Consider the following 129726-nt stretch of genomic DNA (forward strand, 5'->3'; position numbering starts at 1 on the left):
CTGACGCCCCGTTAACTACGCCTGGCGCTTGTTAACACTCTTACGGATCCCTCTTGGTGGTTGGAACTCGGCTTTCGGACATCCTCGCTCTCAACTTAGGTTTTACTCGAGTATTCATTACTTCGTGTATTAGCTCGAAATACCCTGATTCTTAACACTCACAGAAACCGCCGCACCCATCGACGTCGACAATAGTCGGAGCTGTCCTTGGTTCCATAGTGTTCTTACTTCTCCTTTCGCTAGGAGTCGTATTTCTCCGACGTGCACACAAAACCCAAACACGGTGCGTAAAATCACCCGAGCCTGTATCCAGGCAAGTTCGGGTTTCCTCCCAAGAGCAAGATGAAGGGAAAGGGAGGAGGCTCATGACGGAGCCGCCCGTGTCATTGGATGAATGCCCCTGAGCCTGGGCATGAACCCTCGTTGTCGGGAAGCGCGGCTGAACAAGAGGATGGGGATCGGCAAGTTCTTGCTGAGGAGACGATATCGCATTCGAGCACTTCAGTGTCGCCTCATGCAATGAACGATGAGGCGGTAGCGGAACTCCTGAGACTGAGTACCCAGATACAGCAGTTGATTGCTGAGAGAGCGGCAGCCTGGCATCTAGATAGAGGGCTGGATCCGCCTCCGGAATATGTGGAAGAAGATGACTCGAGAGAAATGTGATTACTATTCTACATTTTAACGTTGATAGTTAGTTCTCGATGTGATCAGCGTGTTATTGCCACTGTGATGCCAGGCGCCCGAAAGCCTTGTTCCCTTGCTGCTTTTGTATTCGATCCGAATACTTGCTTATTCTCTGTCTGGCTTCGGGTTCTTGCTACCCTACAAAACTTTTGCACCTTGATAGACACACGCAAGCTCAGAGATTCTAATACCTCTAGATCTTGGCCCCTCTGTAACTGCGCCTCAAAAAATAATGTTAGTAAATTAAGTAATTCCAACAAGACGCCGTAACCCGTGACTGTCGGCATGCCTTTACCTATCTTTCTCTTCGCCATTATGACCGCCTTACTCTCTATTGACCAGTAGGTCATAACTTTGTGCCGGTATACTACAGTAAACCAAGAATTAAATGAGTATTATGCTGAAAGAAATTATATCGAAGAACTAATTATCAATATTAAGTGTAGAGTGGTAATCACGTTTCTCCAGAGCCATCTTCTTCAACAGCTTCCACGTATGCCGGAGGAGGATCTGTCTCGCTGTAAGGGTTCCATACTGATGCTCTCTCGACAATGAGCTGCTCTATCTGGGTACGCAGCCTTAAGATCTCTTCTGCCGTTTCATCACTCGCCGACATTGGCTGAGGCGAGGCTGAAGTGCTTGCGTGCGGTATCGTCTCTTCGGAGGGAATCTGAGGATACTCTCGTTCATCCACACTTCTCGAAAACGACGGCTCTAAGGCATTCCCATCCGAGGACATGGATACCGATGTTGTCCGCCGGCACATCGCCTGCCCTCTTCCTTTACCAGGCGGATCGGCACCTTTGGAGGAATGCCGTGTTCGTTTGCGTCGGGACATGGCATGACTACAGGGTCAAGGGCGAGGGACCACAGGTTTTGATTTATTCTCGCACGGCGACTGAAGAATTCTTATTCCTAGGGAAAGTTAGTAGCAAAGGAATTAACTACAGGACCAATTCACCGCTTCCGATATGTGGGAGGTCTGCGTTGGCTTATATGAGTCAGAGCTATGTGATGAGCTCCCTCGGGCGTGAAAGTGTACTTCATCTGATGGTAGGATTATCGCATGACGGACTGCTCGTACTCACGGAAATTGACGGATGTTAGTCGCACTTAGTAGGACCCTCCGTCTCGCTGACGTTCCGCTGGTAACGTAAAGTTGATGATGATTGCGTTCTAGAAAAAAATCCATGACTTATAAGCATTCAAATAGAGCTTAGGGACATGCGAACCGACATAGAAGTTTCTCCAGAATTGTCATGGGTAGTGCTAGTGAGCGCCGAGGTCCAAGCGACAGACCTTCCAGTGAAGAGAATGTATCAAGAAGCATTGGACCTATACACGCCATGATGTTAAGGAGATAGTGCTCTCTCTAGTAGAGGTAGATTCCAAGTCGGATGACCCCCGACAGGGAATGTGTGTAATATTAGCAAGCAAAATGACTTTAAAGCTAAGCAAACTGACGCGAAAATTGACGTTGCTTCAGGACTCGGGTTACTAATTGATAAGTCGCTTGGATGAAGGCGGATCGTTGGGAAGACTGGCAGGTCCAGGGCCAAAATCTGGGCGTAATATGTGGTCGTTTCCATTAGTATTCAGTCTGAGAATCTTGGATCTGTGGAAATTGAGTAGGAGTAATGAGGACTAACTATCGCCACTTGATTGTCGTTATATATCGTATTGGTATCTGCAAAGGAATGGGATTCAAGGACTGTCATAGGATTGGTTCAAAGCTATTTGTTTGGGTGAGGTGCATCTGTTGGATAACACGCGCACCGTGTGCTCAGGCACGTTTGCCTAGCGAGTAGATAATGTTTGCTTAGAAGGCAAACGAGTACAGGACACTACGAAATCTAGCTACTTAAATACCATTTTGTATCTTCTAGTACTTTCTTTCTCTTAGTAAACCTTTACTCAGCAAAACTCGGGCTAACTGGACATCGCGCCAGCTCGCACAGCCACAGGGTCATCAATATTCCACAGCATCTCATGATATTTGTTGAGATACCTCTCTCTCAACCCTTTAGTACGATCATCAGACCCAAACCTGGTGAAAGATTTCATTAATTACCTAATACCAATACATGCAGTCATATATACACGCTATTACGAAGGCGAAGAATATCTATGGCCGTCATACTCAGTTATGCACGACGATCAATTGAGGTCGCCACCGTCCACTTAGAAAGCTGTACATCAGAGACGTGTCCGCATCTGATAACAAGTCCATTAGAAGCACTAGTCAAGTAAAATAAGAATATATGAATCTAAATACTGCTTGATTACTGATATGAGATGAGACAATTAGCAGGCTAAATTTCATTCCTAAAGTACTGTAGGGATAAATGACGTCGGTGTTTTGGTGTTCTGTGTTGAGCTCCAGTCGCTGCCAGCTGTTGTACTTCCCATTAAAAAAAAGGATTTCAGACAATTTTCGGTGTTGTGTCCAGCACGGAGATATATGGGACGTCGAACAGGGTGTTATAAATAACTTGAACTCGGATATCAGAGGACTTGAAGATCCAATTCAAATAGAGGAATATATTTAAGCATAGGCTTCCTTTTTTTGGCGTAAAAAGAACTATAATGTTGACCTGTGCTAACGAACTAAATAACATACGCATCCATAAGAAACACTACTATGTTCTTTGAATGTGAGTCGCAAGTGGGTTTCGACAGCGAATCTGCTACAAGTCGACTATGAGTGCTTCGTTTATGAGGATCACCACGTTTATCTTGATACATATGTAATAACTTCTGATACGTATTCCGGAGGAGGATCCTGGTCACTATGTGGTTCCCGTACTGACGCCCTCTCAGCAACGAGCTGCTGTATCCGGTTCCACAACCTTTGTATCTCTCTGGCTCTTCCCTCGTTCATTGAACGAGTCGAGGCTGCGCGCGGTATCTGTTCCTCGGCAGGGATTTGGGGACTCCCTTGTTCACCTGCAATTTCTGAAAACGGAGGCTCGAAGGCACGATCCGAGGGTGCAGAGGTTCCGCGCAGGATGGACCATCGTCTTTGCTCTGTCCCTGGAAGATCGGCTTCTTTTTCTTCTTCTTCGACCCCCAATTCCGTGACACTCGAGGATATGGATGTTGGCATCGCTGTATCCACTGGCGCTGCTACAGGTGCATTTTTTCCTCGTAGCTTGCGCATTATACGGTGTTGTCGATTCTGGAAGAAAGGCCATATTTTTAGACCTTCACGCGTGGTCATGGGGCTGAGGGATGATACGCTTCTTCGCTTTCTGCGCAGGCGACCGTACAGAACTACTCCTAGCGAAAGGAGTAGTATAAATATTACTGTACCAAGCACGGATCCAATAATCTTTAATATCTTCTGTGATTTATCCAAGTGGGACTGGTAGGAGACGTTGTCATCCTGTACTTCGAACACGGCACTTGTTGCGAACGGATCCAGGTCGGAACTACATATAGAAGTCGGCGATAACACCACAGTCAAAAGGTTGCAACCTACATCCCATAAGCGAAGATCTCGTACTTGCTGAAAGGTTTGATTAGGTTGGCGAATTTAAGGGGAGATTGACCAGGCGTACTCGCTGGTACTGAAAGTCATATTGATCATGGTATTGGCAGTGAAGTTGGTGACTTTGAGCACATCGTGAGATACGTCACTATCGGTTTCAAGTCGATGTTTCAGGAGGAATAGATCAGCAGGATCTCCCTCTTCGCGTATGATGGACACTCTGGTACTCTGTCCTGTTAATATGTGGCCTGCGTCCCCGACTTTGATCTGAAGGGTGAAGGCAACCGAAGCCAGGGCAAGATTAGATATCCTGCTAGAAATGAGTGCGTAGTCACCAACGTTGGGCGGAGACTCACACATGGAAAAGAAAGTCAGCCATCCCAAACTATGGGAGGGGGTTTGAAAGAGAGAATGGTTTATGAAGGATCTGTACGACCTTCAATGGTCATACGCACTGATGAGGTGATGGCTTCCACCAAGGGCACCGAAGACGAAAAGCGAAATCAAGGCCTTCGAAAATTCCAGCCAATCCAATCTTAAGAGCGGCGGTCTACTTCGTACCGTCCTGTGTCAAGCAGCAATCACATCTCGATGAACTTGAATGAAAAGATGGTCGCTGATATCAGTGACAGTTCGAGTGATCCAGCTCTTGGTACCATCACATATGGACGAAGAACCGGTTGATGGCGGCATCTCAGAACCTCCGTTGTGATATTATGAGGGTCGTCAACAGACCTAAAAAAAGTCTTTATATGTGCGGGAATAGGCACATTGCAAGGGGGTCCTAATAATGAATTAAAAGACAGTGGGTCGATTAAATAATTTCGTGCACCAACGATGGACCTACCTACCTTCACGTGACATCTATGATGTCATTATGCTAAATTTGGGTATCTTTCGACTCAATTCGGTGAATATTTTGCCTGAAATAGCCGTGATATTAATATTGAAAGTGTTTTGAACATAATCTGTACGCTATCAAGTCTAAATCATGGCTATGCTCTAATGGGATGTCGTAATGTCACCATGTCCAGTCAGCAGGGCCACTTTGCAATGGCATTGACTGAGTGTTGGTATCGCTAGGTATGATGCCCTAAGGTAAGTAGCACACTCAGTAGCATATATTGTATCATGTATGCTCTAAAATTTATCCTTGAAGTCCATTCTTAGACCCCCAAAATGGTGGTCAACTTTTTTTTTTCGTGACATCCGGCTGGACCTACCTACCTACCCGGTGTGCCGGGCCGGAATTCCGGTACCCCCTTGGCACATTGAGATTTGATTGAGATAAGAACGAAACCTTGTGGCTATGATTTTCTTAATCACAGTGAAATGGACACCTGTAGATGGATGCCATTGGTGGCACAAGCGGGGAATCGGAGCATCGGAAGAGTTGGCTATGAAAGAATCAATGTTTATGAAGCAACACTGTTGAACTGTCAACAGTGGTAATGATGGTTTCCACAACTTCAGGAATTCAGTGAGCGGCGAGGTCGATGGATACAGGATGATGATGATGGCCGGATATCAAGTAGTGATACTTCAGAAGGTTTAATTTCGAGTCAAAAAGGCGAAACCGAAGGCCCAGACAGAAATTTGTCTTGGTACGGGATATCCAGCACCCAACCAGGCACCGAGTCAAGTTGGCCCTGTAGTCGCGGCATCGCAGCCCTGCATAAATGCCTAAAATTCTATATAACGAGGTGAGCTAATATGTATCAAGAAGCAAAGAATCATAGATATACATATCATGTTGCAGATGGCTGTGCAGAACTTGAACGCTGGAAAACTGGATTGCTTGGCCACCTCTGCTGATACAGCTCAGGCGTAAACTAATCTACCTCGGTAGCTCGTTGTAAGTAAGGTTACACGTATTAAGATAGATAGATAGATAACCGGTCGTGGTCCCAAAAAGGAACGCCGGGGCTCTGTACGGCGACACAAAATGTGTCACAAACTACACTCCCTCATGCCGCTGTGATATCCTCAGTTACCGACCAAGAACGTCTCACGGATTTGAAGGACATGCAGGGACAAGGGAACGCAATATGATAGGGAAGAACAAGACTATTATATGTACTGCTCAATGTCTGTAAAGCACAAAAAAAACAACGAATACTCGATGCGTTCACATGTCTTCCGAAGCAGCCGTGCCAGTACAAAGAGTCAGCGGTGGTATGTACACAGGGACACTTCGAAAGATTTCGAAAACATGATGAACAAACTGCGCTAAAACAGGCTCTGCAGCAGGTACCTGCAACAGGCACGCCAAGCGGTCGTCGACCCCTAATGTATTCCAAGCTGATCGCAAATGAGGACATATCTGAAAGATATCGACCAAAAATTGCCGTCATAGGGAGGTGAGACCGGGCGCAGCAGCACAGACGAGTAACGCGTGTGGCTCATCCTCTACTGTAACTCGACAGAAGCGCCATAAGCGCCAATCACGGGGAATGTATGGGCGATAACGCTCTGACCACCGAAGGACTTCTACACCGAGCACATGGGAGGATAGAAGCAGACGAGTGAGCGCTTTCCGATGCGCTGGGATCAGTACAGTAAGATAAGAGCGACGAGACATCGTCTAGAGAAACGGTCAAGAAGATGAGATATGAGATAAAAAGGACTGTAACTGTATGGCTACAGTGTTGGCATTGTTTTTGGCTGAGGCTAGACATACTCTTTGCTTGTATTCAGCCCAAATTCTGCCGGCCAGACGTATGCACGTTGTATGCCAAGTATGAGAGATGCGAACCAACACCCGGTTTGTTTTCTCTCTCTCTAGTCCTGGGAGTGCGGGCAAGGATGGCGTCAGACCGAGGTAGAAGCGAGACACCGATTGGGGCCATACTGGGCCGTCTTCAAAGAGACGTTGGACAATATGAAGAAATGCCCTGCAAATCATCAGGGGTACTTCTGCAGAGTCCAGGACTTGAGATGTCTCTGTGATGAGTGTTTGAGTAGCGTGTTGGCGGAAGGAATGATATACAGGGCATGAAACGAAAACATGATGGACTGTTTCAAGTGCATCGCATCCGCTAATACACATGGGGGATACGTTTCCGAAACGTCTGAATCGTGTGCATGCCATGTCCAATTGGTCTGATCTCACGTAGAGCTGCACCAAGGCCGAATACGCTGAAGAGGCACGCAAATAAGGGTGTTCAGGAGGAGTGTGCTGGTCGTAAAATGGCAAGAGCATCGTCGTGGCAGGGCGGAAATCTGGGCTAGAATAGGGGGCGGAGGTTAGCATGGACAGCATATAAGAAGGAACACTTGTCTCGATGTAGCCGTCGTTTTCTGAATAATGCATAAATGGATCCATGAAAAATGTAGGTAAAGGTGCCGGAGGTGGCCGAATTTGTAGGCGCTGAGAACAGGAAGCAACAAGATCTGCGATGGCATTGATCTGGGAAGGGATTGACGACGAATTGGTGTGAGCAGGGGTGCAGACGATAGATGGGGGATGATGCGGAGGTGGGGAGTGTTGTAGGAGATGGAGGAGCCAACAATAAAGGGATCAGCCGGGAAGGGATGACCATTGATGAGACGATAGGGGACTGTGGAGGGCGGAGGATATGATGCGGGTTGAGTTGAGATGGTCGGTGTAAAGAGTCGGAAATGCAACGAGTGCGGCAACGCCCGAAAACCGGCACTTCGGCACTATATCGGACCGGCTTGCTGTTTTGCCTGCCTTCTCGTTACCTGAGCTGTATCAGCGGAGATGGCCAATCAATCCAGTTTTCCAGTTTTCGTATTTACTCCTACCATTTCTAGTGGCAGCTCGCAGTTATCAACGCCCCCACTTCGTCGTAGTCATCACAGCCGTTATTCACACTTGAACCTAGCTTGATCAGGCTCGCCAGCACGAAATCCCTGTCAAGTCTTCTGATCAGCGAGATTCCAGTACCAGTCAGTCAAGGCCTCTGCGTTCCGTGCGAGCTATTGCGCGTTGCTCTCAACTGTGAGGGGGGGGGGGCCTTACGTCCACCTTTTCCTCTGGAGTTCTTCGACTTCAACACTGCCAAAGCAGCATACGAAGATCCTGGTCTCAGTATGTTATATCTTGTCCCTCGTGTTCGTGGCTTCGAACCCTTGCCCTTGACTCTAGCTGTATCGTCGATGCAGGTATGTTCGTCCTGATCGTGGGATCGATGGAGCCCCACTTATGCGGTAGATTTTATGTATGGCTGCCGTTATCTCTCCTGAGAGAGCGATTTCAGCCCATGTAGAAGTTGCTCATGCTGACACTGCACTTTTCTTCCGCCATTCGACTTTCGAGGACCATGTTCGCTTGGAAGGGCTTACGGGTCAGTGAGCATTTTATCGTATCTGGCAGCCGTACTAAATCTCCATCAGGTAGTGATTCGAGTGGTACTTTTAACAGGCAGAAGAGCTGATAAGGAGTCATGTTTGCTTCTGAAGTATCGTTCACCGATCTCAGAGAGAAGAATAACCACACTAACAAATCTCACATTTGTCAGTATGATAGTCAACAGTGATGCACATGCAGTTTTCGTTCATAGTATGACGGTACTAAATGTGCTGCGTAATATGTTTACTAGCTGCTGCAAACCGTTAGGTAGGTTGTTGTGTGAGGAAGCGCATCCCCCCCCCCATGCCGCTTCCCGTAATCCTTGAAGAACTCCACCATCGGCGCCAAGTCCTTCTCTAAAATCGCATCGCCATGCCTATAGACATACATATCCTCCGCCCTCAATGCCATAACGTTTCCTGCCCAACGTATCGCAGCCTCTCCTCCCGTAATAGCCTGGATGCAGCGGTTTACTGGAGACCCGTTGATCTTGAAGTGGTCATCATATTGCACTGCGAGCGTGTATCCCAGCTTCACAGGGGTGGCTCCGAACGTGTCGATAAAAAGCGAGCGAACAAACGCGTTGCGTTCACTATACCACGGCTGCTTTTCCAACATCTGGTATCGCTCTTCTGGCTCCAACTCTTCGTAGTCTGCTCCCCACGACCAAGGGAGTTTTATCATTCGCGGCCTTGTCTCGTTGACGCCGAAGAGGATGGCATCGTAGGTAGTAATTCCGGGCGTACTGACGAGTTTACAGTAAGCTTTATGAGCGGGCCAGTCCTAGCGATTTTTTATGAGTATTAGTTCGAGTGCGTGGGCGGATACACACCTGTGCTTGGTGCTCGCTGCTGCAATAAGCAACATTGTGGCATTGAGAGCATCGGCTCCTGCTTGGAGCGTCGCAGATGAGGCAAATGGTTACCATGGTTGCGAGGTAAGTCGTGGTTGGGAAAAAAGTGCAAGGCCGATTCACAGCCGGTGGCGTTTACCTCGCTCTTGGATCTTCCATCGTGTTCTAGATTTCCGCGGTGTCTAACAACCATTTATTTCTCAAGAGAAACGTCGACTTGGGCGTAAGGGGTTGCGATCATCGTGATTCAAGAACCACATTCGCTGTATTCTTTGCGGTGGGGGAATGAGGAAATGTCATACAAGTTAAGCAAGACGGCGCAGGACGCTGCATTAAATCGTTTAGTTTGCGATATAGCCAAAGCGAACAACGTTTATCACTATCATAGCGGCGTTATTCGCAACATACAGGAATGAAAACGGCATCAGCGTCCGAGAACAAAGCAGTAACTGAGCAAGCAACAACGACGAAGCTAAGATCACTTCAGAAGCTGTGACAGGCGACGACTGAAGTCTGGTCATGTAATTAAACATCTTGCAGCCAAGGATGACTGAGCAGTTCCTTAGCGGACTCTCGGTCTTCGGGACGAAGTCGAAGCATGCGAGATAACATATCAGCGAAGAGGTCCGGCTCGTCCTCAGGGTTCAAGGGAAATCGTGTTTGAACCATTGTTCTCAGATCAGTTGGTATGATATTGTATTTCAGGAATTTTCCTGGACGGTGCTGTCATGGAATGCTAATCAAATGAATGCCCGCAGTGCTTACCAGACGTGTCGAAATACTGGGAGACTGAACCTCCCGCGGGCCAGAACGTCGACTGAGAACGTTGTAAGTCCGTTGACGGAAAGCATCTGCCCACTCATATCGTCGTCTCGGGACCATCGGGATGTCGCTGGGGATTGAAGAGCCAGCAATACGTCACGAGCTCAAATGCCTGGAAGATAAACTGTCGTTAAACGAAGTAGGATACAAAACACATTAGAACGTACGAGGCAACCCAAGTTCCATATGTCAGCAGGCGGACCATAGGGAATGCCGAGATAAATCTCTGGCGCACGTGAGGCATATGGTCGTATGACTCCGTTGAAGGGACTTTCTATTTTGCTAGCTAAAAGGATATAAGAGAGGCCATGATCAAATTGCAAGAATCATATACCGACGCCAAGGTCACTTATGACGACTGCTGATGGTCCGAGAGAGACGCGGGATAAGTCGATTGCAGGTGATTCAGAGGCTCCCGGTAAACTTATACCTTTGGTGTCCTCCATGCGCAAGAGCAGATTGTCTAACTTCAGGTCTATGTTGAATTAGCTTCAGACGAACGAAACAGAGGGAGGATACGCTTACCAGTATGAACTATGCCGCATTCACGATGAAGAAAGTCCAAGCCGAGAAGTAACTGTTTGATGATTTGTTTGCACATAGGTATGGGAAACTTGTTCGGCAGCGTCTTGCGCGTCAGCTCTTCTAAGGACATGCTAAGGACCTCGAGAACAAGGCAGCTATGAGTACCAAAAGAGCTGGAAAGCGAGAAGTTGTCGAGCATTCGAATTACGTGCTGCTGTTCATTGGCTCCTCTCGCTTCGCGGACTTTCTGGAGAAAAGAAACTTCCAACTGGGAGTATTTTCCTGCATCCGTCGAGTCTGCACCTGTAATTTTGAGGACGACGTCGTGTCCAGTTCTATAGCCTGGGTTAGCTGAAAAGTAATAAAATTACAAACGAGGAGAATGTACACGGCGTCTTTAGAGAGCCAAATGGTGGAGCGAGTTCCAAAGCCTTCACCCAACCCGCGTGTGATGGAATATTGGTTGTTGAGAACATCTCCTTCTCGGGCAGGATGCAGAAGTACCTGAGGCGTCGAAGTAGATTTTCCAGGTAATTTGGAAGTGAGAAAGCGGCGGATGCTAGACAGCATCTACGTTGATAGGGAAGACGAAAAATGATCGCCACAATCGGACCGAGCCGGAAATTACCGAAGCTGTCGTCGATTTGAGATACTCGGCGGATGCGGCATTGTAGACCCACACGCGTCATTACTATCACGTCACTTTCTTTCTTCCCTTCCCCCTCACGTTCTGTTCTTCTGTCTCCGTTTTGCTCTTCTCCCGTGACGACAACGGCGCACCGCCATTTTCTCCCCCAAAGTCAGGCCGAATTTCTCTCATATAGCAAGCAACGGATGCCTGCAACTCTGAAGACCTCAAGCGGAACGAAATGAGACGAATTTGAACCATGCTGCTCCTCGGCGCGAGTCATTGTACGTTCTACTATATGTTTCATGTCTTTTATTGACCGATAACGGTTTAGGTAACATTTCTATCGCGTTACCTTGTCGTTCGACTCCCCCCCGCAATATGGCTCAATGCTCTGGCATAAAGCAAGATCTCTCGGTCGTTGTTCAGACAATGTATGACTGGTGCAAGCCTCGTGCCAATTTCGACGAAGATAGACTGGATGGCCTTGTACCCGACATGCACCTTACAGGTACGACAGAATTGATATGACCTTCGTCTTTCTTATTGGTTCCGCAGTTGTCGCCTCAGTTGGACGATATCATTCGCTGCCCCCGAGGATGGGTAGCCACGAGCGAATCTGCCTCAGCACCGACCAGGAGCTTAGAAGCAGCCGAACTAGTCATAACATTCGCAGTGGCCTCGGACGCAAACATATTCGTACGGCTCTCTGCAACCACTGTGGCCCTGGGGTATCCGATCCCCGCCTCCTCTCTCATGCTCGACAGCAGCGGAGTGTTGAAATTTCATGCGACTGCGTTACGGTTCCAGGTGAGTTACCTTCCCAGTGTACCGTCATAACTGAACTCATCAAAGGTGCCCAGTTACGTCTCGCAGGCATCGAATCCATGGAGGACAAATGCTTACCTTCGCTGATACATACAGCTCGACAATGGTCACGGAAGAAGTGTCTTCTTGCAAGCGTCATCTGGCAAATGATTTCGACTAAGATGGCGGAATCATCTGCGATTCTCCAATTCCCATGTAGATTCCCATGCGATGGCCAGTTGTTTTTTTTGGTGCCGGCTGTCCTGTTTTCTCCCTTGCCTGTTGTGAGCTCTTTTCAGCATCGTCAGGTCTATATTGACTGTTTTCATTAAGTGTTCTATATCCTATACTGTTTCGCTCTGCATCTTTCGATAGGAGGGCAAGCGTAAAGAGCATGTCGTGCTGTATATCGTAACGAGGAGGTGTGTACCCGACGAGATTCTTGCTGAGGAGAACCGAGGCTAGGTTTCTCGAGAATGTTAGAACCATCGTTACATCGGTGATATCTGTAACACCAATACTGTCCAGATACGCTTCTATCAAGCTGGTATGTATAGACTTCTTTCTGGTTCGACATGTGCTGATGTCATGATTCAGAATATTCGCGATGTTAACTTTCTCCGAACGGCTGGTCGATCGTCAAAAGTATCAAAGCTTCCCGAAGGCATCCGGTAGACAAGCGGACGACGAACTAGTTCCCGAACTTGAAGCTTGAAGGGCAACGACTTCTACGTAGATCATGCTGCCTCTCAGGGTTTTATTAGTTTCTCGACTACTATGAGCGTGTATCCGCTGGACAAGGGGTACTAGCTATTTCTCCGATGGTGCCACTACCCTCAGGGTTCGAGTGATCGCTATTCACTAGTGCAGCGCAGGTTCGTCCATCATTCTTCCTTTCTTCCCTTCTTACTCACTGTAACATCCGTAGCATCAACCCTGCATATGACAGCGACAAACCGCTTCCCCCAAACTTATCATCTTTGGAACGTGACTCATGACGTCTTGCCGACAACGTTCGTATTCATACATCGTTGTACGCACCAATTTGGGTGTCAACAACGTTCGGCACTAAGCACGATGCTATCACGGCTTTCGCGTCTCCAGACATGCCTTGGGAATTCTGGGATAGATCTGGAAGTCGGCAAAGAGATCGAGAGTCAATACAAGAGAAAGCCAACATCGCGCCGCCGATTTCTTCCCCTATTCATCGTGTTCCTCAATTTCCTGGTTCAACGTGATCCGCACCACTCAGTCCTCCAGCCGATGCCGTTCAATCTCGGTCTCGAGCTCGCCTGCTTGTTTGAGCGACGAGACAGCAGAAATCCTTGACTCCAGAGCCCAAACGGAGTAGCTCATCGCAAACCCAGAATGGAGCGTGATAGGCCCTCCTCTGCCTTATGTTTTGGGCAAGATGAAATTATCCGGGGAGGAGAAGCCTAACGCTTTTAGATGGCTAGGTTTGACGTGCGCCGCGCGCATGATATACTAATAACCTGGACATGTCGTTCCTGTTCAATGCCGAGTTGGTCACCTGTAGCCACCCAAGAAGCCGATCCTGACAAGTATTATCTCACACGTATTCGGAGGAGAGGAATGCTTGCTGATGGATTTCTGATGGTGGAATTTTTTCGCTCCCAATGCTGATCCTCTCCTACAACGGTCCTCAAATATCTACTGTTACTCCTGCCCAATAGTCAGCTTGGTGCCCACTTTGTGCATGCGGCTCGTCCAGCTTGAAATCCGTCGTCTTTTGGTCAAGGTACCAACCGGCCGAAAACCCGATTTCAACTAGATCCGCTTCGGATCATATCTGCTTATCAGATAAGGAACCAAATCGTTATCAGGCGACATCTATGGCGCGTAACCATATGGCTCGTAGAAAAGAAGGGGCTATATAAGCTTCTCTCCTTTCCTTTTACCCGCCATGGAGGATCACAAGAGTGTTTCCAGCGAGGTTCCCCACCTTGGCGCCGAGGAGGTTGTCGCCCACAGCGGTGTTGCCAAGATCAAGGCTACACATAAGGTATACGGCAAATATTCCAGGTGGTTCCTGTTTATTGGGTTCGTCTGTTGTCTTTTGCTCCTGTTTGTCGTTCTCATGAGGTCGTAGGCTGGGTCTGTCCGCGTACATCTATTCTCTCGATGGACAAACTACCTGGGCGTACCTTGCATTCGCGGCGTCGTCTCTGAACGACCACAGTCTTATTAGTACTATCCAGGTCGCGCAGTCTATCATCAGTGAATTCCACTCGTCTTAGCTGAGAAGGCAGAGCTGACTGAAGTCCTTCTAGTTGCGTGCGGGAAGCCTGTCATTTCCAAGGTTGCCGATGTTCAGTCAAGAGGAACAGCCTACGTTGCAGTTTGTGGGTAACTGTTCGTCGGGTTTTATAAACGACTAACAAGCTTTTCTAGTGATATTTTATGTCATCGGTGCGCAGCAGCTGTCCATCACGTTTACGTCAATACTAAACTGTAACCCAGGTTATATCGTCATCGCCAGCGCCCACAGCATCCAGACGATAGCCGGAGGTATTATCTTGTATGCTATGTGAGTCGGCATATTAGTTCCCGAAGATCATAATTGACGCTGCTTCTCTAGCGGTTACACAGGCCTCCAGCTCCTTACTCAGATCATCATTGCTGATATAACTACCCTGCAATGGCGTGGTCTCGTCTCTGGGTTGATGTCCCTCCCGTTCATCATCAATGCTTTCATTGGCAGCAATATCAGTACGCAGGTCCTCCATGGGGCAGGGTGGAGATGGGGATGTGAGTTTAGTTTCCAGCGGACCGTGTTTTGTGATTGATTCCGCTTACTACAGATGGAATGTTCGCGATCTTGATTCCCGCGTCCTTGGCTCCACTCATCGTCACCCTTGTTTGGGCGGAGAGGAAGGCAAAGAGACTTGGTTTGGTGCCGAAGAAACCAGTCGAAGTATGTATCCTGTGCATTTAACCTGTTCTGATACTGACGATGTGTGAAAGAATAAACCTTTGTATAAGAAAGCCTTCGATCTTGCATCTCAGCTCGACATCTTCGGCCTGGCACTCATAGGAACGAGTGTCGCGTTGATCTTGCTACCTCTGACGCTAGCGGACAATGCAAAGGGGCAATGGCACAATCGTAGGTGGTAGTTACTACATGTTTTTCCACTCATTTACGAGGTTATGCTTAGCATCAATGATTGCCATGGTGGTTATTGGCTGTGTACTCTTCCCTCTTATCGGTCCATGGGAGTTCAAGTTCGCTAAGTTCCCAGTGGTTCCATGGAGATACGTCAAGAATCGAAGTGTCGTTGGTGCAAGTTTGATCGGTTTCTTTGATTTCGTGCGTTCTTCTCCGTTTCCATAATTCAATAAGCTCACATCCGACTAGATCTCGTTCTACCTGACATATGTGTACCTATACTCCTTTGTTCTCGTTGTGAAGCCATGGTAGGAGCGACTTCTGCGTTTCCATCCACATCGTCTGATGTTGTGTGTGCAGGACTTTGATCAACGCGACATACTTTATACAGACTCAATCCGTTGGGCTCACATTCTTCGGTATCTGTGCTGGTGCAGCGATGCGTTATTTCCATCGATACAAGGTACTCTTTCTGATGGCATGCACATATTTCCGCCTTCTCACTCGCCTCGTCACAGCTGATGCTCATCATTGGCCTATGTATCCGATTGCTTGGTGTTGGTCTCATGATTCACTCCCGCGGCGCCAACGCGTCAGACGCAGAGATCGTTTGGACTCAGATCCTGCAAAGTATGGGCGGCGGCATGGCATCGGTCACGATCCAGGTAGCTGCTCAAGCTAGTGTTCCTCATATCGATGTTGCTATGGTTACTGCGGTCGTGCTTCTCTTGACTGAGATCGGGGGAGCTATTGGAAGTGGTATCGGTGCGTTTTGCTGCGCCCCGTATCGAATTCTACCTGATGATCTTGTTCCCCAGCTGGCGCTATCTGGACAGGGATCATGCCAGATAAATTAGCGAAGTACTTGCCTTTTGTCTCGGCTGAGGAACGAGCGGCTCTTTATGCGAGCATTACTACGGTGACTACATACCCGAGGGGTAATCCTATCAGGGAAGGCGTCATTTCAGGTTCGTCGTTCACTTTATCGAAGCATCCCAAGCGTTACTGATCCTTGCACGTCTAGCATATTCGGACGTAATGAAAGTCATGCTCATTATTGCAGCCGTCCTGAGTGTTGTGCCTGTGATAGTAGCGTTCTTTATGCCGAACTGGTACCTCGGCGATACGCAGAACGCTGTCGATAAGGAAGGTTTGGCTGGCGAGAAGGTCCCAGAAGACCAGAAGGTGTAAAATGATGCGTTTCTTTCCTTACTTTTCTATTCGTAGCATTATCGCAAACCACTATTATCGAAAGTTAGTAACGACTTTTGTTGAATGGATGTATGTGAATAAATGTCAAGTAAATTACAGTTTACAGAAACTACAGTAACGTCTATGTATGTTTGAAACTATGAATCGTATCATTGGCTAGCAAGGTCGGCGTCCTAACTTTACATCAAAACCAGGACCCTTGAAACTTCGACCGGGACATCATCGGTATATCTCAGTGCCCAAGGCGATACTAGCGCATCCTCCAGACCTACGATCCTCGCCTTTAGCGCATCAATCTCCTCTTGCGCATCCCCACCCCGCCTCAACTCCGTCTTCAGCCTGATCAGCTCAGTTTGCTGCTTCACCAATACGTCATGTAGTTCCATCTGGCGGTCTGTGTGTGCAAGAACGGGAGACGGGGTCTCGGATCTATTGCCTGGCAGAGCGGGCAGCGAATATTCAGAGCACTCTTTCTTAGGATCGGGACCGGTTGCAGTATCTTCCGTCTCGATAGAACTACCGGAGGCACGTTGTTCTATATCCGCAAAGTTCGTATAAGTGTTCGAATCCTTTGCTGTGGGGGTGAGAGGCGAGAAAGATGCATTCGAGTGTTTTCTGACCATCCTGTCGCGATGAAATGTGACACGATATTTCCTTCTGTGCTGTCGCCGGAGGAGAGTGTATACGAGGGCGCCTAGAAGAAGTAACAGGAATACAAAAGATCCGACTGTGGCACCAACAATTTTGGGTGTTTCGGATAGCGAGCCAGAGCTAGTAGCGGAAGAGGTGACGTTTGGATTAGAGCTGGAAGAGGACAAAAGGGGGGACTCAGATGATGTCGGGGACCTGGAAAACTGATCAGGAAACGTTTCACTCACAAAATATGGAGGGCCACTCACGCAGCATCACTAGCGTAAGAGAGGTCAGATGAAGATGTAAGGGCGATATTAGTTCTAAAGTGATAGTCACGTTTACAACTAAATCACGAATTCTTCGAAATTGCGCACGTTGAAGGACTACCAGCGTTGAAACTGCTTTCAGCATCGTGGGAAGAGCTATTGAAATGTGAAGGGTTAGTGACATGATAGATGGATTTGCGGCAAGGAAGCGAACCTTTGAACCGTTGATCCTCCAAGCGAGGAACTCGAAGCGGAGCTCGATGATGCCTGATCAGTTGAAGAGAGTGAAGTAGTTACTGCGGCTGTACTCGTAGAGCTGGCCCTTTCCACAGAGAAATGATAAGCTGGGCTCATTGGGACTAATAGAGAGCAATGAACGTACGTAGACGACGGTCTAAGACTGATATTATTTCCGGCGTCTGGATTGATAGCAAGAATTGGCGGGCTTCCCCCCATATTTGAGCCTTTGTTGTCTATTGCTTCAATGGTATATCCTCTGTGATAGAACAGAGACAAATTGAAAGATGAAACTCGAGAGGTTCAATTGACAGACTACGAACGCACCCAGGAGATGGAAAATTGAGTGTCACCGTTCCGGAGTGGGTGGCATTATTATCAGGCTGTATTTTAACTCCTTGACCAGACGATTGGGAGCTATTTGTTTGTTCAAAGTGGGATACTTCTTGGTCGCCATCAGTATGCCAGGCCAGAGGGAAGGGTATCCCAACTGTCGCATTCAAGTTCCCTTCAACAGAATCGAAACTAAATCCAGCCGAAAGAGCAAAATGGAAAGAAAATCTGTCCGGTGAGGTTGATTACTCAATGCGCTATATTGCTGCGATGACAGACACGACTTACAAAATAATCCGGAGCGACATTGCGCCTTTCCTAGCCAGTGTATGTACAGTATTTGACAGGATGGGTGCCGCGGTCAAAACGCTGGAGAGTATAACTGCATAGGAATACTGCTTTGAGAGAAATGCCGAAACTATCAGTGGTCAGGGATACAAATGAGCCATAGCACACCGCTATTGAGATACGAACGTGGGATGGGAATCATGAGGTGGGTGCCGATGGGTGTACCATTCAAATATCAGAATGTTCAACACGAAAGCTGTTTCCGGATACCGCGCAATGATTGAATGAATGCTGATGCGGCGAACGGTCACAATACTGACATAGCATTGATCATCGATGAACTTGAAACTTGATGCGGAGCCGGTTCATTATATCAACTGTCAATGATCGTGAGAAAATACTCGAGGAGCTTATAATAGCGCGAAATTGTACGTCGAAGGAGGTGAGAAGGGATCCCAGCCTTTGTGGCGGAGGTAACTACTAACCATGGAATGGTGATGGATTTCAAACTTCGTGAGAGCGGCCACGTGACTAATTGGTTGTCGTGTCGAATTGGCGTCAAAGCCCCTGAATCCCAACAGGCATAGCGGAGAATTGAATCCTGAGATACTGGCACCTTTAGGTTTAGAATCACACATTGCAGATACTACTATAGCACGAAAATGAATAGCAAGAAAATGAAACAAAATTTCATCCAAAAATGCTGCCACCTTCTCTAAACTACTTTTTAAAACGACAGACCCTAAAAACAAATCAAGAGTCGACCAAGTAGTAACAGAAGCAAGTACCGTAGATATTATAAGAACAAAATTTAATGAAATAAATATCCGTTCAACAATGCTGCAAATTTCCTTAAATGATAGTCCCTAATAATGAATCCCATCATTTCACCAGGTATCAGAGTTACACGTCCGTTCCTGTTATACTTCTTCAACATATGCCGGAGGAGGGTCCCTCTCGCTACCTTGATTCCATACCGACGGTCTCTCGATGGTGAGCTGCTGGATTTGGGTACGCAACCTGAGGATCTCTTCGGCCATTTCATCCTTCGTTTCACGAGGTCGTAGTGCTGAAGTACTTGCGTGCGATATCGGCTCTTCATCCGGAATTTGACGACTGTCGGATTCGGCTAAACCTCTGAGAGGCAGATGTGCGGGGGAATGATCATCTTGGGATACAGAAATTGGACTTGCAGCCAACGCCCGCCTTTCCCCCTTGCCTGGAAGATGGTCCGTTGACTCTGCATCTTCGGTTCCTAATTCTGCCATCCCAGAATCTATTGATGACAAAATCGGTGCTTCGGGCCCTACTTCCACTGAAGCTGGTACAGATGCATCTGGTCCTCGCAGCTTGTGCATCACGCCATGCTCCGGATCCTGGGAGGAAGGCTGTATTTGTTGGTCTCGAAACGCAACGATGGATCTGGGTGATGATCGGTGGTTTCTATTCCTGCGTAGGCGGCGATAAACAACTACTCCTACAGAAAGGAGGATGAAGAACAGTATAGGGCCAATCACGGCTCCAATTATTGTCGATGTGTTGCGTGGTTTATGCGAGGAGTTGTTAGATGTAGATGCAGGGGTGGAGGCAGTTCTAAAAGTGATATTCATGTCTACAGCTAAAGCGTGAACTGCTGAAAAAACGCACATTGAAGGACTACCAGCGATCGAACCGCTTTCGGTGATATGCGAGCTATTGAAATGTGAAGGTTGAGAAAAATACATTTACTGATTTTACGGCAAGGATGGAGGACCACTTACGCAGCATCACTAGTGTAAGAGAGGTCAGATGAAGGTGTAAGGATGTTGGTAGTTCTAAGTTATAGTCATATTTGCAGCTAAAGTATGAATTCCTCGAAATTGCGCACGTTGAAGCACTACCAGCAGTCGAGCCGCTTTCACTGATTTGGGAGGAGCTGTTGCAATGTGAAGGGTGAGTGGCATACATAGATGGATTTTGCGGCAAGGAAACAAACCTCTCAGTGGTTGATACTCCAGATGAGGAACTACGAGCAAAGTTCAATGATATCGGCTCAGAAGAGGGGTTGAAGCTTTGAGTACTTATTATGACCGGGGCTGAAGAGCTGGCCAGTACCACGAAGAAATCAAGAGTCACTCTCGTTAGGAGTAATAGAGAACAATGAACGTACGTAGATGACGGCGCAAGACTGTGATTATTTTGGGCATCTTGATTACTAGCAAAAATTGGCGAGCTCGTCGCTCTTATTGAGTGGTTGTCGACTATTATTTCAACGACATATGTTCTGTGGTATGAAAGAGATAAATTGAAAGGTGAGACTCGAGAGATTCAATTTACAGACCACCAACGCACCCAGGAGCTGGAAAATTGACGGTCACTATACCGTCGGTGGTACCATTATCAGGCGGTGTGAAAGGTATTAGCTCTCCTTGACCAGCCGGTTGGGAGACATTTCTTTGCTCAAACTGAAATTCCAGTGGGTCGCCTGGATCCCTATGCCAGGTCAGAGTGAAGGGTATCCCAACATTCGCATTCTCTTCAACATCAACGAAACGAAAGCCAGTCGAAATAGTAAAATGGAAACAAAATCTGTCCAGTAAATCTGAATCCTTCTACGGCTGTAGTAATAGGATGAAATCCACGACTCACATAATAAACTGGACCAGCATACCGCCTCACCCAGCCGGTAAGCGAGACGCCACGATTGTGTATGCGTAATAAGTGGGAGAGCAAGTACCGCGCGTCAAACTAGATAAAAGTATGGACTCAGCTGCACTGCCTCTGAATATTTCTTGGCGGAGACACACGAACCATCAGTTTGTTCCGGAGACAGGTAATATATCAACATCGCGATACGAACATCCGAATGAATGAAAGGTGATCCCTGTATCAGTCAGGTATTGGATGTACAACAGAGAAGCTATTCTTTGCGAAGATACAACGAATTCTGATATGCAGAGGGATGGTGAGTAGCTGACCACTGACAGGATGGAGAGAATCAGGTGCTGTTGGTTTTTGATCTCAGTCTTGAATTTTCATTGGATGCATCGCGCGTTAACAGTTCCACCAGTACCATGTTAAGTACTGTCGATGTTGGAACCGTTGGCACGGTCCAGTTCCTCGGAGTACGGCTTCCAAGCTTCTCCCGTTTTACATCCACCACTCACTAGTGATTTCCCGAATCCCCGCTCTCTCCCAGACCTGTCACCTAGCACGACAGTCGCAATGTGTGTACCAGAATAACATTAGATATTGGGGTGTACATATTCAACAAGTGAATCCACCCATCATTACGGTCGTGGAATGCGTCTATAACTTGTATTCATAGCAGAATGGCACATTGTACCATGGTCAACGAAATTGGTGAGACAGGAAGGGAACTTGAGAAGATGTTTCTGAAGCACGGCATTCAACAGTGGTAACAACAATTTCCGTACCTCCAAGAAGGAGTGAGCGTGGCTCAGATATATATCAAGACGAAGGAGGGAGAAATATACCTGGCATGTTTCAGAGGGCGCAGGAGCTTCGACTTCGTACTTTGGCTTGGCTGCGTAGGAACGCAACAAAGCGGCAATGCCCGGTACTTGGCTGATGCGGCATGGCAGACGTCGTTACCGTTACGTCACTTTCTCTCTTCCTTACTCTCACGTTCTTTCCGTCAAACTGAGTCGAAACATACTTCTCTTTCTCCGTTTTGCTCTGTTCCGCGAAAGAGTATACCTTGGTATGAGAAGGTCTTCGATCTCACCTCAAAGCTCGATGTCCTCAGTCAGGTGTTCATGGCAACCAGTGTCGCGTCGAGCTGGCTTCCCCTGACACTGGCGACTATGCGAAGGGACAATAGCGCAACCGTGCGTGATATTGATTGCACTTTTTCTCCTTTTTTTCCCCGTCGTTTATGAGGCTATGCTTAGCATTAATGATGGCATTGCTTGTGAGCTCCTCCGCTTATCGGTTTCTTTGACTTCGTGCGTCCGCCTTCGCTTTCTTGATCCAATAAGTTCACATGCGACTAGATCTTGTTTTACTTGACCTACGTGTACCTGTACTCCTTTTTCTTGTCGTGAAGCCATGGTAGTAGTGACTTTTGTGTTTTCATCCACATCGTCTGATGTTGTGTGTCCAGGACTTTGATCAACATGACCTACTTTACTCAGACCCAATCTGTGGGACTCACATTCTTCGACATCTGTGCTGGTGCAGCCATGCACTATTTCCATCGATACAAGGTACGCTCTCTGATGCACACACATTCCCGCCTCCTCACTCACCTCGTCTCAGCTTATGATCATCGGCCCATGTATTAGATTCCTCGGTGTTGGTCTGATGGTTCACTCACGCGGGGCCAATGCGTCAGACACGTAAATCGTTCGGACTCTGATCTTGCAAAGTATGGGCTGTGGCATGGCGTCCGTCACGATCCAGGTAGCTGCTCAAGCTCGTGTTCCTCATCGATGTTGCCATGGTAATGACAGTTGTGCTTCTCTGGACTGAGATCGGGGGAGCCATTGGAAGTGGTATCAGTGCGTTTCGTTGCATCTTGTATCGTATTATCTCTGACGATCTTCTTTCTCAGCTGGTGGTATCTGGACCGGAATGATACCGAATAAATTAGCGAAGTGCTTGCCGTGTCTCGGCCGAGGAACGAGCAGCTCTTTATGCGAGTATTACTATGGTAACGACATACTCGAAGGGCGATCCCATCCGATTAGGTGTTACCTCTGGTTCGTCGTTTGCTTTAGCAAAGCGAATGATGAGTTACTGATCAAGTATATTGCAGTTTACAGAAAATATGGTAATGTCTCTGTATATCTGAAGTTGGCGGTACATCTATTTCACGTACGCGTCTGTATTGTCTGTGTATGTTTGAAGCTATGAATCGTAGCAATGGCTATGAGGGCCAGTGTCCTCATTTTTACATCGAATCCACGACCCTTGAAACTTCAACCGGCACGACATCTGTATATCCCAGCGCCCAGGGCGATTTCAACGCCTCCTCCAGACTTATGATTCTCACCTTGAGCGCATCAATCTCCTCTTGCGCGTCTGCACCCCGCCTCAATTCTGTCTTCAGCCTGATCAGCTCAGTTTGCTGCTTCATCAATACGTCATGTAGTTCCATCTGGCGGTCTGTGTGTGCGAGTACGGGAGATGGCGTCTCGGATCTATTGCCTAGCGGAGCGGGCAGCGAATACTCCGAGCACTCTTTCTTAGGATCGGGACCAGTTGCAGTATCTTCCGTCTCGATAGAACTACCGGCGGCACGTTTTTCTATATTCGTAAAGTTTGTATATGTATTCGAATCCTTTGCTGTGGGGGTGAGAGGCGAGAAGGATGCATTCGAGCGTTTTCTGACCATCCTGTCGCGATGAAATGTGACACGATATTTGTTTCGATGCTGTCGCCGGAGGAGTGTGTATACGAGGGCGGCTAGGAATAACAAGAATACAAAAGATCCGACTGTGGCACCAACAATTTCGTGTGTTTTCAATCGCAAACTATCGGAAGACGATGCATTTTGACTCGCGTTCGTAGGGGGTGAATCCAAAAAATCCGATGAAGTCTGGGTCCTGGATAGGCATATAAATTATAAGGCGGGGAATTGTACGAAATTAACAGACAACGCACGTGGATTGGGTGTCCCTTGGAGTGCTAGCAGCTCCAGTCGTCGTAGTGCTGAGGGGATCCCGATTAATGACGTTAATCAGTGGGCTCATCGGTACCAAACCGCTTTTGTCGACTATCACATCAATGGTATATTTTCTGAGGTATGAAATCGTGAAATTGAATTATGAGACTCGAGAGGTTCAAGTTACAGACCACGAACGCACCCAGGATTTGGAAAATTGACCATCACTGTCCCGTCGGTGGTACCACTATCAGGCGGTGTGAAAGGTACTGGATCCCCCTGACCCAAATATTGAGTGCTATTTCTTCGCTTAAATTTAAATTCTTGTGGGTCGCCTTGATCTCTATACCAGGTCAGAGTGAGGGATGTACCAACTGTCGCATTCCCTTCAACAGGATCGAAATGAAAGCCGGCCGAAGTCGTAAAATGAAAACAAAATCTGTCCAGTAAGTTTGAATCCTTCTCCGCTGTAGTAGTAGGATAAAATACACGACTTACAAAATAAACTGGACCAACATATCACCTCGCCTAGCCAGGCAACGAGACGTGGCAATTTTGGTGCACAATACGTGGCGGGCAGAGTGCCGTGGTGAAATGTCGGAGAGTATAGACTTGGATGCACCGCATATGAATGCAGCTCCGAGAGAAAAGCCGAAACTATCAGTGGTCAAGGATACAGAGGGACTGTCGTACACAGTTATGGAGATATGAATGGGACGGGAATCATGAGATAGAAGTCGATCAATGCACCATTCACTCTGGTAAAAAGCTATGTTCGGACTGGCAAAAACGGCGAAAATGGGTGGATAATATATGACATTTTGACCAAGGCGCTGTGATAAATAAAAATAAGCCGGGTTCCCTTCCATGGTAAAGCCCACATGTTTTGCTGTGGTCAAAGACTGTCGAAATTTCATCTATATTCCAATTATTTCTATCACATTTTGACAGACACTAATTAGTCACCTGCAAGGAGTGATTCAGATATCAGAATGTTCAACACGGAAGCCGTTTTGTGTACCGTGCAGTGAATGGTGAAGCGGTGAGGGTGAACGGTTATAACGCTTACACAGCATTGATCATCGATGAACGTGAAACTTGATGCGGAGATGGTTTACCATATGAACTGTCGACGACAAGTCGATGAGCATGCGAATATGTATAAGCAGCTTATTATAGCGTTAAATTCCACGTCGAAGTGGGCAAGGAGGGATGGCGATTGTGGCAGAGGTAACCATAGATTTTAAGTGACTTCGTGAGAGCGACTACGTGACTGCTAAATTGTCGCGTCGAAGCCCCCAAATCCCAACACGCATAACTGAGACTTGAGTCCATCAAAAAACGCTGCTACATTCTTCCAATAACAGTCACTGATGCTGAACTAATTCTAAAGTCGACTAAGTGTCAATGCTACATGTCTGTTCATATTCTCTACGCTTCTTTAACATATGCTGGAGGCGGCTCTGTCTCGTTATCTTGGATCCATACGGACGGTTTCTCGATGACAAACTGCTGGATCTGGGTACGCAACCTCATAATCTCTTCTGCCATTTCATCATTCGTTTCATAAGATTGTAGTGCCGAAGTGCTTGCGTGAAAGGTTGACTCTTTCTTTGGACTTTGATGACTGTCCGGTTGGGCTAAAACTCCGGAAAGCGATGGTGGGGGGAATTATGATCTGGGGATACAGATATTGGACTTGTGACCAACACCCTCCTTCTCACCTTGCCTGGAAGATGGTCCATTGACTCTTCATCGTCCCTTCCTGATTCTGTCATCCCAGAGTTTATTGATGACAAAATCGGTACTTCGGGCCCTACTTCCACTGAAGCTGGTACAGGTGCATCTTGTCCTCGCAGCTTGTGCAACACGCCATGCTCCGGATCCTGGGAGGAATGATGTATTTGTTGATCTCGAAACGCAACGATGGATCTGGGTGATGACTGGTGCTTTCGATTTCTCCGCAGGCGGCGGAAAAGGAGTACTCCTACCAAGATGATGAGGAGGAATAGTATAGAGCCAATCACAGCTCCGATGATTGTCGATGGGTTGCGGGGTTTATGCGAGGGCGAGCTGCTGGATGTAGACGCAGCGGTTGCAGGTAGTTCTAAAGGTTATGTTCATGTTTACAGCTAAAGCACGAATCCCTCAAAATGCGCACCTTGAAGGACTACCAGCGATCAAACTGCTTTCCGTGACTGTAAGAAGAGCTATTAAAATGTGAAGAGTGAGTGACATAATAGACGAGATTTGTTGCGAGGAAACGAACCTCTGAGCCGTTGATTCTCCAGGCAATGAAATCGAAGCAGATTTGTACGATGGAGAATCAATAGAAGAAGTGTTTACCGGCAACAGAGTAACTAGTGTAGTTGTGCTCGCAGCGCTGGTAATTACCACAAATAAATGATGAGCTGTCCTTGTTACGATTATTGGAGAAGAGTAAACGTACGCAGACGATGTTGTAAGACTTGAATTATTTTCGGAATTAGGATTAGTAGCAAAGATTGACACGCTCGTCAGGACCGGCTCGTCTTTGTGCCTCATTGCTTCAACGACGTAGGACCTATGGTAAACAAAACATCAGTTGAAAGATGAAAATCAGATTGATATATTAACAGACGACAAACACACCCAGGAGACGGGAAATCGACTATCACTGTCCCATTGGTGATATTATTATCCGGCAGCGTGAAGGATATTGGATCCCCTTCGCCAGGCTGCTGGGAGCTATTTCTTCTCTCCAAGTATAATTCATTTGGGTCGCCTTGTTGAATATGCCAGGTCAGAGTGAGGGCTATCCCAACTGTCGCATTCCCTTTAACAGAATCGAAACGAAAGCCAGCCGAAATATTAAAATGGAAACAAAGTCTGTCAATGCGTTTGAATACTTCTCCTCTGTAGCAATAGGATGGAATACACAAGTCACAGAATAACCTGGACCAGCATGTCGTCTCACCTTAGCCTGTAAACGAGACGCAGCAATTGTGTATGTGACAGAGTGTGTGCCGCGGTCAAACAGAAAGATAATACGGATCCAGCTCCATTTAAGCCTCTGACTGCAACTTAGCAGAAGGAAACGGGAACTATCAGTGGCCTGGGAGACGGGTTGGGTTGTATATCATGCGGAGGACTGGGGACAGGGTTTAGAATCAGACCGTTTGGCTTGTTACTTTTAAGGTAATGATAATAATGTTGATACGTGACTAAAATAAACGTATATTTGATCTTAGAATGTAATATTGGTAAAGAAATTTTGGAATTTCAAAGGTGAACTTGGAAATGCAGAAAGAACTTCCCCTTGAACGGTATAATCCCTCAGCCACCCATTATCCTCCCGGGCTTCCTTTCGGAATCATATGTTGTGTTGGAGGATAGAGAGCATCCCGACATGTATAGCATCCATAAATACGACCTTGCATCTCTATCTTCCGATCAGTGGGAGGTGGGTGCTGTGAATTCATTGTCGAGGGGACCACGGACTTTATGGTCACTGATCGATCCCGGAAGCGTTGACGACGATGCAAGCGGAAGAAGATCAGGTAAATCGTAGGCAGAAAGATGACAATAAGCGCCGCAGATCCTTATCCTGCGCTGACGATCAGCTCCTTATCAGAACTATTGTGGGAATGATGCAGCCTGAAAACCAAACTGTCCTCAAAGATACTAAGACGTAAAATACTTCCCACGATACGCCTTGTTTATGGTCGTCCTGTACTTCGAACACGTTACTTTCCGCAGCGCACCTTTCGCAGGAAGTCGGTGATAAGACCACAATCAAATCGTTGAAGCCGACGCCGGAATATAGTAAGTTGAGACGTTCTACTTTCTGAAAGTTTTGATTATGTCGACCAGGCGTACTCGCTGCGATTCAAAGTGATACTGACTTGTTTTGTTGGCAGTGAAGTTGGTGACTTTGACCACGCCGTTCGATATGTCGCTATATTTTTCACGTCAATATTACTTGACGAATACATTGGCAGGATCTCTCTCTTGGTGTATAGACATTGTGCTCTAGCCAATTTGATATATGAATTTCGTCTCTGACTTGGATCCGAAGGCCAAGGAAAAGGACGCCGGCGCAAGAGACGATAAGCGGCTAAAAATGAGTTGATAATCGTCAACATTTCGTGGAGACTGACGCATTATGCATGGAACGGAATGTTAGTAGCCTGAGACCATTCTGATATCTTGATGAACTCGAATGAACAGATGGCGACTTATATCTGTGACACATCCAATGATCTGGTTCTTGATAGTATCACGTATGGATGAAGAATGGGCGGATGGCGTGTACAAGGCCGCAGATCAACCGCAGATGCATGAACATCGCGGAAGAGGCAAACAAGGAGTGCGGCAAACACCGGTATTCGGCTGATGCGGCATGGTGGACACGCGTCATCACCATCACGTCTCTTCCTTTCTCTCCCTCTTCTCCCATACCAACAGCGCGCGCGCCTTTTCTCTCACTAATTCAGGCCCCACACCGCCTCGGCTTTCTAATATAGCAACTCGTAACCGGCCCATTCATCTTCAACGCTTTCACCAGCACGCAGGTCCTCAATGGCGCTGGATGGAGATGGGGTTGTGAGTCTCGTTTAAGCGCCTCCATATCCGTATTGATTCCGCTTGCTACAGATGGGATGTTCGCGATCTTGATTACTGAATTCTTGACTCCGCTCATAGTCACTCTTGTTTGGGCGGAGAGCAAGGCGAGGATGCTTGGTTTGGTGCCGGAGAAGCCAGTCGAGGTATGTGTCCTGGGTGTCTGTCTACTCCAGTACTGAATACGGGAGAAAGAATTAAACTCTTTAAGAAGACGCTGCACCTCACCGGCCTCACCTCTCGGTTCGACGTCATCCGCTTGGCGCTTAGAGGAGCGTGTCTCAGGTTAATGCTGCTTTCCCTGATGCGAGCGGACAATTCGAAAGGGAAATGGCAGAACCGTAGGGGTTATTTACTGCCTGGTTTCCGGTCGTTTACGAGATTATGCTTAGTATCAGTGATCGCCGTAGTGGATATTGGCTATGTGCTCATCCTGGTTATCGGTCCTTGGGAATTCAAGTTTGCAAAGTTCCCGGTGGTTTTATATGGAGATACGCCAAGAACCGAGGCGCCGTTGGTGCAAGTTTGATCGGTTTCCTTGATTTCGTGCGTTCTCTCCGTTTCCATCATTCAATAAGCCCACATCCGACTAGATCTCCTTCTGCCTGACATATGTGTACCAATACTCCTTTTATCTCGTCGTGAAGTTGTGGTAGGAGCGACTGGCGTGCTTACATTGAAAGTATCTGATGTTCGGTATGCAGGACCTTAATCAACATGACCTACTTCATCCAGACCGAATCTATCGGACTCATATTCTTCGGCATATGTGTTGGTGCATCGATGCGCTATTTCCATCGATACAAGGTAACCTTTCTCACGTACACGTATTTCCGCCTCCTCACTCACCTCGTCACAGCTGATGCTCATCATTGGCCTATGTATCTGATTGTTCGGTGTTGGTCTAATGATCCACTCCCGCGGTGCCAACATGTCAGACGCGGAGATCGTTTGGACTCAGATCCTCCAAAGTATCGGCGGCGGTATGGGGTCCGTCATGATCCAGGTAGGTGCACAAGCTAGCGTCCTGCATATTGATGTTGCTATGGTTACTGCGGTCGCACTTCTCTTGACTGAGATCGGAGGGGCTACTGGTAGTGACACTGGTGCATTTTGTTGTGTCTTGTATGGAATTCTTTGTGTTGCTAAGTGTGTAATGTATCTGTTCGCAGTTCCATTGTTAACAAGGGTCTCAGAGTGTCGAAAGCTAGTAAGGAATATTATCTAATGTATGCACATGTATCAATGTCAAGTAAATTACAAGTTACAGAAACTAAAGCAATGTCTGTGTTATGTCCGGACATAGCAATTCATCTATTTCACGTCTGCGTCTTATAAATCGTAGCATTAGCTAGGAGGGTCAGCGTCCCATCTTTACATCCAATCCAGGACTCTTGACACCACAACCGGCACGTCATCGGTATATCCCAGCGCCAAGCACAGCTGGCTGGTGACTATTTTGGGGTGGTCAAAATGCGTGAAAAATGGATGAAAATGGTATAAAGTTTTGGCACCAGATTTTGCTGCATGAAAATCAATAGTTTTAACTAAGCAATATGCAACTAAATTATATAATCTTGCTGGTGTTTAATCCCCGGGGAATATAATAATTTTGCAGTAGCTAGAATGAAAGCAATATTATAAATTCACTCGCACTTCGAAAACCTATTGTTTTGCTGTCTGGCAAAATGCAGGATGTGATCCGTATTTTGACTGATCCGGAATGCCTTATTTAGACTTCTGACAAAATTCAGCCTTTTGCTGCCCACCAGTCTAAATAAGGCATTCCGGATCAGTCAAAATACGGATCACATCCTGCATTTTGCCAGACAGCAAAACAATAGGTTTTCGAAGTGCGAGTGAATTTATAATATTGCTTTCATTCTAGCTACTGCAAAATTATTATATTCCCCGGGGATTAAACACCAGCAAGATTATATAATTTAGTTGCATATTGCTTAGTTAAAACTATTGATTTTCATGCAGCAAAATCTGGTGCCAAAACTTTATACCATTTTCATCCATTTTTCACGCATTTTGACCACCCCAAAATAGTCACCAGCCAGCTGTGAAGGGGAATTTTAACGCATCCTCCAGACCTGTGATCCTCGCCTTGAGCGCATCAATCTCCTCTTGTACCTCTCCGCCCCGCCTTAATTCTGTCTTGAACCTAATCAACTCAGTCTTCTGCTTCACCAACACATCGTGTAGCTCTATCTGGTGGTCTGTGTGAGCAGGGAGGGGAGACGGAGTCTCCGATCTGTTGCCCCATGAATCCTCGGAACAGTATTTCTTAGGCCGGTGACTGGCTGCAACATTTTCTCTTCCAATAGAAGTACAGGAGCACGTTTTTCTGCATCCGTAAAGTTTGTGTAAGTATCAGAATCTTTTGCTGTGGAGTGAAAGGTGAGAAGGACATTTCGAGCGCTTTCGAACCATCATGGCGCGATGAAATATGACACGATATTTGCTTCGGTGCTGTCGGCAGTGGAAAGTATATACGAGTAGTCCTATAAGAAGTAACAGGAACACAAAAGACCCGATTGTTACGCCCACGATATGGGGTGTTTTGAATCGCATACCAATAGAAGAAGACGTAGGTTTTTGATTCGAGCTCGAAGGCGGCGCAGTCGAAGACTTCAACGACATCTAGGACAGATATAGGCTGTCAGTAAACATGCAATTTATGGCGCAGGATTGAGGACCCTACATAGCAACAGACATGTCCGAAAGGTGATATGAAGATGTAGCGTTGATCGTAGTTCTAAGTTGAGGGCCAACTTTACAGTGCACGTAAGAATCATTCAAGACAGCGCACTGAGAAGCATTATTAGTGATTGAACTATTCCCCATATGTCGGGAGGAACTATGGAAGCATGGAGGATGACTGAAATAAATATGTAGATTCAGCGGGAAGGAAGCACACCTCATAATCAATGGCCCGAAACTCGAATGATAGGAAGATGTCGCTTGCTTGGCGCCCGCCGTAATAGTCGTATCTGTGCTAACAGAGGTGATCGTTACCAAATAGTCATAAGTCAGTCTGACTATGGAGTATAGGGTGCAATAAACGTACGAAGGCGTCGTAATCCCAGAAGTAATTGAGGAATTCGGACTACTAGCATAAGTTGCCGAAGCCAGACACGGCAATGTACGCAATACGTGACAGAGCGGTTGCCCCGGTCAAAGAGAAAGTAGTATATACTCAGCAGCACTGCCCCTGAGTGCGGCTTCGCAGCGAGACATACGAACTGTCAGAGGTCTGGGGGACGGATAGTACAGCAATACTGCGATGCAAACATTTCAAGAAACGTAAGCTGATTCATATATCATTTGAGCGTGGGATATAAAACAAAGAAGCTGTTCTTTGCGAAGATACAACAAATATTGATGTACGAAGGAGGGATGATGGGCAGATTGACCGGGAGATAAAATCAGATACTGTTAGATTCATTGGTTTCATTCTTGAATTTTCATTGGAAACATGATGAACACACATAGATCTTATCCCGGAAAGTAATAGCGGTCGGCTGAATTTCAAACGTAATCTCAGACACGTAGAGAGAACTTCCCCATGATCGGGGTAAATGTCGACATTTCATTGACCTCCCGGGCTTCTTTTCCAAATGACATTGTAGGGTCCAAGAACTACTATGTGACCTACAGAAATTGGTATATAACATGACTAGATATAACATCAGGATGTAAAGAAGGGACTCATCTCGGACGGCATAACGTCCGTAGCATTGAACGCCCAAGGCGACTCCAGAAAGTCCTTCAGCATCCCAATTGTCGCTTTCGTATCTAGAATTTCTGCTTCATTCTCGGCCGCCTCGATGTCACCCTGAATCACCCGACTTGCTCCCTCTAATTTCAACAGTTTCTCCTGCAAACCATGCAGACGATCTTGTATTTCCATCTGCCGGTCAGTGAGAAGTTTGTGCTGTAAAGTCGTCGAAGAAGAAAGGGATGGAATTCGTCGTCATGCTACGCGCTAACGATATACGAGCTGATGTTGGAGATGAACGGGCGTATACAGGCGGAGGACTGTCTCTATAACTTGCGCTGCCTGATTTTCGACCTGGAGGATACTTTGCGTAGAGATATTGTACGAAAGAGCTCGCTGGAGTGTCGGAATGGCGCACTAGTCGATCCTGGAAGCGTTGACGACGACGGGAGCGGAAGAAGATCAGGTAAATGGTAAGCAGAATGATGATAATAAGCGCCGTAGAGCCTAATACTGCGCCGACTATTAGCCCTTTATCAGAGCCATGGTGTGAATGATGCGACCTGAAAAAAATCAAAACCTGCTCTCAAAGTTAGTAAGACATAGAATATTCCTCACGATGCGCCTTGGTCAGGGTTATGTACTTCGAACACGTCACTTGTCGCTATTGCATTTTTCCCAGACGGGTCTATTCTGCATATAAAAGTCAGTGATGAGACCAGAGTCAAAGGTTGCAACCTACGTCCCATTCCCATAAGCATAAATCTCATACTGGCTGAAAGGTTTGGTTAGGTTGGCAAATTTAAGGGAAATTTGACTAAGCGTACTTGCTGTGATTAAAATTAACATTAACTGTTGTGTTGGAAGTGAAGTTGGTCACTTTGACCACGTCGTTGGATTTGTTGCTATTGTTGGCAAGTCGATGCTTCTTGAGGAATACATCGGTAGGATCTCCCTCTGTGTGTATGAGGAACACTGTGGTATTCTGTCCCTGTAATATATGGTTTTCGTCCACGACTTGGATCTGAAGGGCTAAGGAAAAGGAAGCCAGCGCAAGAGTAGATATCCTGATAGAAATGAGTTTCTAATCGCCAAATGTTCGCGGAGACTCACGCATGGAAAGGAGCATCAACCATTCCAACTTGTGGAACGTGAGCAAAAAAGAGGAATGGATTATGATATATCTGTGCGGTCTTCAACGGTCAGAGGCATTGAATATGAGGGCGGCAATTTCCATCAAAGCTGTTGAAGACGAACAGGGAGATCGAGGTCGGCCTGCCAATCCATTTATAGGCGAGGCATATCACTTCATCTCTTCCTGTGCCAGACAACAATCATGTCTTGATGAGCCTGAATGAACAGGTGTCGTCTATTATCAGCCGCAGATCTAGAAATCAAAATTCTTAGTAGCATCACGTACGTAATATTTACCAGCGGAAAAAAAGCATCTCATTATGAGTACCTCGGATCAAGCAACAAATGATGTGTTGAGTGGTGTAATCATCCAGTATTCATCCAGTTCGCCAGGGAGACGACAACTGAGGTAATGTCGAGAGCTGCAGTGCATGAATGATTCGGATGAATGACAACGTTTAAACACGTGAGAAAGCGGTAACTCCATATGCTGGCCTTCGAATGGGTAATAAGCATCAAGGAATCGGCAGAAGCTAATGAATCAAGCCGCCGGCGTTTATATCGCGTTTAATTAACGAACCTCGGAGTGGACATGAGTCCAGTACAGTCGGAAACCACTTCAAATAGATTACGGTGTAGTCACTAATAATAGTCCTAAAATGAAACCCCAAACTAGAGCCACTGGCGATGCTCTTGCGAGTGAAGAAGAGTAGTTCCTGCAAGATCTAAGTATTTTCCAATTCAATTTTAATATTTCGACAGAACTCACGAGGTCGAATCAGATAGCGCGGAAGCGGAAGCTACTGGTACCGCCTTGACAGTTTGCCTGTCAAAAGAATATAAGATGGAGAGTTTTCGGACGTTGGATAACTTACGTTGTTCCCAAATTTCCTGAGGTCCTATTGCCCCGGTTTTTGCTCTCCTTGTGATCTTTTCTATTGCGACCATCGTTCTTGTCGTCTAGTGACTCAGACCATTGAATATGTACACTTTGACTTTGTGCGATGCTATACTGGGAAAAGGAGTCGGTGTAATTGGTCAAGCTGAATCCCCTCATGAGATAAGGGTATACATCTATAATGGAAACAGCTTACTCAGAGATATTGAACGCAAAGACACGAAAGGTTCTGAAAAAATGAAGGATGAGCTTTTGACGTAGACTGGAGATAGACATAATAATACTCGCCCAACATGTTCAAATGTAATATTAGTAGACACGTTGGCGGTGAATCCAGTAATATTGACTGCATTTCTGGACAAATGTGGTTGTCCATGGATGTTCCAGACCTTTCTCAGAAAGAAGCACGGAGAGTCGCTTGGAGAGTATGTCAGGTTGACCATGACATCCCGATTCTGGGAACCATGGCGTGGGACTGAGATGTTGAGGGCAAAGACACGTAGTGTCCAAAAAATTAAAGATAAACTTGTGAAATATGTCATTAAAGGGAAGCGATATAGTGGTAGAAGTAGACGTACGAAAGATGCAGGAACATCACCACCGCCAGCGGTTAAGAAAACGAATGAATGGGCTACCTGGATGCAGGAAGTGTATAGGGAAAGTTATCGAGACTTATTCCTTGACCGTCGGGTTATGAACATGGTGCGCCATTGGCTGGGCAAGGAGCTCTTCTGCCCCTTGGAAGGTGATCGCATCATGGCGGCGATGCACCAGTCCGATAAAATATGTGGAGCGATGTGCAGAAGTATCTCTGTTTATTTGTCTTGGCGTCTGATTTCCGGTAGCAAGGCGCTAGGGATTATTTAAAAGATGAACAAAACGCAAAGGCGTTCTGATACCAACATGGATATAGCTGTAAATAAACCGTTGTTACCTGGATGCATTAGCCACAAAGCGAGGGCATCAGATAAGCATCTACAACGCCATATCTCGAACTCTCCCAAGTCTCATCAGGTTCTCCGCGTCGAGCATGGTTGGGTATTTTCGAAATTGATAGGGATTCCGAGCGTGACTATGCTTGTCAATGAAGCAGGGGCGCCAACAAGACGTGTCAGTGATGGTGTCGTCTGCATCACAAATTAGACGCCTCCAGAAAACGACATGACGACCCTGGTTTGGGCGCGGAATGATGCCTTCTAATCGATTCTTCCTGTGGGCACGGGAATCATTAAATCCCGGTTATCTTGGATGGAGACAATTCCCACTCGCTGGGAGTCGGTTGAACGATGAAGACAAGATGGTAGTGGTGGTGACAATCAAGAAAGGACAGTATCCACGTGGCAGAGGCGTCCTAATCCGGATACGACGGTCACGGTCCGGCGCGGTCTTTCAGTGACCTGAAGTGGAATATCATCTGAATACAGACTATGAGCATGGGAATGTACAACGATAAGACTTCCGAGTCAATCAAAATACCTCGGTCCGTTTTACTTTGGTTTTACTGCGGTATCAAGAAAAACGTTTATGCTAATCCTTTTAGAATCTACTTTTCCTAACAATCTAGGTAGAGTGCTGTGGGAGTATACCCAATCTCTGTATTACTACGCCATCTTCTCCACTGATGGATTCTCGGACTTCAAGTAAGTCTGGTCCGAATATACCGAATTATCTACTGTGACGCGCAATGTGCGGCGTACATGAAGATTGTACGATGGCTCATTGCTCTCTACCTTCACCTGCTCCTCCAATCCAACGCGGAATAAGATCAGAGCTGGTGCGATAGCCTACCGAGAGAGTTAGCGCCGTCCTACAGCGAGAAAAGAAGCAGAAACATCATACACTTATCTGCCCCAGAGAATCGCCAAGTATAATGCTAATCTTGCCCACTGTATTGAAGAAAGCAAGGAAGAGAGTCGATGTGACGGCAGATATTGCTCCCTGACTCGATGATCATCCAAATGATGTTCATGTAGGGCTTGGCCGTTGGACTGGCTTTCCAGGATCCTGTTCGTCGCGACACCCACCAGATGCGAGCGGCAATCATTGCAGTGACGGAAAGCTGTGTTGCTAGGGACAGCGAATACGAAGCCTGGAGCCATCGGTAAAGGATACTAAGAGATTCTGGCTGGAGATCCAGAGTTGCTACGTGGTATATGGAAATGTAACCACAGACTTTGATGTAGCGATAAGATAAGAATAGAAAAACCAAGGGGGACCGAGGACTGACCACCAAATGCCAGAACCATGATGGCCTAGCGTACGCTTTGCCTCAGTGAAAGAGATTGGCAACCATGAACTTGTCAAACGTACGGGAAATATGGACACTTTCACCTTCTTATTCCATATTATGTATAATCTCCAGAGCAATATGGCATCGCACACAATGCACTAGAAGAACGTCGCTGTCATGATATTATATTTCCATGTTGCAAAATCAAACTTACATTCGTGATAGTGGCAGTCTCTTTTATGACGTTGACCGGTCGGGCCTGGTTTTCCCAGTACAGGACGGCGCCGTCGGGGATCTTCCACCAGATGAAGCCTTCTATCATAGATCGCAGACATGCAGCAATATGGACCGTCGATATAATGAACTGTAGAGTCACACTTCCCAGTAAAATCCTATTAGATAAATGAACACGGTAAGTTTGATATTTGTCCCGGAAACATTTTGGTAACGAGGCGTACCACGAACGGCGTCCGATGAGCAAGTGAACACAGCTGAAGTAAAGAACGAGACTGAGAGGCAGTCAACATTGTCATGTTGTACTTGCGAATACTTTGAGTACGCACTTGACGCCTAGAATAGCGGGGCCATCAGTTGGATGCTCAAAACACGTAACACATGTGACAGAAACATACCATAAAGAACGGAGCTGCACCAACTACCTATGAGAGACGCGTAATCAATTGGAAGGTCTTTCATGTTAGCTTTGTTCTGCAGTACGACCTGCTAGTCCGACACTTTATATATCTCGGCCCCTGTCCCGTTCTAGCATGGGCGGGAAGTATTTTGCGTGGGCATCAGAACGTTCCCGACGAAGGTACTTGGTTTCTGATACTTTCACAGGCTGCTCCGGAATTGACGACTTCATCAGCCTTGAAAGATGCGAACGTCGTACAGGGACCGGGAGAGTCATAGTGGGGATCAGTATCTTCAGTTCATATGAAGATCAGATAATAAGAAAGAGCCGCATAAGTAGTCGTTAGTATCGGTGAAGTCCAAACCATTTAAGCTAACTAAATAGCGGCAAGAATTCCATGATCGGAGGGAAATCTCTCCAGGATCCTTGCTTTGATCGTTGGTCCATGACAAAGGTAGGGTTAGGATTATTGGGTGACATGGCAACCCCATCTGAACAAGTTGGTAAGCCAGGATCTCAAATGAAGACCCGCAAGCGAGATCATCACCTTACCAGAATTAATTTGATCTTTCATGGAATAACCAAGCGAAGAGAAGACATAAATAGACTCAGTATCATAAGTATCCTTGTGAGTTGCGGAGTCAACCTGTTGATAAATCCTAGTTCACAAGAACCAGAGCGTGAATGGGAACGGGTGATCGTGCGTGGGTTCTAGTATAGTGGGCTCAGGAACCTCGTGCTTTGGATCAACAGTCATTGTATATCCAGTAGATGATCAGAATAGGAGGCATTTACAAGGCGACTAAAGGACAAGTCTTGGATGGTTTTCTTCGCTAAAAGAGGAGAATCTCGGCACAGTTTTGGTATATTTCAACTTAAATGAAAGGAATAGACGTACTGCTAGTATAGCGTGCGGTAGGACTTGGAGATCACGGTATGGCTAGCCTAATTATAGGAAAACTTTGGTTTGTACCTCCCACGTCGGTTGACACATTTTTGATGAACGGCAGCCATATTCTTGGTACCAATTAAAGTAATGAGGATAATAGAGTATTTCTTCATATCGAATGAGGTGAGGCGACGTACAGAGGGTCAATCAAAGTGGTCTTCACCCGAGTCGGACGATCAGCGGAAGGGGCAAGGGAACGAATGCCAGAGGCAGCTGGGTCGAAAGAACCATGAGCAAAGGAAGGAGATGTTGAACTTAAAAAGATTGTTTAAGAACGATATAATGTGGAAACGAACATATGGGTAGGATGAGAAGAAGCGTTCGGAATTGTGGCTGTGATGATGGCGGACCGAGACATCTCCCGATTTAGTCATCACCGCTCTTGAACTAAAATCTTTCGTTGTGCGCCCGCTCTGTAAGTTTGTGGCTATGCCTGGCGGCTGCTTGTGCATATGCTCTCGCAATCGGCTAAATATAGCTTGTCTGTGGCACGGCCATCTCGATGTTGGTTGTAAACTGGAATCATCGCTGATCAACAACCGGAGACTACATCTCTTCATCTGTTTCTGATATCGATGGAAGCAAGTATCATGTACCACTGGAATGAAAATTTTTACTGCAATGGTGCGTAATCCCATCAGTGATAGTTCGCTGACAACTGTCTTTCACCAGTCGCACTCACAGCACCTCTCTTCGAAACCTAGCGGGAGGAGAACTCCTCATCGCGGGATACAATACAACCGAGGGCAAAATGTAAGCACCTGCACAGAGAGAGCCAACGCAAAGGAAGGGTCGCGGGAAAGCAATCAACCGGGAAGCCGGACCGCGTGGCGTTTGGCAGCGCAAAATTTGTAATGCGGATCACTTGCCTTTTGACCATCACCTCGTTGCTCCTGAGGCTGACAGAATGCACGATGATAAATCCCAAGATGCCCGCTCAGAGGATTATTGTGCTGTGCCATCTGCGTCGAAGCCGGCCTTACAACGCGATCCCGACGAATACAAGCTGAGCAACGCGCTTAGGGTTCCACGCGCAACGACCTACACAGCCCAGGCGTTGTACGAACAGATCTTGACAAATGATATCAACTTGGACCCCGAATACCAACGAGGTGATACATACTGTTCGCTTTTCTTTTGGTCCTGATGGTTAATCACGACCTGTAGATGTGGTCTGGACTCAGCAAAAACAGACAGGGTTGATAGATTCTGTGTTGAGGAACTTCTACATACCCCCGGTTATCTTTGGTGAGCACCTCGTCTTTCTTTACTCTGCTGCAGGGTCCTGCTCACACAATTACAGCGGTGAATTCTTTCGACGATGGGACAGAAACCAGAACGTGTATCGACGGCAAGCAGAGGCTTACGTCAATTCATAGGTACGTGTTTACCCTTGCATGTGTTCTTCGTTTTTGATCAGCCCTTCTTACTTCTCAACAGGTTCATGGAAGGTCTAGTGAGTTGATCCATTTCTTGTAGTCCCGTTTTCTTTTCTTATAAAATCTACGATAGATCCCCCGTAAGCATTGCTCGGGTCCTTCGTGCTTCGTATTTCGCCATTAATAAAGCCTTGCTATTACTTTAGACCAAGACCAGTGCGCTACGATATTTCTCCTCGGTTTTCTTTTACTGATTGCGCCTGCCTACAGTGAAACGGGTGAGAAGTATTGGTACAAAGATAATCCAGGGGCACCCAGCAAACGGAAGAAGAACCTGCTCCCAGAGTATCTTTGTCGCATGTTTTCAAACAAACAAGTCGTTTGCGTCGAATACCAGGACTTACCTGATGAAGGCGAGCGAGATATCTTTCAACGAGTCCAATTAGGTATGGCCTTGACTCCCTCAGGTGAATCCCTTTCTATCTGAATATATCGCGTCGCTTAACCGCAACCAGAGAAACTGCAAGTCATCAACACACCCCGAGCTCAGCTACTACGTGAGCTGATGAACGCGTATCCCCTTGAAAACCTTCCGTTCGAACGCTCGCGCGCCACCGATTTCCGTTGTTACGCCATAGTTGCACATGTCCTCATGCACTACCCCAAAATCAAGAACATTGCCATCGGTGTGACCCTAACTAAGTGGCTCGAGGTGACTGCCGATGTGTTAGACTCATTCAGGACGAGGATGATCGAGGCGCTGGAACGTGCCGGGGAGATAAAAGTCCCGGAGAAAAATAGCAAGGGCAAAGTCTCGCCAGTCGAGGTTATTTTCATCGTTATCCTGGCGAATGCCATCAAGGATCAGAAACGTCTCTCAGCATTGGTGAAGGAGATGCGTGCAGATGTTCGGGAGGCTTTCCGCGACGTCCGAACGAATGTTTCAGTTGGGAAGCATATGCTTGAGTTCGTCAAGCGAGCGGACAAAGGGAAGAACGGGGGCGGATATTTCGAAGAGGATGATGATGACGAAGAAGCCGAGGAAGAAAGGAAACCGCTTCCGAGGAAGAGTAGAAAGTCAAGGGCAGCGAAGCAGGCTGGGGACGACGAGCCGGACAAAGTGGAAAATCGGCGGAATCCGCAAAACTTGCCATCCCCGCTACAATAGTATAAATATTATTCCGTCTTTGGGATTACTACAAAACTTCACTACACTCTCTATCGTGTTTTCGTGCTATCGCCTACAATATATCATAGGGAAGAAGTTCCACCACGTGCGAGTCCCAATCAAATTGCGTTCCGTTTCTGTAAAGAATTGATCAGAATTGGCTTCAGAGGAAAGAACGTGCTCGCTTACACCACCAAGGAAAACTCTGGACCTTAGTTCTTCAAGCGCCGTAGATATTCCAACCCGGTGGAAGTAGCCTCTCTGTCCAATTTCACCAGTCCAGCGCAGTACGACGCTAGCGTCTTCAGCCTAGTCGTCGTTTCAACTTCGATGCCTTCCCCTTGTAATGCGCCGAATATTGTTGATGTCAAGTCATATTCCGACACCGGGAAGCGTACCTCGAGTTTGAGATGCACTGGAATCTGTATAAGGGAAAGAGCGTCAACAAGGTTCTGAATGAAATCGTATTGAAGAGGCGAGTGTTTAAGCTCAATTTTGAGTGAGAAAGAAAGCAGCGGAGGTCTACAGCGACCAAAGAAGTTTAAGAGCGCTTGGAGTGGGTCTTCACCGGCGTAGAACTCAGTTGTGAGGTAGGTGAGCGAGGGAAGTATGAGACGTGGTAAAATCGATATGTACGTTGGGACAAAGTGAACCAGAAACGTATGAACAAAGGGTACAGCCACGGGTGCTGTCAGTCGTGTACTCAAACGGCGGTTGATCGTTGTCAGCATTCGAAGTATAGGCGCATTTTTTGACTATCATGAACTCTTCATCGACTGAGAGGGAAATGGTCTCTCATATCGTTATCTGAGACCATGGGAAAGAAGCATCAATGAAGGGAAATAATCCTCTCATGTGGAGCTTCGGCGTTGTCACGAACATGGAACCTGGTATTTGAATGGCGGTGAAACTGATGAGCCACCACCTTCGAAAAATGGTAAACGTGCGGAGAATTTGATGCTCGTCGCAAACGGAGATCAACATCTTGAATAAAATGCGGAAGACATGCAAGAAGCAGATCGAAAATGGACAGACCAATCGTTTCCATAAGCAGAACTTCTACCGGGATGAGGCCTTCACACGAGAAATCAGCATGGAACGATAGTGGCTCCAGTTTGGAGCGAACCAACTGGGTCTTGAATAAAGGGAGGGGAAATTTCGTTGACGTTGTGTACGAGAAGTTTGCCCATATTGACGGCGTTTATACGGATAGCTCTCTCCAATGCCAGCAACCGTGGGTGAGGATCCGGGGACTTTCTCTGACTCGTGAAATGTCGTCTGCGATTACTGAGAACCATACGAAGGTTTCCACGAGTAACTTCGTTGGAAGTGTGTTGATGGGTCCCTCTGACGCCAAAGGAAGGGGTGGCAGCATTGGTTTGCTATAGAATCTGGTCAGCACGGAACTGAGTGGATGCATTACACTAAGCACTTACTCGTAATAGCGAACTGGGATGGTCATCGGGACATATGGAAATACATGACTCCCGGTGAATGCAATTGAAAAATTAGCTTGACGCCGTGGCTTGATAATGCATGGAGGGTTGAATTGCTAAAGGGAATACAATTAAGTATGGGAGCTGTCGTACCACCATGCCTCTGACCGGCAACCAAAATATTCAAGCTTGAAAAGGCACATCCTGAAAAGAAGAAATGCCGCGTACAGGGTAGGCCCGCAGTTTGTATGAGTGCCTGGGCCCGGGGTATCGGAATCATAATATCCCGAAACGCTATTTTCTATCGGACTAGATGATCAGAAAGAAATGTGAAGTTATTAAAGAGAGGCTCGAAGCATCCCTGACACCTTTCGGCCTTCATCGTCTCTCTGATCATATTTTCCCAAATTTGTTTCAACGTACACGGAGAGTTGATCTGGGAAAGGTCGAAGGAGACCGTCAGAATCAGGTTGAAGCTTACTTGACCTGGCAATGTAGAAGAGGTATTTATAGAACGGCCAAATGCTAGTGTGAGTAAGCGAGTCAATATGTTTCAAGGAGGGGCGTCTGTAGAAAAGTAGGACAGCGAGTGAAAAAGAAAGAGACCGGAATACGGGGTATATCATCGGATCATGCGCCAACGTCTCTTCAGCGGCCCCTTGATAAAGGTTCTGCGATTACATCATAAGCCGGGCTGGCCAGGCATTGCGAAACTCGCGGGGCAGTACGCATCATCACGGGCGTACCTGCGGGGCCTCTTCATGCTTGATTTTCCCGAGTCTTAACAAGGCCAATCATCGTGTTTGAAATGTCCGAATGTTAAATACAAACACTGAGCGTCATCGCTGACGAATTGCAATATCACTCGGAATGATAAGTAAGCGGTGAGCTGAGTACTAACACATTTTGTTCTGTCAAGAAACGAGTATATTTTGAATGCGCTAGGGGGGATAGAAGGCGAGGTAGACCCAGGTATATATCCCATCCTACATTGCAGTAGACGAGAGCTTCTTCGCATCGCTCGCAAGCGTGACCCCATCAGCGAGCGTAATTCCTCTATACGCATCCTGACTCGGGTACCCGAACGGACAATGATCCGACTGGTGCTTGACTTTGATTCTGCGACACTTGAAGCACCCGTTGCTTCGGGCGATGAACTGCCTCTGACCGGCAGTGAGGACAGGGAGTCCATGGTGGTTGACAATGGGACCAGGCATGGCGATTGATAACGGAGAGGGTGATCTCTCCGACTTCACATCCGTGGCGGTGGTAGGCATAGAGATGGCGTGAGAAGGCGAGATACTACGAGTCTCGTCTCGGGAATCACGGTCCCGACTAGGCCCAGTCGAGGGTTCCCAATGGCGATCAGTGTTACGTTCGTTAGAGTGGTGACGTCGTCTGCGATGTGCGCGCGACGGAGAACGAGAGGATACGCGTTTGGATCTGGAGTTGTGCCGAGAATCAGAATCGCGAGACCGCGAGCGTTTGTGTTTGGAGTTGCTCGCGTGTCGAGAGCGATCTGGAGATGAGGGACGCGAGGTAATTCCGTCCTGAACGTTGCTCTGAGGACCTCTCTCAAGTCGAGAGTCAGCTTCAAGACGCTTTATCTGTAAGATCCACTTCGTAAGATCACTCTCTTTCCTCGCCGACGCGCCAGGTCTATTCGCGGCCGACAGAATGGAGTTCAAGTTTTGCTTGAAATGCAAGAGGAGATCGTCGTTGCTCAAATGGTGGCGAGTATTCCGGAGGAGAGTGTTCTCAGCACGTAGCCGGGATATCCAGAGAGCGACAGCTTCGCCATCTCCCTGCTTTGAAGATAGTATGGAGTCCCTGATATCTTCATCCCATCCACGGGGTAAGAAAGTAGCGCGCATCTCTGCTATGAATGAAGGAAGTGATAAACAGGAAAGTCGTGCGATGTCGGTCTTGTACCAGTCGCGAACGAGGGGATCTTTGAACCCGACGGCGAGAGAAGGGATAGGTTTCGAGGGATTGACATCGTCCGTGCTGTGGATGTAGTTCGAGGCCATGAACTCGTAGTCCATGAAATCTTGGGGCGTGAAATCATCGATAGAATGGTTGATGAGCGGCACCTGGACGCCAGATTGGACTAGTCGAGGCAAATCAGCCATGGACGCAGCGTGAAGCAATCTGAATTTCCGTGTTTAACTTTATCATGAGGCACACTCTTCCATAGAAGCTGATCACTTACTTTGTAGCAGAGCAAAAGAAAAATGGGCACTGCACTCTTGCCAAGGCACCTTGGAGGAGAAAGGAAAGCTGAAAATAATCGCAACCGAAATATACCTTGGAAACCGAGACGTTGAGGATTTAAGAGGGAAATAAACTTTGGACGAAGCGTACCAACGGCGGGTTCCTTTTACGTTTGTAGTCTTCGTCCCATCAATTCGACACGACCCCCGCTCACTTTAGCAATTCGTTGAACAACTGAAAACTGTCTTGTTCAAAACGCATGCAGGACCAGGCGGGTCTCGAGAATATCAACATCTGGATTCGGGAGGAACCCATTGCCTGATTGCCCAGGCGGCGGCATATGGTGTCATTTGTGACAGGCAGTCACAGAATGTCGGTGATGCCAATGCCATTCGGCTGGGGACACATTTGGGAGAAAAAACATGGATGAGGGCGCGTTTGGTTCAGATAACATTTTCGAGATTTGCGACCGGCCTGTGGTGGTACGTGAGTGGTATTTCGCGAATTGTTGTGATGACTCGATTGATGTACCGCCGGCAGAAGCACGTGGGCGGAACCGCATTGCAATTACGGCAGATCCGGACCAAATCCGGACAGCTTTTAGCAAAGTCCCATTCGCCGGGTGCACACCGCAGCACCTAGGACACCTCTGCTTCGACAATAATTCTCGTCATACTCCTCACTTTTGAAAGCAAATAGATCCCGTGTACTCCTTGTTTGCTTTAGACTTTCAAAGCCTCCGAGGAGTATCAAGTAGGCTCCCTTTCGCCATTCTATATCGAGGACTACGCTAACGGTAGTATTTTTCAGCGAACTATTTCATCTTCATGAAATGTCGAGTGTTGGACCTATCAACCGCGTTCCACCTGAACTTCTCACGGAAATCTTCCTTTGGTTTTCTGATATCACACATGACATCTCCCGCGCCGGAGAAAGCCCTTGGACTCTAACCCATGTCTGCCAACTTTGGCGGGATATGTCCCTCCGAACACCATCCCTTTGGTCATCATTTTCATACACGAAATCAACGAAATCCCCCCTTAATTTGATCACCACTCAAATTGCTCGTTCTAAAAGAGAACCGCTGTCGTTCCACGTGGATTTTGCGTGCGACACGTTGATATCCATCGAGGTTCTGTTACAGGAAACGATGGGCCTATGTGTTTTTGATATCCTTATGGCGGAAGCTGACCGGTGGAAGGATGTGACTCTGCTCATTCCTGATGATGCGCTCGGCATGTTCATGGATATATTGTCCGCTTCCCAGGAAGAGTTCCCTCTTCTTCAGACAATCAATATCTACCGCCGGAGGGTCATAACCACGGAGGTCATCATAATACCAGACCCCATGTTCGTCGAGGCCCCGGTGCTTTCCTCCGTGCGGTTGTTCCCTTTCATCGATTTAGGGTTACCCTGGACCCGGCTGACGGAAATCGAGACCAGCCACCTTCCGGTTGAAGTAGAGTTCACAATTATTACAGAGTCACCGTTGTTGAGGAAACTGGTGACGACGCATCGGTACGGCCGGGAAGATCTTGCAGTGGCCGATACCACGCCTGTCGTTCACGCTGCCCTACGCGTCTTCGGACCAATGTACACCACTATTCTCCCACATCTCGTCCTTCCCTCGTTAACCGAGCTCGTTGTCGATATCTTTGTCGACAGAGATCCGCCCAACGCACTGTCTGACTTCATCAGCCGCTCGGGGTCGTCCGTTCGCCATTTCTCGCTCCATGTCCATCTGCTGTCGTCAGTTACAACGCTTCCCGCGGACTTTGCGCAGAAGCTCGTGGGTATATTCTCGCAGATGCACGCCCTCGTCGATCTCGACGTCGATTTTGATTTCACGTCGTTATTGGAGCGCGAGCGCGATCTCGCGCCAATTTTTTTCGATACGTTACAGGGAGGTCAGCTTGTGCTCCAGAAGCTCGAGAGGATTAACGTCAAAGCGAAAAGGTGCATATGCAGTTTGGAGGACATTGTAGCGCTTGTTCAGTATCGATGGGTCAAGGCTCTCGTTGAAGGTGGCAACGTTACTCGGTTGAGAAGGATAAACGTGGAATGCGATGGCCTGAAGAAAATGTTCAAGGACGACGCCTTGGACTGTCTGGATAATCTGCGGAGGTTCAAGACAGAAGGTCTGGAGTTTAGTGTCGTTATGCAAGCCCCCCCCCCCCCACTCGTCGTACTACTATGGCTAAATGTTCTTCTCACTAGCAATGGGGTATCATTTGACTGGGAATCGTATATCGTTGGACCGCCCAGGTTTGATTCGCTGGAAGCATCAGATATTTCCGATACAGAATTCGTGGACTAAACTTCTTTGATACCACTTGAAAATATTGTAGGCGTTTCCGGGGATGGACTGATATACTATGTGGGCGCTGGACTATGATATGTTTGGAACACACGTTCGATGTATGGAACTCTATCTAAGTGTCGGCATACCATTTCTGACGACCATTGCTGAGAATAAATGTAGCCTCATCATTACTACGAAGTCGTACGAGGAGCGCTGACTGTATCGTGATTCAGTCCAATCCTATAATGCGCAGCATGCTCCACCTATCTGAGTGAATGACACACCTTGACAGCAAGTCCACTAATCACGTCGATTGACAGTTCGAGTTTCGACTACTTACTCAAATTAGTGGCGCAGCCAGGATGTCTATTGAAATCGTAGCTTTCAGAAGCAATAGTACAATTTTAATATTTTGCCTTTCCGGCGCAATTAATACCGTTCGTGCTCGGATTATGGTCTGCTAATAGGCTATTCTTCACAGCAGAAGATAGACGGCTTTATATCTTCTGAAGAAGGGGTCTTCATTATTGTGAGAGGACGAGGATGGATATTATTGGATTGATGGCGCGCAATTTGACTGCACTGAACCGACTACCAAAATCTGTCTTACCTGGCACTTTTGTAGGAGAGTCTGTATATCGGCGTTGCAGGACCACGATCACAGCACTTTGCGCTCTCTGCTGCTAAGTCCCCTCAGAATCAGAGCCAAGGGATTCCAAGCATCTTCTCTTCAGCTTGCATTATATTAACTGCTATCGCTTCTCTCTTCACGCCCACTTCTTTCATTTCCCCTCGCTCTCAGAAGTCGACGCAGATCTGACTCGGAGATTCATCGAGAGAGGACGGTCCGAGATCCTGCAAACGTCACCTTTGAAGGCAGATGCCGTCTTGCGCTATCTTCCAGACTTTTCGTGTAAAACCTCTTCCAAATGCGTCAAGACCGAGCGTCTAATTCGCAAGAGCGCCCAAAGAGCGACATCATCGCGAGAGTTGAGCCGGACCTGGGTACACTTGGCCGTCCCTGACGTAACCGACGTCACCGAGAAGGCCTGTGCCGCCGGCATCATTAATTTCAAATATCATGGTTCTTTCTTACTACCACCACGGTTCTGCCTCAGTCGTACCACGCCACAAGGGTGAAGCGCTGACCGGTATACGTCGTAGCTCTTCCACCGCGAGCACAATCTTTCGATCGCATTTGGACTGAATCAACTGTGCGTAGAAAGCGACACGTGGAAAAATGCGTGCTCAGGGGAAACAATTATGCAGAAATGGAATTCGTAAACTGCACTCGACAGATATTACCGCCACTGTTCTCCTCGTGCTCATATCTGGGGCCTGGAAATGGATGCGACATCCTATGATGACATCTAGAGGACAATTGACCACCGTATCGTACGTTGGCATTGTGTACCACGCGCCGAAGGCGTAGTTAAATCGTCGTGAAGCTTCTCGGGATCACAAACACGAGCACCGGCTACGAGGCAGTACCAGTACACAGGTAGGCACTATTCCCTCGTCTTATATCCATTGTATCACCTTCAAACTCGCCAAACGTTTCACGTTGCTGTAATGGTGGTCACGTAACTTACTTTTGTGTTTCGTTTCCTTCATACAACGGATATCAAGAGATGACAATTCATTCTCAGATGTCAACTCAGTTTTCGTAGTCATATTCATCGGGGTATTTTACAGGCTTGGTACGGTCTTGGTGCGGCAAAGCCAAGGTCGACAGCTTTCACTTTGCCACGGATGGCATCCTGGTTCCTCTTGATGAACAGGTACAGTCAATGATTGCTATAGCTCAACCGCTGATCCATGCCGTAGTTTCTTGTTCGGCTGGTATCCATCGAGTTCCTAGGACGTATTTCAACGACGGTCGATGCAGCTACACATTTCGTTAGAGCCGATGGACGATTCGATGGGACACTTTAGTGCGCCTAATTCTACTTGGCGTATATACAGCGAGACTAAGCACCGGGACTAGATGACCGTCGTGTCAAACCTACTGTCGCCACTGCAGACACCGAACAGATGTCATCTCAAAACCTCAAGCCAGTGCATGTCCTTCCATCGCCTCACCCCATCGCGGGCATGTTTCAGGATTCGCCCTGTGCTTGTGACCATTACGACATCAGGCACCAGTACCGACCACTCTATATGGATCGTGATCCTCCCCCCTGCCTAAGCCATAAGCACTGTCGGTCGGTGATAAGAATCTTCCAGTTGATGCGCTTAGTGCGTACTGTGGGGCTTCGGAGAATTATGTGGGTCCGCGCGCGCTCACCTGAATCAAATTACCTCTAATGCATTTAATTTTAGGACATCCAATTTCATTGAGATCTACATCCCGTATATAAGCAAGGTCAGCTGTAGCAGCGACTATACCTTACCGACCTTTGTCTAGTAAGTGCTTTCCTCTTGCTCCCGTGCCGCTCTCATTTCGCTTTTTGGGTATATATAGGCGCCCCATTTATCGCCGGGTTGTAGAGTTCATCATGAGTCTGCGCCTCGCCCTCCTCGCTGCGCTAATCAGCAGCGCATTTGGCCTCATATATGAAAAAGTCTCCGATCTACCAACCACTGACTTTGATTTTATCATTGTTGGAGGTACGTCTTTCGAAAAATTCTCTTTCAATCTTCTAATCGATTGCCGTAGGCGGAACTGCAGGGAATGTTATCGCTAATCGCCTTACTGAGCAGCCGAATATCTCTGTCCTTGTCATTGAAGCCGGCGCATCGTACGCTTCTAAGTTGTTCCTCCTCACTAGTCCTCATCTTTAACTTAGCACTGCGGATGTTCTCCTGTCCGAGGTACCATTCTTCTGCCCCCAAGTCGTCCCTCAGACACCCTTGGACTGGAACTACACCACGATTCCACAGCCTGGGCTTAATAACCGTCCCATCTCTTATCCAAGAGGGTTTGGATTAGGCGGAAGTAGCGCCGTTAGTACGTTCATTCATTCCTTCGCGACCATTGTGGTAGAATTCTAATTATAAATGTTAGACTTTATGGTGTACACTCGTGGATCTTCGCAAGACTATGACCGTTATGCTGCCATTTCGGGCGACGAGGGTTGGTCTTGGGACAACCTTCTGCCTTACATCAAAAGGGTTCGTTTCTTCTCTTCAGTCGAGAGCAACGTTTAACGTTTTCATCTAGGGCGAACGTTTCGTCCAACCCGCTGATCATCACAATACCACTGGTCAATACAATCCCGAGGCCCATGGTTTTGACGGCATAATGTCCGTAACTCTACCTGGCTACCCGCGGGGGACAGACCAACGGGTCATCCAGACTACTACAGACCTAGCGGACGAATTTCCATTCAATCTGGACATGAATTCGGGGTATCAACTGGGTGTCGGTGGGTATCTCTTCTCGTATGTGATGACGGTCGCTGATCGGATTGACGTCAGGTTGGATGCAGACTACTGTTGGTAATGGCACTAGAAGCAGCTCAGAAGTTTCATATCTCGGCGCCAAGTACATCAATCGTCCCAATCTGCACGTCCTAATACAAACACACGTAACGAGGATCCTCCAATCAAACCACACCGATTCCGAGAGCAAGGACAAGCACGGCCATAAAGCTCCTAAATTCGACCTCGTTGAATTTACTCAGGATTTCGGAGGTAAAGCAAATCTTTGATGATGATTGTAACACGCTGATTGTGGCGCATCGTAGCAACGAAGCAGACCCTCTCCCCGTCAAAGGAGATAATCCTCTCAGCAGGATCTCTGAACACCCCGAATATCTTGCTACACTCTGGAATCGGAGATTCCGCCGAACTCGAAGCTGTTGGAGTCAAGTCGACCGTTCATCTCCCCGATGTCGGACGAAACCTCACAGATCATCCGCGATGGGTGCTCAATTGGGAAGTTACGGACAAGGATACGCTGGAGAATGTGTACTTCCGGAATGAGACATACCAGGAGGAGGTCCTGGAACAGTGGCAGGAGAACCGTACGGGTTTCTTGTCGAGTATGCCGACTAGTCAGCTTGGGTGGCTCAGGGTTCCTGATGGCACGTTGGAGATTGACCCGTCTGCTGGGAATGAGACTGCTCACTTTGAGCTTATCTTTTCGGTGGGTGTCTTTTCGTACTTTTACGTTTCATTTGAAATTCATGATCCTTATTCAGAATGGCATATACCACGCACCATTCCCACCGACAGGCGATTATTTCGCGATCAATACAGTTGTTCTGTGCCCTCTTTCTCGTATGTATTTCATACCGTCCTCGTTTGTTATTTCCGACTCTTCGTCCCTCAGGTGGCTCCGTGACGATCAACAACACAGACCCTCTTTCACCCCCGGTGATCGACCCTGCTTTCTTTACGAACCCCCAAGATATCCAAGTAATGCGCTCAGCTGTCGCCAAGGCACAGGATTTCGTTAAAGGCCCAGCATGGGACGGACACATCATTCGATTGGTGACAAACACGACGGATGACGATATCAGGAACGGGATCACCAGTATTTACCATCCGCTCAGTACAGCAAGCATGTCACCTCGAGGAGCAGAGTGGGGCGTCGTAGACCCGGATCTGGTGTTGAAGCGTGTTCAGGGCGTCAGGATTGTTGATGCGAGCGTTTTGGTGGGTATTTTCCGGGAATCCCTTTCGTCGTGTTGTGCTAACCTATTTTCGTAGCCGAAACCGCCGGCAGGGCATACCCAAGCAGCGGTTTATGCTATTGCAGAGCGTGGAGCGGATCTAATTAAGAAGAGCTGGGGGATCCCTGTTTGAAGGGGACTCGGCTTTTTGTACGCGAGGTTATATAAATATTCTTGTATTGATATTATACTTTCGAATCCAACTAATGAAGAAGCCTGATCCAGGCTTCTGTAATATTTTTGTACGGGCTGATTGGTTTCACTTCGTCGAATGTATTTCTGGAGAAGTAAGCACTTTACGTTACTCGACGGATCATAGTGGACCAAGATGAGGAAGCCTCAGTCGGGGAGGCTCTCATCTTGGGATCTAAAATTAACTTGCACATGGTCGCTTGGTTGAGCAGCTATGCAAGGATACTTCCTAGAATGAAATGGAACTTGTCACACGTCAGTCGTACCGGACTTGTGTCCTCCGTCCTTCCTTCGAATTGTTCGGGTATTTCTGGGTAATGGGCGCTTTCTAACTTTACCGAACTAATTAATCACGGATGTGCTTAACTTTTGTTTCGCGGTAAGCCAAGTCGGGAGGCGCTAATTATGACACACTTTTTATAGACTTTCTTTTTTAGCAATCCCGCGTATAGGCACATTCGGGTCCTTGATTTCATGTTCCTATTTGAGTTCGGGTTTCTTTTTTAGCTATGATGCAGACAATACAAAGCGCTTCCCGTCCTTCAGGAACAAAATCGATGTTCATGAGTAACGGCAGATGTAGCCGATGCTATAAACGGAGTGTGTCCGATTTGCATGGAGATGTTCTGTGAGCCCGGGACGCAACTGTTCTCTGGACTCATGCCTAATTGACGAACTCATGCAGAGTGATCATGATCACGTTCTCTGAGTTCCTGGAGACGATAAATACACGCAACTGTTCTATCTGCCCAGATAGAAGTGCTGATGGATTTTTTTTTTTCAGGCGACCATCTGGATGTCTATATTGTTCTAACAATAGATCCCATTTCGGAGGTTCTTGAAAAAGCTTCTTCATCTCGTTTAATTATTCATGAGAGTATCTTATAAAGGCTTGGGCTGACCATGATCGACACTTCAGAAACCTAGAAACATAAAGTTCTCAGTCAGTTACTTTCTTCGCTTCATTTAAATTCTAAATTCCTCAGTCATCACACAGTTCTGCCTCATTGTACTACTTTCCTTCTGAATCATATATTTTGCTTCTTCGCCTTTTGGTAGGCTGCTCCCTCCCCGGTTTGACCGAGAACGCGGTGCTGATACTCGTTGTCCACAGGAAATCATGCTTTCGCTTGTCCATCTCGCCATTATTGCAGGAGCTTTGTCTCTTTCGGTCAGAGGGGCCGCCGTTCTCGATGGACGACAACTCAGAGGGCCAGGACCCGTCAATCCTGGAAGTTCCCATCCTACTATCAGTACCGAATCTATCTCCTCTACGACAGATATCCTTCATTTCAGTAGCTTCAGCACTGAAGCCGCCAGTACTCAGTCTACAGTGCAGGCCACTACCAACTCTTCTACGGGTATTACCCAAGAGTCGAGCCACAGTCTTCCTCAAGCTACAAGGGGACCAAAGATTTTCACCCCACCTCTTTTCACCCCTCTTCCCATCGGTACGGCGTCGGTGAAAAGGCCTATTGGAGGAGAACAAGGTGCCACGGTAGAAGTTAACGGTACTACCACAGCAGGAAGTCCTGTCGCAACAGACGCGACTGCGACGGCACTGCAGCTAGCTGGGCCGGTCTTCACTAAGCCGATCATGAGTGAAGATTTGACTCCTAAGGAAACCACTGCAACCCTCCTTACCGCCTCTGCCGTCAACTAATGTATTTTCCTTCGTTATCTTTTAGTAGTTGCTTCAATCCTCCTATCCATTCCTTAAAGTTTACCGATATTTATTCCAATTTCAAGTCAAGATCGTTCATAATAAGCAGGCTTCTTGTTATCATTTCGTATCTACGTCGTAGATAGAACGACATTTCAGGACTTAGGAGAAACGCGAGTTGAAGATTGACCTTGTGCAAAGTTAAATAATATGAGATGATGTTTCCCTGCTGCAGTGACAGTGTTTGATGGACAAGGTCTTAAATCTTTGGTTCTTTGAAGTCGTGCTCCTTCCTCATCTCCTCCGTCATTCCTACGAAGCAATTCGGAAAATCGATGAAAACAAGGTGCTTAGAATTCTCAAGGCTCTACGTGATGATTATATTTTCTTTGCAGACATCTCGATTTAGTATACCGTGCTTGCTAATCTCTCTAAGAGATTTTCAGATGTTAATGCGTAAGAGTGGAATGATATTGACCGACATACCAGGGATTTATTTTAGTTCAGCAGCTTCGTGAGGATAGCCATCACTCCAAGCTTTGCGATATTCAGCGAGTTGGATACAGAACTGGTCTTATGCAGATTGATCACCGTCGTCGCCATAAAGGTTATCGCTGAATTGAGGTATTAAACCGCGCCTAGATGTGGTGTGACTGGGACTCGGCATGCTTCGAGAGAGGAGGGTATGAAAGTAGTCGAGATCTGCTGTGCCCCCCTTCCTTTGATGTAAGTTATATGCATATATGGCGGTGTAGCGCACTGCGCAGGGACCTTATGACCGCCAATATGTGAGAAACATCATGTTACGATCAACGGTTGTTCTTTGGTACCTTTTCTCCACACAGGGCGTAGCAAGCTAAAAAAGCGGCGAGTGAGTGAGTGAGATCGGCAGGTCATCGGATTTTCGAGATCACCGCCATCTATCAAGCACTGGAATCCGTAGGTGCGGTACACATAATTTTCCCCAAGATTTACCGGTATCACTTGATAGAAGACAGTGTATAATGTTCATCTGTCGACAATGCTGGGTATGACCTGCCGCCGTGCGTAGATCAGTCGCGACTCACAGATGTGCCCTTCGAGATGAGTTGGGCGTGAAGATTTTGATATATCAAATTGGATGGCTTCAAATTCTGATAGAACCTGTATCTCTAAGGGAACAGGTCCAAGATAGAGAACCCCGGATCGATACTGACAGTGGCGGCAAGGCTAGGTATCCACAGCTGAGTAATCCTACCCATAGATGTGTATGAGTCGGACTAGCCGGATGCGGACTGAGTCCAACTACCATCGGTAGAGAGGTAAAACATATAAGAGCCTAGTAAACTAATTTATGGCGTAGCGTCAAGTCTTTACACTCGTGGATGAAGGAAACAAACAATCGCCACAGATCAATCACTGGAAGCACGCGTATCACGGACACACGTGACAATCAGTCACCGCCACGTGGTCCCTGCCAGACTCCCTGGTTCCCGTTCAACTACTCCGATGACCATACTTAATAGCAAGCTCTTCTCCGTGATATCTGGTATTATTGCACTGGATGTTCCGGAATCATAACATCATTATCAAAACCTCGATCTCAAACTGACTGCTCAACAGGTTGGCGATGGCTGGTGATCATCCGCTTAATGCTGGCCACCGCGCCACTGCGTTCGCCTAGTACAACTGATCTGGAGTGAGTTATTGGTTCGATATCCTGTGAGTACACGTCTGTAACTGGTAAAAATGAATTGACTAGGCCCTTGAAACCATCGGCTAAAAAGGATCATCCTGTGTGGTGAGAAATCTCTATTTTTGCACGTACGGATCTCACAGCCATGGGTAAGGAATGCAAGGTTATCGGCCATACGGCTGCAGCAACAGATGTTCTTCTATACCTTTTCGTTCAAATGAAGGACACAGCGTGTCTGGAGATTGTGCTAACTTCATGATGCTGTTTCAGATGAGAACCTATAAAACAAACAATCTTCATACCTTTCTCCCATCTTCAGTCTCCCATCCCATAATGCCATCGCAAGCTCCCACTGCTGTACCGTCACTGGGAATGACCCTAGGCGCGGTTTATGTCGGTGCAACGTTGGCTACCATGCAAGCACACCGCGCATTTGTTTTCTTTTTTGTTACTAATAGGTCTGTCAATAGCTTATTCGGAATTTCGAATCTGCAAATGGTTATCTATTACAAGAGGTACCCCAACGATTGGTGGATATATCGATATTCTGTGTGTGACCGTTTGACCATAGTTATATTTAGTTTGCTGACTCCAATCAGGTCGCAATAATTTGGTACGTTTGGATCTGTGTTATGGATGAAGTCCATCGCATTCTCTCGTTATTCATGATATTTTCCAGGATTCTCGATGCCCTTCACGTAGCTTTGAGCACGCACGCGATATATCACTATTTCGTTGACTTATTTGGGGACTACGTCGAGCTGTTTCACATTGTCTGGTACGTCATTATACTGGCAAAATTATGCGATATCCGCTGACTCCCCGAGCTAGGAGTTTCAAGGTACTCATTGTCTTCTACACTTTCCAACAGATCTACTTGACGACCATATGACATTTTTAGCTTCAATTATTGATATGTGTTGGTCCTTCAACTATCTTCCATCCGCCGACGCTAAGTGGTACTTTTTTTAGATGGTCATGATCATTTGGGTCGAAGCGTACGTCTTCGTAATGTTCTCTAAGTTGCTCTACATATCTAATCACTGGTACAACGTCCAGTTTATATGCCGTTAGGCTCTGGAGACGTTCGCGCTTTGCTCTCTTCTATTTCAAAACCAAGATTAAGTTCTTTCTAGTTGGTAGTCACTTCAACAGAATTATTTCGTGGATTGTGGTAGGTACCTTTCATCTATAAGATGCTTGTTTCGACCCCCTGATGATGAACCTGCAGATTTTGACCGTCGCAGTGGCTTTGGGTGAGTCGTCTGTTAATAGCCTTTTCTGCTTCTGATTTACAATCTATAGGTGCTGGAATCTGTAAGCAGCTACAATTGTTCTTATAATCCACTACTCACGAAATATGCAAAGTCTCTGTTTATGATGCGTAAGAAGACATTTCAATCTGGGCACTCATTATCGGTGCTTACATTGTTCTTGACAGATACTCCATATCGAATTTCCTGTTGATACCAAGTATCAAGGCATGTTGCATAAGATTATGGTTGAAATACGTCTGAAGCATCCTCCAGGGATCAATATGTGCCCTTTTTGCTGTGGCGGCAACTTCTGATTTCATTATTGCGTTCTCGATGTGTTATTATCTACACAAAAGCAGAGAAGCTTCTGCATTCTCCAGGTGAGTTGTGTCCTTTCCCAGTGCATTCAATATTCACCTGTTTTAGCACGTCTGACATGCTTTACGGTTTAATGCGACTCGTCATTATATCAGGCTTAGCCACAAGGTGAGGACGTCATTTAAGTCACAATTACACAGATTCTCACTAGCAGACAGTGCGTGCTCGCTTCTCACCCTCATCACCGTATGGTCACCAGAACGTTAATAATGTTCCATCGTCTTACCCTTGATTCCAGTATCTGGCCTGGCAAAACTCTCTCATTTTCCTAGGCGTCGATTTAATCCTACCAAAATGTCAGCATCCTGTCGTTTTTATTCATAACCGATCTGACGCAATGTAGTATATGTTAACTCCTTACTTGCTATGTACGTTCCACAAGCATTATCTCCGCCATTAGGAGCTCCGGCTGAGCGCTCTTAGGTTAAACTCTCGGAGGGACCATCATGTGACAAACGGTGCATCTTCTACACCCAAAGTCCTTAGGTTCGCATACCAAGGCCCTACTTCTGAAGCGGTGCGTACACACTGGATTTCTGTCTCGAACTTATCTTGATGCTTTTCTCCAGAATACTATTATTCCACCAATGCAAAATATTGCGTCTTTGGATCGCGCAAAGACGGGCCTCGAATTCCAAGTATGAGCAGAGAATTGTAACAAAATGTTCCGCGTAGCGTGTTAGGTATTTGTAACCTGGTATTCCGCTTGCCAGCGGAATGCCTGTAAAAAAACCAGTCTGTCGACCGTAGAAAGGAATTTCAAGGGCGGATTCAATATGTACTCTTAATGAACAGCAAATGAAACAAAACGGTACTGCGGGAAGGTTAATCAGAAAAAAGTGACGAAAGTTCACGTCATATTGACACCCCGGGATAAACAAGATCACCTCCTAGAGAACCATTCACCTCCGCCCATGAAATGAGATCGTCGTAATGATCTAAACAGCACAACGCCATCAATGTCATGAAAGTTTTTGGTTCATTATGATCGTATTCCTTCATCTTGCGCTCTGTCAAATTAATGTCACAACTCGCAAATCGATGAACACAACATGCGTCGGACTATCAGCATTAGGGATAATGAGGATATTCTATGCGCTTATATTTTGTTGCAGGCTTCCACGTTTGTTGATCTCGGTGATGCCACGGAGCGCCAGTTTGGTCTGTTTGGTCTACAGGTCAATCAGTCATTCGTGGCGCGTCTGAGAGAGATCTTAATCCATACCAGAACTTTCCTCTGGCTGTGCATGGTGTCATAGAAAGGTAGACTGGTCCTCGAATCCTCTACGTCGTGGTGTTCTGGGAAGGATTCAAACCATTCCTCAAGGGACAAGCCGTGGATATGCTCTAAGACAAGTACACGAACGACTTCTCCGTTCTTCATCGCCAGCTGTCGCAGGGTCGTGAATCATAAGCCAAGACATTACGCAATTAACACACCTTATGCTTTCCATAGTAATACGGAATAACTGCTCCCTGAAGGTCCTTCAGCTCATTGTACGCATAATTCTCACAGCCAGCAAGCTGTTTCGGAGAGACGACCGGAGTAAATGGTGTGCGAGATTCAACTGGTAGCAAAGAGCCCTGGAATATTTTCAGAATAACGGAAGTTGGAAATTCGTGTTTGAATATCTGCGGTGCAGACAAGAGACCAATAAGCCTCAGATTCCAGGAAAGGCTGAAGGATATCGGTGACGACGAGCATATAATCACCTCGTTGTGAGCAAATAAGGGAAGGTCGCAGCCACCCTCCGGCTTAGCGATAGGCGTCAGCGTAACATCGAAGGAATCTCCGACACTTAGGGATCTACCGCGGTGCCAGGCCTGGCGAAATGCGGTCAGCTGATCGTTGTACTGTCTTTCCGCAACGGGGTCGTGAACATCATAGTCTTCCCCGAAGTGAGGGACGGCGCCATGCGATAGATGGACTATATCACTGGAAGTGTTTGACGGCATGAAGGGGAGAACGTTGCTGCGTAAGAGGTGGTTATCGAAACCATTCGATCAATTTGTTTTAACAGCCCTTCGAGGCGGATTTTGAAGCTCCACGCACCCTACACACGCGCGCTAACAAGAATTCCTTGTCACTGTTGCTCTTCAACACGCTTCTTTAGTCGAAACGACATTCTCTCGGTCCCGGAGTGGTCACCTGGTGTAAGGAGGATGATAAGACAATGATAATATGCGGCGGGATTTGCAGGTTGATGATATTAGGGAGCACAGTGCCGCTGGTATGCGTGAACGACTCTCGAGTTATTGTGAGAACGTCAGCCGGGAGAAGGGGTAGCATGGGAAAGGGTGAATGAAAGAGAACCGGCTCGGTACATGTCGCAGAGACAGAAGTCAAACGTTGGCCGGAGTGACAGGAAGTGGTGCAGATGGCGTCAAGATGTCACAAAAGTTGAGGGAGACCGGAGTCAGGGTCTTGGCACACAACGTGAAGATGAAAAGAGCGATGGCCGAGTAAATGAAGGTTGTTCATGCAAGCGAGTGAATAACATTCGGGTCTGCGATGATCACCTTACGGGGATTCACTTGGCAATATGTTAGTAGAACACTCTGGCGTCAAGACTGTAGCTGACGCACGTTATACCAACAGTTAGTCCGTTGATCTGCTGGTACTGGAGGAGTTGCTGATCTTTGAAAGTCTTGGGGAGGTCATCGGATGATAACGCGGGCCTACACGGCAGGCAAAACGGGATAAGCAACGACCAAATAAGCCAAAAAGAACGTACTATAGTTAAAAGCATCTTGAAAGCCAAAAGTTGCAATACATCAGTGACACTATAAAGGGAAGGAAGGACGAACGTAGGACAGACCATGGTGGTAGGAAAGAAAGACGGGGCCTAACGACAGTTACGACACCTGGGTCACCGCGTAGTCCCGATATAGGCATCAACACTTCGGAACGAGTTCCGAAGGCTAACCACATGCGCACCGTCTCGGGAGGAAGGAGCCATGGAAAGGTCGATCTGGATAACGCCTATGGCTAGGATGGAAGCTTCATTCTGAGCAAGCAGAAATTACAAACGTTATTTGGATACGAAATATCCAAGGGAAACAAATAGATTTTCAACTAGGAAAGTTGAACTCTAAGTCGAGACAAGTTCTGTGATAGCATTTGTAAGATTGGGAAATATTGACACAATACTCTGATCATGCAACTATTGCTCTTATATTCAGCAATATTCAGCAGTCAAGAGGATGTCACGTCGGGCATTTCAGGATCAACAAAGACTGGATGCTGTAAGTTGACGTCTGTCTCCTTAGCCCACTTCCGAATGTCTTCTTGATGCTCAGAACAACAATTGGTAAGCAGGGAGATAATGAAGAAGTTATTCCCACGTTGCGTGACAATATCGGGAGGCACCCTTAGCAAGGCCTGTCCGAAATCGATGAATACCGCTCGTTTCGGCTCCGTAGAGGTAATTATGATGTTTTCCTGTCTCGTATCAGGAATCAAGACTTGACGCGCATTGATCTCTTTGATCCCGTTCAAAATTGGAACGTACTGATAGAATATGTATCATTAGATCAGCCAAGGAAACCTCGATGCGACGAACCAGTTCTTTCATTCTCTGCAACCAATCGCTATAGACTGTTGGCGACAAAGACTCGTTATCCAGAGGATCTTGGGGATTATACTTCTCGCCGATATCGGCAAGCGTGGTTCCTTCGATATATTCCAGGATAATTGTCCTTGTCCACTCGCCGTTAGGCATCAGGAATTATGAGAACGGTCAGTTTACATCCGAATTGAATGCTGTTTGGAAAGTAAGTACCTTATGCTTTCCGTAATAATAAGGAACAACAGTGCCCTGTATGTCTTCGAGCGTGTTGTATACCAGATCCTCAATGCCTGCTAGTCGCCTGGGAGACATATATTGGATGGCGCCGTTGTTACACAGCTCGGGAAGTGGCATAAGGGAGGCATAGCTTCAAGACAACACGACCTAAGGATACTGATTGATCGATACCCTTCCACGTCGGCAACCCAGACCTGAGAGAGATGCCCTAGCTCATTCTGTATGCCGTGATTGACAACTAGCCGGAATCTGCCCCCTTTGAGTGCAAACGGTGGTAACGAACGATGTTCGGGACCAGACGGCACCGGTCGAGCTGGAATGACAGCTTCGAAGGAGATGTCTAAGATTATCAGAGTACTCAAGGACTTTAACAGTGCCAATCCTACATCGCATGGGTCGTCTATCGGACAGCGGAGAGAACAGAAAACAGAAAGCCCAGTTTGCTTTTAGATGACGCTCGGATGAATGTTCGAGCTGCAATCTGGTGGGCTATTGTATTTAGCAAGATGAGACGTGCGCACGTATGCTTACCAGCATCGAGTGGCTCTGGACCCAATCTAATAAATTAGAGGGGCGGCTCACCCCACCTTGCGCCCAAATGCGCAAAACTTTGATTCATACCTGATACAAGCTGGAGAGGCATCTCCCTCGATTTGTAGATTCAAATATTCGCGCTTCATTGGACCGTCTGAGACCGTTAGAGCAAAGCATCGTGAACCTGAACGAAGCGAAAAGTCGATGCAGGAGCCTGAAACACGTGTCTAACCCGGCCCGCTATGCCGGTGCCACGACTTCGCAATCACCACATCCTTCCCCCCCTCGACGTGTGCATCAGAACAGTTCGCTCAGAAGTCCGGCATGGATCAAGGTCTGCAATCAAGAGTCGCAATTTCAACCGCATGATGCCAATGTATCCTAAGCTGAATAAAGTCCGTGAGTAGACTCCTTAGCGTCACGATTGTTTTTTCAGTTCTTCCACTGAGTGAGAGAAGGACACCGTGCGGCAACTGAAATCACAGAAACATCCTTCAGGGAAGATGGCTAAGAATTTTCAGCCATGGTGTGCTTTAGACACGGTATATGCTGTGTTGTTGAAGTCAAGGTCCATACCCGCGGGGATGCTCACACTTGATCACCCTACTTCGACAGAATTACGGTAGTCGATTACGAGTATATTGGGCTCATTACTGATTGAACAAAGTCAAATATTCAATAACATTAATAATGGCAAATCCTTCTGACTCGAATTTGTAAGACAGTCATGACCCTGGTCTCGCTTGGTTGACTGTGTGTTGGTGTAGTCTTCTGTTGAATTCTGCTGAGAGATAGAAAATAGGTGGCCTAATCTTAAGTGAGCGTAAGTAGCAATGGTAGGCCTTCTGAAACCACGGGTTTTGCTAACAAAATGATGATCAAGTGTCAAAGGGAAGAACTATTTTTGTATGTTGACGTACAGGAAGAGTCGCAACTTCATCAACCATTCAAAGGAAGTAACAGGTGACCAGTTGGAGCCTGATCTATTAGTATCTGGGGCCGGTATAAAACCACCAAATTATTGCGTCCTTACGAGTTTCCCTCGCTTCTTCAACCTCGCATCCCACGATGTCTGAGTCCTCGAGAGTCCTGACCGCTGTTCCTTCACTGGGTGCGACTCTCGGTGCCATTTACACTGGTGCAATGCTAGCCGCGATGCAAGAAAATCTCGTCTTGTTTACCTTACATTGTCTGACACCTCATCGTCGGTAACAGCTTATTTGGAATAACAAATCTTCAAGTCGGCATCTACTACAGAAGATACCCGAACGATTGGTGGGTATACCGGTACTCTGTAAGTACGTCAACTTTCAGGGAGAAATGAAATTTATCCACATGTCACTATCCATCAGGTCGGGATACTTTGGTGTGTCGGAATCCATATGTCGATAATCGTTCTCATGAACCATCAATCACAGGGTTCTGGATGCTCTGCACCTTGGTATGAGTACCCATGCAGTCTATCATTATGTAGTCGACACGTTTGGCAACTACGAAGAGATATATAATATCATATGGTACTTACATCACGGTATTAATTGCGAAGTGATGCGACTATTAATTTTCCACCTAGGAGTTTCAAGGTACTTCGTTGGTCTTAGCTTCATCGTGAATGAGACGGCTAAATGCTGTGCGATTTATTTAGCTTCAAATATTGCTCAGTGTTCGTCCTTCATGTTACCGTATTCTCAGAAATTCATTGGTGCTTTTTAGATGGTGATTATCGTGGGCGTCCAGGCGTACGTTCACGAGTTAACTTCCCGCCCCTTTACTCACAGCCGTAATACTCAGCATATATGCCATCCGGATCTGGAAACGTACGTAGTTTGTCTATCTGATCACCACGAAACCCAGCGAGTTTCGATTCTAGTCGGCCGTCACTTCAACAAGATCATTCCATGGTTTGTGGTACGTGCTTCCCTTCCTCAAGATAGGTTGTCCGTGAGAATGGATAATAGGTGCTGACCGTCGCAGCCGCTTTCGGTTAGTTGTCTCATGGATCTTCTTCCGAGCTTGGTTTAAATTTACACAGGTGCTGGAATTTGTGAGCTATGACTTATTCTCCACTCCCCTTCTCACGAGGGATCTAGTCTCGGTGTACGCTGAGTAAGCACAGCGTTTTCTTCTGTATCATAGTTGTTATTAATTAAACGGATCTCGGAAGGTACACCATATCTAGTTTTCTATCGATATCACGCATCAAGGTACGAAAAATATCATAGTTGAAGCGCTTCTACCCCGCGCATTTACCTTCTAGGCGTCGACATGTGTCGTTTTTTCCGTCCCAGCCATTTCTGACTTCATAATCGCCTTCGCAATGTGTTACTACTTGCATAAATGTAGGGAAGCTTCCGAGTTTGCTAGGTGAGCCGTTTACGTTCTTCGTGGTTCGAATTATGAACTATATCGTAGCACCTCTGCGATGGTTCTCCGCTTAATGCGGCTAGTCGTTGTATCTGGCTTGGCTACAAGGTAACAGTGTCTCTTCAATATATAGTATTCATGGACTAATTTCTGGAAGTGCATGTTCTCTACTAACGCTCATCACGGTATATCCAATGAACAGATGATTATTCCTTCAAGATCTTACCTTGAATCCAGTATCTGGTTTGGCCGAACACTCTTATTTTCCTTGGCGTCGATTTAGTCTTACCAAAATGTCAGGCTTCGTTTTTTGTACATCCATAACAGAGCTAATGCCTTGATATATAGTCTACATTAACTCACTGCTCGTTATGTCTGTACCGACCCGTGTGCTCTATACCTCGTAACGGCTGATATTCCTCCTAAGGTTAAATTTCCGGCCAGACCATCGAACGGCAGCTAGAAGTCATTCTTCTGAACTAAGAGTCCTAAGATTTGCGCCTAGAGACTCTAGGTCTGATGTCGATGAAGTGGTAGGCGTACATCGCAATTCTACTTCCGAGTTACTCTTGATGTCCGTTCTCCAGAGCATCAGTATTCCGATGGAAAATATTCAGTCGTTGGAGCACACAAAGTAGAGGCTGCATTTCCAAGTAAAAATTAGGTTGTATGCCGTATCGAAAACCTGTACATGGATCTCATCTCCCAGGCTTGTCATTCGAATTAATCATTCGGAAAGTAAAAGTGTCGAGGCCTTAACAGTCGATCAGGAAGCTCAGTGCCTGACCACTTCTGCAACGTTACTCTGTGCTCTTCGCAGCATGCAAGCAAGGACTCAACAGCATTGAAAGCATTGCTCCCTTCCTTGGCATCTTGCAGAGGTACATGGATACACGCCCTGCGAAAGCCAATCACAACAATTTGCCAATCCTTGGTTATAATCATGTTCGCTGAATGAACGTCGTAATGAATGACGCCCTGTTCGTTGATTTGATTAAAGCCACGGAGCATGGAAATGTACTGATAACGTGTCAGGAAGCGATTGTGAGAAAGGAAGAACACTTACTAGTGTTTTTGCCTTGAGAAGATAATCTCGGTCAAGCGGGCGACTAAGACTGTCCCCCTCTCGGTGGTGACGAGGGTAGGACTCGCGCCACTTCTCCACTGACTCTCCCTCGATGTACTCAAATAAGAGCACATACGCAAGTTCGCCATTCGGCATCGGTAACTGTTGGGATTATCAAATTCCACACTTGAAACTTCATGGTCGAGAACCTGCCATATGGTGCCCGTAATAGTACGGAACCACTGAGTCCTGGAATGACTCCAGTTCGGCATACACTAGATTCTCAGCGCCTGCCATCTATTTTGGGTTCGGATACTCCACAGATACGTAACCTCTGCCGTCCAAGTGGGGATGTGGGCGCACGGACGGGAAGGATCTTTAACACGATATTTCCAAGGGAAGAGCTCTCCAGGTTTCTGGACCTTCACTAGCCAAACGTTTGCCCACCACTCAGGCCCAATCTGAAGGCCAGTCTTTAGGATCAACTGCAAAGAACCACCTTCAAGAGCGAATTGGGGAAGAGTGCGATGGTTTGGTGGCGCAGGAGCAGGGCGGGCAGGGATAGTGACAATCAACGAGTAGCCGGAGCCGAGAGGACAATTTGACGAGACATCGCGAAGTCGCTCGAGATTCCGACAGTACTGCGAGAGCTGTTCTGGGTCTCTCCAATCAAACTCAAAAGAGAAGACCGGATAGCGACTATCCTCAGTCCAGAATAACGGTTCGGGAGAGATTGGGCCAATGAACATGATTGATTGAGCGAAGGAAGAGTGGGTTTCATAGGCAAACTTTTGATTTACAGCAAACGGAGATTAGATCTGCATTTCCCCAGCTTCGGAGCCCCTTCCAGTCTGCGAGTCGGTTGGAACGTCAGGAACGGAACATGATCCTGGTGCCCACGCCAAAGTGCAGAGATGATAGCCGCTAAGCCAGAAGATGTGACTCAAGGAAAACCCGTCTCAAATTTAATACAGCGATAAAGATTGGGATTCTCGGGGGCCGGTCCCTAAGGGTCGTCAAACGTTTACTGAACTAAGGATGTTGAGAGTGCCAATGTCCAGGTTGCGAAGTAAGAACATAGCACGTAAACAGGTATAAGCCTGGGAGGGATGATAAGGGGAAGATAAATAGTGATAAAGAATACGTATGTAAATGGGGGGAAAACGGGAGTAGAACCAGTCGTCTCGACGATGGCAGTAAGGGATATCTGAGACGACGTTCACGACTTCAGAATAGTAAGATATAACCGATGAAACACGTGCCGCGAGAGCTGGTAGTAAGGAAGATGGAGGGCGCGACTCTGCCACTTCGGAGAAGATGACGCGTACGAGACTACGACACGCGTTTTCTCGACGTGAATCCGCCCACCACCATCGACTGGCCAAGTAGACTAATTGTTGACGGCGCCGAGCACGTCCGAGCACTTTCAGGAGAGAGGTCTATCATCCTTTCCAGTTCGTCCTTCTTGGTCCCTGGCCTACGCATAACTAGCACCGAACGATACTTGAGGTAGGGAATGACTGCCCATCGGTATATCCCCTCAGCACACGACTACGGTAACACGAAGGGTCCTTTCTTCCGTACCGTTGCCTTCAGACTTGAACACGGGCCTGAGTCGGAAGAAGAAGCGACAAGGAGGTTGTAGGACTTCAGCACGGACTGGCATGAATACCGTCGTATATGTCGAGAGGGTGCGGGGAAGATGATAAGATTTGCAAAGTAGCGACATTTAGGAGCAGGGTGGTGGCTTTATGTGCATATGAGTCTTGATTGGCGTTACATTAGGCGGGGTTAGCAATGATGACGGCTTGAGGCAGTGGTGTGGAGAGAGTCTGGTGCGCATGAAGGTTGGCAGGGATTAGCATCAACGGTGTGGAATTCGTCATCGATGTCGGTTAGTCATGGAAAGGGGAAGGAGAAGAGGTCCGTTTCTGAGAGATGCAAAGGCCCTAATAGGCCCAAGTCCCAATATGGGCATCAACGCTTCGGAACTCCGGAACATGCTCCGAAAATCAATCCGCGCTGTGTCGAAACTCATACGTCCCATTTCCGTCAGCGACAGAGATATATATTGTGAACCTTTGTTATATCGGCGTTTGGGACGATAACGAACGAAGCAACTGCAATGCTTTGTGCCATACAATCGAGCTTCATCTATTTCTCCAGTACACCACCGACTTCGCAACGTTCGGCTAGTATAAAGGTGACTAATATTCATGACATGACAAATAACTGCCTACCAATGTCGTTAACCCACTCCATCAGCGAACATGGTTCTCAACTCCGGTGTGCTCGAGAGTCTGAAAATGTTTGCGTGACATACGCGGCAATATCGAGGCAACGCATGACGGAGTTGATGAAAGTGACTGACTTGGTATTGGGCGCGATGATTATGTTGCAAGACCTGATGTCATGGTGGGCGAAGCCAGATTTATGTATCCCGAAAATGCCCGAAGTGGGATAGACAGAGCTTCAACATCGTGAGCATATTGTCTCAAGGCTAGAGAATTATTACGTGTACAGCTTCCTTGCCCTCCTTCAGAACACGGGCCGAGCCCTGGGTCCATCTCGGGGCTGGCCGCCGTTGGAACTGGTCGATGTTTAGCGAATTGCTTCTCACATGTTTGCAAAGTTGGTGCAGCTGAACAGTTATTCAAGTAAGATTTTTCGGTCATCGACCTTGTCGTCCCGACCGAAACGAGGATAATAGTAGTTGGGTTGAGGAGGGTGGTCGGATGGCGGCTGTCGCATTGCAATGAGAATATGTCAGAGGGGTTGGCTGCATGTAGATACGACGTCCTTGAGGCGGAGATTGAAGGGGGTATCTTGAAACAATCGGGGGACCCAGGTAAGCGATCACGCAGGGTTTATGTAACATGAGACCGAGCCAGTACCCGCGAAGATGGCGAGATGTGTGCGGGGTGTGCACGAGAGATTTCATGTCATGCCATGTAATAAGAATGTTGGCAGTACGTCAAGGTTCCGGATATCCTACATATCAAGGTCACCATATGAGACGGTCTTCGCCGTAGAGATGAATTCGCGTGAGAGGATGACGGTCGGTGGTTCCGCTGGCAAATCTGTGATTTGGTACAGTCGGGAGATGGGAGGGGAGAGGCAGAATCTAGACGCGAAGTCAGATATGTTACGAATATCATACATCAACAAGTCAACGACCTACTCTTCTTCTCCTCATTTTCCGAGAACAAGTCTTTCATAGCTCCTAATTCTAGTTCCGTGACTACGCGGCGACAGCGTATAAATCGTCTGCATCCGTTCGTCCAGCGGACTGCCCAGATCGACTGGCGACAGTGCACTTTCGTAGGTACATGTTCGTCTTTTGTTGAGAAAGTCAGCGTAAACCTTTGCAGAATTTGAGAAACGGAAATGCGGGATGGGAGAAATCAAGCGACAAAACCCGCTGCCCTAAATTTGAACAGTGACGTCACCGGCCCGATTTCGCCGTTGACACTTCTCGATCTCTCATCATAGTCAAATCATAGTTATAACCGTTACATAACGGATTTTACACTAGACTCCATAACCTTCTTACGCTGACGTCAAACTTGAGCAACGCCATCCAGCGATGGTTGCAGCGTCTGTACGGTCCGTTTCGTTCACGGTCGCGTGCGAGTTTTGCTGATGGACATCGGAGGGAAATGAGATTGGTATAGCCATATACCGACGAGAAGAGATCAGCTTCGACTTGCTTCTGGAAGGGTCGCCAAACTCAATACAGTGTGGACTAATGGCGTAATGGTGGTGCTCGTCGTGATGATGAAATGAAGGGACTAAAAGCGGTAGTTGTCCTTGTGAGCGAGGACACGAGTATAGGATAAGCCCGAGTCTGGTGATGGCCACTAATGACTGTATTATACGGGGTTGCTAGAGATTCTCACATTTTTGGTGCGTATTATGGATACTGTACAGGAAATTATATTCCCGCAGTTACAGTCGGAAGTCGTATATATAATGGCTAGCATACATACACGGGAGTATGTAAGCCCAATAGGTTTTCTAACAGCTGCTAAAAGTCACGACGACACCTGTTCAATATCCCAACAGTGCAGTCGGTAACCGTGGATCCGAACAGGACCTGCTATAGATTCTGAGGTACACGTATTTACGCAGCATTTGGTATCTTCTTCTTTCTTCCTTTGTCTATACTGCTAGGTACCACTTATCCGAATACAGGAACATCAGCATCCGATTTATACCATTCGTCTCATCCTAACGCTTCCCTCAGATCCAGGGCAAGTGTTCGACTTTCTGCAGATATCTCATCTTGGATGTAGCAAGGTGACGTTCTGGCGCCTTGAAACCACCTGTATTGCTGCGGATTATCATCAGGCATTGTAGAAGAGATGGTCTATTTTTATATCCTGACTACGACATCTTATCCACCGCTTGCAATCTGCTAGAGCAATAAGTGAGAACCTATATTTTTAATCCATCTTCGAGTGTCTAGATCGAGGGATCCCTAGGAAACAATTCTCACATTGTTTTTCTGGCGAGTCTTGTGATTACCATGCTAGGGCGCGCTTCTGGTTCAAGTGATCGCCGGTTTACCTCTTCAGTCTGAAATGACTTGGCGAGGGACGTATATGTATGTAATATAACATCGCGGGAATACTTGTCTCGGAATCATGCAGATATAGTGATCGGGGAAGAATCTGTATCATTTCATTTCTTTGTGTGCATGTAGCGAGCGATAAAAATATATACGTGAATGAAAGATTGGCGCTAGAGAATGGCTGTTGTGAGAATAGGAAGGAAAGTCATCCATAGATGGTACGTACAGGGCCAAGGCCTCGTTCTTTCGCAACGCCTCAGTTTTCGGCGCTTCCCGAATGATCTTGGGAACGAGCATCCAGATTAATGAGAATAGCCGGGATAAACCTGCACCGGTCTAGTTCCTGAGGATAGAGGGCAAGGATCATACCCGATGCATCGAAAAAACTGGTATTGCCATGGATTATCGTCAGGTATCATAGAAAGAAGGTCTATAGTTGTATGCTAACTAGGACAGCGTTATCCACCAACCAGCTAGAGCAACAGGTGAAAGCCTGTATTTCTCTTTACTTGTGGGCGTCAGAATTAAGGGATTCCATTGGAAACAGTTCTCACATCTTTTTTTAGTCCAGGCCTGCATTTGAAACACGACTCAGGCTAGCGCGCGCTTCTGGTTCGAACATCATTGAATTACCTCCTCACTGAAATGGCTCTGTGAGTAACATATATTCATGTAATATAACATTGCGAGAGTACTCGTCTCCTAATCCTGCAAATCTAATGGAGGAGGAAGGCCATACATCCACCTTTTTGCGGTTTCTGTGCATCATTTTGATTTTCTTCCACGTTTGGTTTGTCGGTGCTCGGGATTGTCTGGGACCTGGAAACCCTAAACTGAAGGGACCTCAACGAATATACTCCAATCCAGACCGAGCAACACGAGATTTGATGCAAGCATCGAGATGAATATCAGTTGAGCCTGCTTGCATCAGAGAGTTTTTTAAGTTATGTCCAAACAATCAGGTGCTAATCTGAACTCGATTCCATGTCAGTCCCAAGCGATGTCTATATTTATGAATGCAAATGAGATGAACAGACAAGCGTGATATTGTCGCCAAGAGGACGTCAGATAATGCTACGCCTGATATCGCCTGATTCATTCTACGTTGGTGATGAAACCCTATACTCTTTCCAGGTGTTGTGTCCAATAGATATCCGTCGTCAAGATTATAGAGAAGACTGTTTTGTTGTTCCATCAATGTCTCTCTTCGGGCGATACAAAGAGATTAGCTTTCCCAAATCCTTGGCTCTATCTCTCCTGTCTTCGATCTCGTACCCTACAATGTCATCTCAACTTTCAGTCGCTGCTCCATCATTGGGAATGACTCTTGGGGTATTTTACATCTGTGCAACGATAGCTGCCATGCAAGTAGGGTTCGTCCCCGTCTTTCTTTTTATTAACTGCGGTAACAGCTTTTTCGGAATAACGACTTCACAAGTCGCTAAATATTACAAGAAATATCCTGACGACTGGTGGATATTTCAATACTCCGTATGCCAGATATCCGACAAAAAACTAATTAATTTAGCTTATTCATCAGGTCGGCATACTATGGTATGTACGAGTCCATCTTACCACAAGAGTTACCCTCGATCACGATGGTTACCCAGGATCTTCGATGCCCTTCATGTTGCTCTGAGTACCCATGTGACGTATCATTATCTAATAGACTTGTTCGGGGACTATGATGAACTGCAACATATCGTTTGGTATGTCGCGAATTAGCTAACAGGAACGCTCTATGACCCTTACTGAATCTCTTGAACCAGGAGCTTTAGGGTACATCTCGGTGTCAATTTCTTCGTCAGAGTACTGGCTAATTACTGCATATTGTTAGCTTCAAATACTGACCGCTGTTCGTCGCATGCCTACCTATCTGATATGCTCCCAAGCTGAGATCTGCATTCCCAGGTGATCGTCATCGTAGGCGTCCAAGGGTATGTTTCCAAATTGTTTGCACATATATTTATTGGTGTATCACACAGTATATACACTATTCGAATCTGGAAACGTTCGTGTTTTCTTTCTTTGATTACGGAAAAGCGTATCTCCAGTGCCTTTTATAGTTGGCCGTTACTTTCATCGAATTCTTCCTTGGATTGTGGTATGCACCGTCCATCGACATGAAAATCTGTTCCTTAAATGCACTTGTAGGTTCTTACCTTCATAGTAACTCTCGGTGAGCGATCCCATCTCTGGCCTTTCTAGTTTGATTCTCAATGTATCTAGGCAATGTAATTTGTAAGCTATCATTCATCATTCAATGGTATTTATCTCACGTGAAAGCAATAGTTTCAGTCCGTGATGCGTAAACAATATCAGTTTCATCTATGAACGCACTGCAAGCGCTTATATCATTCTCAATAGATACTCCATATCCAATTTCCAGATGTTACCAAGTGTGAAGGTACGCTGCATATGACTCTGATCATGAATCCAGTCGCTTGAAGTATCCTCCAGGGAGCAGCATGCATCATTCACTCGATCCTGCTGGTTTCCGATTTTATCATCACGTTGTCCATGTGCTACTACCTGCACAAAAGCAGGAAAGCATCCGGCTTCTTCAAGTAAGTAGTTCGCATTGTCCATGTATTAATACTTAAGCTACTGCAGAACATCTGACAAGCTTCTTGGTATGATGCGGCTCGGTGTGATATCAGGTTTGGCTACAAGGTGAACACATCCTTTTGAGTTTTAAACTACACGGAAGCTCACGAAAAGTAAGCACATGCACTCTACTAGCTTTAATCACAGTACAGAAGATTATTATATGCTATCATTCGACAATCTGACTTTGAACCCAGTACCTTATGCGGCCGAACACTTTCATTGCCTTTGGCATTGATTTAATCCTTCCAAAACGTGGGCCCTCAGTATTTTTATGCGCATTCATGGCTGATATAACGCCTGGAAGTTCATATCAACTCACTACTTGCTATGTACGTGGTGACTTGTGTTTCACCCTCATTGGAAACCGAACGTTCCTAGGTTAAACTCCCGGAAAGCTCGGGCAAAGGGTGCATCATCAGAATCAAAAGCCCTCGCTCTCACATATCACAACTCTGGTACGGAAGTCGCAGTACGTATACTTTATATTGCTGTCCCATGTTGATCTAATATTTGTTCTTTAGCACATTAGTATTCCGATGGAGAGCAATGTTTCTTTGGAAGCCTCAAAGTAGAATCTCGATTTGTAAACAGATACTAAGTAGTACAAGGTCGGTAAATCATATAGTGAAATGTATATTTGTAAATCGTGTTCACAACACGACCAGAGAGATTGTTTCGTATATCGACGGCCCCAAGTCCTCCGGTAGCTAAGAATCTATTAATTATTATATTCTACACACGAGAATTCACGAGTGAAAACTTGCATGATCAGATTTCTCACTCCCGCTATCTGCAGCGGATTCTGATATTTACCGGATACGTAGCGATAGTTTGGTGGCGCAGGAGCAGAGCGGGCCAGAATGGCAACATTCAACATGTAAGCGGAGCGATGAGGACTATTGGATGCTAGATTGTGAAGTCGCTCGAGAGTTTTCAGTCAAACTCTAAAGAGAGGACCGGATGGGTAACGGTTTTGGGAGAGACTGTGACAATAGATATGATTAAGCGAATACGGATGGCCTACGAGTAATCTTAAGCACATCAACGACTCAATGGCCTTTTCCTCATCGGCTAGAAAAGATCTTCCACAGCTTCCACCAATTCCACCACACGCCGCGAGAAAATCGCTTGCATCTTCCGGCTGCCTGTTTCGTTCGGCGACAGCCTGTTTGGAAGCAACATGTTTGTCGTCTGTAACATCTACCGGGAAAGCCGAAAAAAATGCTTTGCAAAATTTGAAGATTGCCCTCGCCCACTCGCCGTTGGGCATCAGGAACTATGAAAACAGTCAATTTACATCCAAAGTCAATGTCATTTGGAATGCACCTTATGCTTTTCGTAATAGTAAGGAATGACCAAGCCCTGGATGTCTTTGAGCGCATTGTATACCAGGTCCTCAACGCCTGCGAGTTCTCTAGGAGACCCATAGTCAATGGAGCGATTGCTGAACATCACAGGAAGTTGCATAAGGGAGGCCTGGAAAAACTTCCTGACGACACGGCCCAAATATTCCGATTGATCGATTTCCTTCACGTCTGCAACCCCGACCTGAGAGAGATACCCTATCTCATTCTGTATCCCATGATGAATGACGAGCCGGAATCTCCCTCCTTTGAGCGCAAATGGAGGTAACGGACGATGTTCGGGACCAGACGGCACCAGTCGAGCTGGAATGAGAGCTTCGAAAGCGAGACCAGGATGTACGGGATCCAAGGACACCTGTCGACGGAGACGTTTAAGCATGTCACAGTGCTCAAGGGCTTTATAACGATCTAAAGATTCGAACTCGAGAGGAAAACATGGCTTATATCCATCATACCAATGGATTGTGTACAGAGGGGAGGCACTCATCGTGTCTGATGCTTCGGTTGGAAAGAGGGTACTCGCTTTTTATGGGGATTTTGTGGCGGAGATCGAAATGTTAACTTCGTCCGGGTTGTTCGCAGCCATTTATACATCGCGTATCATCGAATAACCGAGACACAAGAAAACAAAGTCCTGCTGGTGTGATTCTTCCACCTCTGATCTATTCTCACAGGAACACCGTCGATTGTATATATCTGCATGAGCGAAGTGACAACAACGCGGTAGGTGCTAGCAAGCCCAAGGAGATCACGAGCGTCGGATGCTCGAAGCCCGGAAATGTGAGGGTGAAAGCGTGACGGATGTTTAGCGAACTGTCTGTCGCACGCTTGTGAAGCTGATGCAGCTCGTGAGATTTCTTGCGTACGATTCTTCCTCAACGTCCCCGCCTCATTTAGGACGGTGACTCACGAATTGTAACGAGAATAATTTAGGGAAGGTTGGCGGCGTGCAGATGCGACGTCTTGAAACAATCAGAGATTATCCAAGTGTGCAAGTATGCGAGGTAGGACCGGTCGATAGTCCAAATGGTATGTACGGGGATCGTCAGGTCGCGCCGTACGATAAGAAATATCCGCAGGACGTTCAGATTCCGGTCTCCTGCATGTCTAGATCACCTCATATGACAGCCCTTGAAGTTGGATGAGAGGATGATAGTCAATGTCTCCAATAGCAATAGCACAATCTTCGGGCAGTCTCCGGATGCAGTGAGAGTACAGATAACCTACGTATGGCCGACGTCCATGACTTTCCCGGGGTCTTCCGTTTTAACACAAGCCCGAGGGGACGAAGAGATGGAGGAAAAGGTTCTACGGTGGTTGTATGACGAGCGGGATATCACACATACCGGCGCGGATCCGGTCGCAAACGCGAAAGGAAGATAATAAAATCGGCAGACCCGTACAAAGTAGCGAGATTTGGGAGTAGATATGCGCGAAGGGGTCTGCGCCGGAGTATCGGTAGTCAGCTGCAGGGACAAGGCTGCGTCAACGGGGCGGAAGTAATCATCGGCATCAATTAGTGAGAGTGTAAGGTGATGGCCTTGAAAGATCACGAAGGGTGTGCTCGCTGATAAGGAATGTCCACAGCGAGTCGATATTGAAAATATTTCGCATGTCGGGATCCCCGGACACGACATGGCGAGACAATGACTGCCAGCACCTCCACAGTCAAATTGCGTCGTTGGCGTAATCACTCTGGCAGGTGATAGCCGAGGATCGGCAAGATCTGAACGCGATAAGTATGACGTGAATACCGATTCACTACGAATATCTTACATCAATGACTCACTTGCCTTCTCCTCATCGGCTGTAAAAACTCTTCCACAGCTTCCACCACACGCGGCGACAGCGTGAAAATCGTCTGCATCCTCTGGCTTCCCGCTTAGATTGGTGACAGCGTGTTTAGGTGTTGCAGCACGTTTGCCGTCTGTAATATCCGCTGGGCAATCTGAGATAAGGATGATAGGAGAGAAGAATACTAGGCCGAAGTCCTGTTATAGGCATCAACGCCTCGGAACTTCGGAATGTTCTCCAGAAGTCGCGCGAGCCCGTCTTGAAAGCCATATGTCCATCTCCGTCAGCGACAGAGAGATATATTTGCTGAGTAATGCGATGTTATATCGGCATCCGCTACTTATGTAAACGGACGAAGCGACTGTGGTGTTCTCAGTGCCATCGAACTTCATTTATTCACCGCTTGATTCAAAGCGTGTGCTTGTACAACTTTCCGACTTCGACGAACCAATAATAGCGGACAGCTTGACATTATTTGGCTAGTGCAAAAGGTGACTATACGGTAGATGAACAAACCACCAGGCAGCCTACCAGTCTCATTAATCCACTCCATCGGAGCAAGATACTGTTTCTCACAACCATTGTCTCGAGGCTGAGAAATTATCAGCCGTGGGCTGTCCTTGAGAAAACGGTCCTCGATCTCGGGGCCTATCTCAGGGATACCCGCCGATGAAACAGGTCATTCTTTAGCGAACGGTTTCTAGCAGTAAAGCAGGTGCAGCTCACGAGAATTCTTGCGTAAAACGTCATTGTCGCAGGTGAAACAAGGACAATCAGAGTTGGGCTTAGGAGGATGGTCGGAGGCAGCTCACGCATCGTGCTGAGAATGATTTAGAGAAGCTCGGCCGCGTGAAGATATGGCGTGCTTCATGCCGAGATCGAAAGGAAATTGCGCAAGCAGAGGTTATGGGTGCGAGTTTGGAGGGCATACGATACGCTCGAGTCTGTGGTGATGTCCATAAAAAGCCATGAAGGGTGGGATTGATGCCGTGTCTATGATAAGGAATGCCCGCAGCGAGTCAAGATTCCGAATATCCAAGGAGTCAAAGCGACTACAGACGAAGTCCAAAGCGATAGAGAGGAGGTCGCGTGAGAGTATGAAGTATGAGAGTTAGCATTAGCAAAGGCGTGCTTTGGCGGAATCATTCCGATGGGCGATAGGCGGGATCTGAACGCGATCAGCATCCAGGAGTTCAAATAGCCCACGAATTCCATGCATGAGCGACTCACTCACTTCTTCAGAGAAAACCCTTCCACAGATCCTACTCGTTCCGCCGCACACTGCGACAGCGAGAAAATCGTCTGCATCCATTTTGCCCGGCAGGCATCCCGGTTCGACTGGCGACAGCGTGTTTGTGTAGGAGCATAGTCGTCGTGCGATGCCCACCGCGAAAGCCACGGTAAAACCTTCGCAGAATTCGGGAAATGGACAAGCGGGATGGGAGACATCAAGCGACAAAAACCCGCTGCCCTAAATTTGAACAGTGACGTCACCGTCCCGATTTGGCCGCCGACGCTTCCTTGCTCGGTCCCGCCTTGCAGCGACGACCGTCCAAAGTTTGCCCGACTCGCTGTCCTTCTTAATGTTGATAACAACAACACGATGGTGGTGTGAGTTTCTCTATTATCCGGTCCTTCCTCAGAGTTGATAACCTGCGCAATCGAACAGCATTGTCCATAATTCTCCGCTTGGTTGCAGTTGCACCTGCAAATGTGACTAACTATTCCTTTCTCTCTCCTAGACCTATAAGCGGTTCAGTTCTGGCATGCCGCATGTTATTTGTGAAAACTTACACGTAGTTTTTGGGGCCGTCGGCCACCGTGTGGCAAAAACTTGAAGAAGCGTTTCATTTTGAACGATCAGAAAGAATCACTACTAATTTACTCGGGCGAATCAAGGGTAGCAACAAGTACACGCTTGATGATATCAACATCTTTTCGTTGATTTTGATCTCAGGATCGGAAGAACAATGTTGCGACTCGCGGACTCGAGTTGAATCAAGCGGACGGCGCATGGGTGGTGATAAGATTTAGAATCATCCTAGTTCAAATATACTAGGTCGGTGCTACACGAGATGTAATCGCAGTAACCATTGTCACCTGTCTGATGAGTCGAGGTGTCCAATCAACGTTTTATGATGACTCGAATCAAGACAGCGCCTAGCATCTATGTAATTCCACATTATAGCAAGATGAGACGACAGTGACCAGGATTGTCAAAATTTTCTTTCGAATTTTGAGTCGTGGTCTGGAGATCGAGCTATTGGGACGCATAGAAACTGGAGGAGGGATTAACTAAGTATACATATGCAAAACATTCAGCGATAGCGGTGGGCGCATTGTCGCGCTTTTCCTGCTCGACGAAGTGAGTTGGCTCCACAACATGTATGTCAAAGATTCCCTCCCTGTCATGCCAACAATGTGAGAAATTCATTGTGAATAGGGCGCAAAGGTAAGGCGGGAAAGGACACAGATGGAAAAGAGGCGAAGATCCCACGTGGCTGATCTGCTCCGAAATGGCATTTTTCGGGCCGCAACTACGCTTCGCATCACCACATGGTCCTCGTCGTATTTGGGGACAGTCTTCTCTGCTCAGCACTTTATATATCCATAGGTTCTTCCGCTTAACAAAACGGAGGCAATAGCGGCACCCCGCTTGATCCCTCCAAACTACAGGCAACGGTCATGGGGCTTAGTGAAAGACGAGGTTTTGTGTCTGCATATGCGCGTCTTGGAGCCATCAGTTACAAGTTTCAAGTGGCGTGGTGATGCATTCTTCAGCGTCGCCATTAAATCTTCAGGCGCGTTTCACGACACATTCTCTTCCCCAAACAACCACAATCGCATCCTGTCGATCCGGTATCAGGCGTCTGTGGACCTTCGAAACTCTTGATCGCATCATCGTACTTCGTTCTAGGCTATTTGATGGTACAGAAAGCTATCCGCTTGCTAGTTCGACGATCCGGAGCTCTTGCTGCGAATTGTTTCAAAAGCGCTTATAAGAGGATTAACTTTTCAACTAGCTGCTCAAACGCAGTTCTCTACCCCTTGGACTCCGTATCGTAGAATGGCATCGCAAACGCCTTCCTTGGGAATGACGCTCGGATCAGTGTATATCGGCGCTACGATTGCCGCGATGTGAGCAGGCTTCCTTCGCCTTTGCCTCTCACTTTACTGACACTTTCTTATTCGTCTCCCTTAACAGTTTGTTTGGAATAACTAATCTCCAAGCGGTTATCTATTACAACAAGTACCCAGACGATTGGTGGATATATCGATACTCCGTGAGTCAATATCTCTCTAGCATTGAATCAACTCGCTAAAAGTCTTTCAACAGGTTGCGATTCTTTGGTTATTCCTGTCCTCCTTTTCCAAACACTCGTTCTGAGAACATACGACGTGATTTAGGACTTTCGACGCTCTTCATGTTGCACTGGGTACACATGCCTTGTACCACTATTTCATTGACTTGTTTGGCGAGTACACTGTGCTCTATAATATTGTCTGGTATGTCGAAATCCGATGATACCTGTAGCTCGTACTGATTGACTTCACGACTAGGAGCTTCAAGGTATTTCTTTCCGAGGTTCTTCCATTATAAAGAGTTTTAAACAACGTCTCGTATCATCAGCTCCAAATACTGTTCAATCTACGTCCTCCACGTTTTTTCTACTCCTCGTGTTGAACGTTGTTCTATAATAGATGGTTATTATTTTGGGCGTTCAAGGGTACGTTCTGGAGTATACATTGAATACAACCGGGTACTAACAACTCTGGTGTTCAGAGTATATACTTTTCGCATCTGGAAACGTCCGTGTTTTCGATTTCTAAATAGTACGTGGCATATGGACTTATCTCGCTTTCAGGTGGCCGTCATTTCCATCGAATCCTGCCGTGGTTCGTAGTATGTGCCTTCGCTTCGAAGTCAAGATCCACCCCTGATGATCAGCACACAGGTTCTCAATGTCGTCGTAGCTTTGGGTGAGTTGTGCAATTGGTAGCTCGTCAAGATTCTTTTATTCATGCTTGTCCATTAAGGCACGGGAATCTGTAGGTCTTCTTCTCTCTTCCGTACTTCTAACATTAATCCGTGCTGCATAGTTTCAGTCTACGACGCGTAAGCAGAAGGCCATATTTTCAGATTTCCCGACTTAGGCTCTTTCCGACAGATACTCAATATCAAGTTTCCTATCGATACCCAGCATTAAGGTGCACTTTCAGTCCATCAAACGCCGGTCTCGCTGACTGGCATCCCAGGCATCAATATGCTCCGTATTCGTCATGGCAGCCATTTCCGATTTCATCATCGCTTTTTCAATGTGCTACTACTTGCACAAAGGCCGAGAAGCTTCCGCATTCTCCAGGTGCGGTATTTCCCTTCCTCACTAATTCTCGAACGTCACTGAGTATGCGACTCATAGCACGTCTGCGATGATACTTGGTCTGATGCGACTCGTTGTGATATCCGGATTGGCTACGAGGTAGGCTTTGTATATTGTTGTAATTTAGCTGAGGAGAGGATCTCATTCCATGATAGTGCATGCTCGTTGCTTACACTTATCACGGTACGTCTGCCTTTTATGTTATGTTAATCCCCTATTTTACCCGAACTACAGTATCTCGCATGGCCCGACTCTCTTATTTTCCTCGGCATTGATTTCATCCTACCAAAATGTCGGGTTTCCTTTGATAGCGTTCTTATACTTGCTGAGCTGACTCATGTTTCTTACAGTATACATCAACTCGCTACTTGCCATGTAAATCGCCTAGTTGTTTAGATGTCAGAGGAAGCTGACAACCTTTAGGTTGAATTCTCGAAGGGACCGTCATGCGTCTTCAAACAGCGGCAACTCTACAACGAAAGTTCTGAGATTTGCGCCTCGCGACTCCGGGACCGATACTGAAGAGGTGGTATGTATGCTTCGGCTTTCAATTTTTTCTGAAAGACGCGTTCACATTCTTCCGTCAGAACATCAGTATCCCGATGCAGAGCTTCCAATCCTTGGACCACGATAAGGACGGTCCTGGTTTTCGTGTATGAGTAGCCGCGTAGGACTGGAAAATCTGCACATTCAATGTAACTTTTTGCTTCATAGAATTGGGTTCTTATTGCGGCTGCGGCTGTAGGGGTGATTCGATGATTCGAGGAAATGTACAGTATAGTAGATAGGGCTATGATATAGATGTCCTGTGCTAACTAGCCAAAAATATACCTCATCAAGGATCCTTCCGCAATGGAGCGAAAACGAAGGCTGAATACCGATTTCGGCCTGAGTCCCGATGTAGGGCAACTCTTCGGAGCTTCGGAGGAAGATCCGAAGGCCAATTACGTGCGCGGATTCCGAGAGCGAGAAAAGAGGCATAGACCTGTAACCGATCGTCTTGAATGGGAGGCAAGCACACGATCAAGACGACCTGCAAATCTGAGCTCAAATTTGGCTGATACATTTTCGCTTATCTCACACCTTCCTAAATAGAATTTGATACCTAATTAGGAACGGCTGAGAACCGCGTCGCGTTTGCATCAATATTTTATTCGCCTGCAATAGAGGCATTTATTCATCCAACGAGGACACCAATTCATAAAAATATGTCTTCCAAACCAACTCCAGCTTTCAGCGCTCGCACCTAACCCGTCTACTCTGTATTCTCTCCACCTAATCACACTCGGCAACGCAAACAAATATTTTCTCCGGCTAATTATGTTCCTGCAACATCGATAACATGCACGAGCTCAGAAAAAAATGAATGTCCCTGAGATGCTACCGAGTCCAGTCTCATCAACATGGATCGCATGTCACGCACATAAATAAGTAATATTACAAGGTCCAGTCCAATCTTATCTGAAAGTCACAAGGGAATTGTCATCTACGAGAAGGATAATAGCCGACAAGAAGAAGGATGTAATCATGGATTTAACGAGGTACCGGTAGAGTATCGAAGGTGATAACCGCAAGGAATGAATCAAATGAGAGCAGGCAGAAGGTAACGCTGTTCCAGACCTCCGTGAGCGGCGAGCATTTCAGTCTACAGTTGCAAGAATACAGCCATAGACGAAAATCAGAGAAGGCGTGAGGATTTTGTACAGTCATGGCAGCCGGGCGCGAAGAAAGCGCGTCGCGATGATGGTGGTGCAGGCAGCACAGCCGTTCCAAATTAGGTATCAAATTCTATTTAGGAAGGTGTGAGATAAGCGAAAATGTATCAGCCAAATTTGAGCTCAGATTTACAGGTCGTCTTGATCGTGAGCTTGCCTCCCATTCAAGACGATCGGTTACAGGTCTAAAAGAGGCATGGCATGGATACATTCATTCATCATCTTTGAGTCGTAGTAGCAGACACAGAGAGAGGGATGACCTTTATATTCGAAGAATGATCAGTCGTCGATATATGAGACGCGAGCAGGGGTTTTACTCTGTGCAATCCGAATAGTAAAGGACGACGGTTCCTTGCAGCTGCGCAAGCGACTAGCAGATAACGTGCGAGCTCACGAAGAGATGCATCCCAATCCCAGAAGCATCACGATATCTAGGCACGGAAATGGGTAGGAGTGGCGGCTGCAGAATCTTCGGGATAACCTTGCCGAGGGAATCGTCACCGTTCTTGACATCTCCAATACAGAAAGTAACGAAGGAATACGGAGTCCGCTGGAATTCTGCATGAACGAAGTGCCAACAATGCTGCAGGTGCTAGCGAAGGCAGCAAGCGCGGGGAGATCACGAGCGTCGGGCGCTTGGGATTTCTCAAAGTCCGGAATTGTGCCGGTGACGAGGTGGTCGATATTGAGCGAACGGTCCCTTGCGGCCGCGCGGAGCTGGTACAGCGATCGAGATTTCTCGCGTAAAGAGCTATTCCTGTGACCGACCACAAAGCCTCAGCTGCAACGAGAAAGGAGTCGGGTGGCCTGGGGGAAACTTACGCATTCCCACAGGAATGGATTTGAGAAGGCTTAGCAGCGCACAAATATGATGTGCTGATACGAAGATTGGAAGGAGAGTAAGCGAGCGGAGGTTGGAGCGAGTGGCGCGAGATACGCCCGAGTCTGTCGCGATGGCCATAGAAAGTCACGAAGGGTGTGCTGGAGAGATGCCATATCGTGCAATCAGAAAAAGAAAATTCGCAGCGAGTCAATGTTCCAAAAGTCCTGCGTGAGAGGATGGCGGTCAGCATCTCCACTGGAAAAGGCATTGTTCGGCACAGTCGTTCACGCGGGTGAGAGGCGGGAAGAGGCGGGATCTCGACGCGATAAGCACGATGCGAATATGAATAGCCTACGATCATCCTGCATCAATGACTCACTAGTATTGTCCTCATCTTCAGAGAAAACTATTTCACAGCTCCTACCAGTTCCACCATAAGCTGCAACAGCGTGAAGATCCTTTTCGTCGAACAGTTTTCTTCCCGCTTCGACCGAAAATACCGTGTTTGTGTCGGAGCATAACAGTTATCTGCAATATCAACTAGGAAGCCACGCTAAAACCCTTCCAGAATTCGAGAAACGGAGTGGCGGGAGGATCAAACGACAAATCCCCTGCCCTAAAGTTTGAGCTGTGACATCACCGGTCCGATTTCGCCCGTTGACGCTTCCTAGCTCTTCCTGCCTCGCGACCTTGACTTGAGCTTAATGAATTTTGTCCAGGACTCGATATCCTCCTTATGCTGATGACGGCGAGCTCTGATAAACGCCAGCCAACAAGGGAAGAATTCGCTCGGCGACTCCATTTGGTCCGCATGCGCATTCGGACAGTTTTCCTGCGATCTCAGCTACACCCGCAGCTACCACTGAGATATCCAACCGCTTCTGGACCAGCCAAGTCAATTCCAGCGGCAACTGATTGAAGCTTGACGCGCTATATATCATTTGTTACGTGGAGTTTTCATGGTGAACACGTGGCAAGAAGTCGTTTTATCTTAGATGATCAGAAGCAAAACTCGGGGAAATGTACATTCTATATGATGTTTTATGCTAGGGGCTCAACATGACGGAGGGAAATCCCCGAAGTGAAAACTCCTCGTATCGTCTGACTGTCTTGGCGCTCATGCCCAGTGGGAGGAATAAGTATATCACATCAAGGATTCTTCAGCAGTCGAGCGAAAACAAAGTCTGGATACTGTAAGCTGACGTCCAAGGTCTCCTTCGCCCACCTCATGATATCCTCCTTATGCTCGGGGCAGCAATCCGTCAGCAGGGAGACGACAAGGTAGTCATTCCCGTATTCGGCGACAATATTAGGAGGTACCCTCAGCAGAGCCTGTCCAAAATCTACGAAGATAGCTCGTTTTGGCTCAGTAGAGGTTACTATGATATTTTCTGGCCTAGTATCAGGGATGACGACTTGACGCGTGTTTATTTCCTTTATTCCCTTCAAAATTGGAATGTACTAATAGAATATGGATTCGTTAGAAGAGTTGAGTAAACCTTGACCTGACGCACCAATTCTTTCATTCTCTGCAACCAATCATTATCGACTGTTGATGTCAAGACCTCGCTCTCCAGAGGACCGTGGGGATTATACTTCTCGTGAATATCGGCAAGTGTTGTTCCTTCGATGTATTCCAGGATAATTGCTCTCGTCGACTTGCCATTAAGCATCAGGAACTATAAGAACGGTCAGTTTCGCACCCGAATTCAATGACGTTTGGAATTTACCTTATACTTTCCGTAATAATAAGGAATGACTGTGCCCTGTATGCCTTCGAGCGCGTTGTATACCAGATCCTCAACGCCTGCTAGTTCCCTGGGAGACATATATTGGATGGCACCATTGTTAAACAGCTCGGGAAGTGGCATAAGCGAATCCTGAAACAGCTTCAAAACGACGCGGCCTAAAGATTCCGATCCCTCTATCTCCTTCACATCGGCAACCCAGAGCTGAGAAAAATACACCAGTTCATTTGTATGCCATGATTGACGACTAGCCGGAATCTCCCTCCTTTGAGAACAAACGGAGGTAACGGACGATGGTCAGGACTATGCGATGCCTGTCGAGCGGGAAAAACAGCTTCGAAAGGGAGACCAGGATGAACGGGATTCAGGTACGCTTGTCGACGGAGACGTTTAAGCATGTCACAGTGCTCAAGGACTTTATCACGATCTGAGGAGTCGAACTCGAGAGGGAACATTGGCAAATAACCATCGTACCAGTCAATTGTATAGGGAGGGGAGGCGCTCATCTCGGTACGACGCTTCCAATTTCAACCTGTCGATGTCACAGCTGGGTGATGGCTATTTTGCACGAGTCAAAATGACATCAAAACGCACTTTTGGGATTTTGCATCAGTCAAAATTCTTCAGTATTTCCTTATTAGGGGGGTGCCAAGGATTTTGGTTCCATTTTGACCCGCGCAAGATAGTTGCCACCCAGCTGTGATGTTCGAGAGAGATGACTCACGGGGACTTCGCAACGGAGATTGAAACGTAGAGTTCTTTCGGACGCTTTTCGGTTATCGGAATGTGCAGAGGAGAGAAAGGGAAAGACCCAGATCGCGTATTCGGAAGGTTGTTTGAATTGTACTCCGGGATGGGTATATCTCCTGCTAATTTTAGATTCCAAAACAGGCGAACAGATCCGCAGGCTGCAACAGTTGGCTACTACAAACTCAAGGCATGGCAAGTAACTGAAGAGCACGCCAGAAGCCCTAATCCACTCCGTCTAAGTACTGCAGTGCTTCCCACATCGTAGGCAAACGTAATTTGCGACTCGAGTACGCTAGTTCGTTTGAAAACGCGTTCCCATCGCATGCTCAAAGCAAAAACGATAGAATCTGCACAGGATGTCACAATGATGTTGGAGCCCCGGATGTCGCCGTAGCCGATATCCAACGGATGACACGCGAAAATGCCGAGGGGGGAGACGCAAAACTTCGAGGCGTAAATAGATTGCCTCGAGGATAAGTAATTGTCAGACGTACAAATTCGGTCTCCGGTGAAAATGTGGTCGGTACTTAGCGAAGATACCTAGCACCCTCGCGAAGCTGATACGGCTTCCGAGATTTCTCGCTTAAGAGTTTGCCTTCATCGCCCCGGCAGAAACGAGGGCGATAGGAGTTTGGTTCAAGAGATGAGCCTGCTGGTGGTTCACGGATTGCGATGGGATCTAGAGAACGCGGTATCGCGTCCAGATATGACGCGCAGATTGAAGGAAAGGTAAGCGAGGGGAGGTTATGGACGGGAGGATGCGTGGTGTAAGACAAATCTGGGTTATTGGTGCTGGGAATGTAGAAACGCGGAAATTGAACGTGAGAGACGTCAGGTCGCAACCTTGAGACGAAGAATATCTAAAACGCGTGAAAGATTCCGAATATATGCATGTTGAAGTCATCGTACATGCAAACTGCATTCGTAGGAGAGAGGAAGTCGGGTGAGTATGATGACGTTCAGCGCGAACTTCGAAGGCATGGCTTGCTACCCTCATTTTGGCGAGCGATAAGAGGGATCTGGATGCAATAAGTATGAAGCGAATGCAGATATAATTAGCCTATGAATATCTCACATCAATGATTCTCTCGTTATCTTATCATATTTGAAAAACAAGTCTTCCATAGCCGCTGCTCTTTGCAAATATTTCATGCATGCAAGGCGTAAAGCGTACCATTTGCAGAATGAGAGAAATCGAAATGCAGGGTGAGAAGAATTAGGCAACAACAACCCTCAGTCCTAAAGTTCGGACAGTAGACTTACTAGCCCGATTTATCTGTTCACTTGCAAGTCCATTGCAGCCGTGGCCAAGGAGCGACGGATGTTTACATGCTATTGGTAGATATGATACACCATGCTTCTGACATGAGGAGTTCATGAATCATGTACGTAACATCATTGGACGCTTCCAGTACTACCAAAGTCCAGTTGGGGGCCAGACTAACGCTAATGACCTCTCGTTGGATACGTCACCGACAAAATTCTTAGCCCATGAGTTGATATCTTATGCTGAGGGCCACGTCCATAACCCGTGGGCAAGGCAACCGAACAAGAGCAGTTCCGATGAGCATCGAGAATATTTTGACTCGCTCTGATCACCGCATATCCAAAATCAAAGAAGAAAAGTTGCTTCGGGGCGGAAGATGTGGCCATCATATTCTCTAGTTTGACGTCGCAGTTTACCACCTTACGCTCGGCAATCGCCGACATGCCTGAGTGTGGAGGGGTGCTGAGTGATCATAAATTAGTAAGGTCGAAGTATGGGTGTTATACTGTACAAAAATTCTTTCGTTCTGTAGGGAGGACACCACTACTTTTGATGGTTCCCAGCACTACTTTCGATGCAGGCACTTGTTCACCGTCAGGTGGTTTCCTAGGGTTGGGTTTGCACAGCCACTTCCCTGTTTGCTAACGACCAGCGACACGTGTCTCTCAATTCCACTATTGCCGATTTTTTACACCGAGGTCCCATGTAGAATTCTGTGACCACGCCTCGATTTTGGGTTTGCTTTGTACTGGAAGTTGACTGGAAGCGAAATTCCGAGGTTTGTAGAGTTCTTTTCTATTTTGCTAAAACATTCTCGTCTATTCATTGGTTATTATATATATTCCGAGGCTGTTACTGCATTGGCATGGACTTATATTATCCATACAAGCTCGAGGCTTGGTGTGAATGCACCATCAGTGGCAGGTTCAGCGTCTTGGCGATGCCTGGATCTTTGCGGATCCAACACGGACGTTCTCAAAAAGTACTTGCGAACAGCCTGTTACAGTACAGCAACAAGTACTAGTAGATGCAGGTACACCTATAAGGATGTATGAAAGTACCTGGAGATGGAGAAACTACTAGGTGCGTGTCAAACAGGTACCTGTTTTAGCTGACCTCCTGTAGTACCTGTATGCAGATAATTTTTGTACATTATAACCACGATATCGAAGGGATTTCATCAGCGCTTATGAGATCTGCAGCCACCTCTTGTATGATTCCTGCGATAAATGTTCCTGTTTTGCGGAATAGTGACTCGGGTATTTGGTGTATAGTTGATCGAGAGTCGCTCCTTCGATGTGAGTAGACTCTCCATTGGGCACCACGAAGTATTTTTCCGGGGTTGTAAATTAGCCTCGCCGGGAGGACAGTACGACGTTGCATATCTTCTGTTTCCGTAATGATAGGGAATAGTTGAAGCCTGTATATTTTCAAGAGCGTTATACACGACGTTTTCCATACCAGCTAGATTTCTCTGGCACGAGTATTCGCTAATTGGGCTCACTTACTGGGTTCCGGATACGACACCAAAGACGCCCGGAAGCACTAGAACAGATTCATCCTTTCTCTTCACATCCGCGAGCCAGATCTGAGAACCACTCCAGTTTGTTCCGGATACGGAATGTCAGCACAAACTTCTTTGCAGAGCGAAGAGAGGTAGGGAACGGTAGTACACGTGACTAGAGGAACAGTGTTTACGCGGAGCGATGTTGAATTCGAAAGCTTAGCTAAAGCGTGTAGCATTGACGAAAGATTTTTTACGCTAATGTGCGAGTCTGTCACAATATTGCTGCATGTCAGCGGGATCATCAGGGTCAAATTCTAATGGGAAAATCGCAGATCAGCCGTCGGGCAACTCCGTACGATGGAGGGAGCCCTGCTACTCATCTTCGAGGGTATTAAACTCAGAGCCCAGCGCGGGTGACCGTTCTGCAGAGAAATATTTCAGCGGAGTTCAAAATAGCTGGCTAGAGAGGTTGATCTGAAGATGTATCTCCGAGATATGCGTGCTAACGTGATTCCTACATTCTCCAGAGTGAAAAAGAGTTCTATACAGGCCGTAGGAGATGAATATACATTACATAGATAAACGGGAGTTTCTTGACGGGTTTGATAGGTTCCGGGCAGGAAAAACCATTGGAAGACAAGCAAAGCACCGTGACGATGATCGGAGCCTCGACAACGCAAGCAGGATCTGGGCACCCTGGTCCTCGACGGTGCATTAGCGCATGTGGGATATGCAAAAGTGATGCAAGGAGGCTTGTGTTGTGAGCGGGAGATCGGACCGCAGGGGTTACGTGTGACGGTAATCAACAGAGAGTGCCACGTGGTTCTTCCGCCTCTTCATATTGAACGATCACGATAGGCTCGTGCACCAGCCGCCTTCGGCAAGCACGTGGCTTCGCTGATCACGGTTACCGAAGGGGCTGGGCAAACTGGAGACATTTTTGGGGGTCACGCTTTTGTGACATTGGACTTGGAAAATTTCGCCTCATCAGCTGCTGGAACACCTCCTTCCTTCGCACCTGGCACTGAATGTTTGTGATTTATATGTTGATATGACTTAAATTAGTCCATGCAATTGATTTTCAAGTGCGAACTGCCCTTCAGAGTCAGGAATTTGCTCTAAGCGAGCTGCCCACTGAAACAGCCTGAATTTTCAGAAATTTCATAGAATAAATTCTAGAGCTACAAAAAACAGAGATATAATGTGTATCTAACGTGTACTTTACCCTACATGAGCCTGAGCGGGGTTGTTGAAGGACAGTGGCCAGCGATCATGCGCGGGAAGGGGAGATCAACGAAATTTTTCTAAGTCCAATGTCACATTTTGGCGGGGCCCCCAAAACTGTCTCCAAGTTGCCCAGTCCCTTCACAAGCTAACCTTCGCTGACCAAATAAACAACCAAACAATGACTTTGCCAAACAACCTATATAGGGAATAAGGCTTGTGAACGGGACTGGCTAGCGAGTCTACGATCACGACGAAATTGCCAAGAGTTTACGGCAACTCTACGATCCGATATCTAATTCCCGACGTTGCCGGATGAGCAAGAACTTACCAGCCCGAAGTGTCGTAGTCGCCATGCCATTGAGCTGTATGGATGGCCGTCGACAAGATAGTCATACCTAATCTCAGTACCTGCCGATTTTGACGCTGTTTGTCGAGTTGTGAGTTGCGCCATCATGTCGCTAAAAGAATGGATCACTGAACAAATTGCCGGAGAAGTGATAACAGGTCCAATGTACGGTCACACTCCTCGAAACAATCGGCCTTGGATTAGAAACGAACCCGACACAATCAGTCGGGCAGCGGGGCCATTCCCGAATCATTCATCGATACCGGATGTCCATCTTCAAGGATGTACTATTTCTCAACATGACATGGCTTGCCTGTCATATGTACTAGGACAAGCTCGGAAGAAACTGTTGCTTGGCACGGCTTTTAAAGCGGTAGGTCATGTGTACTCCCAAACACTTTTCGTACACTCCCTATTCAAAAATTGATGTTCTTCTCTTCTCTACGTCGAGTGAAACTATTTTCAGAGCATTTCCGACTCGGAGGTTCTCTTTGAGATATATGCCGGTATAAAACACCTAATACCACACCCCTCAGCGTCATCAGTCTATTCTTCAACCTCATCCAGAAATGTCGTCCACTAACACTCCTTCTTTGGGAATGACCTTTGGGTCAGTTTACATTGGTACAACTATCGCTGCTATGTAAGCATTTTTCCACCTTCACCATCCGTTCCGCTGACGCTTTCTTTCCACTGACAGATTCTTCGGAATAACAAATCTGCAAGCAGCTATCTATTACAAAAGATACCCCAAGGATGGAAGGATATACCGATACTCAGTAGGTCAATAACATGACAGGTTTGGGCGTGTTCCATTAAGCTTCTTGAGCAGGTCGCCATTCTTTGGTACATCCAAATATTCCTTGTTTCGTTCTCTACCATGACGGTGTTAGGTAAGATTCTCGACGCTCTTCACGTTGCTTTCAGCATGCACGCATCATATCTCTAACTCGTCGACTTATTCGGAAACTACATTAGGTTGTCTCATATTGTGTGGTACGGCATGATAGAAGTGGAATTCCGTGACTCGTACTGATTCTGTGATCCAGGAGTTTTAAGGCATCTCTCGGGCTTTCTCCCGAGGAAACCGCGGACTGATCATCTTATAATAGCTTCAAATACTGCTTAGTGTCGGTCGTCGGGTCATCTTCGAATCCTGGATACTGACTAACATATTCTGCAGAAGGTAATAATCATATGCGTTCAAGCGTACGTCTTCAAATTTCCTTCTAAGCGTTTCTCCATATACCTTAACCTGTGTAATATACCATGTCTATGCCATCCGACTCTGGAAACGTCCGCTTTCTTTACATGAATCATTCATTGCACAGTCCACTTACCTCACTTCCAGTTGGCCATTACTTTGATAAAATCTTCCCTTGGTTTGTGGTAGGTGCTTTCCATCGAAATATAAAGGAAATTCTCCCTGATGAGTGGCTCATAGCTTTCAAACGTCGGAGCAGCTTTCCATAAGCACTCGTATTAGTGACTTTGCCCATAATTTAAGGTTGATCCGATATCTATGCAGGTTCTGCAATTTGTAAGTGTTCGCTTCCCGCCATAGTCTTCTTGCGTTTAGGAATTCTCTGCAGTTTCGGTCTGTGATGCGTACGAAAATTCAGTATTACTTCGTACTACTTTTTCATGATCTTCCATAGATACAGGATATTAGATTTCTCATCAACGTCAAGGATCAAGGTATGTGACGGTTAGCTATCCAGGACGTTTGGCTTCACTTGTACTCTAGGGAGCGATATACACCGTATTTGATGTAACAACATTTTCTGATTTAATAATCGCTTTTTCGATGTGTCACTATCTGCACAAAGCCAGAAAGGTTTCCGCTTTCTCTACGTATAGCAGTTCCGTTCCCGTCGGAAACTGAACCTTACTCATTCTTCGACACTAGCACTTCTTCTACGCTTCTCGGCATTATGTGACTCGTCATCATATCCGGTTTTGCTACGGGGTAGAAACTTCCTTTTTGTGCTTCCCCGGAATCTGATACACCTGCAGCATACGTGAAGTGCTCATTCTCGTCATAGTACTTAGTCTTCAATCACGGTCCTGTTCCGATATCTGACCTTCATTTCAGTTTCTCGTCTGGCCGAATTTCCTCATTTCCCCTGCCGTCGATTTTGTCCTACCAAAATGTCAGGCTATCACAACTCTCATTTCTTACTAATCTAACTTGGTCTCGCAGTCTATGTCAACGCCTTGCTTGCCATGCATGTACCCACTGACATCTCAATACTGTTATAAGCTGATTTCATCTAGGTTAAACTCTTGGAAGGATCGTAGAAAACGCACAACCGTCGAGTCTTCTGTAGGGACAGCAATTAAATTCAGTCCCGGTGATTCTTCAAGTGAGAGCGAAGATTCGGTATGTTATACTTGCTGTGTTTTTCTTCTAAATAGATATCCATATTCTTTCTTCAGAATGTGAGCATTCCGACGCCGAGCCGTCAGTTCCTGGATGGTGCAAAAGAGGACCTCAACTTCCGTATATGAATGCCGGTGTTCAATTCCGAAATTTAGGTAGCTAACTAATCAACCGATATAGCTATGTGCTTGTAGCCTTCGCGGCCACGCAAAGAATAGAGGGAGACCACTGCTTCCCATTGATAAAAGGCTGATATCGCCGCAGTATCTCACTCCGAGATCATTAGTTCTTCAATTTCATATAATGTTACGCGGTTGACAGTCTTGCATCAGAGGATCAATGAAGTAGAATAAAACGGGGTGATAAAATGTGTGTGAAACTGGTCTTCCCCAAACCATTGATGTCCTCCGTAGCGACCTTGGATGCTTTAACAAGTACCGATTGCGCGAATCGATGCAAAGCTTCGGGAAGAAAGAGCTATTATGCTATGTGAGGTCAGTGCAACTCTCCATTCATGAATTTCTTTAAATCCATGTTGGATCGGGACGTACTGATGGTAAACCAATGAAAGGAACAGTTGTGACCCCGTGTCGCCTTTCGAACGGAAGTGACTGCGTAGCAACGTTCAGCGAATATCCATACTTTGATGCACTCGATAAGAGCGGAACAAGCCAACTCACCATTCAGCAGTGCGAACTAGTGCACTTGGATGGTAAGACGAGCTCGTTTCAATCGGAGTGAATGATCGATTCACCTTTTACATACTGTAAAAAGGAGTAATGACGGAGTATCGCAGGTGTCTGTAGTGTTTCGAACTCGTTGTACAATGGTCTCCCATACCAGCAATTTGATTCGAAGACGACTAGCCAATCAGTCGGCTCGCCCTATTTGTGTAACGGTGATGAAGCAGCGAGGCCTGATTTAGTTTCAGTACTACATGTTCCCAAGAGGTCTCTATCCCAGGTTTTTCTTAGCAACGCAGATCTCGGAGCTCTTATGTCCTTTACACTGGATACTAGTCATGATAAAAGGATGGCTCGCATTCAGAGAGTGAGCAGCGGCAGCAGCGGATGTGCCGCCTCGGATGTGACGAAGGTGCGGTAGTAGCCTCGAAGGCGACACAATGATAAACAGGACTAGAAGGTACCTATGACGCAGCCGGAAGGGATCTTCACGGCACCGCAGTATCTGGGAATAAAGCAGGTCCGAGTCTATGATGATGGCCTGGCCATGCGGGCATGAACTGGTGTGTATGAAAGATCGGATATCTCGCCGTGTGATAAGGAATACATATGTCGAAATTACCGTACAACGAGACCTGAGAGATGCTGAGAATGTAGCTGGCAAGTAATGCAAGTGAAGGTACCAGAATATGAGGTAGGAATGGGAACATAGCCATACTAACGTCTATTGATAGAGACAGAGTTTCGTACATTTGAGTTGACAACTTGAATGCAAGGCAATGGATCACTGATTAGTCAGAGCATTCCAGCATCTCTTCTTTGTGCCTTATCCGCACGCTGAACCGGCACCCGAAGGGACTCGAAGCGAGGATCGGTACCCTTAGTCAATACTATCCTTGCCTTCAATCTCGAGTTGTTCGTAACATCCGCCACCTCGATTTCAACTGCGGTGACCCTGCGAACATTGCTGGTATTATCGAAGACCGTCGAGAGAATTACGAGTTCAAAGGTTCTTCACCGCAAGTGAACCATGAGGGTGCGTTCGAAAAGGAAGGTGCCTGATGTATGTCGCCGGCCCGATCCGACACATTGGCTCGTGCCTGTGTAACACCACCTACCTACCTACCTCGACGCGACTTCAGCATGACTTGTGCTTGGTGCCACCATATCTTCGCGTCTATTCTCATTTCTCCCTCGTGCTGTGATGTTTCTCCTATTAGTGAGTGACCTCGCCTCTCGCCTCAATCTTCTTTAGCTGGGGAGCGCAGTTTCTTACGCCTACTCCAGAGGCGCACAGGCCAACGATTTAGGTATACTTCTTGGTGATAATGGATGTAAATTCCATCTGCATCTGACGAGACATGTAGGCTTATCCGACAACTTTTCATTTATCTCGTCTACGACTGCTGCAGGAAGATAAGGGCGAGTGGCTCGATTTCCGGTGAGTAAATCATATTGGAAGTGGAAAAGGTGATGTTTATATCGCCTTGAAGGCACGAGTATTACTGTGAATGATCATCAAATATCAAAGAAAAGAAGGTTCATTTTCGTATAAGACTTATATGCAACGAGAACGTCATCTACCACCCAGCAGGGGGAACAGGTGACTGCTTTTACCTTTGTCTATCTGTGAGAGTCTAAATCGAGGGAGACTCTCAGCCACAGCCTGTTTTCGGCGAATCATTCAATGGATACACGAGGTGATGCTTCTGGTTCGGATGATCGTTCAGTGTTCTCTTCACTTGCCTCGCAATAGCTTCCCATGCTTGGTTCGTCTATATCGGTTCGTGTCCCATTCCTGGATGTCTGGTAGTGCAGGGCTCGTCAGGCCAATCAACAATGCGTTCTTTAAACGGCCGTAAACTTCATTGTTCCATTCCGTTTACATGCGAATGCGCGGACGGCAGAATCACATTAATATTTGTCGCCTCGTTCTTGCGGTATCTCTCTCTTGTCCCCTGCGAACAAGCACAATATGCCCAACGAAATTCGAGACGAATATCCACAGGATCCTATTTACAATGACAAGGGGATTGGAATCGCTGACGAGCTGGACGACTCTGCGCGACATTCCCAAATTTCATTGGAAGATCCTAATAATTCCCATCCTTCGTCACCGCCTGCCAGTACGACAGAGCATGAGAAGAATGCACCCTTGCCCGATGAGGAACCTACGACTTGTCGAGCTAGGAAAAAACACCCGGGCATTTTTGCTCTGCCGCCGCACTCTGCAAGCACGACTGCGGGAGTATCCACTGGTATGTGTAATTTATTCAAGCATTTTCTCCGTCCTTACGTGGCATTCGAGGTGACTATCGACCGTACGCACCGAGTCCGCCTTTTGAAGAAGCGGGGCCGACATCTTGCATTTGGCGAGCTTATCTGGACGAAAGCCTGGTTTACGACACCGACATGCTTGGAAACCAGAGAGGACAAGTGAACATCCTCCTCGTTTTTGTGAGCTAATTCAGTTCAACGTACGATATGTTGCCTTAATTTCTCTCCTTGCAGGCAGGACTATTTTCTGCGATTGTGAGCGCCTTCATTGCGCAATCAGCCGGAAATCTCCAACCGAACTATAAGCAATTGTCGGCACTTTTGCTCTTCGATCAGATCAATATGCAACGTGCCCTAGCCAACGGCACTTCCCTTGACCGCATCACCACATCGGGCGCTGATCCCACGGCTCCGTTTACGCCAAAGACTCTGGATTCATGGGTAAACGGGCTATGGTTCGCGAGTCTTGCTTTCAGTCTTGCAACTGCGTTGTTCGCTGTTCTAGCAGATGAGTGGTATTGCCATTATCTGTCACCGATCGCTGGGGACCCCCAAGTTCGCAGTCGTACTCGGCATTTACGTTACAAGGGTCTTCTTGATTGGCGTGTCAGCACCTTAATTGGTCTCCTGCCGCTGATGTTGTACCTGTCACTCGGCCTGTTTGCCATTGGCCTTGTGCTATATCTCCTGCCGCAGCAGCAAGGAATTGCACTCGTGACAGGAATCATCTCCCTGACTACCTTTATCGTCTATGTCATGACCAACATTCTCCCACTAATATACCCGGATTGTCCATATAAAACGCCCCTTTCTTCGGTTGCATACACCGCGATCATGTGGATGCTTCAACAATCCTCTGCTATCCTGAAGGCGACTGCAGCACCAACGTTCAACTTTTATCCCACGATAAAAACATTGAACGATTTCGAGATTCATGCCGCAGAAAGATCACACGTCAAAAATGAAGTTGACGCACTCCGTTGGTTGTACGTGAGATCTTCGACCCCGGAGACCCGTCGCCTTGTAATTTATGCTCTTTCTGGACTGCCTGAAGAGTACACCCTGGATGTCTATAACGTTTTTCATCCTTATTGGGATGAAATAAGGGAGGAGAAGGAAAGAATGTTGATGGACTGCATGGAGCTGACGCGACATGGCTCTACTCGGTGGATCCCCAAGGACATCCCCAATATCGACCGTAGAATTGAACCCCTTCTTCGGCTGGAGATTCTGTTCGATCCATTACGACGTAAGTTTCCGTCCGGACTCTTCAGAGAGCATCATCTGGATTTCTCGACGACGGATATCTCGGACGCCTTGTTGATAACTTTGTCTTCTATTGAAGATACGCACATTAACAAGCCCACACACCTGGCTTTGGAAAAGGAAGTCGCTATGAATGCCTTAGCAGACTATAGTTATCACCATCCAGTCGTTTGGGATCATCTCTTGATACGTGCGGTTGATCAAGGGTTATTCATCGAGAAGAGTGATGACACTGTTTTTACCATGGAGACCTGCTTAGACTTGGTGAAATTTCTATCTATCCCTGATAGGAATCCTTCTGCATGCTACAGCTGCACTTTGGTGGAAGCTGCAGCGATTTACCACGAGGAAAATGTTATTGGTGCTCTTCTCTCCTTCTTCGAGCCATTCGATGTATATAAAGGCTCGATAGACCTTCTACCGAGACTCCTGATCACCATTATACGTTTCTTGGTGCTTGATTCGGAGAACTCTCCGATAGTAGACTCAATCGGCCTTCTGGGAGAACGCCCCCATACTTATACAACATTTATCTACAAGCACCGGCTTTTGGAGGTTGCACTACATGTGGTCATTAGAGGCATGAGCTGTTCGGACAACTCTCAATTTTCATTCTTCCACGATGGAGTCCTTAACGCGGTACACTCGTACATCGCGTCTGGTTTATTCGCTATGGATCCTGTGAATACGGAGGAGAATACCCTCGTTTGGACCTGCCGTAATCATGCTCTTGCGTGCATGACCTTGTTTATAAATCGGGGCTCCGAATTTGGCGTTGATGTCCAGGTATCAGAATGGGGCACGAGGTCCTTCTTTTACAATATTATTAGACTCATCGTTCAAGTGTTCGGCCGTTATTTCTCCGATATTGGATGCCATGGTTCTCAATTTCAGGTCATGGGTTTTCTATTAGGTCAAGGATTCGCTGGAGGAATCGTGGATGCGTATGACACTTTCCAAGAGGAAGGCGTGTTAAGGCATATAGTACGGAGAAGTGAGCTTCAACTGTGGCTCACCGAGGGACTGAAGGAATATATCATCGGGATCTCGGAAGCTACTAGAAGGACAGGGAATTACCCAGATCTTCAGTCAGAGAACTTCCTTCAAAGTCATATCGAAGACCTCCATAATCCACTTGTCGTTCGTGGTATTTGTGCTAGCATCGTACAGAGCAACACTACGCCACACTCTATCCTATCATCCCTCGCTTCAATTGCTCCTGATCACCCAGAATGGCCCAAAATCCTGGCAACATTACACTCTCCAGATGCCAAGTATTCTGTCGAGAAGTACGAATTCACGTTAATCAACCCAGGGTGCGATGAGGAAAGTTTGAAGAAGGGTTTGAGAGAGGCCACCCAAGTTCTGACCGACTGTCTTGTTGCGGCGAATAATGAATTTAATCAGGTAGGCAGATGACATAAATCTTACAGTCCGTCCACCAGTTGAACATTTCATATAGCAGTCGACAAATTCCAGCCCTCACATCGGGCCGCCGGAAGCTCGCCGTGAATCTCCTTGGAGAAAGTGGAAGAAAAGGATAGGAGTCTTGAATACGGACATTGAGGTTGGATTAGTATGATGACGGAAGCAGATCATAGTGTGGACCTGGTATGAGGGACAATGCATGTATATTAACTATGTAGACTGATCGGACTAAATGATATGATATTTCAGATCGAGCCGGTGGGGTGTTTCCCAAGGTCATCCAGCAATAAAGCAGTCTATATGCACCCAGGGAGATTGGGAAGTAAGTCAAGAACATTGTTTGGGCACTCCTGATCGATCTTCAGGGAAAGATCGTCGGTGGAGAGACAGTGATGATCGAGAGTGATCTACTCCATTGCAGAAGACATGCGATCGAGGGTAGGAGCCTAGGTGCACTTCCATATAAAGTGACCCGAGCGACTGATTCGAACTTGTCCTTCCTGTTCCGTTTCTTCTGCGCAGACCTGAAGATAATGTGAAGCATGGAGGTAAGGGGTTATTGGTTATGGAAATGGTGCCAGACGGAGGTATTTTGAGCCGTTGCTTCGGGAGGAGGGGAGGACCCTAAACACGTCTAGTGTGGGATGTTACTTACACTTTGGCTACCTTGAAAGAGAGAAATCGGGGTGATAGAAAGGGAGAACATCGTCATCAAATTCTTCAAGAAGAGATTGTCGGTGGGAGACAGGGTGAGGATTAAGGATTTTGAATGGGGGAGATTCGGTAGAGGGCATTGACGGCGCCACTCTGCTCCAGTTAGAATCTGATATTTGAGGACGGGACACTCCTTAACTAGCCGCATGTTTCCGGCCGTTGAACACTATCGGGTGACCAAGTCACTTATCGGCCACGACGTTAATCGTGTTCCGGATCGCTCGGGAAGAAACCTGTTATTGGATTCGTGCTTTCCCCTTTCATCCATGTTCTACGTAACACCAGGACATGGAGAAAGTGGAGGCTAAGAATGCCGCCACAACGGCTCTCATGGTTACCGTCTGCTTCTACTCTCTTTATTCAACGCCGGGGCATACAACGGCGGCAGGACGCGGCTTTTCTTCATTCTTTAGTCCGTTATCGCAGAGACTTAAACGTGGATCAGAAACGAAAGATGGATAGAAAGAATCGAGCTTGTTTTTAGGGGGGGAAATGCAGTAAATAACAAGCAGCATATGATAATAAATGCATCGGTTATAGATCGAGGGGATGTGAGATGGGTAATAAGGTATAGCAAGCCTTATAACAAAGGGTGGTGTAAGCAGGTCGCAAGCTGCAGTCGTAATCTTCTACCAGAGAAGAAACAGCACAGGACTTGGCCATCGCCAAAACCTGAGCCATGCGATCTTGGTCAGACCGATACCATCGCCTGCGATCAAGTCGCCCTGACCTGATCTGGGCAATCTTTACGGATCTTGGCCGCCAACCACAGGTGTCCCAGACCTTTGACCCCCATATCGTCTGTTCTGGGTACGATCAGAGTGCGATCAGGGCACTTCTGTGGTGTTCTATGCGTTCTGCTACGGTCTCGATCGGTATTGCGAGGCTTACTCGCTCGAGTAAGAAAGGCCGGATCCGATAGGAACTGACAGCTCACGGACGGGTAGACATATTGCCGCACACCCTCAGGTTCTCTTGCAGTTGACGTCGCCAATGTATTAGAAAGTAATTTATTAACACAGCGAAATTTTAGACAGTACACTGAGTTATGAGCAGAGAAAGACGAAAGCATCAGATAAGCATACAGGTAAGCAGCAAGCGGAGCGAGAGCGTTAAAGGGAGCAAACGAGTCATACAGCAGTCCATGCACCAGTGAGAGAAGCAAAGTCGGACAGAAACAGGGCCGAGTACCATAGTTGAAACTAAGTAGAGTCGGAGATTAGCACAACGTCACTAGACTATACGAGCACAACTCACCTCTGAACCATCAAGGCATCGCGTTGGATTCGTTATCGCCAAGTTCTTCATCAGCAGCCGCAGCCACAGCCGCTCGTTCTTTGATGCGTGCTTCGCGGTTCCTCTTCATTATCGATTCGTCATCGTCATCGTCAACTTCTTCTTGGTCCTCGTCAGTCTTGGGTTTCAAGATCTCGCTATAAAGAGACAATGTTGTAAACCAGAATTGATGAAGGAGTGGAGACGTATGTAGTGTAGAATTCAACAGTTTCTTGCGCCCATGTATCGCCATTTTCATTGATCGAATCCAGGAAAACTCTTGATAACTTGTGGTTATACTGTTCGAGGTTGAAGCCGTCACTCTGATCCCCCCATGTAGTGCAAGATGATAACGCGAATCGTGCCTAGCATAGCGAATGAGGATCATATTGATAACAGATCAAAAACGTACCTGTACAGCAGCATATACAATCATTTCCTCCGACGCGGTCTTGAGGTTCAGCTTTCCTTTGACAGTGCTGTGTAAGTCGGATGCGTCGTGTTCTGCATTCCCTAGAAAAATTGCACGGAATGACTAGAAAGGCTTTAGTACCAGTTACAAATTAAGTGAGGAGCTCAAACCCGAATGCAAGTATGGCCTCGAAAGAGACCCTTACGAGGATCGGAAGGATCGACAAGCCCTGAATCATACAGATACGACGGAAGGTATCGCGTTGTTACCTTGGTCTGCAGCTTAACCATCATTGCACTATTATCAAGGGTAGAGTCAGGGTCATTAAGCAATGAGAAGGAACGAAATCGATACTGAGGATCTTCATCAAACTGATCTAACCAACGCTGAGGGCATAGAAGGCGAGCCGTGTGGATGTGGTTGAATCCACGTTGGTATTTCTTGAGAGTTGGGAGCAGCGTCTCATCGGTAAGGTCCTTGGTTGAAAGACGCATGATGTTATCACTGATTTTTGTCGTATCATCCGAGCGACCACTACGGGCTCCTGCGTTTATCTATCAACAGTCAGCTAGTGTACTTTAGAGGAAAAGACAAATACCGCTGCAAAAATCTCAAAGACTGCCCTCAATGGATCGTCTGACCCCAGGTCCTCTAGTTGACTGACGTGCATCTCGAAACACGGGAAGAGGAATGTCGTGATGTGCATATAGGAGTGCATAAATCGGAAATTTCTACACGGTTGTCAGTAATTTATATCAATATATGCACTTGGTACTCACTCTGGCGTCTCAGGTTCCTTCGTCTCACTGTCGCTATCGTCCTCAGCCTTTTCCTCCTCATCTTCAGCAAGCGATTCGAGAATCCCCTTAACCATAAATCCGTGGAGTACGATTCCCTGTACATTGGCCCAGGGATGGATAAATCGAGGAATGTTTCTTGACGCGAGCCGGTAGTACTTCTTGAGGGCGGAAAAATTCCTGTATTTTTCGTCAAAGCCAGAACAATGTAGAGAGGAAGGATGACTACTTCACTGATTTAGGAAGAGACAGACCACGAATTGTTGGTGACCTCTTCCTCTTGCCTAGCCTCAGCGAATCCGCATCTTGAATCTCCACATCCTGTTCATCCTCGCTGTCATTCTCGTCCTCATCCTCGGATACTTGTTGTTGGTGGCGGGCGTCAACAGGGTCCTCATCGTCAGAGGACACAACCTTGCGAGAACGGTTGGTCTTGTGCACAGGCTGCCGTGGTGGTGGTGTTGCTATCCTCGGCTGCTTGATAGGCTTTTTCGATTTTTTTTTGTTGGAAGATGTTGCAGGAGGTGGGTGAGTTGTCGTCTTGGCCTTTTTTGCCTTCAGAGGTGCCGGGAGAGGAGCAGGCTTCATGGTTGACTTCGAAGGAGGATGAAGTAAAGGGCAAGAAGGACAAGCGTGACAGTATGTAACGCGTCGTGATGCGATTCTTGTAACACGTGATCTCCACCACCACCGCCATCACAGCGCCGACTCGCTCTCAGCTGTGGAGTCCAGTTACCTCTTGTGTTTCTCTCTCTTCCTGCATCTCTCCCTCTATTTCTCATTTTCACTGGGTAACACAACTTTTTATTTGTGGAAATTTAACTAAATCTGTTTTAGGCTATTATGGGAAGATGCTCTTTCTGCAACGCCTCCTTTCACAATGCTGTGGCCTGCAAAAACCACGAGCGAAGGTGCCCAAGGCGAAAGAATGTCCGTATTCAGTCTCGAAAGCATGTCACGTCCCCGTCCGATGTGGAGGAGAATCCAAACTCGGAGATGGTGCCAATTTCTGCTGGGACAAGACTGCAGGCAATTCGTGAGCGTCTTTCACCCAAGAGGCATCGTATCGACCTTAGCAGAGACAACGCACCTGTATGTAATGCCTATGATGTTCGTTGTACATCTCCCAGTCTAAATTTTGTTCTAGATACACGAAATTGATGCAACCATGAATGAAACAGCAAGGACCTTGCCGCATACTCCAACTGCAGGACCGTCTAGTTATGCCGCCATTCCAGATGAAGATGAGCAAGTTGCCAGCCCTCCTCCCATCCCTGTCATTTCAGAAGGCCGCCCGAAGCGAAATATCATCCTTCCAAAGCACCTGCACGATCTATTACCATCTAAACCTACTGGATTTCGCCTATTTGCATCACTGGAGCAAAAACCACCTCTCCCACCTGCCATGCCTCAGCCGTCACCATCCAGGTCACCTTCTCCATCAGCCTCACCACCACCCGAACCTGTATATCTCGAGACAGCTCCAAATGAGATGGGTCTTTATCGGTGTTATAAGGAGTGGCCGACTGTTGACCCTACCATGGGAGGTGGTCTCGATGAAGTCTCTGATGCTTCAACATTCACTTCTCATGCCGACCGCCTCGCAAATGCACCTGAGAGCAGTACTGATCCATTTTATCCCTTCCCAAATGCGACTATCTTCCGCCTTTTTTCGTGGTTCTATCAGTCAACATCTAAATCTTTGTCAGACGTCACCTCCCTTGTCCGAACCGTTCTACGGGCACCAGATTTTGATCCTGAGCATCTTACCGATAACTTTGATGCTGCGAAGGAGATCAAGGTGCTCGATACTATTGGCGAACAACAAAATTGTCTTCCATTTTCTTTATCTGATGGCTGGCATGAGACTTCAGTAACCATCAAGCTGCCTCAAACCGGTGTTGAACACATCTCTGAGGAGTCTGCTCCCGAGTTCGAAGTCACAGGTGTTTACCACCGGAACCTTTTGGACGTGATTGTATCCACCTTCCAGAGCACCGCTTTCCTTGACTTTCATCTGAAAGGTTTCAAGGAAATGTGGGATCCTGGAAACGATGACCAGCCGGAACGAGTATACGGGGAGGTATATAGTTCAGATATCTTTCTTGAAATGGAAGACGAAGTTCACCTGACACCTGACCCAAACGGATTGGAAACTGTTATTGTGCCATGCATGCTGTACTCGGATTCAACGCATCTTACTAATTTCAGGACAGCCGCACTCTGGCCCATCTACCTGTTGTTCGGCCTACTCTCCAAGTACGTGTGGGCTCGACCAACATCAGGAGCATCACATCATATTGTGTACATGCCTACCGTTTGTTTTTACCTCGTCTTCTGCATTTAAAATACTGATTATATTGAATTATATCAATCAGATTCCGGATAAAATTCAAGATGCCTATCTGAAATACTTTGGACGGTGTGCATCCCCTGCAATCCTAACTTTTCTGAAACGGGAGCTCGTTCATGCTATCTGGGCAAAGCTTCTTTCACCAGAATTCATGGATGCATATATAAATGGGGTTGTAATCTTCTACGCTGATAATATTTACCGCCATGTATACCCTCGCTTTTTTCTATACTCAGCTGACTACCCTGAAAAGTATGTTAGTATTAGTTTCTATTATTACATTCTAATTCATCTATTTTACAGAGTCCTACTCGCAAGTATTAAGTCAATGGCTGAATTTCTATGCCCACGCTGCTTAGTAACCAAGGAAACAGCGTCGGAAATGGGTACCATCAATGACATGAAGCGCCATGTAAAAAAAGCTAGAGTGGATACAACACAATGGCAAAGCTGGATTGAGAAAGTTCACAGCTGGATTTATGAGGATGGCAATGTTGTTGATGGCAAGGCAGTGAGCGATGTACTGAACCGCCAGTCTCTATCACCAACACGAGTAAGTCAATAGTGGTCTCATCAGGATAATGCCATGCTAATGTTCTATTAGAATGCGTTCTCCTCAGTGTTTATTTCACTCTTCAACTTCTACCAGATGTTCGTCATTGATCCTCTGCATGAGATTGAACTCGGAACATGGAAGGCGCTCTTTATTCATCTTCTACGTGTTATGGTTTATTCATTTCTTTTCTTTCTTTCTTTCTTTTTCCTTTTCCCTCGTATTACTCAGCCTGCTCACGCACATGCGATCAGGACGGACGTATTCTCACAGTACTATTTTTAGTTTACCAACGTGTATTTAAGTAGAGCCTCAGCTGGCTTAAACCCCAGCTTCGGCTAAGGTTTAATCTACCTAACATCGAACTCCGTCCTTCATGACTATCTGTCCCATCAACTTGTGTCGCCTTTGACTTGCTAGAGTATCTCCTACCAAAGTGCGAGTAGGGATCCTAGTACGATCTAAGTCGATTTGAGTTAGAGTGGCTAACACTACGGCTTTGTCAGTTTTACGGAGGCGATATTATACAGGAATTAAATAGAAGGTATGTCTCTTTAGATGTTTCTAGTCATATCACTGTCTTTAATTCTGCTTGTAGGTTCCGAATGATGCCTACATTTGGACGAGGAACTATACGAAGGTTCAAGAATAATGTATCCGACCTTAAAAACTTTGCCGCTCGTGATTTCGAAGATATTCTTCAGGTATATAGCTTATTATTCTAACATATCTCAGTGCTGACTCTGGATCTATCACTTGTAGTGTGCCATGCCATGCTTTGAAGGACTCTTTCCTCCAAAATTGGACAGGCTTGTCCTTGACTTGCTATTCTTGTTTGCTTGCTGGCATGCGAATGCTAAACTTCGGATGCATACTGAGTCATCACTCCGAGTGTTTGAATGTCTAACGTGGCTTTTCGGGTCCTTCATGAGAAAATTCAAGCGGGAGGTTGATGAAATTGATACATGTGAGATTCCAAAGGAACGCGAAGCTAGGGCACAGCGTGATATCAATAACATGAAGAAGAAAGGGAACAGCACGTCAAAAGGTAAAATTTCAACAGCGAAATTACAGAAAAGATTTAATCTTTCAACGTATAAATATCATGCCATGGGTGATTATCCTGGAATGATTCGTGCATTTGGAACCACAGATTCATATAGTACTCAGCTGGTAAGCCTCCAAATTTTCTATGCCACACTAAGCTCATTTTATTTCAGGGAGAGCTTGAGCATCGGCGAGTCAAGCGTTTCTATGGGCGGACCAACAAGAACAAGACCTTTGCGAAGCAGATATCACATCATGTTCAACGCCAAGAACACCTCTGAGAAATGCAACAAAAAATCGATCTCAAGGACCAAAAACACCGAAGTCGCCCTATGCCTGCAAGGGATGGTTCTGAGGTGCTCCCGTACACAGATCCAAGTCACCACCATCATATATCACCATCTACAAGTTCAAAAATATATCTGGCTCCATGGCTTCATGAGAATGGCAGCGACATTGCATGTAATGTGAGCTATCTAATCCTGGATCATCTAAACTCCCTGTAATAATGATCTGACATCACTTCTAGGGTTTTATTCGAAAGCTCAAGGACCATTTACTCTCTCGAATTCTCAATAGTAATGATGAATTCACGGATCTTCATCGCCAGAACCTCATCATTGTCGACAACCGCCTCTACTCACATCAAATTCTTCGTATCAATTATACTACCTACGATGCTCGTCGAAATCAAGATTCTATCAACCCTCATACTCATTCCGATATTATGGCCCTTTCTCCTTCTACGCAGACTGATTTGGATAGCGATAACAATTCTCATCCTTATCTATATGCCAGAGTTATCGGTATCTTTCATGCGATGGTCCGTCATGTTGGCCTGCAGTCCATTGATCGCACTGCAAAGAACCTTCAGTTTCTATGGGTCCGATGGTATGCATTTGATAGGAGCATCCCTTCTGGGTTTAGGGCAAAGCGCTTGCCATGCATTGGTTTTCTCCCAGGTGATGATCCTCAGGCGTTTGGGTTTGTAGATCCTAATGATGTTCTTCGTGCATCACATATTATGCCTGCCTATGTCTATGGTCAAACGTCGGACATCCTTCCACCCTCAATTTGTAGGAGATTCAATGAGAATGACATGGATTGGGCATGCTATTATGTGGATATGTAAGTCCATCCTTGAATTCTATCATTCTGTATCTATGATCTGACTGGAAATCGGAGAGCAGATTTGCTGATCGTGACATGTTCATGCGGTATTGCGGCAATGGCATCGGCCACAGCAATACACGAGAGTATACACGGAGATTGTGGGAAGAGCTTCTCGATGCTTTGGGGATCACTACATCGGAGAATACTTCTGAAGTCGCTGAATCGGATGCTGAACAAGAAGAGGATGACGCTGAACCTGGCGCCAATACTTCGGAATTGGGTCATGCGCCAGCAGACTTAGCAGACTCGGATACCTCTGATGCTGAAATCGATGGTAGCATTGAGGATGAAGACAGTGACAGCTCATGGCATTCAGATGACTATGTCAAGCTAAATGAGCCTGAAGAAGATGACGAGTTTGATGATGATGGGCTTTTCGGATATTCCGCTCTGTAATTCTTACTAGACTGAAATTAAATTAACATAATTATAATTGATAAGGCTGATGCGACACAATTTGAGAGCCATTGACTGACTACTTCGGATCTCTTCTGGTTCAGGCCTCTTCTATGTAGGTCTATCTCCCCTCGAGTAGACCACACCGATCCTATCGAGGTCTGGAGTATTCTGATCAGACCAGCCCTGATCTGATCGTATCAGACAGGGCACTTCAGATCATTGTTGGCTGGTACCGCTGCCTAGATAAGGCCGACCTGGACCAGAACACATGGCTGAGGTTTTGGTGATGGCGACGGTCGGGTGGATGGGAAAGATAGGTGGCTCAATGAAAAGAGATCTGACACCGGTCAACATTGATTAGTGATGGGAAACTAAGGACACTGTCGTTCGCCTGGATTTCGAGACATACGAGAACTTCAGCTTTGGCCTGCCTAGAGGGAGACGAGCACTGCTAAACTTGTTATGGCGCAGACCAGAAGTAACCGGTGATGTACAGTGTGAAGATCAAAGGAAATGAGGTTGTCCTAGTGATTACACAATGTATAAGATGTGGCCCAATGTATTAATCTTGCGCAGAGGTTGTGCCTGAGATTTTCAAGTTGCACCGTGTGAGAAGAAATTCTCAAAGCATATCGGGATTCAGGAAGTCCTGCTTGCTGAGGTCACCATCCAATACAACCAGCGTCGCGCAGAGCAAATCGCAGGAGATACTCCATTTCCGGGGGCCTGCGTGCATGCGAGTAACAAAGTAACGACAGCGAGAACCACTTCTGACAGAAAGAGTTGTAGCACAGTGGTATAAGAGGGAATTAGGTCTATGCAGTATGTATAGTGATAGATGGCCGAGTGAAGATCACGTCAGAAGATCATACGCTGGAGACTCACTCGAGGATGCAGAAAAGTCCTGCTCATCAACTTCTGAATCTTCCCAGCTCTAACTCATTCCGAGGCTCGTTATAAAAATTTCAACAATTAACATCCTTTTCATTAAACGGTCTCCTGTTGTCATGGCTCTGTGCGCTGGAGATGGATCAACACCGTCACCTTGCATCCACTCGCAAAGGCTGGATTATTCCGTGCAGCGGTAGACAGTGAGGAGAGAAAGCGAGCGCACATATTCCAGAAGAGTCCGAGCAGAGTACACCGCAAAGAGACTGACTGAACATGTAATGATGAGAGAGATAATCATGAATACTGAGATGAACCAGGAACGATCCGGTATCCATACTCAGCTGTTCAATTTCTCTTCAGATAACACCCTTGTCGAATTGAATGAGACCTAAAAAAATCTGAGAGATGGAGAGATGGAAGAGCAGGATGAAAGAAGTCGAGCGACAAAAGCCCTCAAAAGCCCCGCCTTTATGTAAGTTATAAGTGGCATAATCGTCTCGATATCGCCCGCCTTTCTAAATCCGGCTCATTCTTATGCCTCTGAAACTATTGCATAGTTAAGCTTCATATACACCGTCTCATCTAGTTGATGCAATCCTGCTGTATGGCTTGGATAGACGTAGATCCGCCTGCCCAAAGTCAATCACAACGTTCAGCCAATCTTTGGTGATAATCATGTTTTCCGGCCGAACGTCAAAGTGAATGAGGCCATCCGCGATGATCTCGCTGAATCCCAGGACCATCGACACGTAAGGTGTTACGGTTTATTCATTTTTCTTCGTTTTACTCAGTGTGATTACTCATATGCAATCCCTGCAGATCATTTCCCACAGTACTATTATTAGCACATCCACTTGTATTTAAGTAGAGCCTCAGCTGGTCTGAACCCCAGCTTTGGCTAAGGTTTAATCTACCTAACATCGAACTCCGTTCTTCGTGACTATCTGTCCCATCGACTTTCGTCGCCTTTGACTTGCTAGAGTATCGTCTACCGAAGTGCGAGTAGCGATCCTAGTACAATCTAAGTCGATTAGAGTTAGTGGCTAACATTTAGCCGAAGCTCGACCCCCGTTGCTCAGCGCCACGTCAGAGAACGAACGCTGCCCAACATTATCCAAAGTTGTATTTCCCGCTTGACCAGAGAGGTCATCGTCGTGCGTTCGTGAGGACAGTTCCGTGACTGTTAGCGCCCGCCGAGTGGACCAACGGAAAAGCACTTCACTCCCAAAATTCATCCGATACACTTCATCGTCGCAGTAGTCCTTTGGGTAACCCCATTCAACTTACTGCTCCGATTTGTGATACTCGCCTGGATTGTATACTTCCTTCTCTACGACCCACTCCTCGCAGTCCTCACGACTGTATTCATCACCTTCGTCCTTATCGAACTAGGGATCTCCGTGTTGTTGCTAGCAGGCTTGCTAGCCACTCTGTACGGACTGTACCCTCGTCTCGTTTAAAGACAAAACGAAACCAATCCCCATCGCTTTAAAGTCAGCCTCATTGTTAGCAGTAATACTGTTGACATTGACTGACCCTTCTTTTGATGACATTGAGCTGACGACCGGTCTCAACTATGAGACCGACCTCAACTTGATTATTGCAACTCTTGCCGCATTAACCCTCATCGCCCTGACCATCGCATGGACCATCATTATCGCCAGCCCACACCAAGAATAAGCCAATTCCTTGATGCCCTGGTCCGACTCCACTCTCGCCGTCTTCGCAACTTTTATACTCTTTTTCTTGTCCATTACTTTGTACCGGATACACCACTGTTTTCGACAGCAGAGGAGAGTCCGTGCACAACTCCCATTCCATTATGTTCCCAGTACCCCCGCGTACCCACCACCGGTAATTCACATTCCCGCGGCATCTCAGCAGACTCTGCAGCATGTCGAATCCACCGTCTCAGGGGGACCTGGAGGGTCCCTCTACACATCGTCGCGACCCAGCTCGCGATCCTCAGAGTCGAGCACCGACTCCTACAGAAGTGTTACCAACGAGTCAGCCGACTCAATCGATATCACCGATACCAGGGGCGTACTCCTCGACCGAGGAGACTCGCCCTTACCAGGTCTCTTCGACCAGTCTCCAGTCCAAGGCGAGTCAAGCGCCGACGGAGGGAGAGGACAAGGCACCAGGCCTCTGGACAAGGGCGAAGAAAGCCCTGACACCGAGTACGAAGGGGACGGCCTCTCAGATTGGCAGAGGACCCGACTCGATGCCCTCCTCGATGACCTCTACCCGAATGAGGAGGAAAATGCAACCTATACCGGAGACAGCTACAGTGGCCGGACAGGAACACAGTGGATGGATGCCGTCTGGAGAGGAGAAAGCAGGAGATATAGAGTCACCCAGGAGGACGACTACGACAGCGATTCCGGAGAGCTTGGCCTCGGAGCCTCTGCAGCTACCACCAGTACAGCTCACTCACAGTCTGTTTCAGGGTCCTGGCCAGCCGATAGGGGAGAGCCTGTCGCCTGGTACCCCCAGACCAGCTGGGTCTACGCCGACAACAGGGAAGAGGCTGCTGTGGCCAGAGTCATGCCCGGAGGAGAGCCCGACCAGGTCTCTGAGGGCTCCGAGACCCCAGCGATCGTTACCACCGTCCCCCCGCATGAGCCGACGAGTGGGGAGCTTTGGAGCGAGTTCCCAGACTACGACACCGAAGAACTTGGAACAGTTACTGTTTCCGAGCGACTCGCCAGAGTCTCCAATTGGGAACCCTCCGTCCCGTCGAGAGCCTTCGCCACTCCCGTACCGGCCTCTCAGCGTCCATGGCCCCTACTCTATCACACGTACGTCGAGTCCCTCAGACTCACTCGAGATGCCCGGCTCGCCCCAGAAGTGGAGGCCCGAATGGAGCGAGGAAGAGCGCACGATGCACGCATCAGGCATGCTGAAGAAGATGCTCTCCAGGGACCTGGAGGCTGGTGGGACCTACCCCTCGAGCCCAATGCCACCGACGCCAAGGTCGAGAACCGAATTCGAGCAGCCGCCATTCGATACTCAGGAGCAGCTCGAAGAGCAGGCACCGATCTCGAGGCAAGAAGAAGAGCCTGGAACTCCTACCAGGCCGAGATCAGCGATGAGGACTCCGACATCGGGAGGTGGAGAAGAAACAAGGAAATCGACCGCGTCGCCCGAGAGAGGAAGGAGGCCCAGGATGCCAAGTCAGCCCCCAAACCAGGCCCTCGAACCAACGGTGATGGCGGCGGTAAGGCAGGTCCTTCTTAGGGGACCAGTCCCGCGGCCCGATATCTTTAACCTTCTCCCCTGGCATGGGCTATACGAAATCATCATGGAAGATATGGAGAAGGATTCACAGTGGATGTTTACGGACGCAGGCAAAGATTACCGGAGCGCGAAAAGCATGGGGGACGTATACCTCATGAAGAACATCCTCGAAGTAGAGACCTGGCACCGGGCAGCCATCGTGTGGAACATGATGAACCCCGAGGTGCCTCAACCCGGGTGTGAACCCTATCACCGGCCCCAGCCGATGCCTAACCTGCTCGAAACAGAGACGTTCTGGGCAGGAGCAGGACCAGGCGACGATGACGAGATGGACGACCCCGGCGCGGGACCCTCGGACAAGGGAAAGAAGTCCACCGTCCCGCCTCAACCGCCATCTCAACCGCTGAGACGACCCGCATACCCGGGCGACTGTCCCCCCCCCGGGGAGAACTACCGACTATGATCGCTACCGCGACCGCCTAACCCTCCAGTGCCTCCTAGGGCACCCTCGCCCCCGGACCCAATACCACCTTGGGCCCTAGCCGCGGGGAGGGATAACAACCTGTGGAGTGACGTTAAACCGAAACTAATCACACAGCCCGAATATTTCACCGGGGAAGCCACGGATATTAATCGATTTCTTCATCACTGCGAGATGTATTTCCAGGTCTTTCCACTGCACTTCACCATGAACGACCAAGGCCAAAACCCCTACCGCATAACGTTCGCCCAGGGGTACCTACGGGAAAAGGCCAAGGATTGGTGGGGTGACCAATACTACCGCTATCGGGATAATCAGGGACATTGGAGATTCCCCACCTGGGTGGAATTCTCCGATGATCTCACCACAGAATTCCGAGAAGTAGCAGAGCTCGCAATCTGGAAGGCAGAATGGAAAAAGGTCCGGCAGGCAGAATTTAAATCGGCAGTCGAATTCTTCGCCAAGTTCGAAAGGTTGGCCCACAAGTGCAGAGAGTTTGGCAATGAGAAGCAGATGTTCGAAGCAGTAGAGGTGGCGATCAGGCAGACGGTGCGAAAAACGGTTATGCATGGGGACAACGAGCGCCCCACAACCTATGCACAATGGAAGGCGCGAGTCCTAAGGATCGACACCAACTATCGATACGACGTGGCCCAGGGCCTCGCTAGTAAGTCCTCCCCGAACCAAGGCAGTTCGGGTCGAGGCAATCAAAGTCAATCGAAGGGAAGCAGGTCAGGTGGTGATAAGAAGGATGCCACGGGAACGACCTATGGGGGCGCAGGGCAGCCAATGGAGATCAACAAGCTCTGATCCAATAAGCAGTGCTTCAAGTGTGGGAACACTGGATGGAGCCGCGACCATAAATGCCCGATGGACAAGTCCAAATGGCTTCCCGTCAAACTCCCCCCTCGCAAAAAGAAACCCAACATCCAGCGCCTACGACAGCTACTCGAAGAGGCCGAGAAAGAGGAGTTGGGGAAAGATACAAAGGTCAAGGAGGTCAAGGAGGAGAAGTCGTCAAAAGACGAGCCGGCGTCGAAGTAAGCGATTCGACGGCGTCGGCAAAGGACTCAATTTCTTCTGGTGCGCGCCCATGTAATATCACTAGGACTTATACTACGTATGTAGGTACCCCGTACGATCAATATACCAACTTTTTCGCCGCGTTACCAGTTGAAGAAATTAAGGATGAAGAATTGCAACACACCCATGGCGTAGGAGGGGATTTCCGCCGTCCTACGCAGTCAGCGATGGACAATGAACCCCTAGGGGCCGGTCCACCTCTGACACCCCCGCCTGACCGAACGGGGAAAGTTCTGGAGCACCCAGCAAGCGCCTCAGGTCAGGACAAGATGGACGCCAGACGTGGTGGTCGTCGCCCCGGCAGGGAGAATCGGCCGACGACTCCGATGGCAGGGCCTTCCTACCCATATGTAGGGCAGGTTGTTCCTCCCATCAGTGGCGGAAAAGCAGCTGAGGCCAGGACTCGAGGGGACCACCTACATTTAGTAGTGGTCTCATCCGCAAACGATGCCGACCCCCTCGATGAGCCAATGTGTGTGCATCTACCTCGAGTTTCCGAGAGTACCGCCGGCATTAGGAATGAGGTTAAGTATGGAATTTTGGTGGAGGTTACAACACCGCGCACAAGTGCCCTTGGCCAGGGCCGAACACAGGGCAGCAAGCCCTCCTCCACCAACTCGTCGGAAGGTGACCAAATGCCGCTGAGGGGCCCTACCGACCAGCCCAGTGACCAACTGCCACTCACGAGTACGAAGTCCCGTGTTTCCGTGGAGGAAGTCGAAGACGAGGAAGCCCACCTACGGTCCGACATCCCGACTATCACACCCAAGGGGAAGTCTCCCGTGACCCCCGAACTGTTGCCAAAGGTCGCAGAACGACGACCCATCGTGGACACGTACTACGAACCCTTCGGGGCACACTGGACCCGCTGAGCACTACGACTCGCCACTAATGAGTCGGCCGCTTTTGCAGCTCTCAACCGATGGGTACACCCCCATCGCATGGGAGAGGTAACGGTGGAACTATGGGAGGCACTCAGGGAGCAGCCCAAGACGGCCGCGGAGGCTAGAGATAAGTGGGAATGGATGGAGGACCTTACAAAACTGCCCATGTACATACGAGGCAGGAAGGGACGCAATGTATCAATTACTGTACAGTTGGAAACCCTAGATACCCGGGAGACGCACTCGGTCAAAGCGCTAGTGGACAGCGGAGCCACCGGCAGCTCCATAGATCACGCCTGGGCCCGGGACCATGCTCTGAACCTCAAAAAGGCGGCCCGACCCGTCCCAGTCTACAATGCCGATGGCACCCGGAACAAAGGAGGCGATATTACCGAGTATGCCGAGGTGTGGCTACGCATCGGGGACCACGTGGAGCGGATCGAGCTGGCCATAGTAGACCTGGGTTCCACCCCCCTCTTTCTCGGACACGACTGGCTGCAGAGACATAACCTGTTGATCGACTGGGATACAGGGGCGGTTACTCTAGCCCGCTGTACTTGTCGAAAGATTCCCTTCTCACTCCCCGATACGGATCCAACATCCCAATGGGAAGAATATGAGGAAGGAGATACTATCCTAGTAATTGATTTTGAAGAAGCATTCCACGTCCGAGCCATGGGGACTAAAGCCAATGAACTAGCCGCCCAGGCCAACACCCGAAAAACCACCAAGTCCTTCAAGGAGATAGTACCCCAGGAGTACCGGGAATTTGAGGATGTGTTCGCCAAGGAGAACTTTGACGAACTACCACCATGGAAGCCCTGGGACCACGCGATCGAGCTGGTGCCCAACGCTAACGCCAACCTAGACTGCAAGGTCTACCCACTCAACCCAGCCGAACAGGAGGAGTTGGACAGGTTCCTGGATGAGAACCTTTCCACGGGTCGGATTCAAGCTTCGAAATCCCCTATGGCCTCCCCCTTTTTCTTCGTTAAGAAAAAGGACGGAAAGCTTCGTCCGGTCCAAGACTATCGCAAGCTCAACGAGATGACAATCAAAAACTGATACCCACTACCACTTATCGGCGAGCTTATGGACCGACTGAAGAAGGCCAAATATTTCACCAAGTTGGATGTACGATGGGGGTACAACAATGTTAGGATAAAGCAGGGAGATGAGTGGAAGGCTGCGTTCAGAACCAATCGCGGCCTCTATGAACCTCTAGTAATGTTCTTTGGGCTCACCAACTCCCCCGCAACTTTTCAGTGGATGATGAACGACATCTTCAAGGATCTCATAACCGCGGGGGAGGTGTCGGTCTATCTCGACGACATACTCATCGCCTCCAAAACCAAGGAGGATCACCGACGCATAGTACGCAAGGTGCTCAAGATACTACGCGATAACAAGTTGTTCCTGAAGGCGGAGAAGTGCGAGTTCGAAGTCGAAGAAACCGAGTATTTAGGTGTCCTGATCAGCGAAGGGAGAATTCGCATGGACCCCGTGAAGATCACGGGCCTCCTAGAATGGCCGGTTCCGTCCAAGAAACAAGAATTGCAATCGTTCTTGGGTTTCTGCAATTTCTATCGATGGTTTATTTGAGACTACAGCAAACACGTCAAACCACTCACTGTCTTGACCGGAAAGGTGGAATGGAGATGGGGAGAAGCGCAACAAAAGGCATTCGAAAAGCTGAAAGAGCTATTCCATGAGGATGTGGTACTAACCATCCCACTTGACGAGGGCAAGTTCCGACTGGAAGCCGACTCCAGTGAGGGAGTGATCGGAGCGGTATTATCCCAGTGGCAGGAGGAGAAATGGCGACCAGTCGCCTTTCTTTCTAAATCGTTATCCGTCACTGAGCGGAACTACGAGATCTACGACAAAGAACTCCTGGCCATAATGATCGCACTGGAAGAGTGGCGCCAATACCTGATGGGTGCCCGAGAGGACTTTGAAATCTGGACCGACCACTCTAACCTCCAGTACTTCCGAAAGCCTCAGAAGCTTAATCGACGACAGGCCCGGTGGGTGATGGAATTGGCTGAATACCAATTCACCCTTCATCACAAACCCGGAGCCCAGAATCGAAAGGCAGACCTACTGTCGAGAAGGGCGGATCACGACCAGGGAAAGGATGACAACAAAGACGTGACCGTTCTGAGACCTGAGCATTTCCGAGCTTTGGTCATGCCCACCATGGAGGAGCTGCAGGAGAGGATCAAACTAGCCACTCACAATCCTCATAAGTGGGATTGAGGCATCTCGGACTCCCTCAATCACGAAAAAGGGGTCTCCCGAGAACAGGACCTGTTATGGTACGATGGGCGCATTTATGTACCCAAGGATAGGCAGTTGCGGGGGGAGATCATAGCCCTACGACACGATCATGTAACCGCAGGACACCCAGGAATAGAAAAGACGAAAGAGCTGGTGTTACGAGACTATTGGTGGCCTCGAATGCGCTCGGAGGTAGAGGCCTACGTGAGAGGATGTGAAGTGTGCCAGAGAACCAAGGCGGATCGTCGACCTAAAAAGGCGCCACTTCACCCCAATACGGTTCCAGATCGACCATGGACTCATATTTCAGTGGACATGATTACCAAACTCCCAGATTCGAGGGGAAATAACTCCATCCTCGTCATAGTCGATCGATTTTCCAAAACCATCATTCCTATTGCCTGCACGGAGGAGCTGTCGTCACTAGGTTTCGCCAAGATTCTACGGGATTATGTGTACGTGCCATACGGCGTAATGCCAGAAAAGGTTATCTCAGATAGAGGGGCTGTCTTTGTATCAAAGTTCATGAAGGAGTTCTACACCCTCATCCAAGTAGCAGGAAACCCCTCGACAGCCTATCACCCTCAGACGGACGGACAGACCGAGAGAGTCAATCAAGAGATCGAAAAGTATCTCAAAATGTTCGTCAGTTATCGTCAAGACGACTGGAGCGAGTGGTTACCACTTGCGGCATTCACCCACAATAATCGTAAACACTCCGCCACGGGCTTCTCCCCGTACAAGGTCGTCTTTGGACGAGACGGACAGGTTATCCAGACCACCCAGCATCGAGATGCGGTACCAGCCACCTCCAAGCTAGTTCAGGGGATCCAGGAGGTACAAGAGAAAGCCCAGGAATCCTTGGAGAGAGCAGCCGAGTCAATGAAGAAGGCCTACGATAAGCACAAAGGAGAGGCACGGGAATATCAAGCCGGCGATAAGGTCTGGCTGGACTCCACCCACTTGAACCTCCCTCAACCAACAAAGAAACTGGGAGATAGACGAGTAGGACCCTTCACCGTTATCGCGAAAAAGGGAGCCTCAGCATACGAGTTAAAACTCCCGGTTAAATGGCGAATTCATAACCGATTCAACGAGTCCCTACTTACCCCGTACCAAGCACCCAAATTCCCTAACCAACCACGTCCTGATCGACCACCCCCCAAATTGATTGATGACGAGGAGGAATACGAGATTGAGGAAATTGTAGGAGAAAGGGACCATGTCGTTGGACGCGGACAGACCCGCCGCACCATTACCGAATACTTGGTAAAATGGAAAGGGTACCCGGTGGAGGAGAACTCGTGGGTCAAACGCTCTAATATGGCCAACGCGGAAGAGCTCGTTCAGGACTATGAGGCCTGCGTGCAAAAGATGGTGTGGAGCATCAATGATAAGGGGAAAACAGTTGGAAGGGATACTAAAATACCCCCAAATACCGTGGTATGGTATCACGAGCCAGACACCCCTTGCATGACAGACATCCTTACAGTACCGTCCTCACAATGTACGGCCTCACGACATTCAGAGAGAGTTAACGCCGTGGGAGAAGTAGCTGCGTCTGACGCTGGAAACTGACGAGGACCCATATCGACTACCTCCTCATTCCAGCGCCTAATTACCGAGATTGTGCACGCCACAGATACAGCCTTGCTAGAAAAGAACAGAAAATTCTTGCAAGACCACCCAAGTGAATACCCATCTCCAGTGAAAGCACACCCACGTCACCTAATGGAACATCAGTCCGACGACCCTCGAAGACAAGAATCCTACCTTAAGAGACGGCAGATTGAAATCGAAACCTCCCGACGAGAAAATCGACAGTATAAGGACCCCGAAAGTGACGATGAAACAGACGTCAACCATCTTCAAAAGGTCGCGGAAAACTGGAACGACCATGAACAAACTTCGGACATTGACTCCTTTGAGTCAGACGGGGAGGATTCTGATGACTCATTCGGGACGAACGAGTCTTAAGGGGGGGGGGTAATGTTATGGTTTATTCATTTTTCTTCGTTTTACTCAGTGTGATTACTCATATGCAATCCCTGCAGATCATTTCCCACAGTACTATTATTAGCACATCCACTTGTATTTAAGTAGAGCCTCAGCTGGTCTGAACCCCAGCTTTGGCTAAGGTTTAATCTACCTAACATCGAACTCTGTTCTTCGTGACTATCTGTCCCATCGACTTTCGTCGCCTTTGACTTGCTAGAGTATCGTCTACCGAAGTGCGAGTAGCGATCCTAGTACAATCTAAGTCGATTAGAGTTAGTGGCTAACATAAGGGTCATAAAGAGTTAGGAGGCGGGGAGATTAGATATGGAAGGAATGTATGAGCTTCATCGCTCTGTCAAGATAATCTGTGTCGAGTGTCACACTAAGCGCAGGATCCTCGATATGTGGTGGATAGGATTCAAGCCATTGAGCTACTGTCAAACCCTCGATATACTCGAAGAGCAGGGCAAGCGCTATTTCACCATTCTGTATCGTTAACTATCCATGAACATTAGACCTACTGAAAATATCACTTAGAAGCAAAAGCTCGCCATTTGCCCAGGGTTCGGATACTCGACAGTCACAGTTCGAAGGGAAACGGACTACTGAACGATCTTTAATACGACTTTCTGCCACTTAGACTTGGGGCCACCACTCTGATCCGGTCTGAAGTAGGGTCTTGAGGTCTAGAGAAACGTGATGTGATGGATACACTCAACGTGTAGCTAGGATGCAGAGGATTTTTAGAAGCCAAGGCACGGAACCGCTCAAGATCAGCACAATATTTAGAGAGTTTTCCAATAGAATTCGGAAGAGAGCACAGAGGATTGGATCAGAACGAGTGGTGATGGAAATATTTGGTCGCGGTTATTCAGTGCACTAGAAACGAGATGTAAGGCACTTGCGAGCCCCTTTGCCTTGTATTGAAGATGATCTGCATCTAAAGTCGACTCCAGAGCGGGTCCCTGTTTCATTGTTGCTGTCGCTGTCTCCATCCGAGTCTTCTTCCGGACTAACGTGTTCATCGTGACTCTTCAACCACTCATCCATCGTCAACCCCTCAACATACTCCATAATCAAAACTCAGGTGACTTCGCCATTTGGCATAGTGAGCTGTAAACCATCCAATCACCAACAGAGAAACGCGAGCTAATATGGAACATTGTGCAATCCGAAATAATATGGTACAACGGTTCCTTGAAGCGGCAAGAGTGTCCGGTAGACAAGGTCTTCCATCTTGGTGAGTTCTCGAGGGGAGATACATCCCGCAAGGGATCTAGGCTCGGGGATGGGGAGGAGCGAAAGCTCGAGAATCTTCAGGATGACTTGGCCTAGAGATTCATTGCTATTCTCATCCTTCCGAGTTACTCATCCCATACACACAAGCGAGCAAGGGATACACCTCATAAGGCCAGTTGTGTATACAATTCTGTGAGGCCTGCAGGCCTGATAAGTATACACATGTATGAGAGCCTGGATCCAATCTAAATCCGCATTTTCTCAAATATTGGGCTCATTTCCCATCAGGATGGGCTAGAATCTTCCGTGGGGCCTTTCATAAAAATCTATAATTAGCCTGTAAAGTCAGCCCATCAATATCTGGCCGAAATCGGCTGGATGCGGCCAAATGATGGCATCATAGGGGCTATTTTCCGGTCAGAATAGGATTTAGGCTGGTTTCTGGGTGCTCGGTGGGTCAGGGAATGGCACTGGAATATTAATAAACATAAATAACATAAAAGCGGACCTACTGATGAGGTATGGGGGCTCTGGAGAGCATGTAATATAGGTATTTTCACAAAAATGGCTACAATATTTGCTTTTTGGGGGGTTTTTAGGGTGATACATGCATTGGATCGACTGGGGGACTTCACCAATGAATTTCCTGACCTTGAAAACCCCCAAACGATCCCTGTATAGCACTTGTGGCACATTTTATTACTAGGATTAGATGAGCATATTGGATTTTTAGGGTGCAGCATGCTTTGGATTTCTCTGAAAACTATACCAGTCGATTTGTACACTATGAAAACCTTAGAATACATTGTCTTCTATAATATTTGACCTGTATAATACTGTAAAAAAGTGGGGATTGGGGTGCACATATGGTTTATTTTGTTTTCTGTGCTTCGGATGAATCTGGTATTATCACCAATAGATTCCTTGACATTTAAAACCCTAAAACGACTATAGGAACCTTTTATTGGGCTCCATAAACGATGGTAATAACAATATCACAGTTTAGGAGGAGCACATATGGAAAATCACTTTTCTGTACCTCGGAATACTTCAGAACTTCTACCAGTTTACTCCTTGACCTCAAAACCCCTCGTATAACACAAGGATTCGAAGAAAACCTACAAAAATACATGTTAAAAAAGAGTAATAGGGGATGGAGGAGATATACCTTGTATTATGCATTTCTAGTGGTTGGAGAAGGTATTCCTGCTATATGAGAGACAATATATGCTGTATAATTATTTGTACAAATTCCTACATTTATCCGAAATGTATTGGAAGAGATATAAGCAAATCATTATGCAAATGATGAGGAGCACATCCCCAATTTCGATATTCTGATCATTCTATAGCTTGGGGAATGTCAGAATCGGATTCCTTGACCGAGAAAATGGTAGGATTATCCATCATCCATGGTCATTTCATCAAGAAAACATCTAGTGGTAAGAACAAATCAGACTGCAGCAATTGTCAAGGAAAGTCCATATTGTACTTCGGAGTGTTGACACTTGACTTCCCATGGATGATTGGTGATCTTACCATTTTCTCGGTCAAGGAATCCGATTCTGACATTCCCCAAGCTATAGAATGATCAGAATATCGAAATTGGGGATGTGCTCCTCATCATTTGCATAATGATTTGCTTATATCTCTTCCAATACATTTCGGATAAATGTAGGAATTTGTACAAATAATTATACAGCATATATCGTCTCTCATATAGCAGGAATACCTTCTCCAACCACTAGAAATGCATAATACAAGGTATATCTCCTCCATCCCCTATTACTCTTTTTTAACATGTATTTTTGTAGGTTTTCTTCGAATCCTTGTGTTATACGAGGGGTTTTGAGGTCAAGGAGTAAACTGGTAGAAGTTCTGAAGTATTCCGAGGTACAGAAAAGTGATTTTCCATATGTGCTCCTCCTAAACTGTGATATTGTTATTACCATCGTTTATGGAGCCCAATAAAAGGTTCCTATAGTCGTTTTAGGGTTTTAAATGTCAAGGAATCTATTGGTGATAATACCAGATTCATCCGAAGCACAGAAAACAAAATAAACCATATGTGCACCCCAATCCCCACTTTTTTACAGTATTATACAGGTCAAATATTATAGAAGACAATGTATTCTAAGGTTTTCATAGTGTACAAATCGACTGGTATAGTTTTCAGAGAAATCCAAAGCATGCTGCACCCTAAAAATCCAATATGCTCATCTAATCCTAGTAATAAAATGTGCCACAAGTGCTATACAGGGATCGTTTGGGGGTTTTCAAGGTCAGGAAATTCATTGGTGAAGTCCCCCAGTCGATCCAATGCATGTATCACCCTAAAAACCCCCCAAAAAGCAAATATTGTAGCCATTTTTGTGAAAATACCTATATTACATGCTCTCCAGAGCCCCCATACCTCATCAGTAGGTCCGCTTTTATGTTATTTATGTTTATTAATATTCCAGTGCCATTCCCTGACCCACCGAGCACCCAGAAACCAGCCTAAATCCTATTCTGACCGGAAAATAGCCCCTATGATGCCATCATTTGGCCGCATCCAGCCGATTTCGGCCAGATATTGATGGGCTGACTTTACAGGCTAATTATAGATTTTTATGAAAGGCCCCACGGAAGATTCTAGCCCATCCTGATGGGAAATGAGCCCAATATTTGAGAAAATGCGGATTTAGATTGGATCCAGGCTCTCATACATGTGTATACTTATCAGGCCTGCAGGCCTCACAGAATTGTATACAATTTAATTCCTGTGCTTACAGGGCAATTGTACACAATATTGGCTATATGGCCTCAGGGATATCCAGATCGCTGAAATTCTGGATGAACGACGTGATCGTGATGTTATACGTCCCGGAAACACATGCAAAAAGAGGGAGATCCCGAGCCTCAGGTGAGTCAGATTTCCGGAATGCGGCAGGAAACGTGACAGTGAAGACGTAGTGAATGTTCAGCGACCGGTCTCGTACACCCTCGCGGAGCGCGTACAACTCACGAGATTTCGCGCGGAGGATCTTGCTGTCGTTGACATCAAAGTCCCAGCCGAAACGGGGATGATAGGAGGTGGGCTCGAGAGGTTCGTCGGAGGGTGGCTGAGGCATCAGTTCGAGATGTGATGAATTGCTTTGAGGCGGAGATTGAACAGGCGTAATTGTTCTACTCATTCGTCCTTGAACAGTGCCTAATGGCACTACGAGGCATGACCCAGCGTAAAACCATACATCGTGATCTGAAATCTCCTACGTCCTCCAACTAGTCGTATATACCGACTTTGCTTCCTCTGCACCCCAGCAGAATCATCGAAGCTCATAAAAACCGCTATCGATCTGTGTCCCTGCTCACGGGATGATAGATGATCTTATTATTTGCGCTGAACAACGGGAATGGGCACGCTCGAACTTCCACGACAGACAATCGGTAGTCAAGCTCAGAGTGAAACAGACTCTTTGGTCCTCGTGAACCCGAGTCTTTTTCTTTTTTGTTGGATGGTTCTCTTCACGAAGAGGGAGTCGACGCTATGCATATGCGGCACTGAGAGGGGAAGCACAGAATGATGGACGCTGAACAGGATGTGCTTGAGTTGTAATCGCCGGAATACGACGTGCATAGACACGACAAGTACAGGGGTGCTAGCCCACCCTGCCGGTGAACGAGTGAGAAATGGGCCCGTCCCACCGGTTCTTTTGTCTGGCCGGGGGTTTCTTTAGCTAGGGACGTTGTTGAATAAAGAATGCTGAGAACGTCCACAGTGAAGGTAGGAAGAACGAAGACAGTATGTTATTAGGTATAAATCTACGAATCATGAAAGGGTGGTAAGGGTAAATAGTAACATGAACTGATACTAAAACCAGCCATCTTCGTGGACGTAGTAGACGATCTACAAAGCACGATTAGTACTTCAGAATAGTAGGATACAATCAAAGAAACGCGTACTGGGGGTCATACGAGTGCAATCACCATCTTCCCGGAACGTCGAACGTCATCCTTACCCTGCTCTTGAGAGGCCCGCAGCTCGCAGCTCTCCTTCCTGGAACCCGGCTTAACAATGAAATCGTCATCTTCACTATCATCAAGGACAAAAAAACTCGCTCAGTTCCCGTGAACCTCCGCTCCTTCAATGGAACGAGTTTCTTCGGAAGAGGTGGCGGCAAATGTGGAACACTGGGATGAACCCTTTTCATAAACAGATCTGCCGTAAAAAGATACGACGAATCGAGCGGGGGAAAGTCGGTATTGGACGGCCCCACTCGACTCCATTCGGAAAGACGACGTGTTCAAGAGCAAGACACGCAGTAACCAGATGAACCGCGTGTGCACATTCGCTCATTACTGGTTACCATCAAATGCTGGAGGAACTGATCGTCGAAGACATAGAGCGCGTTCTGGCTCATTTCGGGAGAGGGAAACTCTCGTCGAGGGCTTCTTCCATTGGTTTAACCAGTGCCAGTCCCGGTCTACACATTACCAGCACACGGAGAAACTTGAAGTGAGGAACAATCCAGACCTGCATACCTCGCCGCTCTTGCCCTCTACTTCGAGTTCCCCAATGTCGGGACATACAATGACCCGTTGCTTCGGAGGGAGGGAGGGATTCGAGCGTGGAGGTAGGCCGAAAACCCGCACATATCGTCGTAGAAATGGTGATAGACACGATGATTAGAGGTTGAGAGATCGCGAGGAAGGTTACCAGGTCCGGTGGGAAGTGCAGAATGGGCAGATTAGGGAGCAGGAGTGATTGTTGGATACGTGAAAGAATCGTGAGTCCGTGTCAGAGCAGGCAGGAGCGGAGATTGCGGAGGTATGGGAAAGGGTGTTAGCCGACTAGGTGCGGTGGGGCACCGTGACAGAGAGAAGCAATGTACGTATCAGAGTGGCAGGAAGTGGCCGTAGATGGTGGCGAGTCATCGTCATAATCTTCAATGACGAATGGAAACCGCAATAAGACGATATGGCAGAGATCAAATGCAGAGTAGTTGCCGCGCGATGTGGAGATCAAAGGAGAGGGAGTGGAGGTTGTCCGTGCGAGCGAGGACACGTGGTATAAGGTACATCCGGGCCTGGGGTGATGGCCATACAGGGACGCGCAGGGTGTGTGTGAGTGATGTGAGGTCTCGTCGTGTGATGAGGAATACCTATAGCGCGTCGGGGTTCTGCATACCGGTCATGTGGAGGTTGCCGTATAACACGGGCCTGGGCGGGCTGAGAGAAAGTCACGAGAGAGCAGAGTGAGTGCGCGCGCCGATGTGAGCAGGAGGAACGAGAGGATCACAGTCAAGCACTTCTACTGGTAGAGGCGGAGTGCCGTATAATGGTTTTGGCAGCGGTACGCTGGGAGAAAAGGGAGCTGAACACAATATGCATGCTCCCTCGATCGACGGCCCGAGTCCAGAAGACCTCCGAATATCATCCATCACGACTCGCTCGATGACGCCGATACCTTGCTCTCCCTCTTCCACTTCTAACACCGACTCTTTCCACCCGTTCCACCACGCGTTGTGACGGCTCGAAAATCGTCGACATCTTTATCATTAGCCAGCATCCTGTTGCAGCGTTGCGAATGGAGGAACATGCTCGACGTCTTCGAGACCTTGCAACCACTGGAAAAAGCGAAGTTTATCTCATCTGGCCATCGACGAGAAAGGCGCCAACGGACGTACCAAATCCTAGAACTCGCGGCGGCCGCGTAAGAGATGAGATGAACGAGCAAGCCAGGAACGATCAGGCATCAGCGCTTCTTTCCGTCCCGTCCTTCAAACTGAGTGGTGTTGGGACCATCGCACAATCAGAGAGATGGCAGGATGAGAGAAACCACGCCAAGTGCCCTGCCCTAAAGTCTAAAACAGTTACGTGATCGGCCCGATCTCGCCGATGTGCGCTCCTTCCCTTGCTCTTTCTTACCGCACAGCCTAGGTACGTCCTTTCCTCTTTTGCGTGTTCCTTCCAGTTTATCAGTCTCTACAGGTAGTCAAATGACAATTTTACCTTCCCTCTCTGCTGTTTCCACGAAGCGGATCAACGTTCAACAAGAACGCAACCCAAGCAAGAGTTGCCTATCAAACTGCCGGCTATGCATCAATGCACAGACTTTGCCATATGGACTGCCAGTAATCTTATTCCAACTTTGGTTAGCTTTTCTTTCTGCGCCAACACGGGGGATTTTCTTATGGAAATATTGTAGCCCGATGCAATGAGAACACTGTACTGATGGACCAGCCCGGATAAATACGCCTCGCCATTATCCGGGATGGAGCCTAACCTTTTTGAGTAAAGGACACAGGAGGGGAGATGTTGACTTTGTTAGGTGCGTCGCGTATTGCGACCATAGGGCAATTTCTAACAAGAAACGGGTAGCAATACTCGGCGCGGAATAAAGCATCACTGGACGCTCCCAAACCTAGCTTTTTTAAATTGTCTGGTCAAACCAAATCGGTATTTCAAGCTAGGTACAGCGGACGATAAATTACAAAGTCCATAAGAGTAGCCACTTACAATTCCCAGCCAAAATAAAAACAAGCAACACGCGACTGTAAAGTGCTGTTTCGATCGGGAGGTTTCGAACCGTCCTGTTGTTGGCTAAAGTCCGTTCTCAACCAGTAAGTAAAATTTCAACACTGCAGTAATTCAGTCCTCGTCATGTTGGAAGCATTAATTTTAAGCATGATAGGTACAATATAGCCCCGAAAGACTACTGCTCGCACGAAGTGATGCCGACGTTCACAAGGTCCAAGGACACGGGGAGCTGAGTGTGATGCACCAGTCCGATGGCTTTCCTGCTCCGAGCACGTGGTCGCGACAATCGTGGAGATCTCACTGTACACGCTATGAGGTTCAGCGAACATTGGAAGGCCAAGGCAAAAACGGAGCTGGACGTTGAGGCCTGCGTAAAGCAGGCAGGAGAATTGAAGCTCCGCTTTGTAGTTCCGACGCGCCGCGGGTCTGCGAGTCTGCGGGGTACGGTGTCCGGGGTACAGCCACCGTGATTGAGGGTCCGACCTGGGAGCTGCTTTCTTCCTTTCCTACCTTCACTACGCTCCCATTTCATCGGTCGATCTCACGGTTCCCAATGGGTATCTCTCGCCTCTGTGATTATCTTCTGTCGAATATATTCCAAGGACTCAGGCGTGACGCAGAGTGCCTCAATCAGTACCAGCGTTGTCGCAATAGTAGCAGAAACCAATTGATGCCAGTTAAGATGGCTGAGGAATTCAGCATAGGTGAGCCTGAGAAACTTTACCTCGTCCGTTATTACTAATGTAACTCGTGTAGTCTAGTAGTTCATTACACGAGCACACTTTCGCCGCCTACGATCCCGTACGATAATGTCATCATTCCCCGTCGACTTATAGATTATATCCCGTGTATCGATTAAAACCTGCGACGTTTTCAAATGCTCTGCACGCACTGTGCACAACTATGACTAAAGAACCAAGAATTGAGATGTCCGTACAAAAGGATTTACGATCCCACACCGCGTGGATTACTCTGTGTTCCGTTAATTGGCCTCTAAGAATTCTGGTGGAAAGATAGGGCTGCTCTCTGCATCCACCTGCGTAATCGGTTGGAGTTACTATTCACCTCTTCGTGGGTCCTACATGATTCCTTTTTTTCTTTCTGGATCTAATCCGTTTCATTACAGTTTGAATGAAGAATGAAGTGTCGCTACTTGAATTTCATCGTACCCGTGCATTCATTGTTAAATCGGGAGTCCATGAGGACCCACGTGTCAAAGTTCCACAGATGGTCGCAGCTGGTATTACTGGGTCTTTATCCGACCTGGAGACGTCAGTGCCGTTTCTTCGGTATGCCCGTTTTTCTTCATTCTCGTCGATCTGTATCGTTTATCTCTGTTAACATCAAAGATTGACTCAGACGAATGATTCTGCTACGAACGTCTATGCCGAAGGTTGCCTGCGAAATCGAAACACGGAGAACTCGATGACCAACACGCATCGTTACCATGGACGAGAGGGAAAACATCACTGCGAGTTCTGTGAGCCTTTGATAACATAGGTATGTTCATTATCTGACGTCGTCTTGATATTACTGAATGTGCAGCAAATTGTCAACGTGCGAATGTTTTGACCACCAAGTTCACGCCCTGGTTCAGCTTCAAGTCTCGGCTCGAGTGTGTCAATGTCGGCGGCGATTGGTCAGCACCGCTCGGAACTATACGAGTACTTTCGTTGGCAGGAGGAAGGTACATCTGCTTCAGCGCCTTTCTCAGCTCAGACATTTCCTTCCGCATGTTCTACGACTTACGATGCATGTGTTTACAAAGTCAAAAGGTTTGCTACGTGTCAATGACTTTTCCTGTGTATTACACGACGACGATTGACTTGACAGTACCCGTTTTCCTCTGCTTTCAATGCAATGTCTTCGAACATACGTGCAACGCTTTCACGATTTCCCGTGTGGATGTAAATATGCAAGGAATCAAAGCTCCACTTGCTAGCTTGGGAGCACCAGCCTTCTTTGTTCTACGCGGTAGGTACTCCCATCCCTCCCGATTGGTTTATGATTTTTTGATATTTAGTTAGCGGTACTTTTCCTTGTCTTACGTCAGCAAGGCCCTTCACAGATGAATTGTTGTGGTCCGCCAACACTGTTCCATGCGCAGCGAGCCTGGTTTGGCGGCGGCAAACTTGCCGAGGGCACGGCTGCAAAATGTCGCCTCTAACTCAATGAAAATGGCTTATGGCACGGAGAAGTGTCTGAAGCAATCCCTGAGAAAGTCACCAAAATTTACAAGCGTTTAGCTGATGTCTGCCCCTCCCAATAACCAAAGTCGAGGTACCTGAAGGAGATAATCAACCGTGCATGGTATCATTACTGTTCTCAGCGTCATTTCTATATAGACTGACTATCACTCCGTATCATAGCCTCGTCATAATAATGTACAGTTTCCAGCTTGACTTGGCTTTCCTGGTTATCTGAATTGGCGCGATTGCGGGGTTTATTTAACGTTGGTAACAATGCGATCGAACGTCTGTATATCATAATGAAACGCGGGCCAGTAATGTCATGAGAACATTCTGATAAACTAACGTGCTTCGAGCGGCAAAGTTGACTAGCGCCGTCTCCAACAATTTGGCTGCTCCGCGGAGATCGCCAGAAGCTGAAAACTGGAGGGCCTGTTCCTTATCGTATGGTCCATCAATTTTGATCGAGAAGCGCATACACTGTGGCGAGTCATGTTAATGCTCGAGACTGGTCTGCAGTTCAATGCCATGTGCGGCGGGTTTGTCATTGCACCGGGGGATTATATGGCCGGTGAGAGATAGTTCTATTCGTGGATGTTCATAACTTGGAAGACCGGTCCGTGTCTCTGCTTTTTCGTAGTTCTCAATACGGACATTTCCTTAAGTGACCTACTACTATGCTGCTCACGATCGGTTGTTCCACGACAAGCTCGTAGTATAAGATAAGGTAGTGATGACTAGAACGTGTAGGAATACTTTGAATGTAAGAACGCAAGAGCCTATCACGAGAATAAGGAACAGGGAGCCATCATATCTCGAGTGAAGTAGCTGTACAATTAGTTAGTCACAGCAGAATGTTCAAGGACGACCGGTTCAGGACATACAGAATAAATATACGAGAAAATGACCAAAAGGATCCTCAGATAAGTATTTCAGTTATATGGAAAGCGGCGATAGTGATAGGAGACATTGGTTGGAAATTACGCGGCACGAAACAGAGTGACTTCGGACAAAAGCAGCGATAGCGATAGAAAAGGATGATCACAAATTGGGAGAAAGTTCGCGGCGCAGGGGCGCGCGGAGCAAGAATGGCGTTTAGTATGAGACCTGAGGACAAGGGGCTGGTAAGCGATAGAAAACTAGAGAATGGAAAGAGAAATACACGGATTTATATCCAGGCCGTTTACTTGAATGGGCATCCTGGTGCATGGTCACCCCTCCATCCGCAGTGGCAGCATTGTGGCTCATTGGGTCTGCGGTACATGAACATTGGCGCCCCCGACGATGGCGACTGCGAAGTTATTGGACACTTTACGATCGCATGGATAGTAGTCCTTGCTGGAGGGCGTCGAGGAGAATGACGACGAAATGCACATGATGAATTGTGAAATAAGAGGATAAGAGGGCGGTACTGGTTTAGATGTAAGGCAGGGATTGACTGAGGATCGTTTGGGAGAAAGAGGTCTGCCTTATATCAGGTCCTAAGAAGGTATCCATATTTAGTACTGGTATCAAAGAAATATAATGTGTCGCGCCGCACAGAAGATATCGGGCTTGGCTAAACGAGATCTCTGACTAACCGATGGCGGCGCGAAAAGTTGTAAGCAGAGGGTCATATTCCATTCTAGCTAGTAAAGTGCTTGAGCCGTTCCAGAAAAAGACATCGAGTTCCCGCGTCAAGGGCGCACAAGCCTGACATAATCTTCCTACCGTAAGAAAGACATGTCTTCAATGTCATTGATCTGGGCAGCAACGAGGATACTTCCAGAGCATTGGATCCAAGAATACCAAGAGGTCTTGCAGGGGTTGCGGTGTATGAAACAAATGAACCAGAACTAGAGGGGAAAAGCCAAGAATATCTGTAGGCGGTTGGTTGCCATATACGTCACAGTTTATCAGTCGTGTAGTAGCGTTCGTGAAAGGCCTGGTGTCGGGTGTGACGTTAACATTATGAGCCAGAAGTTAACCGTCTGCAACCAACCAACAAGCAATACGAAGCCAGGAATAGAAAAGAGAAGAAAAGCCAAAGCAACCCTGATATTACAAATTCAAGGTCCGTGGGAATCGTTGCACGCGATTTCTCCCTATCAATGAGCACCGCCACTACGTTCTCATCAATTTTAAGACGACCTAATCTTGAATTAACTCAAGCTTCTCCTGCGATATATATGGGATCTGCGAGGATATGAATAAATTGAATCGAAAGCGCTGGTATTCACTAGGAGCACGGGTCCGACATTACTTTCCCTAATGCTTCTTTGCAATCACGCAGTTCGGGTTCTAATTCCGAGAAGACTTGGAAAGTATAGACGTAGTAACACATTCCGACTTCGTTGAGACTTGCATCTGATAGGGCGATGAATGTGGCTGACTCAGGGTTTGGTTTGGGCCGACATTGTCATCATGATTCACTAACGGTTCCGGCCCTTACTCTCTCTGCCAGAATCTTCCCACATTCAAACCGTCGCGACTCAGTAACGGCACGGCCTTTCGTACCTTCTTTTGAGGTATCAGTCTATTTTCGGATTTTCAACTTACTGGTATGATTCGTCAACGGTACTGGTCCCCCGAAAATTGGTATAAGACATGCTTCTGATATGCATCTCCGGTAGTAGCACGAACTTCAATTCAGTAGCTGACGGCCAATTGATGGTATAGGACACGAGCTCAACGACATTCAATTGAAGGCTGCACATAGACATAATATAAGGCGAGTAGTCGGAACTTAGCTGTCATTTTTTACGTCTCTAGTAACGACAACAGTGCTTCGTGTTGTCCTTGCCTTTGACCACCCAAAAGAATGTTTTTGTGCATACAGGGTCGTGACCTTCCCGGAAAGAATTCGCACTTAAACCATGAAGCCCCACGGGGGTGATCATGGAATACTGGGAGTAACGAGGTTAAGTGACCGCATTCGTACTCGAATCATTTCTTGGCGGAGAATCGTTCCGGCACGTGGTAACTGTCAGGTCAGCATCCTATCCCTGAAGATCATATAAACACGTTGCCTTGACCCAAACCTACACGGTGTAATACGGCGGGTAACACACTGAGGCATATTTGCCTTGCACGGAGATCCTCACGTTATCAAATGACCCTGAGAATGATTGAAATAATAACTCATTTCCCCGCGTTTAACCACTTCGTTTTCCAGCTTCAGTAACTCACAGGTGTCTGGATCCCATTTAGATTTCTAGGTTTTAGAATGTATATATGCATGCCTCAGGCGAGACTCTGGTTCTCGATCAGTTCTCGCTTGGTATTTAAATTTCCTGGGAAATGCACATCTTTCCTTCGCCTCAGAATCGCCTCTCACGAGATCCGAGATTGTTCGATATTACGCGTAAGGCATATGTAATTTGAAAAACTCATCTCTGATTCTGATTGCAAGCCTGAAGGCTGACATATTTAGAGGGCTGCGTTGAATAGAATCTTATTGCGGTCCTCAAACCTCCGGTAGAGTCATCTATAGCATCAAATGTACCTGGAGTACCCGTCAAAACTCAACGCCGTCTTCCAATATAGTCTGGTCTCTCCTGATTTTCATTACCGAGAATCGTATGATAGATTTCTACAAATGCTTACTCGATTATAGAAAGAACTGAGTTGATGAAACACGATCCTATCATGTCCATGAAATCAATTTAGTAGGTAGCATCTGCGTGAGGATGAAGCTACCTTCATTCTTGTCTATTATCAAGCGTAGTAAGTAGTCTCCCTTACCAAGACTTTAAATGTCGACAGGAGAGCAACCGATATCTGAAATGGAGAGTGCAGGTAAAGCCCAATCGTTTGAAGCTTCATCCCTTACAAACAACTGCCGACCGAGTAAGGCACAGTATGAGACGTTATCTTTTCCGGCCTGTTTTATTACTCAAATCAATATTATCCAAGTCTTCCTTCGCTTATGAATCTATAGAGTCTGCGGGTTAAATGCCGCGGAGCCGCGGGGGTATCGCACCCAAGAACCTGACGAGATGAAGAGTAGATGCCAGA

The 129726-nt window shown here is 47.2% G+C and overlaps 38 protein-coding genes across 38 annotated transcripts; 17 read left to right on the plus strand and 21 right to left on the minus strand.

The window, feature by feature from the left end:
• Positions 1-974: 974 nt before the first annotated feature.
• EV420DRAFT_1578116 (uncharacterized protein) lies at positions 975-2058 on the minus strand (the record flags this gene model as incomplete). Its single annotated transcript, XM_060474550.1, has 5 exons — positions 975-1532; positions 1581-1602; positions 1633-1708; positions 1819-1863; positions 1920-2058. Coding segments are annotated over 3 exons (489 nt in total), but the record flags the coding sequence as incomplete, so codon positions are not given.
• A 1165-nt stretch (positions 2059-3223) lies between these two features.
• On the minus strand, positions 3224-4934 carry EV420DRAFT_1578120 (uncharacterized protein). The gene is made up of 4 exons (XM_060474551.1): positions 4534-4934; positions 4248-4487; positions 4169-4195; positions 3224-4118 (listed from the first exon to the last, which is right to left on the minus strand). The coding sequence occupies exons 1-4, from the start codon at positions 4554-4556 to the stop codon at positions 3419-3421; spliced, it is 990 nt and encodes a 329-aa protein (XP_060324286.1). The 5' UTR covers positions 4557-4934; the 3' UTR covers positions 3224-3418.
• A 1593-nt stretch (positions 4935-6527) lies between these two features.
• On the minus strand, positions 6528-6758 carry EV420DRAFT_1278366 (uncharacterized protein; the record flags this gene model as incomplete). The annotated part of the gene is made up of 1 exon (XM_060468082.1): positions 6528-6758. The coding sequence occupies one exon, from the start codon at positions 6756-6758 to the stop codon at positions 6528-6530; it is 231 nt and encodes a 76-aa protein (XP_060324287.1).
• A 381-nt stretch (positions 6759-7139) lies between these two features.
• Positions 7140-7637, minus strand: EV420DRAFT_1224633 (uncharacterized protein; the record flags this gene model as incomplete). Its single annotated transcript, XM_060466500.1, has 1 exon — positions 7140-7637. A coding segment is annotated over one exon (498 nt), but the record flags the coding sequence as incomplete, so codon positions are not given.
• A 281-nt stretch (positions 7638-7918) lies between these two features.
• EV420DRAFT_1578125 (uncharacterized protein) lies at positions 7919-8693 on the plus strand. Its single transcript, XM_060474552.1, has 3 exons — positions 7919-8305; positions 8355-8487; positions 8537-8693. The coding sequence occupies exons 1-3, from the start codon at positions 8234-8236 to the stop codon at positions 8575-8577; spliced, it is 246 nt and encodes an 81-aa protein (XP_060324289.1). The 5' UTR covers positions 7919-8233; the 3' UTR covers positions 8578-8693.
• Positions 8694-8738: 45 nt separating this feature from the next.
• EV420DRAFT_1485291 (uncharacterized protein) lies at positions 8739-9420 on the minus strand (the record flags this gene model as incomplete). Its single annotated transcript, XM_060470197.1, has 2 exons — positions 8739-9275; positions 9325-9420. The coding sequence occupies 2 exons, from the start codon at positions 9418-9420 to the stop codon at positions 8739-8741; spliced, it is 633 nt and encodes a 210-aa protein (XP_060324290.1).
• A 450-nt stretch (positions 9421-9870) lies between these two features.
• On the minus strand, positions 9871-11288 carry EV420DRAFT_1315273 (kinase-like domain-containing protein; the record flags this gene model as incomplete). Its single annotated transcript, XM_060468652.1, has 6 exons — positions 11081-11288; positions 10693-11027; positions 10502-10642; positions 10316-10453; positions 10116-10270; positions 9871-10068 (listed from the first exon to the last, which is right to left on the minus strand). Exons 1-6 carry the CDS (start codon positions 11260-11262, stop codon positions 9871-9873), a joined length of 1149 nt encoding a protein of 382 aa, XP_060324291.1. The 5' UTR covers positions 11263-11288.
• A 97-nt stretch (positions 11289-11385) lies between these two features.
• Positions 11386-12784, plus strand: EV420DRAFT_1075482 (uncharacterized protein). Its single transcript, XM_060465673.1, has 6 exons — positions 11386-11604; positions 11655-11831; positions 11879-12130; positions 12184-12411; positions 12461-12674; positions 12725-12784. The coding sequence occupies exons 2-5, from the start codon at positions 11757-11759 to the stop codon at positions 12500-12502; spliced, it is 597 nt and encodes a 198-aa protein (XP_060324292.1). The 5' UTR covers positions 11386-11604; positions 11655-11756; the 3' UTR covers positions 12503-12674; positions 12725-12784.
• A 970-nt stretch (positions 12785-13754) lies between these two features.
• EV420DRAFT_1075484 (drug:h+ antiporter) lies at positions 13755-16545 on the plus strand. The gene is made up of 14 exons (XM_060465674.1): positions 13755-14188; positions 14238-14365; positions 14419-14490; positions 14540-14557; positions 14609-14675; positions 14727-14896; positions 14950-15062; positions 15113-15251; positions 15304-15455; positions 15504-15562; positions 15615-15717; positions 15773-16019; positions 16073-16222; positions 16279-16545. The coding sequence occupies exons 1-14, from the start codon at positions 14052-14054 to the stop codon at positions 16443-16445; spliced, it is 1722 nt and encodes a 573-aa protein (XP_060324293.1). The 5' UTR covers positions 13755-14051; the 3' UTR covers positions 16446-16545.
• Positions 16379-18596, minus strand: EV420DRAFT_1075641 (uncharacterized protein). The gene is made up of 7 exons (XM_060465675.1): positions 18224-18596; positions 17930-18163; positions 17748-17861; positions 17580-17687; positions 17474-17521; positions 17366-17419; positions 16379-17312 (listed from the first exon to the last, which is right to left on the minus strand). The coding sequence occupies exons 1-7, from the start codon at positions 18241-18243 to the stop codon at positions 16646-16648; spliced, it is 1245 nt and encodes a 414-aa protein (XP_060324294.1). The 5' UTR covers positions 18244-18596; the 3' UTR covers positions 16379-16645.
• Positions 18597-18679: 83 nt separating this feature from the next.
• EV420DRAFT_1578164 (uncharacterized protein) lies at positions 18680-20925 on the minus strand. Its single transcript, XM_060474553.1, has 8 exons — positions 20852-20925; positions 20555-20791; positions 20373-20486; positions 20199-20306; positions 20091-20138; positions 19984-20037; positions 19871-19915; positions 18680-19816 (listed from the first exon to the last, which is right to left on the minus strand). The coding sequence occupies exons 1-8, from the start codon at positions 20869-20871 to the stop codon at positions 19144-19146; spliced, it is 1299 nt and encodes a 432-aa protein (XP_060324295.1). The 5' UTR covers positions 20872-20925; the 3' UTR covers positions 18680-19143.
• A 1854-nt stretch (positions 20926-22779) lies between these two features.
• Positions 22780-23735, plus strand: EV420DRAFT_1075782 (uncharacterized protein). Its single transcript, XM_060465676.1, has 2 exons — positions 22780-22926; positions 22990-23735. The coding sequence occupies exon 2, from the start codon at positions 23065-23067 to the stop codon at positions 23572-23574; it is 510 nt and encodes a 169-aa protein (XP_060324296.1). The 5' UTR covers positions 22780-22926; positions 22990-23064; the 3' UTR covers positions 23575-23735.
• Positions 23633-24446, minus strand: EV420DRAFT_1578172 (uncharacterized protein). Its single transcript, XM_060474554.1, has 3 exons — positions 24330-24446; positions 24034-24270; positions 23633-23965 (listed from the first exon to the last, which is right to left on the minus strand). Exons 1-3 carry the CDS (start codon positions 24347-24349, stop codon positions 23815-23817), a joined length of 408 nt encoding a protein of 135 aa, XP_060324297.1. The 5' UTR covers positions 24350-24446; the 3' UTR covers positions 23633-23814.
• Positions 24447-28313: 3867 nt separating this feature from the next.
• EV420DRAFT_1075848 (uncharacterized protein) lies at positions 28314-29151 on the plus strand. The gene is made up of 5 exons (XM_060465677.1): positions 28314-28415; positions 28467-28579; positions 28648-28774; positions 28826-29085; positions 29138-29151. Exons 2-4 carry the CDS (start codon positions 28472-28474, stop codon positions 28960-28962), a joined length of 372 nt encoding a protein of 123 aa, XP_060324298.1. The 5' UTR covers positions 28314-28415; positions 28467-28471; the 3' UTR covers positions 28963-29085; positions 29138-29151.
• Positions 29152-29352: 201 nt separating this feature from the next.
• On the plus strand, positions 29353-29763 carry EV420DRAFT_1578180 (uncharacterized protein). The gene has a single exon (XM_060474555.1). The coding sequence runs from the start codon at positions 29365-29367 to the stop codon at positions 29659-29661; it is 297 nt and encodes a 98-aa protein (XP_060324299.1). The 5' UTR covers positions 29353-29364; the 3' UTR covers positions 29662-29763.
• Positions 29764-32245: 2482 nt separating this feature from the next.
• On the minus strand, positions 32246-33770 carry EV420DRAFT_1075917 (uncharacterized protein). The gene is made up of 6 exons (XM_060465679.1): positions 33581-33770; positions 33274-33510; positions 32988-33227; positions 32903-32935; positions 32779-32853; positions 32246-32723 (listed from the first exon to the last, which is right to left on the minus strand). Exons 2-6 carry the CDS (start codon positions 33294-33296, stop codon positions 32360-32362), a joined length of 735 nt encoding a protein of 244 aa, XP_060324300.1. The 5' UTR covers positions 33297-33510; positions 33581-33770; the 3' UTR covers positions 32246-32359.
• On the minus strand, positions 33645-34924 carry EV420DRAFT_1075892 (uncharacterized protein). The gene is made up of 6 exons (XM_060465678.1): positions 34771-34924; positions 34481-34717; positions 34389-34421; positions 34170-34337; positions 34064-34120; positions 33645-34010 (listed from the first exon to the last, which is right to left on the minus strand). Exons 1-6 carry the CDS (start codon positions 34785-34787, stop codon positions 33923-33925), a joined length of 600 nt encoding a protein of 199 aa, XP_060324301.1. The 5' UTR covers positions 34788-34924; the 3' UTR covers positions 33645-33922.
• A 999-nt stretch (positions 34925-35923) lies between these two features.
• EV420DRAFT_1075975 (uncharacterized protein) lies at positions 35924-37233 on the minus strand. Its single transcript, XM_060465680.1, has 8 exons — positions 37055-37233; positions 36986-36992; positions 36881-36931; positions 36637-36814; positions 36503-36580; positions 36420-36444; positions 36032-36364; positions 35924-35976 (listed from the first exon to the last, which is right to left on the minus strand). The coding sequence occupies exons 1-7, from the start codon at positions 37116-37118 to the stop codon at positions 36066-36068; spliced, it is 702 nt and encodes a 233-aa protein (XP_060324302.1). The 5' UTR covers positions 37119-37233; the 3' UTR covers positions 35924-35976; positions 36032-36065.
• Positions 37234-38859: 1626 nt separating this feature from the next.
• Positions 38860-40782, plus strand: EV420DRAFT_1578194 (uncharacterized protein). The gene is made up of 9 exons (XM_060474556.1): positions 38860-39117; positions 39173-39253; positions 39309-39384; positions 39446-39461; positions 39518-39524; positions 39591-39600; positions 39655-39851; positions 39900-40689; positions 40742-40782. The coding sequence occupies exons 1-8, from the start codon at positions 38913-38915 to the stop codon at positions 40550-40552; spliced, it is 1245 nt and encodes a 414-aa protein (XP_060324303.1). The 5' UTR covers positions 38860-38912; the 3' UTR covers positions 40553-40689; positions 40742-40782.
• A 1994-nt stretch (positions 40783-42776) lies between these two features.
• EV420DRAFT_1076059 (uncharacterized protein) lies at positions 42777-44393 on the minus strand. Its single transcript, XM_060465681.1, has 3 exons — positions 44353-44393; positions 44201-44295; positions 42777-44139 (listed from the first exon to the last, which is right to left on the minus strand). Exon 3 carries the CDS (start codon positions 44118-44120, stop codon positions 42975-42977), a length of 1146 nt encoding a protein of 381 aa, XP_060324304.1. The 5' UTR covers positions 44121-44139; positions 44201-44295; positions 44353-44393; the 3' UTR covers positions 42777-42974.
• Positions 44394-44806: 413 nt separating this feature from the next.
• Positions 44807-46885, plus strand: EV420DRAFT_1578200 (uncharacterized protein). The gene is made up of 4 exons (XM_060474557.1): positions 44807-44955; positions 45013-46362; positions 46420-46775; positions 46825-46885. The coding sequence occupies exons 2-3, from the start codon at positions 45035-45037 to the stop codon at positions 46517-46519; spliced, it is 1428 nt and encodes a 475-aa protein (XP_060324305.1). The 5' UTR covers positions 44807-44955; positions 45013-45034; the 3' UTR covers positions 46520-46775; positions 46825-46885.
• A 1961-nt stretch (positions 46886-48846) lies between these two features.
• EV420DRAFT_1076072 (alcohol oxidase) lies at positions 48847-51270 on the plus strand. The gene is made up of 11 exons (XM_060465682.1): positions 48847-48910; positions 48969-49114; positions 49164-49245; positions 49294-49454; positions 49512-49618; positions 49668-49872; positions 49925-50140; positions 50194-50594; positions 50650-50728; positions 50781-51106; positions 51161-51270. Exons 2-11 carry the CDS (start codon positions 49003-49005, stop codon positions 51254-51256), a joined length of 1785 nt encoding a protein of 594 aa, XP_060324306.1. The 5' UTR covers positions 48847-48910; positions 48969-49002; the 3' UTR covers positions 51257-51270.
• An 831-nt stretch (positions 51271-52101) lies between these two features.
• Positions 52102-53247, plus strand: EV420DRAFT_1578224 (uncharacterized protein). The gene is made up of 4 exons (XM_060474558.1): positions 52102-52149; positions 52206-52258; positions 52313-52370; positions 52430-53247. The coding sequence occupies exon 4, from the start codon at positions 52436-52438 to the stop codon at positions 52976-52978; it is 543 nt and encodes a 180-aa protein (XP_060324307.1). The 5' UTR covers positions 52102-52149; positions 52206-52258; positions 52313-52370; positions 52430-52435; the 3' UTR covers positions 52979-53247.
• Positions 53248-54470: 1223 nt separating this feature from the next.
• EV420DRAFT_1076177 (uncharacterized protein) lies at positions 54471-57101 on the plus strand. Its single transcript, XM_060465683.1, has 22 exons — positions 54471-54506; positions 54581-54656; positions 54720-54758; positions 55124-55202; positions 55253-55266; positions 55333-55431; positions 55485-55494; positions 55555-55572; positions 55626-55651; positions 55713-55738; positions 55790-55827; positions 55885-55909; positions 55959-55970; positions 56022-56037; positions 56095-56134; positions 56183-56289; positions 56336-56395; positions 56446-56473; positions 56526-56583; positions 56631-56655; positions 56711-56804; positions 56857-57101. Exons 2-22 carry the CDS (start codon positions 54610-54612, stop codon positions 56929-56931), a joined length of 936 nt encoding a protein of 311 aa, XP_060324308.1. The 5' UTR covers positions 54471-54506; positions 54581-54609; the 3' UTR covers positions 56932-57101.
• A 15-nt stretch (positions 57102-57116) lies between these two features.
• On the minus strand, positions 57117-58243 carry EV420DRAFT_1727161 (uncharacterized protein; the record flags this gene model as incomplete). The annotated part of the gene is made up of 3 exons (XM_060479848.1): positions 57117-57459; positions 57513-57677; positions 57728-58243. 3 exons carry the CDS (start codon positions 58241-58243, stop codon positions 57379-57381), a joined length of 762 nt encoding a protein of 253 aa, XP_060324309.1. The 3' UTR covers positions 57117-57378.
• A 1150-nt stretch (positions 58244-59393) lies between these two features.
• EV420DRAFT_1768813 (uncharacterized protein) lies at positions 59394-60210 on the minus strand (the record flags this gene model as incomplete). Its single annotated transcript, XM_060480990.1, has 3 exons — positions 59394-59798; positions 59851-59994; positions 60070-60210. The coding sequence occupies 3 exons, from the start codon at positions 60208-60210 to the stop codon at positions 59484-59486; spliced, it is 600 nt and encodes a 199-aa protein (XP_060324310.1). The 3' UTR covers positions 59394-59483.
• A 1644-nt stretch (positions 60211-61854) lies between these two features.
• EV420DRAFT_1076335 (uncharacterized protein) lies at positions 61855-63672 on the plus strand. The gene is made up of 18 exons (XM_060465684.1): positions 61855-61921; positions 62046-62144; positions 62201-62210; positions 62273-62290; positions 62341-62366; positions 62419-62444; positions 62498-62535; positions 62586-62610; positions 62660-62671; positions 62718-62733; positions 62792-62831; positions 62885-62991; positions 63040-63099; positions 63149-63176; positions 63229-63286; positions 63340-63364; positions 63419-63524; positions 63579-63672. Exons 2-18 carry the CDS (start codon positions 62071-62073, stop codon positions 63627-63629), a joined length of 720 nt encoding a protein of 239 aa, XP_060324311.1. The 5' UTR covers positions 61855-61921; positions 62046-62070; the 3' UTR covers positions 63630-63672.
• A 42-nt stretch (positions 63673-63714) lies between these two features.
• On the minus strand, positions 63715-64806 carry EV420DRAFT_1649660 (uncharacterized protein; the record flags this gene model as incomplete). The annotated part of the gene is made up of 4 exons (XM_060478341.1): positions 63715-64011; positions 64058-64219; positions 64267-64306; positions 64385-64806. 4 exons carry the CDS (start codon positions 64804-64806, stop codon positions 63715-63717), a joined length of 921 nt encoding a protein of 306 aa, XP_060324312.1.
• Positions 64807-69911: 5105 nt separating this feature from the next.
• EV420DRAFT_1649661 (uncharacterized protein) lies at positions 69912-71812 on the plus strand (the record flags this gene model as incomplete). Its single annotated transcript, XM_060478342.1, has 20 exons — positions 69912-70003; positions 70043-70121; positions 70171-70184; positions 70241-70339; positions 70400-70409; positions 70468-70485; positions 70542-70567; positions 70616-70641; positions 70697-70734; positions 70785-70809; positions 70860-70871; positions 70923-70938; positions 70998-71037; positions 71091-71197; positions 71244-71303; positions 71356-71383; positions 71435-71492; positions 71545-71569; positions 71619-71709; positions 71762-71812. The coding sequence occupies 20 exons, from the start codon at positions 69912-69914 to the stop codon at positions 71810-71812; spliced, it is 915 nt and encodes a 304-aa protein (XP_060324313.1).
• A 280-nt stretch (positions 71813-72092) lies between these two features.
• EV420DRAFT_1076534 (uncharacterized protein) lies at positions 72093-73459 on the minus strand. Its single transcript, XM_060465685.1, has 2 exons — positions 72567-73459; positions 72093-72516 (listed from the first exon to the last, which is right to left on the minus strand). Exons 1-2 carry the CDS (start codon positions 73089-73091, stop codon positions 72178-72180), a joined length of 864 nt encoding a protein of 287 aa, XP_060324314.1. The 5' UTR covers positions 73092-73459; the 3' UTR covers positions 72093-72177.
• Positions 73460-73533: 74 nt separating this feature from the next.
• Positions 73534-74668, minus strand: EV420DRAFT_1485316 (uncharacterized protein; the record flags this gene model as incomplete). The annotated part of the gene is made up of 4 exons (XM_060470198.1): positions 73534-73711; positions 73832-74171; positions 74394-74552; positions 74584-74668. The coding sequence occupies 4 exons, from the start codon at positions 74666-74668 to the stop codon at positions 73534-73536; spliced, it is 762 nt and encodes a 253-aa protein (XP_060324315.1).
• A 2675-nt stretch (positions 74669-77343) lies between these two features.
• EV420DRAFT_1768817 (uncharacterized protein) lies at positions 77344-79539 on the plus strand (the record flags this gene model as incomplete). The annotated part of the gene is made up of 21 exons (XM_060480991.1): positions 77344-77536; positions 77604-77682; positions 77736-77749; positions 77807-77905; positions 77960-77969; positions 78030-78047; positions 78101-78126; positions 78183-78208; positions 78265-78302; positions 78355-78379; positions 78437-78448; positions 78500-78515; positions 78568-78607; positions 78656-78762; positions 78820-78879; positions 78936-78963; positions 79015-79072; positions 79131-79155; positions 79204-79309; positions 79368-79433; positions 79495-79539. The coding sequence occupies exons 1-21, from the start codon at positions 77466-77468 to the stop codon at positions 79537-79539; spliced, it is 969 nt and encodes a 322-aa protein (XP_060324316.1). The 5' UTR covers positions 77344-77465.
• Positions 79540-81979: 2440 nt separating this feature from the next.
• EV420DRAFT_1578291 (uncharacterized protein) lies at positions 81980-83625 on the minus strand. Its single transcript, XM_060474559.1, has 4 exons — positions 83312-83625; positions 83049-83270; positions 82833-82997; positions 81980-82779 (listed from the first exon to the last, which is right to left on the minus strand). Exons 1-4 carry the CDS (start codon positions 83570-83572, stop codon positions 82468-82470), a joined length of 960 nt encoding a protein of 319 aa, XP_060324317.1. The 5' UTR covers positions 83573-83625; the 3' UTR covers positions 81980-82467.
• Positions 83626-88732: 5107 nt separating this feature from the next.
• EV420DRAFT_1485321 (uncharacterized protein) lies at positions 88733-90674 on the plus strand (the record flags this gene model as incomplete). The annotated part of the gene is made up of 9 exons (XM_060470199.1): positions 88733-88806; positions 88864-88942; positions 88963-89056; positions 89515-89552; positions 89692-89703; positions 89822-89861; positions 90367-90418; positions 90441-90546; positions 90603-90674. The coding sequence occupies 9 exons, from the start codon at positions 88733-88735 to the stop codon at positions 90672-90674; spliced, it is 567 nt and encodes a 188-aa protein (XP_060324318.1).
• A 2530-nt stretch (positions 90675-93204) lies between these two features.
• On the plus strand, positions 93205-96354 carry EV420DRAFT_1649666 (uncharacterized protein; the record flags this gene model as incomplete). The annotated part of the gene is made up of 4 exons (XM_060478343.1): positions 93205-93487; positions 93538-93686; positions 93741-96179; positions 96235-96354. 4 exons carry the CDS (start codon positions 93205-93207, stop codon positions 96352-96354), a joined length of 2991 nt encoding a protein of 996 aa, XP_060324319.1.
• A 4040-nt stretch (positions 96355-100394) lies between these two features.
• On the plus strand, positions 100395-104920 carry EV420DRAFT_1727180 (uncharacterized protein; the record flags this gene model as incomplete). The annotated part of the gene is made up of 12 exons (XM_060479849.1): positions 100395-100490; positions 100546-101715; positions 101777-102003; positions 102055-102304; positions 102356-102478; positions 102811-102848; positions 102903-103008; positions 103067-103477; positions 103525-103608; positions 103660-103818; positions 103881-104479; positions 104542-104920. 12 exons carry the CDS (start codon positions 100395-100397, stop codon positions 104918-104920), a joined length of 3642 nt encoding a protein of 1213 aa, XP_060324320.1.
• Positions 104921-119814: 14894 nt separating this feature from the next.
• Positions 119815-120195, minus strand: EV420DRAFT_1649675 (uncharacterized protein; the record flags this gene model as incomplete). Its single annotated transcript, XM_060478344.1, has 1 exon — positions 119815-120195. The coding sequence occupies one exon, from the start codon at positions 120193-120195 to the stop codon at positions 119815-119817; it is 381 nt and encodes a 126-aa protein (XP_060324321.1).
• A 4898-nt stretch (positions 120196-125093) lies between these two features.
• On the minus strand, positions 125094-126477 carry EV420DRAFT_1752300 (uncharacterized protein; the record flags this gene model as incomplete). Its single annotated transcript, XM_060480401.1, has 5 exons — positions 126077-126477; positions 125893-126017; positions 125590-125633; positions 125418-125531; positions 125094-125279 (listed from the first exon to the last, which is right to left on the minus strand). The coding sequence occupies exons 1-5, from the start codon at positions 126205-126207 to the stop codon at positions 125094-125096; spliced, it is 600 nt and encodes a 199-aa protein (XP_060324322.1). The 5' UTR covers positions 126208-126477.
• Between the last annotated feature and the right edge of the window lie 3249 nt (positions 126478-129726).

The sequence above is a fragment of the Desarmillaria tabescens genome, assembly GCF_030435595.1.
Source record: "Desarmillaria tabescens strain CCBAS 213 chromosome Unknown EV420scaffold_64, whole genome shotgun sequence".
Taxonomy (NCBI): Eukaryota; Fungi; Basidiomycota; class Agaricomycetes; order Agaricales; family Physalacriaceae; genus Desarmillaria; species Desarmillaria tabescens.

Excerpts from the sequence above, each read along its gene's own strand:
- EV420DRAFT_1578120 (XM_060474551.1), bottom strand. The coding sequence starts at position 4,556 with ATGGCTGACTTTCTTTTCCATGT. Across the intron at positions 4,488-4,533 it reads GCTGACTTTCTTTTCCATGT|GATATCTAATCTTGCCCTGG; the intron begins GTGAGTCTCCGC and ends CATTTCTAGCAG. Across the intron at positions 4,196-4,247 it reads ATGACTTTCAGTACCAGCGA|CAAGTACGAGATCTTCGCTT; the intron begins GTACGCCTGGTC and ends CAAACCTTTCAG.
- EV420DRAFT_1578125 (XM_060474552.1), top strand. The coding sequence starts at position 8,234 with ATGTTATATCTTGTCCCTCGTGTTCGTGGCTTCGAACCCTTGCCCTTG. Across the intron at positions 8,306-8,354 it reads TAGCTGTATCGTCGATGCAG|ATTTTATGTATGGCTGCCGT; the intron begins GTATGTTCGTCC and ends CTTATGCGGTAG. Across the intron at positions 8,488-8,536 it reads TCGCTTGGAAGGGCTTACGG|GTAGTGATTCGAGTGGTACT; the intron begins GTCAGTGAGCAT and ends AATCTCCATCAG.
- EV420DRAFT_1075482 (XM_060465673.1), top strand. The coding sequence starts at position 11,757 with ATGACTGGTGCAAGCCTCGTGCCAATTTCGACGAAGATAGACTGGATG. Across the intron at positions 12,131-12,183 it reads CGACTGCGTTACGGTTCCAG|TTACGTCTCGCAGGCATCGA; the intron begins GTGAGTTACCTT and ends AAAGGTGCCCAG. Across the intron at positions 12,412-12,460 it reads TGTTTTCTCCCTTGCCTGTT|TGTTCTATATCCTATACTGT; the intron begins GTGAGCTCTTTT and ends GTTTTCATTAAG.
- EV420DRAFT_1075484 (XM_060465674.1), top strand. The coding sequence starts at position 14,052 with ATGGAGGATCACAAGAGTGTTTCCAGCGAGGTTCCCCACCTTGGCGCC. Across the intron at positions 15,718-15,772 it reads GTTATTTCCATCGATACAAG|CTGATGCTCATCATTGGCCT; the intron begins GTACTCTTTCTG and ends GCCTCGTCACAG. Across the intron at positions 16,020-16,072 it reads AGCTATTGGAAGTGGTATCG|CTGGCGCTATCTGGACAGGG; the intron begins GTGCGTTTTGCT and ends CTTGTTCCCCAG.
- EV420DRAFT_1075641 (XM_060465675.1), bottom strand. The coding sequence starts at position 18,243 with ATGTCGCTCCGGATTATTTT. Across the intron at positions 18,164-18,223 it reads ATGTCGCTCCGGATTATTTT|ATTTTCTTTCCATTTTGCTC; the intron begins GTAAGTCGTGTC and ends CTCACCGGACAG. Across the intron at positions 17,313-17,365 it reads TCTTACGCTAGTGATGCTGC|GTCCCCGACATCATCTGAGT; the intron begins GTGAGTGGCCCT and ends TCAGTTTTCCAG.
- EV420DRAFT_1578164 (XM_060474553.1), bottom strand. The coding sequence starts at position 20,871 with ATGCTGGTCCAGTTTATTAT. Across the intron at positions 20,792-20,851 it reads ATGCTGGTCCAGTTTATTAT|ATTTTGTTTCCATTTTACTA; the intron begins GTGAGTCGTGGA and ends TTTACTGGACAG. Across the intron at positions 20,038-20,090 it reads ACTGCTGGTAGTGCTTCAAC|AACTACCAACATCCTTACAC; the intron begins GTGCGCAATTTC and ends ACTATAACTTAG.
- EV420DRAFT_1075782 (XM_060465676.1), top strand. The coding sequence starts at position 23,065 with ATGTTTGAAGCTATGAATCGTAGCAATGGCTATGAGGGCCAGTGTCCT.
- EV420DRAFT_1578172 (XM_060474554.1), bottom strand. The coding sequence starts at position 24,349 with ATGTTGGTCCAGTTTATTTT. Across the intron at positions 24,271-24,329 it reads ATGTTGGTCCAGTTTATTTT|ATTTTGTTTTCATTTTACGA; the intron begins GTAAGTCGTGTA and ends CTTACTGGACAG. Across the intron at positions 23,966-24,033 it reads GTCAATTTTCCAAATCCTGG|AAAATATACCATTGATGTGA; the intron begins GTGCGTTCGTGG and ends TTCATACCTCAG.
- EV420DRAFT_1075848 (XM_060465677.1), top strand. The coding sequence starts at position 28,472 with ATGTTCGCGATCTTGATTACTGAATTCTTGACTCCGCTCATAGTCACT. Across the intron at positions 28,580-28,647 it reads TGCCGGAGAAGCCAGTCGAG|ACGCTGCACCTCACCGGCCT; the intron begins GTATGTGTCCTG and ends CTCTTTAAGAAG. Across the intron at positions 28,775-28,825 it reads GAAAGGGAAATGGCAGAACC|TATCAGTGATCGCCGTAGTG; the intron begins GTAGGGGTTATT and ends GATTATGCTTAG.
- EV420DRAFT_1578180 (XM_060474555.1), top strand. The coding sequence starts at position 29,365 with ATGTCAGACGCGGAGATCGTTTGGACTCAGATCCTCCAAAGTATCGGC.
- EV420DRAFT_1075917 (XM_060465679.1), bottom strand. The coding sequence starts at position 33,296 with ATGGTTGATGCTCCTTTCCATGC. Across the intron at positions 33,228-33,273 it reads GTTGATGCTCCTTTCCATGC|GATATCTACTCTTGCGCTGG; the intron begins GTGAGTCTCCGC and ends CATTTCTATCAG. Across the intron at positions 32,854-32,902 it reads TATGCTTATGGGAATGGGAC|AATAGACCCGTCTGGGAAAA; the intron begins GTAGGTTGCAAC and ends TTTTATATGCAG.
- EV420DRAFT_1075892 (XM_060465678.1), bottom strand. Across the intron at positions 34,338-34,388 it reads TTTGCGTTCAATATCTCTGA|CTTGACCAATTACACCGACT; the intron begins GTAAGCTGTTTC and ends GAGGGGATTCAG. Across the intron at positions 34,011-34,063 it reads GCGCTATCTGATTCGACCTC|GAACTACTCTTCTTCACTCG; the intron begins GTGAGTTCTGTC and ends TAGATCTTGCAG.
- EV420DRAFT_1075975 (XM_060465680.1), bottom strand. The coding sequence starts at position 37,118 with ATGAAAGACCTTCCAATTGATTACGCGTCTCTCATAGGTAGTTGGTGC. Across the intron at positions 36,815-36,880 it reads CTCATCGGACGCCGTTCGTG|GATTTTACTGGGAAGTGTGA; the intron begins GTACGCCTCGTT and ends TTTATCTAATAG. Across the intron at positions 36,581-36,636 it reads AGACTGCCACTATCACGAAT|TGCATTGTGTGCGATGCCAT; the intron begins GTAAGTTTGATT and ends ACGTTCTTCTAG.
- EV420DRAFT_1578194 (XM_060474556.1), top strand. The coding sequence starts at position 38,913 with ATGCACGATGATAAATCCCAAGATGCCCGCTCAGAGGATTATTGTGCT. Across the intron at positions 39,118-39,172 it reads GGACCCCGAATACCAACGAG|ATGTGGTCTGGACTCAGCAA; the intron begins GTGATACATACT and ends CACGACCTGTAG. Across the intron at positions 39,852-39,899 it reads TATGGCCTTGACTCCCTCAG|AGAAACTGCAAGTCATCAAC; the intron begins GTGAATCCCTTT and ends AACCGCAACCAG.
- EV420DRAFT_1076059 (XM_060465681.1), bottom strand. The coding sequence starts at position 44,120 with ATGGCTGATTTGCCTCGACTAGTCCAATCTGGCGTCCAGGTGCCGCTC.
- EV420DRAFT_1578200 (XM_060474557.1), top strand. The coding sequence starts at position 45,035 with ATGTCGAGTGTTGGACCTATCAACCGCGTTCCACCTGAACTTCTCACG. Across the intron at positions 46,363-46,419 it reads CTGGAGTTTAGTGTCGTTAT|CAATGGGGTATCATTTGACT; the intron begins GCAAGCCCCCCC and ends TCTTCTCACTAG.
- EV420DRAFT_1076072 (XM_060465682.1), top strand. The coding sequence starts at position 49,003 with ATGAGTCTGCGCCTCGCCCTCCTCGCTGCGCTAATCAGCAGCGCATTT. Across the intron at positions 49,115-49,163 it reads TGATTTTATCATTGTTGGAG|GCGGAACTGCAGGGAATGTT; the intron begins GTACGTCTTTCG and ends CGATTGCCGTAG. Across the intron at positions 51,107-51,160 it reads TTGTTGATGCGAGCGTTTTG|CCGAAACCGCCGGCAGGGCA; the intron begins GTGGGTATTTTC and ends CTATTTTCGTAG.
- EV420DRAFT_1578224 (XM_060474558.1), top strand. The coding sequence starts at position 52,436 with ATGCTTTCGCTTGTCCATCTCGCCATTATTGCAGGAGCTTTGTCTCTT.
- EV420DRAFT_1076177 (XM_060465683.1), top strand. The coding sequence starts at position 54,610 with ATGCTGGCCACCGCGCCACTGCGTTCGCCTAGTACAACTGATCTGGA. Across the intron at positions 55,739-55,789 it reads TGCCGTTAGGCTCTGGAGAC|TTGGTAGTCACTTCAACAGA; the intron begins GTTCGCGCTTTG and ends AGTTCTTTCTAG. Across the intron at positions 55,828-55,884 it reads GAATTATTTCGTGGATTGTG|ATTTTGACCGTCGCAGTGGC; the intron begins GTAGGTACCTTT and ends ATGAACCTGCAG.
- EV420DRAFT_1076335 (XM_060465684.1), top strand. The coding sequence starts at position 62,071 with ATGAGTACCCATGCAGTCTATCATTATGTAGTCGACACGTTTGGCAAC. Across the intron at positions 62,536-62,585 it reads AGATCATTCCATGGTTTGTG|GTGCTGACCGTCGCAGCCGC; the intron begins GTACGTGCTTCC and ends AATGGATAATAG. Across the intron at positions 63,177-63,228 it reads CTCTACTAACGCTCATCACG|TATCTGGTTTGGCCGAACAC; the intron begins GTATATCCAATG and ends CCTTGAATCCAG.
- EV420DRAFT_1076534 (XM_060465685.1), bottom strand. The coding sequence starts at position 73,091 with ATGAGTGCCTCCCCTCTGTACACAATCCATTGGTATGATGGATATAAG. Across the intron at positions 72,517-72,566 it reads ACTATTACGAAAAGCATAAG|TTCCTGATGCCCAACGGCGA; the intron begins GTGCATTCCAAA and ends CTGTTTTCATAG.
- EV420DRAFT_1578291 (XM_060474559.1), bottom strand. The coding sequence starts at position 83,572 with ATGAGCGCCTCCCCTCCCTATACAATTGACTGGTACGATGGTTATTTG. Across the intron at positions 82,998-83,048 it reads ATTATTACGGAAAGTATAAG|TTCCTGATGCTTAATGGCAA; the intron begins GTAAATTCCAAA and ends CCGTTCTTATAG. Across the intron at positions 82,780-82,832 it reads TGCAGAGAATGAAAGAATTG|TACATTCCAATTTTGAAGGG; the intron begins GTGCGTCAGGTC and ends ATATTCTATTAG.